We start from the raw sequence: 126,093 nt of genomic DNA, 5'->3' as shown, positions 1-126,093 counted from the left end.
ATCTAAAACCCCCACTCTGAACAAATTCATCTTAAACCCCCACTCTGAACGAGTTCATCTCAAACCCCCACTCTGAACTAGTTCATCTTAAACCCCCACTCTGAACGAGTTCATCTCAAACCCCCACTCTGAACTAGTTCATCTCAAACCCCACTCTGAATGAGTTCATCTCAAACCCCCACTCTGAATGAGTTCATCTCAAACCCCCACTCTGAATGAGTTCATCTCAAACCCCCACTCTGAATGAGTTCATCTCAAACCCCCACTCTGAATGAGTTCATCTCAAACCCCCACTCTGAATGAGTTTTGCTCAAACCTCCACTCTACAGCTAATCAGAGGAAATACTTTATATAAAAAGAACACTTGTTCATAACAACACATATAATGTGGACATACTGAAAGACTCATTAACACCGACTGTATTCAAAGAAACTCAGCAATGTACACTGTTTTACTACATTCTACCTTTAAAAGAAAAAAAAAAACATAAACATAAACAGAACTATGAATAAACACATTAATACACAGTTCAGTCACACATGTGGGATTTGATGTAGTGTCCATTAAGATAAGTTCATTTTGGCACTTAAATGACATATTTCACACATATTCTAGAGCTAATACTTAGCTGACAGTACTGGGAAGTGAGTGCAGCCTATTCAACCAAACGGTGCCCAGCAAAAATCCACACTGAGGATTTCTATATAAATAGAAAATAAATAAATAGAACTCTAATTTAATCACTGTCCAAAAATCATAACATTCTTTGTTCTATTATTTCCAGTCAAAACAGCCGTTAAGTACAAGTTCTTCATATTTGAGGAGATATTTCTGAGAAGATCAAGCACAAACATTTTCTGATTAAAACTGTAAGATATGCTAGCCCACCAACATCACATTTCAGCGGAAATCAATCTTTAACATGATTTTCATAACCCATGATAATTATGAGCAAATTTTAACCTGCATAAAAAAGCTGTAGTAGCAGCACATTCTTAAACATTGCTAGTGCAGCACTCTCCCATACTTAGTTCCTCCAGTTAAACAGGACTAATTCACTGTCTAGACATAAATGTGCAGTTAGTCATTGTTTTTTTTTGCACTGACAATATTTTTAATATGCTCTGAAAAGTATACAGTGTATCACTTATCATGTATCAAGATAGAATAAAATATGTCATATTTCCCACCCCCACGTCCAGACCTCAACATCTTTGAATGTGTTTGAAAGATTTACCCAGTTAAATCCTAAGATTAAGGGATGAAGCCTAGTCATAGACTATGCGCCCTATTTTAGTAATCTTATAGGTGAAACATCAACTGTGCACAGTGCAGCTTGATTTAGGGCTTCAGTGTGTCTTTGCTATTGTAACAACGGGAAAAGAAATCTTTGTGCATCTCGAAACGTGCAAAAGGCATGTACCAACTAATGACAAAACAGACTCATCCATTTTCCATCTCATTTCTCTCCTCTCTCATCTCCAATGTCTGACTTTAATGGTTATATTTAATTTAAAATATTTTAAATTTAGATGTTGTAGCTTCTTATTGAATAGATGTGTCTGCTGTTTAGAAATGAAGAATTTGTATTTAACGGAATGGAACACAAATTATAGCTAGGGTAGGGGTTTCTTAATAAACATACTTTTATGTTTCATAATCTTTTTATTTGAATCAAATAAAATGATTGAATGGCCTACTCGCCTGACAACCTACCCAACTGAGCTGGATTTATAAAAAGGAGAGATGCAGAAAAAAAAAAAGATCATCTCCAGCTTTAAGTTGGTCTAAAAACAATCCAGAAAATGCCAGGAGAACATCTAGAAACATTCACTGACTCCATAAAGAAAATGAATGACCTAATGTAAGAATAAGCTGGGCTATGTTTGGCTCTTCCAGTGTTTCAGCACATGAGTCACTTCACAGAAGAGCTGTAAATATAGGGATGCTATAGAATCATCCACACGCTGAGGTTAAACCTGATAACTGACTCTATACTATCTACATCTATCAGTACAGCCTGGGGCATCACATGACCATGACCTTCCTGTTCCTAACTTCTGAGTACTGTGTGACGTATTGCTAGCAGAGGCCGGATATGACTTACGTAAGACTTACATAGATTAAAATGGAAAGCAGAGCCTGAAAAAACAAAACCTCGCTAAGAAAAGAAAGAGCCACTATCAGCCCTTCACTGATAACCTACTGAAGCTTCACAACTAACTCACAGAACTGTGGGGCTGAAACAAGGCAAATCTTTTTATTTTTGAAAATGAATGAAGTTAAAATTTGCTGGGTGAATGACCTGATACATTTCTAAATGCATTATTTATAGTTAAAAAAAAATAATGCATACAAATGCACACAATAATGGCAAATATACGGTGTATGGTACCGCTCATATATGTATGTATTTACTTTTCATAAAAACATTACTTAATTGTATTTATCTGACTTTTTAAGGTGTCAAAATGTCATGTGGTGCAACCCATAATAGATAAAAAAATATCTCATTTATGTGGTTGAAATATTATTCACTGATACAGTATGCTGAAGGTTGATTTTATTTTTAAAACATTATCAGTTTTATGTGATTTACAAAAAAAAAAAATAAAGCGAGTTTGACATTATATAAAATAAAAGCATGAGATGATTTACAATCACTTTGTAAAAACTACTGAGTAGTTGAAGTTACAAAAAAAATGTTAACACTAGAATGACTTAGAATGACTATCTTCTAAGCCATGCTCTTTGCTATCTTACACCTCGTCAACAGTCTATTTCCACGCCTTGCACCCACGCTGTTAAAATAGTGTAATAAACCTGAATAAATTTACACTGATGGGTGTGGTGGTCTGAAAACGAGGTGTGTTCAGATACATTTCTATGTATCTACGTTTCTATCTTGGCAGAAGAAAACACAAGTGCGCCACTGACCGATTTAACCCTGACAACAGTCAATAGTCACGTATCCATATCTCTCATCTTAGTTACGCTCAGTGATCGTACACCCCCCCTCCTTACATACACACGCAGACGCGTGCAAGTCCTTTTACATCAACAATAAACAGAATAAAGAATTTTTAAAAATGCTGTTCCCATAAATTACCTGCTGGCGGACCCTTACAGCGTGCTGAGATGTGTAAGTGCACCCGGCTCTTAAAGAAAATGCCAAGTGAAATGCTGATTGGTTAAATTTTACGTTATGTCTAAAATACACCCATGATTATTTAACAAAATTAGTTTGTGCCCTCACAATAGCAAAGACACTGACACGCCCTGAATCAAGCTGCATGATCTGCAGTTTATTTCTCACCTATAGATCGCTAAAATAGGGCCCTAAAGCTGTTAAGAACCGAATTACTTCAAGACAAACCATGGTCGCACCACATGACATTTTGTGAGGTCACAGCAATTGTAAAATCTGGCCTGATGAAAATCCATGTAATAAACTGATCTGCTGTGGATGTGAGTGGTTCTGGTTGGACAGTAATGGTGATACATTCTAAGGTAATGTAACTAAAAAAAAGTGAAAATCAGTCAGTTGAGTAATACCTGCATGATCCTGGTTGTGTTTACACAGTGTTTGTTCCGCTAAGGCTGATGAATCTGTTTGCTTTGTAGTTCCACTTACTTTCTTATTATGCATAACTTAGTAAAAGACACAAAAAAACATGAAACAAAATATTATTTAGTATATAGTATTCAGAGAGCAGAGTCTTGCTATGGATATGTGCATAATGATAAATATTGTCATACTACCCACCCTTAATCCAGACCTCAATATCATTAAATGTGCTTAAAAGGTCTTCACTGTTGTGAAGCCCAAAATGCTCTAACTTTCACAAATTAACTTTAAAGGTCTGGAAAGATCACTAAAAAAAAGAGTCATTTGGAGGAATTGAGGCTGTAAAGAAGGTAAAATTGGATATTAGACTAGAATATTGCAGATTTTGTTGAATAGGTTCTTCAGTAATACTTTACTTGGATAGCCCCTTGTTGATGCCTCATAGATGGTCAATTGACGTTAACTAAATGTCCATTAAATGGAAGTGAATTCTTAGTTGAATGTATATTAGCATATGTTTTGCATTATAAGGTGCACTTAAAGGCCTTTTTTCAAAAATCTTATAATAATCCAGTCAGGTATTAAGGAGCAGTAAAGCCACTCTGCTAAAGTGCAGAGTTATACAGGAGCTTCAGTTTAGTTCTCCAGCATCGAGACTGGAGCAGTATTAGCATTAGCCGCTAACCACACAAAGCTCTAGCTCTTTTGCCATATAGAGGTGAGTATTATCATCCTGTAGCCTGCTGCTAACGCAGGCTAGCACTACCGGAGCAGCATTAGCTTTACCTGCTAACCACGCTAAGCACTAGCTTTTTCGCCGTTCAGAGGTGAGTAAATTAGCCTGTAGTCTGCATGTTCACCATGTTAAAACAAGCTACGAGGGACGAAACACTATCTAATATAATCCTGGGTTACCAGAACACTTAGGGTTTCTCAGTATAGACGCTAATCGTGGATAGCCTTAGGGAAAATCCGCAAATCTAAGCTTACTGTAAATAAACAGAAGTGCCTTACTCACCCAAACACACAGTTTTAAGGACAGAAATCTGTGTAGATTAACATCCAGCAGTTTTGTTGACTTTGCTTAGCTTTGCTTTACAGATCTTGACACCTGCTGAATTAGAAGGGAAACATGGCGACGTCCCTATTTCTTACTAGTGTCCCATAATGTGCCTTATAATTCAGTGCACCTTAAGTATGTATGTAGCCCCACATTCAAACCTTAAGAATTAAAAGTGTAGGAGGTTATACAGTTATGTTTTAGGCTAACAGTAGGTTTAGGAGTAGGTTTTAGGGTAAATTACACTGAGAATTGTTTACATTCAGCAGTTAGTTGAGCATCCAAGAGGTATCTATAATGGACCATCCAAATAAAGTGATACTGAAGCTTCAGCTTTTTTCTGAAGCCTAAAAATTAAGAACTTATAATATATTATAAACTAATATATGTGCATAGTGCCATTGTCTGAACAAAACCTTTTAAAATAAATTTTAAATTACCAGCTGCCTTTTACACCCTATCCAAAATGTTATTTATTTATTAATTTTCTCCTCAATTATTTAGAGACAAGTGAAAAAATTTCTTATAGAAATTTCTGATAGAAATTGTTGACTGTTGGCTTTAGAAATTTTTACATAAATTGTATAATTGTACTATTACCATTATTGTGAACAAGATTGAGCTAATCAGATAACTGAATAATTGTAATATTAACTTTAATTTTAAATACTGTAGCATGTAAATGGAAGCTGGTGTTTTTACAGTCTTTCAAATAATTCAATAATTTTCAAAAATACTGATGATACTATATATATATTCATGTCTTCAGGATTTGTGCTAAAATGAGCAAAAACATCCCAATAATAAACCTCTAGTGTGTATTGTGACTGTCTGTTGGTAATTATAGATACATAAAATTTTCAAAGAGGAAAATGCAGACTGTTTTGAAAAGTACAGAACATGAGAACTTTACTTTATTATTATTATTATAGTTTTTGGTGTTTTTTCACCAGTAACTGTACAACATAGCCCATAAAACAAATGAGGAAACGGTCAGACATCTGAAGGTAGTGGAGTGAATAAATTACGTACAGTCTCGTGTGTGTGAGTTTATGAATATGCGAATATGCATTAGCGCTTCTTTGTGGATTGTATTCACTGAGCCACTTGAGATAAGCCGAGCTTTTTCCAGACGAAGAAGAAAGAATGTTCTCTATTTGTTCTTTTTCTTTTTTAAAAATCATATTTAACTGGTGTTGTTTTTTATTTTAGATTTTTTTTTTTTTTCATATTTTTATCCATAACCATCAACAGAAGACCTTTAAATATATGGTTTTGTTTTTGGCCTGAAAAGGTGCATGCAATAGATGTAAATCACTACATTGTACAGTATTAAATTATTTACATCCTCTGTACAGATGACCATAGATCTGACCAGCCGTGACAACACATGAGGGTCAACAGAGAGCGGAAAACTTCAAATACTTAAAATTTCACGTTCAGTATTTTTTGTGTGTAACTCTAAAATGACAAGACAACTCAAATGGATCGATACACTGCTTTAAAATAAATAAATAAATAAATGAATAAATAAATAAAAACAACTCTGTGAGTGCTGGGCTTTACGGTGTTGCCCAAAGTGCCGTTCTGCTCTATGTGGTGCTGATCACACCACGTCTTGTTGTCCGAGGGGATTCTGGGAAATGTAGTCATGCAGCTCGATTTGAGCCCCGCCCCTCCCTGCAATATATTTGTACATTTTTCATAGAACATATTTTTCAGAGAATCCCAGATGTGCTATAAGTTTTAGGTTCCTCTTATTTTTTAAACCCTTTAACCTATTTTGCTACAACGTTTGCTTTGTACACAACACACACACACACACACACATATGCAAACACACACACACACTAAAATAAAATCATACCAATTAAACAAAAGCGACTCACAAGACGTACCGAAAGAAGCTGTTTTAACTTTTTAAGTATTCGCTCGTCCAAAGAAACACACAAATGAGCGTCGCTTGAGTGCCGAACGCCCCCAGATAAGTAAGTCGACGAATAAATAAATAAATAAATAAATTAGTAAATCAATAAATAAGGCCAGCTAATATGGACACGGTGCAGGCGGGACGGGAGCAGGTGGGGTCTATTTTAGAGATACAGATAGGACACCCAGTAGACGAGGTTGAAGAGACCGAACGCCGTGGGGAAGAAGATGCGGGCGTATGAGTCTATCTTGGCGACGCGGATGTGCAGGCGCCCGTGGCGCCACGCCCCAGAACGGCAGTCCTCGAAGCAGCAGAAGAAGCTGGTGCAGTCCTTCCCGTCCAAACACTCGTAGCCGTACTCTTCGTCGCGCTCCTGCATGTGCGTGGCATTGTTCATCTGGATGGCCGTGGCCGAACGGGGGCGGATGTCCACCGTGGGGGCTTGCTATAGGGACAAAAAGGCAGGGTTAGTCAAGGGGTATGAGGAATGTATCCTATACAATGAACTGAACTGGGGGCAGCGTTTAAAGAGCCCATATCCTACACTTTCACCCCCCTGTTATTAAGAATTTTCATCACGATGTGCACAAATCATTTATATAAATATATATAAACTGCTGTAGGCTGAATGTGTGGAATAAACTGCTGTAGGCTGATAGGCTAAATGGGTGGAGCTAAATTGCTGTAGGCTGAATAGGGGGGTCTAAACTGCTGTAGGATGAAAAGGTGGGTCTAAACTGTTGTAGGATGAATGGGTGGGGCTAAACTTCTGTAGGCTGAATAGGGGGGATCTAAACTGTTGTAGGATGAATGGGTGGAGCTAAACTGCTGTAGGCTGAATGGGTGGAGCTAAACTGATATAGGATGAATAGGTGGGTCTAAACTGCTGTAGGCTGAATGGGTGGAGCTAAACTGCTGTAGGCTGAATGGGTGGAGCTAAACTGCTGTAGGCTGAATGGGTGGAGCTAAACTGCTGTAGGCTGAATGGGTGGAGCTAAACTGCTGTAGGCTGAATGGGTGGAGCTAAACTGCTATAGGATGAATGGGTGGGTCTAAACTGCTGTAGGCTGAATGGGTGGAGCTAAACTGCTATAGGATGAATAGGTGGGTCTAAACTGCTGTAGGCTGAATGGGTGGAGCTAAACTGCTGTAGGCTGAATGGGTGGAGCTAAACTGCTGTAGGCTGAATGGGTGGAGCTAAATGGTAGTAGGCTGAATGGACTAGAGCTTAACTGCTGTAGGCTAATTAGGGGGGGGTCTAAACTACTGTAGGATGAATGCGTGGGGTAGCCTAATTTATATATCTGGACTGTTTGGGGTAGGAAATGTATGCTTTGTATGTTCTAAAGTTTAACATTTAGACCTTATTTATTTTTTATTTCTTAACTTTTCATGATATGGGCTCATTAAACCCAAAGGTTTATTTTGTCAATGAAGCATATTTTACAACATGATATACAGCAGTATCATGTTTAATTGTCAAAAAACTGCTTAAAACTACAAGCAGAATGGGATGCAAACTACTTGTTTTCTGTGCAAACCGTAAACAAAAATCATCAGACAAACCTTTGCATTCAGCTGTGTGCTCTTTTTTTATACCCTTATTAGTAGTGTACGTGTTAAGCTAGTGCTGGGCAACCCCTGACAAACAGGTTAAAAGTTTAATTAAAGTTATAATTAAAGATCCTGTATGTATATGAAGGGTATCCCTGTTCAGCTGTCTCGTTCTTTTTTATGTTTCTATAATATGAACAGAGAAGGGGCTTTACAGAACATTCCCTCAGACGACCTAAGACTTTGCACAGTGCTGTTGCACAGATCCTTGCTCTGGCAGTTCATATTTAAGCACAAGACAAAAGAGTCATTTGCGTAATAAATCCAGTCATTGCGCGCGGTTAAATCGGCTTTAATGAGCTGCAGTAGTTTAACCTCGCTCCTCCTGAAGACCCTCGTTCAGTCCTTCACACTAATTGAGTGACGGGACTGCGCCCGACTGCCTGCGCTGTACTGCGGACGAGGGCCTGCATTGACATTTAAATTAGACACTCTGGGCTCCCGTTATCAATCAGCTGCACGCTGGCGCTGCCCGGGCTCCTGAAGGTGCCGCCGCCTTTATACTGCACTAACGAACTGAAGCTTTCCCTGACACTGCAGTCCTCATTCAATCAGATCCGCACTGACCTTTACCACAAAGAGCCAGACCGTGTAGATGATGTTCTGTTCTTTAGAACTTTCAAACATCAACGATTTAGAGTGCGCCCCTAATTAGTAATTGCATAAAATTACTGTAATTGTGTTAGTGACTAGATAGCGTATAATGCATGTTAAGTATGCTCAAATATACACTATACATACTGAGAACCGGTCATTTTTTGAGTGTCACGCATACAACACAATTATATTGCTGATTGACCAAACTGGCCTTGACGGTCAACCAGAGTGATAAAGATTATCATAACGGTCAATCTCTTTGGTCAGCTAATCCATCAAAGTCAAATACACACCCTATGCCTGTCAACAGCTAAACTGGTTTACTAGTATAGAAAACCAGCTTCACCATCAAAGACTAAGGCTTAGGCCATTAGTTTAGGCCATCTAAAATCAGTTACCAACAAAAGAGTGTCTCAAACAGTGTTCATATCAGCAGGGATTTGTAGCCATTAATTGTCCACTACTAGTCACAATGTAGCTGAATAATCATTAATCTGTAATTTCAGAGTTGTACTAGTGATGCATTAATATCAATAGTATTGCTGTGTATTTAACTGATACCATGCTCATTGACTCGCACTCGTCATCACAAACAAGGCTCTGATACCAACATTCAATATTGCTGCGCTTATGAACAGACTACTCTTGTTTCCGGCAACTTCCGCTCATATTGGAATTATATTCAGTCCCAGATTCATTCAGAGCACATGAGTAGGCACGAGTAAGAGTCCCCACAAAGTTTCATTTGATTGGCTGATGTGGTCCTGACGTAACACGATAGTGCTGTGGTATTAAAAATATGTCCACAGAGTAAAAGTAATCTTTATTTTTTTATCCTAGCATCATTTTTATTTGCATAAGCATAGGTTTGTTTGGGGCTCCGAGTGGTTCAGCGGACTAAGTGGCCCTGCCACTATGATCAGGAGATCCTTGGTTCGAATCCCGGTCATGCAGCTCCCGAGAGAGCAAAATTAGCCAGGCTCTCTTAGGGAGGGTAGATGGTGCTCTCTCCCAACATCACTCCCAAGGAGTGTAGCAGCTGAATGGGTGGAATAATTGACCTAGCTAAATTTGGAAGAAAAGCGTGATAAAATAAAGTAAACATGTATGTTCGTTTGTAAAAAAAAAACTTGTACTCATACTCGTTTGAAAACAAAAGGTATCAATGCATTACTAGTTACTTTATATTTCATATAAAATGGGACAGCACTGTTGCACTAAATTGTTCAAAAAGCTGAAAATAAATGCTGTTAATTACTGTAACCTACAGTATTTTAAATCCTAAACAAAAATGATATAAAACTCAGTAAACAGACCATTTAACCCATTTCACATTTTGAATTTGTTGGTGTGACTGCATGCATTTTGCCCAGCACTAGTGCATTATGGGTGCTTTAGTGTCCCTTTGAAAAACGAGTTGAGTTTACAGATCAACTGCCTGGGGCTCTGACCAAGCTGGGTCACATGACTCGCTTCTCAAAGGGCGGTGCACAGGAAAAGAAAGCAAAAAGGAAGCAAAAGAGAACACTCGGGAACCGTTCCAGATAAACACTGCAGAACCACAGCTTTAACCGCATGAAATCAGACAACCTTCTTCATTATTCTTCCTTTACTTTCATTCTGAAACTACTCTGCTACATTCTGTCTCAAAGCTTAAAGGCTTTTGATAAAAAAAAAATCAGATTTTAAAATGTTCAGATTTACATTTTGTAAACTTTTTTATCTGAATCATTTCTGACTGAAAGTTTTTATTGAAATAAGAAAGAAACTGTGACCAAGTGTATATTGTAAATAAAAAAAAGCTTAGCCTGTTACTAAGTCATTTAGCTTTTTACTGAGTTCTTTGACATTAGCACAGCTAGCAAGTTAACTTGCAGTTCGTGGATTAGCTTGGGGCTCAGGTCTTTGGTTATGGTTAGCACATTAGCTCATATTTATCTCACAGAAACAGATTTATTGACAAAAAAACTGTTACTGTGTAAGATTAAAGTCAGTTCATAAGACTTGTGTTTGGGGCTTAGGTTTAGCTGGATGCGTTAGCCTGTTTTTAGCATGTTTGCTCACAACTAACATTATACCTTACAATGAGCATGTGCTTGGCTTCTCTAAGAACTCAACACTAAATAAATGTTTTAGTAATAATTATTAATAGTTTTCTTTAGCACTTAGTAAAAATATATTGCAGGGTATTGTATAAAACAATATATATTCAATTGAATGATTATGCTTAAGAAAATTTGAAATATTCTACCATATATACATCGTTAGGGTCAATATACAATTAAATGTATGAATTGTGACATACACTAAGGTAGTCAGAGCTACAGTCACACATGTGGGTGTTTATATATTAGTAATACTGGTAATAAATATACAGTTTAAAGCTAGTTTATAAGCTACTGTTTTATATTGAGCTCTATACTCTAACTCTAAGGGTTAACTCCTCCTCTTTTCCAAATTTCTGTCCTAGCACTTTCCTAACTTTCAGCTTAACTTTTTTCATCATTGATTTATTCTGAAATGATTCTTGAGCTGCTTCTGAAGGCTGAAGTGCTTAAGCTAAAACCCGACCAAGGACTCAGATTAGCATTAGATTTTACATCATTCAATTTGCATTCAGAACGTTAAATAGGTCGCTGGCGTGACCTCACCTTCCCTCGGGTTTCAGCCGTTCACTGCTTAACTGTAACGTTGTCTAATTATAGACCTGCCAACCCGGCTTTGTTGATGTTTTAATGATCACACTGGCTAAAGCTGTCAATCCCGGCCACAATGATGGCCATTTAATTGCTGTTAAGCCAGTTTAGGGTTGGGGGGCGGGGTTGTCTACTTCAGGCTGTTAAGGCTCTGCTGACTCTTTAAAAAGCGTCAGGTTAAAAGCCTCACACACACTCACACACTCCCACACTTATACACAGACACGCACACACACACCCGGGAAGACCAGTAGGCAGGGATAAAATAAATCTGTCACTCTTTAACTGATCCATCCATGCCCCGCCCACAAATGTGTTCTTTCATAGCAGCTGTTGCGAAGACAGCAAGAATCCCATTAAACTCAATGAAAAAGACTGACATTGACCACTCTCTTTTTATTCTTCAATGGTCAGGGCACCACAGGACCACCATACAGCAGGTGTTATTTGAGTGGTGGGTCATCCTCAGTACTGCATTGACACTGATGTGGTGGTGGTGTGTTAGCTTGTTCTGTTCTGGTACAAGTAGATCAGACACAGCAGTGCTGCTGGAGTGTTTAAACAATTGCTGTGGCAGAAATGGATTCCGATTCCCTCATTAATGTTGCACTATATAGGGAGGGACTATTTATTCCACTAAGTAGCGATGAAACACAAGTGAATTTGGACACTCCATCATTATAAACGTGCACTTGCTTTGGTCGCTTAAAAACAATTACGCGACAGGCTGTTTAAAACTCTGTTCACACACGAGCTGAGCTAATCCACACATTAATGAACTACATGGAGAAATGTGTGAAATTAACTGTATGAAAATTGTCTGGAGGAAATGCTGTGCGTTGACAGGTAGACAAAATAAGTGTAATAAGTGTTGTTTTGAGGGTTATTATGTATGAGTAATCACTTTTTACATTGCTTGCAAGTTTATTTGTATGTACTATTATTACTCTTCTGTTTGCTTTGGTTACTGTGTCCTTTCATACAACACATAAATAATAAAAAAATAATAAAAATGCAGATAAAATAATTTAAATTATTTTATCTGCAATTAATCAATTCAGTAGTGATAATTAGGATAAAATATTTTATATAAGGACATGTTGGAATAAACCCTGTAATGTTGTTGATATTCTGATTATCAGCTTTTTATTTTTTTTGGGCTGTTTTCTCTGCATTCTGGCGAAATGATGATTTTTTTTAGCTAGACAAAAATATAACAATGGAAACACAGTCCACTATGTCCACTCACTGTCCTCTCTCTCTATTAGACTCTCCCAGCTAGGTGCTGCAACATGTAGATGTACCAGCACAACACGTACACTAACACACCACCCCCACGCCAGTGTTACCACAGTATAAGAATGACCCCCCCACCCAAATAATAGCTGCTCTGTGGTGGTCTTGTGGGGTTCAGACCATTGAAAAACAGGGTAATAGGAGTATGAAAACGTATGAAGAGAAACAGAAGTGTACCATATGCTCAGTTGAGCTGAGAACAAAACAAGGAGGTGATCATAATGTTATGCTAGATCAGCGTATATAATAATAACACTCTAAATATAGGTATTATGATAAACCATGAGGAGGTGGAGCTACAGTCTCGCACTAGGGTTGAATAGGATGTTGCCAGCCTTGCTACAGTTGCTATGAAAAAAAGCATTTGTGGGCGGAGCTTGAACAGGAAAATCACCAGTAGTAACAGTAACAGTACAGATGCATACCGTACATGTGCAGCACCATAAGCATTGAACGAGGGTTGTTAAAGAAGTGAGTATATTTAGGAGTGTATTTCGTGTACTGTGAGTTAGTTTTCATTGCTGTCTATCAACACAAGGCGTCCTTCATTAACGTTAGCACGATGCTAAGGGCACTTGTGATTGATGGGTTAGGTTGAAAACAACAATGATGGGACAGGCACGAGAGCAGTGTGTGTGTGTGTGTGTGTGTGGCGCTAGCAGACACATGCAAGAGGGTTTCAACTCGTACACAAGCGATATACCTTTGAGGAAAAGAGCCGGAGGAGCTTTTGTCCACAGGAAACAAAGAACATGTGGAATTAAAGAAATAAAAAAGAAAAGAAAAGCAACAGCAACAAGAACCAACAACAACAAGAACAACAACAACAACAACAATGTCAACTACAAATGTACAAACAAAATAAGCAACAGAATGTCATAAAGAACAAATTGAGAGTGGGAAGAGATCAACTTACTTTAATACAGTACAACACGCACACGTAATACATTAACTACACACACAGGAGGAAGATGCATGACCAGATATGTTAGGACCAGGTTCTCTTCAGTCTTCATGTGCACTGGTTGTCACTTTTATTTGCAGAAAAGCAGGTCAACTAGATTCACTATTGCTTATGCTATCCTTTAAATATGCAGATTAATATAACGTTTACATTTACGTTTAACTGACTTTGCTATATATTGTGAGAATGAAGTGTTTCCTTCATTTTATGTACATGTAATTTGAATTGTAAAGCCAATGCGTATCAATATTCTTATTAAACAAAAGTTGAAACCTTAAAAAATATAATGTAAAATCAACCAATTAAGAATTTTCATTGATATATTGATATACTCTATATAAACATAAGTATTGGTGCACCCACTAATTTATTCAATCATCAATGGTATTACAAGAAGTTTATCCTGCTTTTGTTGGAGTACCTGTCTCTAGATTTTAGACTATTGCTGTGAGGATTTGATTGCATTCAGAGGAAAAAAGGAAAATTCTGAGGTTAGGTTTTTGTGATCTTATCACATCCAGAAGTATTGTCATCATTCCAGACAATATATTTTCCACTGCTGTAAAGCTCAATACACCAGCAGACACATTTTTGTTCAAAATGTATTTACCAAAATCAAACCACCAAATTACACTGAAGTTCATGTTACAGTGTGATAATCGTAGGTGGTGTTATATACAGGCTGACCCATATTCATGTGCATTATTAGTACTGTACCTTATGAAGGTAATAATTAAAATTACCAGAATGTCAGTCAGAATGATCCTTTGTTTTTGTAAAAGTTGCGCAGAACTTATTTCACATATACATCATCAGCAGACACATTTTAGTTCAAAATGTATTTATCAAAATTAAACAAACCACTAAATTACACTGAAGTTCACGTTTTGGAGAGTTCACATATTAATTCTAGTTTCTTGGCTGTACAGTGTGATAATCGTAGGTGGTGTTATATACAGGCTGACCCATATTCACGCTGCACTATTAGTACTGTACTCTACATTATGAAGGTAATAATTAAAACAGTTGGAATGTTAGTCAGAATGATCCTTTGTTTTTGTAAAAGTTACGCAGAACTTATTTCACAGCTCTGCTGGTGCCCAGTGGAGGAGGCACTGGTAGCGTTAGCACTGGGTCAGCAGTTGGGCAGCTTTAAAACTGATGAGAATTACTTTAGTATTAATACTTTAGTATTATTATTATCAATCTGGAAAGATATTAGGCTTTGTGGATTTTGCCTCATTATTTGTTTACTTAATACCAAGAAAATAACAAAATATTTGGTCCAAATGAAAATATATAAATGACTAAAATGAATTATGTACGAAACTGTCTATACTGTTGAGGGAAGGGCTTATACTAGTTTCTAAAGCAAAGCTCTGAGCATTACTCAGGTCAGGTCAGCACCATTATTCCAGAGAACACAGTTTAACTGCTCCACAGCTCTGTGCTGTTGTTGGTGCCAATAAATTTAGTTTTAGAGTCCTATTCTATTGGCAGTTCCTCTCTTCAAGGACTAGAGATACAGTACAACTACACTAAATTATGTACAAAGTTTTGTGGGATAATTTAGATTTATAAGATATTTATTTTTTTCAGTTCATTCCCCTTTTTCCTTAGGTGGTGCATTTACACAGACCAGCCACAATGATAAAATCACCTGCTTATTATTGTGAAACTCTGACCGACCAATGAATGGAAAATATTTTAGAAATATTTTAGAAACTGTCCAAATTGACCTGCAATAAAATACAGTATGATTGTGTATTTAAATTAAAAAGGTGTCAGTACAAACTTGTGGATAAAAGTAATGATAATATATTTAATTTAATTTGGTTATATAATAAAACTTCACTATATGTGATATTTTCACACAGACTGAAGTATGAACCTAGTCCTCTTTCCATGCAAATTACATCAGTAATAAACAATCACCACTCAACAGTTAAACAGATCATGATAGTACTGCCATCGTACACTTTACGAACACTTTACGAATAAAGCTGCAATATTTCTGAACTCTGTTCATGATAAAAAGTGCCTATAATAGATGTTGGCAGTTCTCGCATTGGACCTGAGCAGAGCGTCCACCAGTGCAGGAAAGCCAAACTGGTGGAAGCAGCTCGAGAACTTTTTCCCCAATTAATCTGCCCGAGTTTTAGACCCACCAATCAAATCAGAGGGTTTTTGGGACCCATTTAAGCGTCTAAAAGCGGAACGACCTCGTTTGCTAAGAACGACATCCTTCAGACTGAAGATACTGGGCGCCGTCTGAGGTGCCATCAAACCAGTCCAGTAATGGGACTGATGGTGGCATTACTACAAACGATAAAAGCAAGGATTAAGGGCAAGTCTCAATACCACATTACTCAGAGAGAGGGGCCGACTGGCCCCTAGCTTATTATACCCAATAGACTAAGCTTAACCCAGGAAGATGGCTGACTTCCATGTGGAAGCCCTGCCTGGCTGAAGAGACTGAGATGTAAAGATAGATCTACTCTGGATGTGTTAACCCATAGAATTCACAGTTACAGACAGTGAGATTAAAAATCATACTGTAATAATGCATTTACATATTTTGAATTTAAACCTCATTAAACACTGACATGCCAAAAAGTCATGGGACAGCAGTATGCAACTTCATTATGATCCTGATTTGTCATTTTAGGGGTCTACCTGACATTGGCCACACCTGTATAAGTTGTGAGGTGTTATCTTGTAAGTGATACATTATAGTGTTGTCACAATACCAAAATTATTATTTTCAAAACAATACTTAATAATTAAATAATTTAATATCGATACAGAATCAACCTCAGCAAAAACATAAGACATCAGAAAGGAATGGAATAACAGAAGATCAAACATGGAATTAAATTGTATTCGTTGTGATGATGTTTATTAGTCAGAACATAATTGTACGGAATTTCTTTGATAGTAAACTTTGTCTGTGAGCTGTCTAAGAGGAGAATCCCTCCTCACCAGAAAGTCATTGTTCAATGTTTTGATTCAGTCACCCACTGAAAAGCAGAGGGCGTCTAAAAGCTGCAAGACATTTAAACTTTAAAATCTGCTGATATTTTATGAATTATCATGTGATCTGTGTGGTGTTTGGACACTTTGAGGAATATGGGAACACGATGATTTGAGTGTAGAGTTCATTCATTGAGTGAATCGGTTTACAAATCGAGTGCAAATTGGAATCAATGATTCAAAACATTGTTTACACATTCTGTACTGGTACTAAATACCTTCAGGTATTGAATCGTTTTTAATCAGGGAGGAACCGAGGTTCTTTTGTAGTATTGGTATAATGTGCAACACTGGTATATCATAGAAGACATTAACACTTACACTGGACAATGATGCACTCTGGTAGAAATCACTCACTTCCACATTTAATGCAGGAGACCGCACACACATATCCTACAGGTCAGTGCAGCGTTCCTTAAATTACATTAAATACTATTAGTTCCTGTCCCATGATATTTGGCATTTAATTTTTTTTTCTTTAGAGATATTTTATTACATATGATCTGAATTTAGCCAAGAAGTTTACAATCTTGTTTAATGTAAATAAAAATAAGATTTGATTTGATTAGATAATGCTTATATTTACATGGTACAGCAGTATAGCAATGATAGTGCTGAACTTCTAAGGGTAAAACTGAATCACCCAGATCTGTCCATAAACCTAAACTAAATTAGGAATTTGTTTTGCATGAGTATTGAGACTTATAAGCCCATATAATAATTTTAATAAAATCACTTATTAGCTGGCTACAACATTAGAACAATACTCACAGGATTTTTCTTCTTCTTGTCTTTGTTTTTGCTGGGTTTGCGGTTGCTCACGAAGTAATGCAGCGTTCCGTATTCAATCAGAGCGGCGAAGACGAAGATGAAGCACACGGACACAAACAGGTCCATGGCCGTGACGTAGGAGACTTTAGGCAGGGACTTCCTGGCGATGGTACTCAGCGTGGTCATGGTCAGCACAGTGGTGATTCCTGGAGAAGGACGTGGTCTAGATTAGATTGGCATACAAGCTAATCATGTGGTTAATTAGCTCCCTATTATATCAATTTAACAGTTATTTCTTGCTTTAAAACAAAAGTTATCTTTTGGGGGTGCTATAATGATCAATACTGTTCATGTGATTTTCACACACATTCTGAGAGTCTTCAATATTAACCGCCAAAATATGACTTCAATAGGCACACTGTACACTAGATACATTGGATTTTCTTAACCCCTTAACAGACAAAAAAAAAATTCTGCCTTATATTACATGCCTATACCTTTAGAATTTCTGTTCAAACATTACATTAAAAGGTTTCATGTTTGATAAGAAACATTACTGAAAATCCTAATTGTAACTGTAATAAAAATATGAAAATATACTATATAAAATATACTTTCTAAGTAAATGTGCAAGTATCAAAACATAATTTATAAAATCAATAGAAATTTAATTCTAAACTTCATTCTAAAATCATTTATGTCTATTTTAAAATGTAAGAATTTGGGGTTCATTCTTGTTCTCTGATCTGAAAATTTTAAGTGGAGCATAGAATGGGCAGGCAGTTTCTCCAAGTGTCCTGTAGGAGCCTCCAAAGCCCTCAAAGTTTTCAGAATGTAAATAACTTTTTTACTGCAGAGAAAAGGCCAAGGCCTGCTATGGAGTTAAATAACTTTTTAAAACATTTAGTTATTGTTACTATATTGTAAGTTAATTTAATTAGTTTTTTTTTGTTATGTCAATTGCTTTTCACAATAATTCTATTGAATTATTGAATTCAGGTGCATAAAATATATTTTTGCTTTTTGACTTCTTTTTTCATTCCATTCAAGTGAAATATAGATTTAAAATTCTCAGAAAATTAGTTGGAGAAAGAAAAACGCTATAGAGTGAACAGTATAGAACACAGCCAGCACTGAGTAAGCAGCGCAGAAAATGATGCTTATTCTTACAGCCTACAACACAAAGGTCAGGCATTTAATGTAGATATACTACAGTATAACATAAAAGCTACAGTTGTACCAAAGTGAGTCGGCACTGTAAAAACAATCTATAGAATCTACTCAATAAATGTAAAAGCATTTTTTTTACTATTTATTAAAAAAAAAAAAAAAAAACGATTGTTGCTTCTTTATCTACTTCATATTTATTAGTCACATATTATTTATTATATTTTAATATGACCTGCTAACCACTACTTATTCAGAGAATGTTAAATTTACTTCTAAAAATCTACCCTGTTATACTCACTAAAACATGCACCAATAGCCTTCCTGTAGTCACAGTGTTTTATAATCGACAAGTTGAACTCGCCTTGAGCACAATCATTGAGTCAAGAGCCTGATATCATGTTCAAAAATGAAAGTGCTAGTTAGTTACCTAAGTAGCTTAAGCTATATGCAAACCATGCCCCTGTCAAATACAACAGGTAGTGAGCTAACTAGCTTATTTAAAGAAACCAACATTTTTACCATGAATCTGCAACCTGCTACCATCATTGTCAGCTGCTAGCTACTATTACTTTCTTATTATTAAGGCTGAGTAGCACTAACTAGCTAGCTAGTTAGCTAGCAAACCTAGCTAGGGTTAGCTAACTTTGTTTGCACTGTTAGCACTGGCTGCATGTGTTAATTATTAGCCTGCTACGAGAGCCTGCCTGTGCTAGAGGGGTACATTTCTCGTTATACACAAGCTACTACAGCTCTGGAAAAAATAAGATGCCACTTAAAAATGTGAGACAAAACTTTTTTTAGTTTTATTTAAGTTGATTTAATTCAAAGATCTGTTTGAAGGTATACACAAATGTTCACTTTAAAATATAAAAATATTAAATTTAAAGTCATTAAAGCTTTACCGTGCAGGGTTGTTAACACATAGCACACACAGTCAATGTATCATATTTGTGGTTTTGGATTTTTATTTATTTATTTATTTATTTATACTTGATTCTATTTAAGTTGAGTTCTGCATTTCACTGCAGATAATCAGTGTATCTTAAGGTTAATGCTGGGATGTGTGTGGGCCTCTACCTGGAATGATTAAAGAAGGATTAAAAATTATGTCACAGCCGTTAATCCTCTCCAGTGTACCATTACATTTTGTCTCCCCTGAAACATTTTAGGACAAAATGACTGAATGACAGAATGGTTTCACTTTTTTCAGTTTGGGAAAATGACTACTGGTCTTAAGAAATGCTTATTACAAAAATAAGGCATGCACTGAAATTGGAATTTTGCATAGTTACCACAGAGGTTTAAATTCATAATAAATAATGGACTAATAATGGACGGTCATGGCATTTGATTTTCAGCAATTTCTTTAAACTTCTGTAACATATCATAAAAATAAATAATGATATGATATTGTTTCTAAGAAATGATTATTTGACTCTTTGACTGTTCTCAACTGGACAGCAACACTGACAGATATTATGATCTGTTAAATGCATGTCAAGTGGTGAGGTCAGGTGACAAAACAAATCAAAGTTGTGAATTTTAGTAGCCAAAATACATCACATATCAATACCATATTGGTGTAAACAGCATAATATGCAAGAGGGCAAACTAGAACCGGTATAATTTCTCTCATACCGCCACACCACTAGAGGCGCTGCGGAGCGCTGTTTAGAGCAGCACCGCCGAAGAAACACACTCAGCCCTGCTGCTGTTTCTACTGTAGGAGTGTTTTTATCCCAGTAGAATAGAGCAGTAACTACAGACCTTTTAAATATATTAATACTATCAATAATCAATAATAATATATTGTAAATTGATATTAAACTTGTGTCTTACTTGTACAATAGATATTTTGAGAAATATCTCTTGAATATGTAAACAATGCCTATTTTAGGTCTATTTATAGTGTTTATGGAACTATTTAAAATATTTATTTTGTAAAGGGAGCCGTGTTAAATTTGTTGGCGTATCTCTTTTTAAGATTTTAAGGTCTATTGTTTAAATTCTTCAGTTTTTCTTTTCTAATAAAGTCTGATTTCTTTATACTTTATGTGTAATTTTGTGGGACAAAGTAAACCCAATACTATTCAAAGGCTTAATTTAAAGCCTTGGTGTTTTACATTTTATGTACTCCTAACAGTACAGTGAATCACAAACCTATATTAAATTTTATTTTACCAAAAATAATAAAAATAATGTGATATACCTTCAGAATCTTGAAAAATATTGTAATATGCATGTTCGGCCATACCGCCCAGCACTAGTTTGTACCCTACTGACCACAAGGGAAGCTGAAAGAACCTTCATTCACCTTGTAATGCCCCGTTATATCATTTAAAACAGTATGCAATTATTTAACACAGTATGACATTAATTAACTGAAACATTTTGCATAGTGTGACTTTAAAACTTAACTAGAAAAGGTAAAGTTCGTGAACGAACTTTAAGTTGGCTTGGAAAAGAACGCTAATAACGTTAAAAAGTTAAAATGGTTGCTAAACGCTAAATGCCAAAAACACGGAAATCTAAAAACGTTTGGCTAAACGTTGAAATCTAAAAATGTTTGGTTAAACGCTGAAAACTAAAAATGTTTGGTTAAACCCTGAAATCTAAAAACATTTGGATAAATGCTAAAATCTTGAAAGTGGTTGCTAGGCAGTTGCTAACGTCTTACAGGTGGTTGCTAAGCTGTTGCTAAGCGGTTGCTAGTTATTTGCTAATGTATTACACATGGTTGCTAAGTGGTTGCAAGGCGGTTGCTAAACAGTTGCTTACGTTTTCCTAGTGGTTGCTAAGGTGTTGCTAAGTGGTTGCTAGGCAGTTGCTATCGTTTCTAATGTGGTTGCTAAGCTGTTGCTAGGCTGTTTCTAACGTTTTCCTGGTGGTTGCTAAGGTGTTGCTAACTGGTTGCTAGGCAGTTGCTATAATTTCTAAAGTGGTTGCTAAGTGGTTGCTAGGCCGTTGCTAACGTTTTCCAGGTGGTTGCTAAGGTGTTGCTAAGTGGTTGCTAGGCAGTTGCTAACGTTTTCCAGGTGGTTGCTAAGGTGTTGCTAACTGGTTGCTAGGCAGTTGCTATAATTTCTAAAGTGGTTGCTAAGTGGTTGCTAGGCAGTTGCTAACGTTTTCCTAGTGGTTGCTAAGGTGTTGCTAAGTGGTTGCTAGGCAGTTGCTATCGTTTCTAAAGTGGTTGCTAAGCTGTTGCTAGGCTGTTTCTAACGTTTTACTGGTGGTTGCTAAGGTGTTGCTAACTGGTTGCTAGGCAGTTGCTATAATTTCTAAAGTGGTTGCTAGGTGGTTGCTAGGCAGTTGCTAACGTTTTCCAGGTGGTTGCAAAGGTGTTGCTAAGTGGTTGCTAGGCATTTGCTAACGTTTTCCAGGTGGTTGCTGAGGTGTTGCTAACTGGTTGCTAGGCAGTTGCTATAATTTCTAAAGTGGTTGCTAAGTGGTTGCTAGGCAGTTGCTAACGTTTTCCTAGTGGTTGCTAAGGTGTTGCTAAGTGGTTGCTAGGCAGTTGCTATCGTTTCTAAAGTGGTTGCTAAGCTGTTGCTAGGCTGTTTCTAACGTTTTCCTCGTGGTTGCTAAGGTGTTGCTAACTGGTTGCTAGGCAGTTGCCATCATTTCTAAAGTGGTTGCTAAGTGGTTGCTAGGCAGTTGCTAACGTTTTCCAGGTGGTTGCTAAGGTGGTTGCTAAGCAGTTAATAGGTGGTTGCAAAGCCCTGGCTGGGGTGCCGGGGTGTCCAAACTTTTGACTGATAGCTGCTCCATACAGCAGCTCCTCCATACACTCACAGTACTGGAGGAGCAGGGGAGAGAAGGGGTTCCGTGCGCAGAGCTGCTCGTGTGTGAGATGGAACTCTGGGCCCCCCATTCATTTCTATGGGAAAATTTCGTACGACAATTGTACGAAAACCGTACGTCGTATCACTTCGCAACCTGCTATTAATTTAAAGATCTCGATAAGATCTATAAGCTCGCCGAATTTGGTGTTCGTATCTCAAAAATTGTGGCAGTTACGGACGTTTAAAATTTGGCCCCATTCATTCCTATGGGAAAAAAATGCGTACGTTTACGAAGTTTTTACGAAAACCGTACGATGTATCACTTAAAAAAGCACAAGCAACCTATTCGGGTATAGGTCCTACGATACTGCAAAATTTCGTGGTTCTACGTCAAAAGCCCTAGGAGGAGATAGTGATTAAATTTTGAGCGCGGAATAATAATAATAATAATAATAAGATTACGAAGAACAGTAAGTTGGCTTTTCCAAGCCAACTTAATTAAGTTGGCTTGTCAAAGCCAACTTACTGTTCTTCTTATTCTTCTTATTATTATTATTATTATTATTCTACGCTAAAATTTCTCAACGCTACTCCTCCTACAGTTTTCGAGCTAGAACCACCAAACTTCACAGGATGGTAGAACCCATAGCCGTGGAGTGTGCTTGTGCTTTTCTAAGCGATCGGAGAACCAGGGTTCTAGCACGGTTCCGTCAAAGTCACTTTTTTCCCCATAGACTTCCATTCACACTTTTTTCAAACTGCTCTAAAAGTCACAATTTTCAAGCTAGAACCACGAAATTTACAAGACATACAGAACTTGCAGAGACGTTTCAGACGATATGCTGATCTCACCGATACGATTTTCGGTTTTCGTAAACTTATCGTACGAACTTTCCCCATAGGAATGAATGGGCGGAATGTTGGCCATCTCACACACACCAGCCGATCCTGCGCACGGCCCCCCTCTCTGCCCTGCTCCTCAGTACTGTATCTGTATGGAGAAGAGACTGCTGAACACAACCCACACCAGAACCAATACCACACTACACACACACACCACACACCACACATACCCCACACCCCACACAAACTCCACACACCACACACTCTACACACCCCACACACTCCACACCACACATACCCCACACCACACATCATACCCCACACCACACACACCAAACCCCACACACACACCACACACTCTACACACAACACACAGTCCACTCCCCACACTACATACACTCCACATCACACACACTCCACATCACACACACTCCACACCACACACACTCCACACCACACACACTCCACACTTCACAACCCCACTCCACAGCCCACACCACACACACTCTACACACCACACACACCCCACACCACACACACTCCACAGCCCACACTACTCACACTCCACACCACACACTACACACATTCCACACCACACATACCCCACACCACATACTCCACATCCCACCCCAAACACACTCCACACCCCACCCCACACACAACCAACACCACACCACACACTCTACACACCCCACACCCCACGCACTCCACACCACAAACACTTCAAACCACACATACCCCACACCACACACGCTTCAAACCACACATAACCCACACCACACACACACTCCACACCACACAAACCCCACACCACACACACTCCACACCACACACTCCACACTTCACACCCCACTCCACAGCCCACACCACACACACTCTACACACCACACACACTCCACACCACACACACTCCACACCACACACTACACACATTCCACACCACACATACCCCACACCACATACTCCACATCCCACCCCAAACACACTCCACACCCCACCCCACACACAACCAACACCACACCAAACACTCTACACACCCCACACACTCCACACCCCACGCACTCCACACCACAAACACTTCAAACCACACATACCCCACACCACACACGCTTCAAACCACACATAACCCACACCACACACACACTCCACACCACACAAACCCCACACCACACACACTTTAAACCACACACACTCCACAACTCACATAGCCCACACCACACACTCCACCCCACACACACTTCATACCCCACACCACACACACTTTAAACCACACACAAACTCCACAGCTCACATACCCCACACCACACACACCCCACCACACACATACCACACACCACACACACTTCAAACCACACATACCCCACACCACACACACTTCAAACCAAACATACCCCACACCACACACACTTCAAACCACACATAACCCACACCACACACACACTCCACACCACACAAACCCCACACCACACACACTCCACACCACACACTCCACACTTCACACCCCACTCCACAGCCCACACCACACACACTCTACACACCACACACACTCCACACCACACACACTCCACACCACACACTACACACATTCCACACCACACATACCCCACACCACATACTCCACATCCCACCCCAAACACACTCCACACCCCACCCCACACACAACCAACACCACACCAAACACTCTACACACCCCACACACTCCACACCCCACGCACTCCACACCACAAACACTTCAAACCACACATACCCCACACCACACACGCTTCAAACCACACATAACCCACACCACACACACACTCCACACCACACAAACCCCACACCACACACACTTTAAACCACACACACTCCACCCCACACACACTTCATACCCCACACCACACACACTTTAAACCACACACAAACTCCACACCACACATACCCCACACCACACACACTTCAAACCACACATACCCCACTCCACACACACTTCAAACCACACATACCCCACACCACACACACTTCAAACCAAACATACCCCACACCACACACACTTCAAACCACACATAACCCACACCACACACACTCCACACCACACACACTTCAAACCACACAAACCCCACACCACACACACTTCAAACCACACATACCCCACACCACACACACTTCAAACCACACATACCCCACACCGCACACACTCCACACCACACAAACCCCACACCACACACACTTTAAACCACAAACACTCCACAGCTCACATAGCCCACACCACACACACTCCACCCCACACACACTTCATACCCCACACCACACACACTTTAAACCACACACACTCCACAGCTCACATACCCCACACCACACACACTCCACCCCACACATACCACACACACTTCACACCCCACACCACACACACTCCACACCACACACACTTCAAACCACACAAACCCCACACCACACACACTTCAAACCACACATACCCCACACCACACACACTTCAAACCACACATACCCCACACCACACACTCCACACCACACAAACCCCACACCACACACACTTCAAACCACACAAACCCCACACCACACACAATTCAAACCACACATACCCCACACCACACACACTTCAAACCACACATACCCCACACCACACACACTTCAAACCACACATACCCCACACCACACACACTTCAAACCACACATACCCCACACCACACACACTCCACACCACACAAACCCCACACCACACACACTTCAAACCACACAAACCCCACACCACACACAATTCAAACCACACATACCCCACACCACACACACTTCAAACCACACATACCCCACACCACACAGACTCCACACCAAACAAACCCCACACCACACACACTTTAAACCACACACACACTCCACAGCTCACATACCCCACACCACACACACTCCACCACACACATACCACACACACTTCACACCCCATGCACTCCACAGCACACCACACACACTCCACAACACACACACTCCACACCTATTACACACAACTCACCCCACGCTCCACCACACATACACCACACTCCACCCCACATTCCAAACACACCACACCAAACACACTCCACAACCCACTCCACACCCCACACACTCCACACCACACTACACAACTTAGTAACTATTTGACAAGCCAACTTAAAGTTCGTTCACGAACTTTGCCTTTTCTAGTTTGTTATTAATTACTGTTGATTTTTAACCGATCTATGCCTTTAATTTCTAACCAAAATTCAACATCTGTACGGAGTGAACATCTTTTTCCTTCTACAAAAGGTTTCACCCATGAAATGAACCATATATCATGGCAAAGAACAACTAAAGCTTTTAGATGGATACTTTTAAGTTATCATGGAACTATAGAACCCTAGATTTAACTAACAAAGCATAATGCACATCACCATTCCTGCCTATCAGCAAATGCTCCTGAAAATGACCTGAGGCTAACCTAAACCTGTTAGCATTAAACGAGTTCAAGTTGGAGTTCATGCTAACTGTCTTTCAAGCTCCTACCAGATTATTAGCAACGTTAGCATTTTTAGGTAAAGTACTCAAGTAATGGACTCTGGGATAAGACTTTAGGTTCGAGGTCAATCCGCTGAAAGGGTGAGAGAGTGCTGACTATGACAATTTAAAAACACAAGGATGCTTGAAGGGGTTTTGCCTACTGGGGACAAGGGCAAAGTCGGGAAGTCCACAGATCCTTTAAACCCTCTCCTTCAGCTCCTGGCAAAGACAGCACCTGCATCAAAATGCTGATGGGGCACGGTCCTGCTGTGCTGCATAATTAATGCCTTATTAAGATATGCATAAGTAAAGAGAAAAGAGACCCACGGCAGACAAGTTTCATCCAACCTGACCGGCATCAGAAAAAATCAGAAGAACCATCTGCCTAGCTGTTCAGAGGGAGCAGGGCTGGACCACCACAGCTTTTACACGAACACGAAGGAAGAGCTTAATTAGTGACAACCTTCACTAATGAATTCCACTGGAAGGAGGCTCGGCGTATGGCAGTGCTCGGACGAGGTTGGCTGATTATGAAAATGAAAATGAAAGCCCTGGCGTGTGAAGCTAAATATAGAAAAGATTATTTCTTCTTTTTTCTTGTTTTTTGGTGTGATGCTAAAAGGATGTGTCCTAAACAAGGTCATGTTCTCCATGAAGTAAAATTGTAGTCAAGACCATCAAAGGCAACTTTGATTCTAGGTCAACATTGGGAACAAAGTCAATTAGACCAAGACCATGAGTGGACAAAATCAAGTAAAGGCCAACCCCAGCAAAGGACATGATCAAGTGCAGACCATGATCACAAGTGGACGAGATAAAGTCAAGACCCCAATCAAGAGTGGGCAAGATCAAGTCAAGGCCAAGTGAAGGACACTAGGATTGAGAAAGACAAAGGGCAAGAATCTCAAGACTATGAGTCTAGAAGAAAAAGGAGACTAAGTCAAGACAATGATCAAGATTGGCCAAGAATAAGTTATGTTCAAGGCCAGTGAGGTCCAAGATTAAGAGTGGGTGAGACTGGTTAAAACTCCAGGACTGGATAAGGCAGACTGAAGGTCAACACCAGGACTGGGTAAAAAGAGGTTGAAAAAAGCAAGAACAAGTCAAGACCAAGACCAGGAATAAAAATATCAAGTCATAACCATAACCATAACAGGATTGACCAAAATAAGACCAAAAACTGGAGCGGATAAGAAAAAAAAATACCTAATCCAAAATAGACTAGACCAAATACAAGGCTGGGTGAGGCCAAGTCAAAAACACAATCAAGAAGAATGGAGAGCAAGTGAAGGGAAAGCCATGGATTGCGTAAATCCAAGTAAAGAACACGACCAGAAGTGCAGTAACTGGTCAGACTTTTACCAGTAATGTGTATCACAATTTACTGGTTCTGTGATTGCCTGTAACCTTCTTCAGGGGTATTCTTGCATCATGTCTAGTGATTTAATGCAGGGCCTGGACCTACTGTGACTCTTACCAGAAAGAAGAACCTACATTGTGAAGGCAAAAAATAGTGGGCACTGAAAACTTTTCTTTCTACACTAGTGATCCTGATTTTACAGAGTAGGGAAAAGTCTGGGGTCTGGAGCCGAAGTCCCCCAGAGTTTATTGACTTCCCTGCTGACTAAACCTGGTAATTAGCAGGTGAGCTATTAATAGGAATTTGTTAGAATTACCATGGTAAAAAAAACATATTTAGATTGTTTTTGTGTATATACAATGATCTGTTAAAAGTGTTTTTTTCTTAAATGTTTACACCTACCTAAAGACGTGCGGGCTGGGACGGCATCCTTGTTAATCCAGAAGGAAACCCAGGAGAGCACAACAATGAGGGTGCAGGGGATGTAGGTCTGAATCGTGAAGTAACCCATTCTCCTGCTCAGTTCGAAAAAGACGGTCAGCACCACGTAGTCACCTAGAGAAAACAGGAAGACAGTAACACAGTGAGTAAAACAAGGTAAGGACACATACAAAAGAGGTCCCATAATGCTTCAAGATGGGAGTTGACAGTTGACAGTTATTTATTATTTATCCACCCTTTATTTCTCAGTGAAGTTATCCATTCATAAGCTTCTTGTTCAAATTTCCCATTTTATAGTAAATTGTGAAGCAGTGTCACGAGTCAGAATGTAACTGCTGCATTGTTTAAGGTGGGAAGGCCAATGTAGATAGCTAGCTACTAAAATGTATGCTTGTTATGTAGAAAACACACAAAATTCATTAAAGTACATTATGCAATGTTAATGCCAAAGTCAAAGTCAAAGTGGTTTTTATTGTCATTTCAGCTATATACAGAGTACACCGTGAAACGAAACAACGTTCCTCCAAGGACCATGGTGCACATAAACACAGTGTAGACAGAACAATAGTGCAACAGTACAAAAGTGCAGACAGACAATACAACACAATGCAGACAAAGAATAATAAATAACAAGAAAGTGTGCAAATTTTGCAGTGTGCAAAAAAGACCAGGTGAGGTAGTAATTACTCTATTACACAGTGTGCAATAGAGTCCAGTGAGGTAGTAGGGTTTTTAGTGCTTTCCATTTTCTGGGGTAAGTGGGGTAAGAGTGTGTGTGCATGTACAGAAAAACCATCAGTTCAGTCTCTGCAGTTAAGGAGTCTGATGGCTTGGGGGTAGAAGCTGTTGCAGAATCTGGTCGTGCTGGACCGGATGCTGCGGTACCTTCTTCCCGAAGGCAGGAGGGAGAATAGTTCGTGTGAGGGATGAGTGGGGTCATTCACAATGCTGGTTGCTTTGCGGATGCTGCGGGCGGTGTAAATGTCCGTGATGGAGGGGAGAGAGACGCCGATGATCCTCTCAGCTGTCCTCACAATACGCTGGAGGGTCTTGCGGTCAGAGACGGTGCAGGTCCCAAACCAGGCAGTGCAATAGTACTGCCTGGTACTACCGCAATGCAATAGTATTCGTACTATAAAAAATACTCTGTGGGTTTTTTTGATTGCTTGAGCTGCCCCCTTGGCAATGATTTCTCATAACCCTTCATTTAGCTTGTGGCTTTGAACATTTTCCATTTGGAGGCCATGTATCTCTAATACTTTACCCTACCCCTCTGTCCCAGGAATCTGGAGACTCTACCCCTCTATCTCAATAAAAATCACCACACCTTACCCCTCTATCCCAACCAGAATCTGGAAACCCTACCACTCTATCCCAGCAACAATTCCCACAACCTACCCTCTATCCCAACGAAAACTTCCACAACCTACCCCTTTATCCTGATGGGAATCAGGACACACGACCCCTCTATCCCAACAAGAATCGGCACAAGATACTCCTCTATCCCAACAAGAATCAGGACACTCTACCCCTATATCCCAACAAAAATCGGCACAAGATACCCCTCTAACCCAACAAGAATCAGCACACTCTACCCCTCTATCCCAACAAATATCGGCACAAGATACCCCTCTATCCCAACAAGAATCAGCACAAGATACCCCTTTATCCCAACAAGAATCAGGACACTCTACCCCTCTATCCCAATAAGAATCAGGACACTCTACCCCTCTATCCCAACAAGAATCTGCACACTCTACCCCTTTATCCCAACAAGAATCAGGACACTCTACCCCTCTATCCCAACAAGAATCAGCACACTCTACCCCTCTATCCCAACAAGAATCAGCACAAGATGCCCCTCTATCCCAATAAGAATCTGCACACTCTACCTCTCTATCCCAACAAGTTGGACACCCTTCCCCTCTATCACAGGAAGAACTCAGGTTTCTGCCATTCAGACATCCAGGCATGGCACAATTGATTCACTTAATTAAACTGAATTCCAGAAACAAACTCACTTAAGAAGCTTCAGATCTTACGAGGAACCTTGATGCTGTGTTTTGTGTATAAAGAGCCAATGAAGAAAGTAATGTGAGACACGTCCAAATTTGCAGAAATGCTTTGCCAAGTGGGTGAAAAGTAAGGAAATGTACCCAGAGAGAAAACCCTGCAGAGATTAAACATTACAAAACAACTACCCAAACAATATTACACACAATGCACCATACCAGGAACCTGGCAATGTTTCAGAAGGCTGGTATTCTGACAAAAGCAGCTCACGCAGCTCTCTAAAAGGTGCTTCTGGAGAGGCTCAAAAATTAGGCTGCATTACATAGCAGCTTGATCTCTATTATCTGTTGTTTTCAATGTGGTCTTTATACAACACTTATCTGAACAGTTCTTGCTCCTAAACTGATGCTAATGCACTATTAAGGAGTTTTAATTGCTGATTTTTATTTTCCTTTTGACGCTATAGCAGCACCCTCCTGACAAATGTGATGCAGATGTAAAAGTGTACAGATTGACCTTTTGGTTAGTCCATTGTAATAACCAATAAACTATATATCATTATAATTATTTTGTTCAGAATTTGATTTTTCTTTTATAAAAGCCAATATCCATCTTGTACTAATGAGTATGCTTGAGGTCACAGTTTATTTTTATTGCTATTTCATAATGATTTAACAAATATAAAATCATTGACTTAGTGTTGCATGGTTTGTTTCTGGCCTTTAAATTAAATTAATTGGCTTATTTAATGAACCATGAGATCATAGGTTGCTCCACTGTAATAGTGTATTGTACAGTACATCATCAATGTATGCAGGCCTATATAGTGAGTGAGGGAGTGTGCGAGCGAGCGAGAGGAAGAGAGTGAGAGTAAGTTAATGTGTTTGGCCTGTTTGCTCAATTCCCAAACCCCCTCTCTTACTCTCTCTCTCTCTCTCTCTCTGAACATTGATGGGATCATTAGACAGGAAGTGCACCTGCGGCGGCTGTATGATGTATAAATGTATGTTTTTCTGCTGACTGGGCAGTCTCTGGTCCCGCTGGTGAGAGATGTTCACACGGTACCGGTAACTCGGCTGTTTGTTCTTATTAAGAAGTGCGGTTTTGACGCCCCTCGGCTGCCCGGCGTGCCCTTTCTGCCCACAGTCTGCTTGTTACTGCTCAGATCCAGCTAACTCAGCAGGGCCACCATTAATAATGCTAATGGCCTTCAGCACAGGGAGTATCCTACACCTTGCCGTAACCCAGCTGGACGCCCCCACTATCTAGTTTTAGAGAGACTCATTACCAGCCACAGCGGACCTGTGGAAATTGTTATTGACACTCCCAACACCTCCTCTATTAAAAATTCAGACACAGCTGAGCAGGGATGGTCAATAGTGATCCTATGAAGCCTGAATATTAGAGCTGGAACCTGGAATGCTTCAGTACATTTTGTGTCATCTGGACAAATCTTTTATTTAAAAAGAAAATCTTGGTAACATACCTTGTAGTAACCATCATAACCATGCATAATTACCCACTTATAGTGACATACATAACATCTTGATCTTCATAAAACATGTTTTTAAAATATATGCTATATTAGTATGCTTAATGTTTTTATGAACAAATTTAATTACAAGCATGACACCCTTCTTTTGTACATTTGTATTATATAATGTACTGTGTAGATTGGGGAGAATAATAATATTTGAAACACTGCTGATTTTGCAAGTTTTCCCAGCTACCAAAAAATAGAGAAATCAGCAATTTTTTCTTATAAGTACATTTCTACTGTGAGAGGGTTAAAGATCCATACAATCCATATACAAATAAAAAAAAAATCCATACAATTTATTTGTGTAATTTTTCAATTACCTTTAAATTGTATAAAATAATTATTTGATCACCTCATTCCATCTTTTTTTCACTCACTTTATAAATTCTAGCTGTGGTCTCTAGTATGAATGAATGTCATGTGAGCTGTTTTTTGTGGAAAAAAGTGCTCCGGTGATCCGGTACAACGCTGCTTTAGTCTGGAGGAGGAGTGGCAGGAGAAACCCTGCTAAGTGCAGTTTAGCCACTGACCTAATCTTAGAGTCTCTGTAAAACGCCAAATCCACCGGAGATCCTATGTAAACCTAGTCCAGGTCCAGAAAGAAAAAATCCACTGAGCCGCAGCAGAGCCGCCCAGTGCACATACAACTCAGAGAGACCTATTGTATTTTTATTGGGACACACAGCAAACCTACGTCTGACAGCATGTCTGGAAGTACAATCCTGGAGAAACTGGGCTACCAATAGTAACAAGGACACTAGAGATGAATCAGAAGAATCAGAGAGGTGCACCTGTTGTCAGTTTAATTTCCGAGAAAGCAGGTTAATTTAATTCATAACTAGACAGATTTGTTTTGTATTGAAATTGAACTGGCTTTATGTTATACTGTGATGATTGAAAAATGTGTTCCCATTTATTTATGTTTGAGCAGTATATTTTAATACTCTTTTATTTGAAAAAAAATCATGAATCCCAATACTAGGTGTTCCAACACTTTTTTTGTTTTTATAATGTTTATCTATATATCTACATCCCATCTCTGTGGCAAACTGTGGTTAAGGAGCTGCTAGAATGTTGAATAAGGTTTTCAAATTAATCAGTAGTATTGATTGGTTGATCACCTGTTCCTCACGCAGTGTTTTGATGCTTTTAAGGCAGAACATCTCCCTGTCTGCTACTCCTGCCGTCTGCTGCCGTCTCTCTCAGACACTTTTCTCTCTCACGCTTTTTTATACGAATGAAATATTGATCATTGCTCGGCGCTTTGCCATTCGCCCCTTCAGAGGAGCGTACGGAGGAGCGAGTGAAGTAGCTGTATCATCTTCCCCTGCTTTTCTCTCTCCCGGCTCCACCACATCAAAGCCACCCGAGCTTGTGTTTTCTCTGTCTTTTTTCAGCTTTTTTCCCCTAATGAGAACGCAGCGCTGCACCTCAAAGCCTGGATCTGCCTGGAGATCTCGTCTGTCAGACGCTTCCTCCTAATGGAACAAATGGTGGAGGTGTAAAAAAAAAAAAAAAGAGGCCTGTTCACCTTTCATCTTCACACACACCAGGAGTGCTATTGCAGTCTTCTCTGGTGGTGGATGATTGTTTATTATATATTTATATATATAATATATATACACATATAAATTCCCCCGTTCCCCTTCTCTACTGAGAAGCATCTGCAAAGCCCCTCAATCCATGAAAAAGAAAGAATCTCTTCATAAAGAAGGAGGACGGATGTGTTAAAAATAGCTCCAGCTGCCAGCAGGGGGGCGGCAGCTTTAGGAGGACCTGAGGCGATCATGTTTTGAGTTTAAATTTCAGTAAAAAATTTGATTTTCACTGGCTGTTAGCAATACACAATCAATAGCTGCTCTGGGAAATTAACACATCATTTGAGATCGTGCATAATAATGTCTGGAAACAACATTTTTAATGTTATGTTTATTAAGGTATCCCTTTCCAAGAAAATGCCCCAAGTGTTCCAGTCTTTGTCTTGACTTGCTCTTGTTAATCTTAATCTTGATTGGACTCAATGGGGGCCAGTTTCCCAGAATTAAGGGATTAAGGCAAGTCCTGGACTACACAGTATTCTAAATGGAGACTGGGAACCCAGCCCAAAATGTCCTAGTCTTGGTCAACTGAAACATGACGCCTTTTGGTTCTGACTCAGAGTTAGTTTGTCATGGTGTCAGTCTAGACAGTTTCTCTGACTTGGTCTTGTTTGTTCCTGGTCTCACTCTTGACTCGTTGGTCAGTTTCCCAGACAGGGATTAAGCATAGTCGTGAACGTTTTCTTCAAATGGCAAATATCCATTCTAATTCTGTATAGTCCAAGATTAGTCTTTATTATCCCTGTCTGGAAAACTGCCCTGGTGTGTCTCAGTCTTAGTCTTGACTTGGACTCAAACACAATGAGTCTTGGTCTTGGTCCTCACTTGTACTAGACTTCTACAAAGCCTTGGTCTTCTCCTAGATGTAGTCCTGACTCTAGATGATCTGACATCTACAATGTGCCCTTGCCTTGGACTAGACTTCTAAAAAATCTTGTTTTTGACTTGGCACACTGTGTTTTGGTTTCTGTCTTGATTTCAACTCAAGTTTTTTAAACCATTGGTTTTGATTTTGAATGCTTCTTGGTTTTGATCATGACTAAGACATGACTTGCTCAAAGACTTGACTTTAAATTAGACTTCAATGGTTGGTTCTCTGGCGAAAATGAAAGAATTCAAAATGCTGTGTAGTCCAAGATTAGGCTTTTTCCATGTCTGGTAGTCCTGGTTGACTCCTAATCCTGACCTGGAATGAAACTGATGTGTCCTAGACTTGGGCTTGACTCTGTCTCACCTCTATTAGTCTAACCTACAACACTGCCACTATTCTTACTATCCAACCATTAGACAAATAAACAGGTATCAACATCTTCCTTCGTATTTTGTAAGCTGGAAAACGCCTTATTGAAAATCTAACCATTACCACACTAAAGCGTATAAAGAGAATCTACTGTTTAACAGCAGCAGCTGCAGTTATACACTCCCTTATACTCCTTCAGTACCAGCAGGAGTCTTTATGATGTAGTGCTAAAACTTGCACTGTGTGAAATGCCCACAGAGCACCAGGTTTAGGAGGTGGTGAGATATTGAGTACAGCATCGTAATGGTGATATCACATCTTTCTCTCGCAAGCACTTTGGAGGGAATTTCTCCATCATAATCTCCTCCCCCTATGGAGTTATGAAATGCAATAATAACTTGGCAGCAAAGATCATTTATCAGCTGAGCATGGTTTAAAACCTGCAGGACTCCGGGGAGAATGGAATTAAGCAAATAACATGGCTACCGCCTCCTCCGCCGCAACAAGATTACACCCGCAAATAAGAATTTTCGCCCCGTTTTGCAGCGAGAACGGGGTTATTTGAAGGCGGAACTGCTGAGGCATCACTCCAGGGTCTGCACTGGGGCCTGTTCATGGGAATACCTGCACATTCATATTGCACAGGCAAACCAGCAGTGCTGACCACAGGGAGAAGTTTTCTCGGCCTATTACCCAACGTAATGACGCTGGGGCAGCAGCAGATCCCAGCACACTTCCTCCAGGTGAGATCATGTTAGCCAATTCCTGCAATTTTAGTCCGTCAGCTGTTAAAGGTAATGGGTTGTAGATTAAAGCAATAGTTCAAAAGCTCATCATTTTCACCAAAGTTTACTTCTGGAGCACTGCAGCAGCTAATCTCAGTTCTTTGTAGCTATAGGGTTCTTAGAACTGAGATTCAGCTGCCACTAAGAGCAGCGATTCAACTCTATTATATAATTTTTACCAAGCACTGGAGCTACGAATTACACACTAGCATCCAGATCTGGCCTTTACTTTCTACCTTTTTTTATGAACACATAGCATTTAGCTGCCACCCTACCTGACATTGTTTGACCTCTGACCTCATTCAAGGTCGAACTTAACAAACACCAATTGTCACGCCGCCTGACTCTCCTCCCACACCTCCGGACTCTATTTCCCAGAATCCTATGGTTTATGACATCCCCGTCAGTCGCTCTCCTTCGCCCAATCACGTTACGCTACAACGCTCAGATTCACCTGTGTTCTGAGGAAGTTCCGGGTTATGCTCATCATGTGTTTTGTATTTAAGGCTGCATTATGTAAACTATCTTTGCGAGGTATAGTCGACTTTGGTTGCATTCTAAGCGTTTTCTCATGTGTTCTTCTAGTGTCTTCTCGTTACGACCCTACTTTCTGGTTTATCGGTTTATGTCTCTTGTTCTGCCCCTTTTGGATTTGATGTCTGGTTGTACTGTCTTTTGGTTTCGAACACGGACTGTTTATACTACTATGGCTCTGATATTTGGTGAGATTATTGTTTGTTTGGCTCTGGTATCTGTAATATCTGGTTATCAGCCTGTAAATAAACCAGTCTGTTCATTTTACTCGGCAAGCGTCACTCCATTCTGTCTGGCGTTACACCAATAAATGTGTTGTTTTAGGTTAGTAAAACTTACATAAACGTCTCACAAGGTATTTTGAAGTATTCTGGGCTAGCGGTAAAATACAGCCCCTTCGTCTTCATTTTGGTCCAAAAAAGCGGCAGAAATACATCCCTCTTGTGAGCATGCACTGTAGATTCATTGCTGCTTACCCTGAGTTTTTTTGTTTCTCTGTGGACTTAACACGTTGACTAAAAACCATAATGTTCATTGACTGAATATAAAATTGTAAATTGGATGGTAAAAATGATGCAGGTGATGGCTCAATCTATTTTTATATTCACAGAACATAAGTGAATAAATGTTTTTGTTACAGTGTCTAGCTGCCACCCTAAATTTGAAACTATCTACCCCATGAAACTTATATTTAACTGTGACTCTGGGCTGGCATAGAGCTGCCACCCAAAAAAAGTAAGGATTCAGCTCACTCACTAGACATAATTCAGCTGCCACCCAGAGCTGATAGTCAGCTGCCAACATCAGCTGCCACAAAAAATAAAGATTTAGCTGTCACCCTATCCTGACTTTCAGCTGTCATCCTGTGAGCTGTCATTTATCTGCTACGTAATGATAAGATTTAGCTTAGATTTAAAATAGTAAAATATTAAATACAGCTGCCACCCTAGGGACTATTCATCTGCTGCTTAAGGATGGCATCCAGCTGCCACCCTAAAATCTAATATCTAACTGCCACCCTCATTACCATTCAACTGCCATTTTAGCTATCATTCTGTTTAAGAGACAGATCTGGTATACAAAACTCAGCTGCCTGTCAATGCTGGCATCCAGCTGCCAACCTAGTTGAGCTGAGCTGACAATCAGTGAAGGTGATATGCAGATGATATTCAGCAGCCAATCTGACAACTATTAGCGGCCATTTAGATGGCATTAATCCTGACACTCAGACCTGACCTGACACCCTAGTTACAGTTCAGCTTCCAGTAAGTAAAAGCTGACCACTAAAGTTAACATTCAACTGTTGCTTTAAGTTGGCATCCAGCTGCCTTCTTGGCAATTAGCTGTAATGCATAACATGGGTTCAGCTGCCACTCTTGTTTCTATTCTGTTGTCCTAAATAATTGGCATTTCAATGCTACAAAAAGCTAAAATTCAGATGCCACCCAGAATAAGAGTTGGGATTCAGCGGACACACTGTATAGTATTCAGCTGCCACTTGCAGCTGATGTTTTGTTGCCAATTCAGCTATTATCCAGTTCCCTCAAAGAACTGAGATTCAGCTGCCACCAGAGCGGCAATTCATCTGACAATGACATTCAGCCACTATACGAAAACAAGATCCATCATTTTACTGTCATCTAGATCTAACATTCAGATGCCACCCAAATATGCCATTCAGCTGCTCGACAGAGGTGATATTTAGCTGTTACTCAGAACTGGCGTTCAGCTGTCTGAGCAAGCTGGCATTCAGTTGAGATCCAGAGCTGCTTGGCATTCAGCTGCCTGTCTGTACTTTACTTTTTGCACTTTAAAGAAAGGTTATCAACACAACAATCACCGCACAGCGCTAATGAACACTTTTTAAACTGAATGCTCTGGACAGCTGAAAAATAATGATCTGCATTTCAAAAAAGACAAGATACAATCAGCCAGGGGAACATAACGGACCTGGATGCTCCAGCTTAAACAAACTGTTAAGCTCCAGCATGGAAGATGAGCAGAGTCTTCAATGAAAAGGAGAGAGAAGAGGATAGTTAATACACACACTATATCCATGGTAACATTATAGCAATCAACTAGGATACCAGAGAAAGAAGCTAACAACCACTTTGGAAAACCACAGCAACCACCAGGGACAGCATACAGTAGCAACCACATAGGAACAGAACTGCAACCATCTGGCATACCATGGCAACCACCTATCAATCACTGAGCAACATCATAGCAACCAGCCAGCAATTCCATAGAAACAGCTTGGCGCCTGGAATACCGTAGCAACTATTTATCAACTTAGTTGAAGTAACTGTCTTTACTGTTTAGCAAAGGCTTTTCACTAGACTTTGGAGCATTTCTGTGAGAATTTGATTGTATTCATCAGCAGAAACAGTGTTAGTGAGGTCAGGATGTTGGATGGTCACAAATCCACTGTTTACCAAACTCCCCAATTCAACAAAACCATCTAAAGTAAAAGTATTATGTGAAGCACCATCATACCAGACAGCAGTTCCAGACCTCCACAGTTCAATGCTGGAGCTTTACTCTCCTCTAGCCCACGCCTGGCAGTAGGAATGCTGGCAGTTGGTTTATGTTTACACATCTGCTCCAGAGAGTCCTATTTTATTGGCAGTACTTTTCTACTACAGGGACCGGAGTAGAAAATACAAGTTATGTGTGTGAATTTGCACGTCTGTATCCACAAAGAGTCCAACTGACAATAAATTGCTGGATGCAATAGTTAAAAAGGGATGTCCACAAACATTTGGACCTATAATGAACAAGCAGGATATGAAAACAATTAAGACAAATAATGTTAAATAATAAAAGGAAAAAGGGAAATGGAAAGATAGAAGCAGTGAGCATATAAAAAACATCTGGAACTGCTGCCGATACTCCGTTACTCAGAGGATGATGAGGATGAGGAAAGTGTTAGAAGGATGATGTCCTTAGATCTTCACAGATAACAGGCCTCAGAGGAGATGCTCTCATTGTTTCGGTTGTCAGAGCAATCATCTTCCTCCGACAGAAAGTGAGCAAAAGCTAACGGATTCAGATTACAATAAAAGGATTAATCTGACACATACTGCAGAAAAGCATTCCATCCTAACAGCTCTGAAAACACAAACAGCATCACTAATAAACCATCAAGATCTTTAAACATGCACTTCACTTTCTCAAAACATCTCAAAACAGATTAATGACCAAATTAGAAATTATATTTTGAATAGATCTAATAATTACAACATTAAAGACAGATGATAATATGATGTCAAAATATTTATATTCCTATTTGATGGTAAATAAATACTGTATTTATTATTAAAGCACTCCTTTCATCTAGTGTTTATTAAATACTAAATAATTCATAGAGGAAACAACCGTGGATTCAATGCATTCAGTGGATAATGAGTACAAACTATTTATATTTGTAGCAGAATATTTTATAGTAGATTCTACATAATCTATAGAGGATACTAAATAATCCATAATAGATACTGAATAATTGAAATCATATAATGAGTAATTTATAGTTAATAATAAATAACTCATAGTGGATACTGAGTATACTTGTCACGTCTGGTGCTGTTAGCTCCTCTGTCCCTTCCACACCCAGCTCTAATGGAGGTTCTCAGGTCAACAACTACATTACCCAGAACGCACCACCCGCTGACATCACGCACTCACCTGGTCACGTGACACCTCACCTGCTTCCTCCAGGAAGTCCTGAATACTGATTACTGGCACTATAAAAGAGCACTCCACACAAACACCCACGCCGCGTATTGTAGGTTCTCCTCTTTACAAAGCGTTACTTTATCTCTTGTCTCAGTTTATCTTGTGTATGACCTTGCCTTTGTTTTCTCGACACCGATTATTGCCTTTGCCTCTGATATTGGATTGTTTGTGTATTACCTGGACTGTGTTTTCACTACTGCCTCTTGGATTACCTCTGACATTGGATCTCTCGTGTATGAACTCTGGACTGTCTCTTGTTTATGGTATGGTTTTGTCTACATTGCTCTGGTTTCTGGTGATTAACTGTTTTCTGTATCAACCACGTATTACATCTGTTTATTGTTATAATAAACATATATTTTTATCAGTATCTGCACGTGTCTGCAATTCTGTGCTCATCATGACAATACTATAGTAGATTCTGAATAATTCACTGTAAATACTAAATAGAAAATTGATACTGGCTACTAAATAATGCACAGAGAATACTGAATTAATTATAGGGCTTAGCGAATAGTTATTAGTACATACTGAATAACATGTAGTGGATACCGAATACTTTACAGTGCATACTGAATGAATTGAATAATATTTCATAGTAAATACTGAATAATTAATAGTTAACACACTGAAAAATCATTTGACGATACTAAATAAATCATAGTGGAGACTGCATAATCATACAGGGTTACTGAATAATTCAAAGATGATAAGATTTAGTAGTTAAATGCAGACATAGAATCCTTTAGAAATACTAACTAATTAAAGTTAATACTGAATAAATAAGATGAATTAATCCATAGTAGATTTTGAATAATTCACAATAGATACTCAATAACCTATTCAAGAAGCTGAATGTATGAAGCTGAAGGGGTATCACAAATATACCATATTTTTTGCACTATAAGGCGCAATTAAAATTAAAAATTAATACACTTATAATCCGGTATGAACTCTACCAGTCAGATAATAAGGAGTAGTAAAGCCACTCCGCTAAAGTACTGCGTTTTAAGGGTGAGTTTTCAGTGAAGTTTCTCCAGCACCGAGGCTGAAGCAGCATTAGCATTAGCTGCTAACCACAACACTAGCTTTTCCGCTATTTAGAGGTGAGTATATTGGACTGTAGTCTGTGTGTTTACTGGGTAGAAAACATGCTACTTGGAATGAGTCAGTGCCCTGGGTTACCGCAACACTCTGGGTTCCTCATTTTATAGTACTAAACTCTGCTAACTGCGGCTGGCACTGTTGCTAACTGCGCTGTTGAAAATATTGGAAATCTAAGCTTACTGTAACTAAACTGAAGCACCTTACTCACCCAAGTAAACAGTTTTCAGTAGATTAACATTCAGTGCTCGATTGACTTTAACAGAAAATGTTTTTTACAGTTTTGTTCACTTAGGTGCCTTATAATCCGGTGCGCGTTATGTATGAAAATAAACCAGAACATAGACATTCACTGATAGATAGTGCACCTTATAATCCAGTGCGCCTTATAGTGCGTAAAATACGGTACATATAATGCACATCCTGTATAGTGTATACTGGTGTTTGACAGTAACTGGCTGTAACTTACAAAATTTGGTTTATTTTCAAATTTCAATATAACTGGCGTAACATTTAGAACCAATTATAATAAAAAAATCTGTACAAAGCCAGTGTGAACAGAGTTTCATCAAGGCTGTAATAAACGTTGTTATTAAATGTGAGAGTAATCTGTAATATTGTAATTCAGGAGGTGATGGACAGCGTCACACTCCTGAGAGTGTTATTCTGCAGTCGGTCTGGGTGCAGTGGGGATAGATGGATGCTGTGGAGATTAAATGCAGCAGTGTGAGGTCCACAGTGTCCAAATCCTGTTAGCCTGACCGTCCTAACACTTCACATTTATATATCCCTCTCTCTACCTGCAGCAGTGACAGCCCCCCCGAGCCTTCACCCGGCACTGTCACCACTGTCTGAGCGCTCCGAGTGTGTGTGTGTGTGTGTGTGTCTCAGTAATGTTATTCCGGCAGGCCTGGTGCAGACAGCAGACTCTGGGGTGTTGTCCAAAAGCACACACAGTTCAGCTGCTGCTGATGCAAAATTCATTCTTCTCTCACAATTTTATTTTTTCGACCTCCAAAATGTGGCTATTCTAATTACACAGTGGCTTATACACTCATCATCAAAGAAATAGTTGCAAAATAAATAGGGACATGATCAACAACACTGACTATGAATAACTCATTACTTCTGGCATGCAACAAAAGTCTCCAATATTAAAACTTTTTTGAACACCCCTATTTGTTTCCCTATATTTTTGCCATTTAAGCTTTTCAGGTTCAGTTAATAAATGGAAATGGTACAAAATTCAATGTACAAGTACATTGAAAATAAACTGAGCAAAAATGTGAATTTACATGGTCTTACTTTTGTCTAGTAAATCAGTGCTGGAACAGATGGTATTACTGCACTCTCTACTGTAGCATTTACACACTTATAAAGAAAAAGACACAGAAACACAAAGAACTCTGTATTTTATTTCGAGAAATTAGAGATAAAGCTAGAGAGTGGCGAGTACTGTTTCCTACATCTTCAAAACACCAAAGGAACCTGGAGAAAACTGTTACAGAAAGAGCCACGTCTGGCTGATCCACATGGCAACAGCACCTATAGCTCAGCTTATTGGAGTCTCAGTTTCAGCAGTGAAGAGAAAAGAGTCATAAACTCATTGTTAAGATTAGAAAATAAAAATCAGCCCTTCTGGGCCATACAGCACTGCTACTGGACAACCAAAAAAAAGGAGGGGTGTTCTAAAACTTTTGACCTGTAGTGTATTTTGTAATTTCTAGGTTTAATTAGGTATTTCTATCTAACTAACAAAATGATGTTTAGCTATCAATGTGCAGTAAAATAATGCACAGGAATGCTAAGTGCAAATGCAGGGCGTGACAAAAACAATCATGACTAGGCAACTAATTGAAAAAATAATTAATTGACTAATAAAATACAAACCTAGAAGTCAGTGTGGGATTTTATTGCCTTTCAGAATCATAATAAAAGTAACCAGGAACAATAAATGATTCAAATATTCAACTGATAAGGGCAATAATAACTGAGATACACATACAGAAAAAGTGTGTTATGCAAATAGCATCCCATATAGCTCGAATATTCTCAGACTTTGTGGTAGACGTAGAATGTTTATAGAGCATTCTACTGCATCCCACACATTTTTAATCACAAACAGGTCTTGACATAGCAGCAGCATGTGGACAAGCATTGTCCTGTTGGAAGAGGTCACCAGGGTTTGTGCTCAGAAAATGTACTGTAGTTCACTGGTTGCAGGACATTATTAGCAAAATGTTGGTCTGTTAAAGTGCCCGTAATGAAGACTAAAGGTGATCTCGCAATGTACAAAATTGTGCTTCATACTATGACACCAGGCCTTCAGAACGTGTGACATGTGACAAGAAACTTTTGATCTTGTCGCTAAAAAAACAAGGCCTGCACAGACATATTTGATGGTCATCTCCACCAAGACAAACACAGGACTAGATGTTAAACTAGAGAGTGCAGTTTCTGTTCAGTACTAAACTTCTGAAATTTGGTCAGATGTAAAATACTTGTGTTTTGAGTTGTTTGCATAAGCCCCAATACAAGGTTAAATGATGGAATGCATAATACATGTTTGGATAATTACATTCATTATTATCGGCTTGACAAGCTGTCTGTGTGTGCATTTTCACATCTGTGTCAGCAATGAGTGCAACTTAAAGCAGTAGAATGCAATGATAAGTAGTAGTGTATCTATCCAGGAACACGATTTTTACTCTGAAACGATCTTAGTTCGGTGTTCCACACTACAATGCTAGCTTTATAGTTGTTACTATAGAACTGTATGATATGTGTGAAAGTTCCTTGGTATATTTTGGTATGTCATAGTTTCAAAATGACACCTTTAGCTGTCAGGCTGAATTAAAACATGTAAATACAAAGCACAAGTCAAAAATAATCACTATGCCACTATGAGCAGGAGGTTGCAGGTTCGAACCCCTGCTCATGCAGCTTTGCCATCAAGCTGCCGGCGCTCAGAGGGAGCAAAATTGGCCCTGCTCCCTCTGGGTGGGTAGATGGCGCACTCCCCCAAAACACTCCTACGGTGATGTCTGCAGCACAGGGCGTCTGTGAGCTGATGTATCAGAACTGAGTTGCTGCGCTTTCCTCTAAGCGCGCTGTGATGCTGCTCGGTAATGCTGCATCAGCAGCAGCTCAAAAAGAAATGGTGGCTGGCTTCACATGTATCGGAGGAAGCATGTGTTAGTCTTCACCCTCCTGGTGTGTTGGGGCATCACTAGTGATAGGGGGAATGCTAATGAGTGGGTTGGGTAATTGGCCGCGTAAATTGGGGAGAAAATGGGAAAAAATTAGAAATAAAATTATATTAAAAAAAAAAAAATATATATATATATATATATATATATATATATATATATATATATATATATATATATATATAATGATTATTAGTCATTAAGTATTTGTATTACTATTAATTTATCACTCTTAATGAATGTCTATTTTTCTGGTCTATTTTCATACATGAGGCACACCGGATTATAAGGCGTATTAAGTGTCACTAGTAAGTGTGCCTTAGGGGTGTGCCATATCGTATCGTATGCAATAATATCGCCAAAATGTTTGAATATTTGAACGATAGTATACCTAAAAATATCGTAACATATCACCCACCACTAATTATCACATCAGGGTACTACTTTTTTGCCGTTTTTAGCAAAAGAAAAACTCACACTGTTCTTATTTCCTATTATATATCTACTAGAGACAGATTATATTTGTCCAGTATCATTTATTTGACTTTAATCCTGAATATATGGAGATATTTGGAGTGCATTACTAGTATCATGACATTCTGGATTATTGACTTCTGTTTCAAGTCTGATAAAATTGTTATTATTTAATATCTCAGTTAGCCATATCATATTGCATGCAATAATACAATTTGAAATAATTTTTCTAATTTATTGTTCTGTCATATCACCAAAAGTATCGTTATCGTGAAAATACCATGAAATATCGTGATATTATTTTAGAGCCATATCGCCCACCCCTAGTGTGCCTACATCGAAACAAAACTGTAATTCTTAAAATATATATATTTCTAAGTCAAATGAGTGCTGGAGGTTAATCTACACAAATTTCTGTCCTGAAAGCCTTTAATTTGGGTGAGTAAAGCACTTCTGTTTATTTACAGTAAGCTAAGATTTCCAATATTTTGTCTAAGGGTGAGTCTTCAGTGAGGTTTCTCCAGCACTAAGGCTGGATGCAGCAGCATTAGCATTAGTTAGAAACCGCAGACCAACCGCAGTCCAATATACTCACCTCTGAACGGTGAAAGAGCTAATGCTGTGGTTAGGGGCTAATGCTGCTGCACCCAGCCTTAGTGTTGGAGAAACTTCACAGAAAACTTACCCTTATAATGATTAACTTCAGCGGAGTGGCCTTACTGCTTCTTAATACCTGACTTGTAGAATTTATACATAAGGCACACTGTCGATTATTTAAAATGTTCGAAAAATACAGTACCTGCAGCCATTAATAGAAGTGTTCATAAACATTTGGACAGACGTATTAAAACTGTCCAGTAACACAATTCTGAGTCTGAAATGATCTTTATTTGGGATTAATCCACAGTGCCAGTTTTACTATAGCACTATATAGTCACTATAGCACTGTTTACTCCCGACAGTCTGCAGTCTTTAGCATTCCAGGTTCACATCACTGTCCAAGTATTAATTACAGTCTGATTACTCTGACAGGAGACAGGGAGAGGGAGAGAGAGAGCGAGTGTAATTGGTGTTTAGCTGTGTTGTAGGGGATCCTGTCTGAGTCAGTGCTGTTCTCTCACTCCCACTGCTTGGCCGAGAGACAAAGAGATAGATGGAGAGAGAGACACAACAGGTTTAGAGCGAGGGAGGGAGGGGGAACTGATGGAGCTGTAACGCATTCTGCCACCAAACACACTCTGCAGGAATACACACCCAACACACAGCAAACACACAGCAAAAACAGCCTGAAATATTGATTATTAGTACAGAATGACAAGACAATAGCAGGACTTTTCACTTAAAATGACCCACTGGCATTCACCTTTTGTCTTGGTGGAGATGACCAACGATTCCATGTGTGTAGGCACTGTAGTCAGTGACAAGATCAATGATTTTTTGTGAAACATCACACACCCAGTCCACCAAGTCCTGGTGTCATGATGTGAGGTACAATTTGGTTTGATGCCAGGTCAGGTCTTCATTACAGGCCATTTGACAGCCCAACGTTATGTCAATGGGGTAAACTGGTGGGCGATTTGAAAAGGACAATGCTCTTCAATATACCTTAAAGTCACAGATGCTATACCATGGACAGCCACATTTCCAGACCTATCCCAGATTGAAAATGGATGGAATTGGACACACATTATTAACATTCCACCCTCTACCGCAAAATCTAATCAAACTGTGAGAATATTTGGGACAATTGGTATGAAAACCAAGGCACTGGTATGTCCTAGAAGAAAGCCTCTTCTAAAGCTGATGCACAAGAAAGCCTACAAACAATTTACTTACATTTTGTTACTAGTAGTTCAGACATTAATGGCTGTATGTTGGCCACTGAAAAGATGATAAAATATTTACAAAAATGTGAGGGGTGTACTAACTTTTGAGAGATACTGTAGATGCACCCAGATGGAAGTATGGGACGGAAGTATTGCAACGCAGTTCAGAATATATGAGATATATTGGGTAACAGCCTGGAACCCAACTTTAGAACTCACTGATCTGCACTCAGAACTGCAGCACATCTGCAGCAGCTGTTCTAATGGACATGAGAGTGATGTTAAAAAAGACATTCAGGGCTGCAGTGTTATTCACTGTGCATTTGCTGTGCTGCCTATGTGTAGTATGTGTGTGCCTGTGTGTGTGTGTGTGTGTGTGTGTGTGTGCGTGTGCATATGTGTGTATTCGGCTCTTTTCAGCTCTGGCTGATGTGTCCCGCGGCGTCCGAGTCTGAGCAGATTCACACAGACCGACGCACACGGACAACAGAGCGGCCGACACACAGAAGGTCAACACTAAGAATAGCTTTGAACTGAGAGAGAGAGAGAGAGAGAGAGAGAGAGAGAGAGAGAGAGAGAGAATAAAACTCTCAGTGTTTATCTGACTGACTAAAAATTACAATTTTAGTATCAAATTAATGTTAACAATGTGATTATTTAAAATGAACCAAATTGGGAAGCGTGTCATAACTACAGTCTGTTTTTTACTTGACTTGGATGTTTGATTCTAAATATTGAATTGGTATATGATTTACAGTCAGACTTTTTGAAATTGTGGGTATACTGTAAAACCACAATTAGTTTAAACTTCATTGTTGCAAAACATAATCAAGAACTCTACAACACATGGCACTGTATCTCATCTCCCTCGATGTGGACAGAAGAAAAACATTTATGAAAAGTTGCAATGCAGGATAGTCCGGATGGTGGATAAGCAGCCCCCATCAAGTTTCAAATAAATTTAAGCTGTCCTGCAGGCTCATGGTGCATCAGTTATGCACTGAAATGAATTATATGAAATGCTATGGCAAGATACCCAAGAGGACTCAGCTACTGATAGAGTCATAAAAAAGCTAATTTGCCAAAATGTACGAGAGAAAGCCAAAATCCTGCTGGGGCAGATGAGACCAAGACAAAGAAAATAACACAGTACCTACAGTCAAATATGGTGGAGGTTCAAATGTTTCAGGGTTGTTTTTTTGCTTCTGGCACTGGGTGCCTTAAATGTGAAAATTACCTAATTATTTAGTGTCACAATATAGAGCACAGTGTCAGAAAGTTTGGTTTGTATCCTATGTCATGGGTCTTGCAGCAGGACAATGACCCCAAACATACTAGGATCATACATGGAAAGCACTGCAGTGTTCTGAAGTGGCCAGCTATAAGTTTGGATCTAAATCCAATTGAACATCTGTAAAGCCTTATTTCCAACTGCCACCAACACAGCATTAATGGTTGGCCAACACACTCAAATGACACAACAGAAGAAAAAAAAGAAGTGGTGTTGTGTAGAAATTCAACTCCTCTTGGCTTGAAAGCATGTCACGAAGCAGTATGGTTACCAACTGGAAGGCCAACTTGCTGAACTGACAACATTTCTTACAACAATCAATGCCACTATAAGGAGATTCTACCTATGTAGGTAAAAATGAAAGGATGTAGTAAAGTTCTGTAGTGTGAAACCAAAACTAACCACAATTAATACACCAATCACAATGTAACAAATGGACAATGAAACTGAAACAACCCTGAACATCCCTTTCAGACAGCTTCCTCTTACAGCGTCCACAGTTAATCCTGTTGGATGTGGTTGGTCCTTCTTGCTGGTATGCTGACATTACCCTGGATACCGTGGCTCTTGATACATCACAAAGACTTGCTGTCTTGGTCACAGATGCACCAGCAAGACGTGCACCAACAATTTGTCCTCTTTTGAACTCTGGTATGTCACCCATAATGTTGTGTGCATTGCAATATTTTGAGTAAAACTGTGCTCTTACACTGAAATTTGAACCTTCACACTCTGCTCTTATTGGTGCAATGTGCAATTAATGAAGATTGGCCACCAGGCTGCTCCAATTTAGCCATGAAACCATGAATAAAATGACAGTTTTTTTTCAGTTTCATTGTCCAACCCCTGTACATCAAACCTGGTTCTGCTGTACAAATAAGCACAAGTACATGTTTTTTGTTTTTTTGGGATGTAAATTCAGATATTTCTGATGTAAATATTGTTTTCCACTGTATTTCCTCTGTAATACATAATCCTAAAAGTATAGAACACTGCAGAGCTGCAACAGTGTGTTTTATTACCGCAGCACACCTGCACGCTAACCGGGGCACTGCTCAGTTGCTCGTACAGATCAGAGAGCTGAAAAAGTATGGTCTGAATGCCCTCTAAATCACCATCAGAGATGGGCGCTCCTGCAGTGCAGGGCTCGTCAATCCTCAATCATTTCTTATTGCTTTGGGTAATGAAGACCCAGAGCCGGGCAGCTCTGCACCCCCTCACTGGCTCTGTTAACTGGATAAAGGAATAAACACAGCGGGCATCACACTGCCACTACTCAGGTGTCTGTCTATAACTACGAACCAAAATCAGAAAATGTTGGAATAGTATGGAAAGCACAAATAAAAAAGCACAGAGTTTCTCTAATTTATTTAGATTTGTTTATGTTTTAACTTAATTTATTTATTAATATACAGTGACGTGAAAAAGTATTTGAAAAAAAAAAATTATCCAAACCAACCTGTCCCTATGTGAAAAAGTAATTGCCCCCCCCCCAATTAATTAACTGTGATCAATCACATGTTTTGGAAATCTGAGGTAATCAGGCCTGATTACTGCCAGACCTGTAGAATCAAGAAATCACTTAAATAAAACCTGTCTCACAACATGAAACAGATAAAAGATCTAAAAGCAATCTGAAGAAACATACAAACAGATGACAAAACAAAGTCACTGATCATCTATTAGTCTGGAAAAGGTTACAAGGCTTTGGGACTCCAGAGAACCACAGTGAGAGCTATTATGCACAAATGGAGAAAACATGGAAAACAGGTGAACCTTGCCAGGAGTGGCCGGCCGACCAAAATTACTCCAAAAGGGCATGAAAAACTTATCCAGGAGGTCCCAAAAGAACCCAGAACAACATTTAAAGAACTGCAGCTCTCACTTGCCTCAGTTAAGGTCAGTGTTAATGATTCAATAATAAGAAGGAGACTGGGTTAAATTGTCTCCATGGGAAAAATCCAAGACAAAAAACACTGCTGACCAAAAAGAACACAACGACCTATCTCACATTTACCAAAAAAACATCTTGATGATCTCCAGAACTTTGAGTAAATATTCTTTGGACTGACGAGACAAAAGTGAAACTTTTGGCGTAAAATGAACACTTTGAAATGAACAGAAAAAAGAACAACATACTGAATGTCAAACATGGTGGTGGTAGTATGATGGTATGAGGCTGCTAAGAATTCTGAAACATATAATGCAACAACGACAGACCGTATCTGTTGCACATCTTCAGACATGTTTGCAGTGAGATTGGGACAAAATAACACACAATAACAACACTTCATCATTTGGTATCTTTGGTACAAAAAGTGTGATGTTTTGAGAAGGACTGGCAACATAACAAAGTTCTAAATGCTAAACCATTTCAAGTATTTTTGGAAGGTGCTGCAGGTCTAAAATGCAGAAATGGACGTACTGTATATTAATAAATAAAATAAAATTTAGCAGATAATACATGAAATATCATGTTTTTTTATTGTCTGCAATCCAATGAAAGTAAGAAAGGATGGTAAGAAAATAAGAAAAACTTCATCATATTTGCATTTTTCCACAGTGTTAATCCTTTTTCCTGTTTTGGGTTATAGACTCCAGTCCCTGTCTGGAAGCATTAATTGAGTACAGATGTTTATGTTCTGTGTGCAGCAACATCTGGACACTTATTGTCCTCAGTCTGTTCTGGTTCGGTGTTATCTCAGATCGCTTTTCACCTCGATCAATAACCATTTAAACAGAGCGTCTGTATAAAGCATGTCTCACAGCATGCCTCGTGACCACTCCCCGCCTCTAGCTTTCCAGACTGGACCTGTCAGAGTTACGAGAATGGAGCGTACAGGACTGGTTCTGGTAAACACTGGTTCTGGTAAAGGCTGGAGCTGCTGCTGTGAAGCCTCTTAGGGAAATGAATGGCTTTCAAAGCTCTTGTGTTCTTCGGTTCAGATCAAATGGGCTGATTTATCGCTGGGCCATTAAAGCTGCGACGCTTCCACCCGTCTCGCCCTCACTCTTGATCCATTTGTCTCTCTCTTTGTGTGTGTCTCTCTTTCTCTCTCTCTATCACACACACACACACAATTATTTTGATTGTGATTCATGGAGCAGAGGGCAGTGAGTGATATATCTCCTGCTATATGCCATCACACACACTCATTAACCCCCACAAGCTGAGGTCACCTCCAGCCAAAACACAGGCTAGCTGTAATCACGTGAATTATTTCTAAATCATAGAGTCACTGAAACAAGTGGAGAAATTGTGTTAAAAAGCAGATTATATATATATTTTTGTCTAGACCAACTCAGTTTCTGTAAGGCAGGGGTGTCCAAACTACGGCCCGCGGACCATTTGCGGCCTGTTTCCTTTTTTGGAGCGGCCCGTATTTTAGAAATAGAATGAAAGTTGGCCCGCTGTTAAGCAGGTTTTTATAACGTGAGATTCAAAGTTTGAACGCTAGGTGTCAGAAACGGGCCAAAGAGTCTAAAAGCGGAGAGAGTGCTCAGTTGTAGCGCAGAAAAACGGGCCAAAGAGTCTAAAAGCAGAGAGAGTGCGCATTTCTAGCGCAGAAAAACGGCCAAAGAGTCTAAAAGCAGAGAGGGTGCCCAGTTCTAGCGCAGAAAAACGGGCCAAAGAGTCTAAAAGCGGAGAGGGTGCGCATTTTTAGCGCAAAAAAACGGGCCAAAGAGTCTAAAAGCGGAGAGGGTGCGCATTTCTAGCCCAGAAAAACGGGCCAAAGAGTCTAAAAGCGGAGAGGGTGCGCAGTTTTAGCGCAGAAAAACGGGCCAATGAGTCTAAAAGCGGAGAGGGTGAGCAGTTGTAGCACAGAAAAACGGGCCAATGAGTCTAAAAGCGGAGAGGGTGAGCAGTTGTAGCACAGAAAAACGGGCCAAAGAGTCTAAAAGCAGAGAGAGTGAGCAGTTGTAGCGCAGAAAAACGGGCCAATGAGTCTAAAAGCGGAGAGGGTGAGCAGTTGTAGCACAGAAAAACGGGCCAATGAGTCTAAAAGCTGAGAGAGTGTGCAGTTGTAGTGCAGAAAAATGGGCCAAAGAGTCTAAAAGCGGAGAGGGTGTGTAGTTGTGCAGAAAAACGGGCCAAAGAGTCTAAAAGAGGAGAGGGTGCGCATTTCCAGCGCAGAAAAATGGGCCAAAGAGTCTAAAAGTTGCCCTAATTAAGGAGTTTTATATTAAGAGACATCATGAAATTAAACATTAATTTGAAAAATCTTGGTTTACACAACACTGTCAAAGATAGATAAAGATAATAAGTCAAGTAAAATGGTGTGTAAATGTAAATAATCAGGAAAATGTATTATTTAAAGTGGTATATTATAGTTATAGTTTTATTACAGAGTCTGTGGCCTGTGACTTCAAATATATTTCTCCTTATACACCCCTGCTGTAAGGCTATGTTCACATGTCTTATAGACATCCCATATTTATCTATATTCGACTAATTGATACTCTTTCTCTAATGATCAGTGCTTCACGTGAAGATTCAGTTTACGTTTTTTTTTCCCATTAATGCTACAGCCGCATCCTGTGACCACATATGATCATTTTATTGGAAACAGTGAGCGATGGGACAGAGACATCAGAGCATATACACTACTTAAGAGGTTTGTACTATTTACTCACTGCTGCCATCCATTTTCCTTTCTCCTTACTACAAATGATATTCGTCAATACACTTGATTTTGATGAAGATTAGATCACATTTTGTGACAAATTTACCTAGAAAACCCGGAAATTCCAAAGAGTTTGAATAGAAATAAAATCCCACTATGATGAGCTTGCATTGATTATTTTATTTTACATTTAAATATCCATTATTATATATAGTCATAGCAAAATGTGTGATTGATTAATTATTTTTAAATCAATCATCAATAAATCTTAACCCAGATTTTCGTCCATATTTAGCTGAGCCAATTAACCATCCAACTCACTTGAACTCTCCCTTTCACTGCAATGCTCCTCACACCTGAGCTTCAGTAGGAGCACATGCCTCCTCCAATACATGTGAGGTCAGACCACACCTCTTTTCCAAGTGCCATCGATGCACATACCCATCACATCACTATGGAGGACACTTCAGGAGAACAAATACAAGCCAATCCATTCCATCCACAGAGCAGAGCTGAAGCTTTACCTGAGACGGTCCTGACGACCTCAGTGCTGTTCCTCAGACCAACGAAGGAGAACTGATAGAGCCTCCATGAGCGGATATCCCCCACCTCCACGGAGCTGCGCTTCCACCTGTAGACGATCTCCTCCTTGGGGTAACCGTCTGAGGGAATAAACAGACAGTCAGTCAGAAGGTTACTGAAGAGCACTGGCACAGCTGGAGTTTTACCAGCTAGAGACAGAAAAAAAAATACCCAGTCTGGCTTCCAGGGATTCTGCAGGATTTAAGCCTCTGAGATATGATTCTGCTCTGTCACATCTGTCAGCTTATTCAGCTCAGCAGCCGGAGAGTGTAGATACTGTACTGCTATTATAAACATTTATTTACAATTTATAATATTAAATTAATGTTTTAGTAAATGTAACATAGATATATACTAATCAAGCATGTGTAGTTCTATAATTACAGACTGTAGTGCTGTATCTGTTTCTCTGCATATTTTATTATTATCCTCCTTTTACTCTCTTCTTCAATGATTAGGTGGGTCATGCTCAGCACTCAAGTGACACAGGCATGGTGATGTAATGTTAGTAGTGTATGTTGTGCCAGTATGAGTGGATCAGACACAGCAGTGCTGCTGGAGTTTTTAAACACTTACTCATGCCCACTCAATTTCCACTTTATTAGACACTCCTACCTAACTGCTCCATCTTGTAAATAAGTATAAAGTGTAAAGTTAAAAGCTCATCTGTTGCTAAACAGTTTGAGTTGGTCATCCTCTAGTTCTTCATAAGTAGGACTGCCCGCAGGACGCTGCCCACAGGATGCTGCCCACAGGATGCTGCCCACAGAAAGTTGTTTGTGGACTATATTATTAGTCCAGCAGTGACAATGAGGTGTTTAAAAACTCAAGCCGCCTGAATAATAGCTACCAACTGTAGCCACTAATAGTGGTGGTCCAGTTGTGTCCTACCTGATTAGTGGAGCTGATAAAATGTATTATGTGTGTAGAAACAAGGACTTAGGTGGTCATAATGTTAGGACTTATCTTATATATGTATTTTGTCTCATTAATTGGTTTGGTTCTCCTTTATTTAAGGTTAGAAGAAAATCTGATGTGAATGAATGTCAAATTGAGGCAGAAATATCAGTACTGCAATCTGGATTTTTGACTATGGACGGGGTCTACACAGCATCTCTCACACAGGTGAGTTCCCAGGCTTTTCTATCAGCAGTAGTGGGACGAGGAGAGCTATCCGCAGTGTCTCATTAATTCTGCCAACACGGTCCCGTTCTCTGTGCTGTATTTAGGGATGCGATTCCCCCAGTTTTCTCCCGTGGATTTCACAGAACCTATTAGGGAAGCTCTCCCCAGAGAACGTCCCACAGAGCATCTGCCTCTCCCCAGCAGCACCATTACCATATAAACACAGGAGGGAGAGAGAGAGAGAGAAAATATGAAAGTGAGAGTGAAATCTGAGAGAGAGAGAGAGAGAGAGAGAGAGACAAGAAGAAAGATAAGGCTTTATATGTGTAACAGTAATGATGATACATGTTAATGATTACAATATTAACGTAAAAGAATAGGTTTCTAGGGAAAAACTGTACTGAACTGTACTGAATGGAGGCTCTAGTACCCTGTTGGACACCTCTATCTTGGATACAAGATAAGCTACTGTTGTCAAAAAGGTTCAGTATTTAATACTGTAGCAAAATTTGCGAAAGGTGTTGCAGATGGGTCTGTAGATCCTGCACACTAGTAGGTTGCTGAAGGTGGCAACATACGTGGCTGCAGGATTTCCTGCACATATTACTGTGTTGTTAGTAGGGGTGAAAAAAAAAAAAAAAAAACAGTAGGTGAGCTCCGCGGTACAGTTAAAAAGCTCCGCGCGACAGTAGGTGAGCTCCGCGTGACAGTCCTCTTACTGACCCAAAGATTCACAGCCCTAGTAAATACTGTAAGTAAATGGTACACGTGACTGTTTCATAGGCAGCTGTATCCCTTAGCTCTGTACTGTATGAAAAAAAAAATTTCTGTCTCTGTTTGCTCTTCAACCGTAGTCTTAATATGACTGGTTACGGTTATGCATAGTTAAATTACAAGATATTTAGGAGAAAAAAACCCAAACCATAAGCTTAATATGGCTGGTTGTGGTTTGCACTATATACGTTTTATTTTTCATTTTTTATTCTTATTCTTATTTCTTATAGAATCAATGTGTGAGAGAAACCAGTCTGTTAAGTGTGCGTTATATGATTTTGTCAAATAAAACACCGCCTATGCTTCATGTAGTGTCTGTCAGAATCAGTGTATGGATTGTATGAACATGGTAACAGATTATAGAGCATTCCATATGCATCATGTAGCATGATAAAGTTTTTTATAGAGTTAGTGTCTGTATTATAGACATTATAAAGCCTTATAGAGTGCCCCCTATGCTTTATGTAGCGTATTACAGTCAATAAGACTAAACTTTTTTATTTACGTCACTGCAGCATAATTATTTACTCTAGGAAAATGACAGAGTAGGAACATTTTATCAGGGCTTTTAAAGCGATTGAATGGAACTAGCGTCAAGATTTAATGCAGGTTTAAAGAAAAGCTGACGCAACCAAAAAAACGGATTTGCGAAATCAGACGGCAGCTCTGAGGACGTTTATTTTTGGTGCGAAGAGCACCGATGTCTTTATCAGCGTGTTAAAGAGCTATGTTCTTGGCAGGCAATGGAAGGAGGGAGAGAGAGAGACAGAGAGAGAGAGAGAAAGACAGAACATGAGGTGGGGGAATAGATAGAAGAGCATATGGCCAGACTTACAGCTTGAGAACTCCAGGGGACAGGAATGCTCATCCATGGGAAAGTTATACAGTTTAAGCTGGCACTCGGCATCGATGGTCAACCTACATACAGAAATAACTCCCTCAATTACATCTCCGACGCACGCCAAGATTCATTACATTCATTCATTACACAAACACACAGACACACAAACTGGCAATCTGCAGTGTTGGATCATTTCCATTTAAGTGGGCATAATAATGAAATTAATGACAGGAAGTGAAACCCATGTTTGGCAATAAGCATTATCGTGAGCATTATCTCTTTAGCAAGTCAGTTCCGGCTGTCTGTACGTGAATTCTAGGGAGTTCTAGAATGTGAAAACAATGAATTAGCTGTATAGCATCAGCAGGAGGTACACACAAGAACAGATTAGAAGATTAGAAGACAAGAAGATTAGATCAGATCAAAATCCTGTGGTAATTCTATTATTAAAGGCAGGTCTGTATGTGTTTTACAAGTGGTGATATTGCATGACTTCAATTCTTGTATTCTCTGGCTTGGATATATATATGGAATGGGAATATTATGGTAGAAACCGGCCTCAGTCCACATGTATCTCTCAGCTTGTCCAGAAATGTACACGTGTTCTTTAGGTGCAACTAGTGCTGGGCGGTATAACGTGTTAGACAGTATACCGTATACCGATATGCATTTTTCACATACTGCCACACCACTAGGGGCGCTGCAGAGTGCTGTGTAAAACAGCACCATCAAAGAAGAACACTGGCAGAGCTCGCTAAGTAATGCAAGCCAGTTAGCTAACAAGCTAACATCATAGACTAATGGTAGCTCAGCTCTGTGGAGTCAAACGTTCTGTCTTACCCGGAGAAAAATGAGAACAGCACTATATCTTAGCAGCTACCACTGATGCTCCTCACTGTATGCCTAGTAACTATACTGTAGCCCGAAGGATCATTTTATTGCACATTGAACTAAATGTATTTGTTAACTGTAGAAAGAAAGGAAATTGTGTCTGATTTTAATATTGTAATGCATTTAATGGCCTTAATAATAACATATTGTAAACTTAACCTTGTGTCTTACTCGTGCAGTAGAGCTTTTGAGAAATATCTCTTTTAAATACTTAAACATTAAGTATTTAGTTCTGTTTATAGTGTTTATGGAACCCAACAGTAATAAAAGCCTTAATGTAAACCTTTAGTGCTTTATATTATATATACTCCTAAATAGGGGTGGGCAATACTGCTCTAAAATAATATCACGATATTTCATGGTATTTTCACGATAACGAAACTTTTGGCGATGTGACAAAACTCTGAATTAGAAAAAATATTTAGAATTTTATTGCATGCAATATGATATGGCTAATTGAGATATTTAAAATAATAATTTTATCAGATTAGTAAAAAAAGTCAATGATCCAGAATTTCATGATACTATTAATAATGCACTCAAAATATCTCCATATATACAGGATTAAAGTAAAATAAATTATAATGGACAGATATAATCTGTCTCTAGTAGATATATAATAGGAAATGAGAACAGTGTGAATTTTTATTTTGCTAAGAAAGGCAAAAAAAAGTAGGGTATAATATCGTTCACGATATTTACATTTTTTGGCCATATTATCATGTAAAATACGATATGGCATGCCCCTACTCCTAACAGTACAGTGAGTCACAAACCTATATAAAGTCAAAAAAGAAAAAAATATATATAAGCATAATTCAAATATCGTGATATACCGCGAAACCATCAGAATTTTTTGTCATACTGCCCAGCACTAGGTGCGACTTGTGAACTGTAGTGGGAGTCAAGGAGCAAAAAAGTGACAATTCTCTCACAATACTGTTTTAGTTAGCAGACACATTATTAGGCTGACAAAGATAAATATGTGTGCATTGTTTAGTGAATAACAAAGGAAAAACCTCATAGGACTGTATTTTGGGCACAGACATGAAAAGGAATTAAAAGTTCAACAGCAGTGTCCTTCAATATTTGACACAAATGGCCATGCATTTTTCTTCTCGCCTTACGCAATTATGATGATGACGTTACACCACTGTCCCACAGCTAAATAATGAATAAATGTATCCAGTCTGAATAAATATTAAATAAGTGTCTGGCTGGCATAATTTCAGTTTTATGAGTAACGTTAAACTTTCATGCCAGACCCTCTTAACAAGATCACCAACAATAACATCACAGAGTCACATTGTCTCTGCCTCAGAGCTACCTCAGAGTGTACAGAATTCGTCCATCGTTCCAAATCCGCAGCATACGATTGGGCGTCGTGATCCAGTGGGCGTCGGCCTTCTTGGAGTTACGGAAGAAGGTGTCGGGGATCCAGATCTTTCCCACCATGTTGCTGTTTAGACGCAGGACCTTCATGGTGCTGTTGAATCTCAGGCGGCTGTCGTACCAGGTCTGAGCAAAGAAGATGTCGATGGTGTATTCCTGTCAGGGGAGACAATGATAGTTCAGGGTTACAAGGTTACAATGGGGCATCAGAGAAGGACATAAAAGAATGAGTCTTGGTTCTGTGGTTTTATCATTGGATGGTTCTATAGAAAACCATTTGATTGTTCGGTGTAGTGTAGCTACTAACACCATCACTTTCCCCATGGAAGAGTGGGGTTCAATTCCCTGGTAGGGCAAACACACCACTGTACATTAATGAGAGTCCTCGTACCTTTTTACTCATTTTCTCAAATGAATTTGATTATGCTAGATAGTTAATAGGGTGTTGCAAAGTTTGCTTTGCTTGGAGTAGCTTGGAGTAGGCCAATATGTACTACTGTGTCAAATCTATGCCATAGTCTACGCCAGGGGTGTCCAAACTACGGCCCGCAGGCCATTTGCGATCCGTTTCCTTTTTTGGAGCGGCCCGTGAGGTATTTTAGAAATAGAAGAAAAGTTGTCCCGCTTTTAAGCAGGTTTTTATAATGTGAGATTCAAAGTTTAAACGCTAGATGTCAGAAACGGGCCAAAGAGTCGGAGAGGGTGCGCATTTCTAGCGCAGAAAAATGGGGCAAAAGTGTCTTAAAGCGGAGAGGGTGCACATTTCTAGCACAGAAAAACGGGGCAAAAAGTCTAAAAGCGGAGAGGGTGTGCATTTCTAGCACAGAAAAACGGGCAAAAAGTCTAAAAGCGGAGAGGGTGCGCATTTCTAGCGCAGAAAAACGGGCCAAAGAATCTAAAAGCGGAGAGAGTGTGCATTTCTAGCGCAGAAAAACAGGGCAAAAGAGTCTAAAAGCGGAGAGGGTGCGCATTTCTAGCGCAGAAAAGTGGGGCAAAGAGTCTAAAAGTTGCCGTAATTAAGGAGTTTAATATTAAGAGACATCATGAAATGAAACATCAATTTGAAAAATCTTAGTTTACACAACACCGTCAAAGATAAAGAAAGTAAGTCAAGTAAAATGGTGTGTAAATGAAACAATCAGGAAAAATGTATTATTTAAAGTAGTATATTTCATTATTTGTTTTATTACAGAGTCTGTGGCCCGTGATTTCAAATATATTTCTTCTTCTGGCCCCCAACAAAACAAGTTTGGACACCCCTGGTCTACGCCATTGCTTATGCCTGTGTCTCTGAGAATTACAGACCAATCAGCTTTGAGTTGCGTTCCAACTGTACCTCCTCAGGCGATTCCTGACAGTCTGGAAATCAGGATGCTCTCGTTGACTGCTATGTTAACTGTCCTTTTTCAGAATTTTAGGCTCTGCAATGCAATCTTAATGGATTCCAGGAGGGCTTGCACTTGCGTGCTTGTGTCAAACATAGGCATAATTTCCTATAAACTATATATAAGTTTGGTTGTTAAGGTTACTAGGTACCATACCATAATGCTCCACACCAGAGTTAAACTGTTACACTGGTGACATTTTTTTTTTTTAAACCAGGACCAGGTCTAGTAGTAACTATGAGACAGTTGCTGCTGTTAGAAGTGTCCGTTCTTACAGTCCGGCACTGATTTCACAGTTAGCCAGTTAGCAATGTACGGCTAACCTGGCGTCTAGCCTAAACCCTGTCCCTACAGCAACGTCTGACTCACAACTGAATGCACAGGCCATGCTTTTCATTGAAAGGGGGACTAAACAAAGGAGGATTAATCAGATTTCTGCTTTAAAAGAAAGATGAGACAAATATTAATAAAAAAAATTTGCAATCTTTATTCTGTATCTGTACCTGCACCTAAAATAAAATAAAAAATCATTTTTCAGTATTTCAGTGTACATTTACTGTACAGTATGTAACAGTAAACGCTAGTGTTTCTATAGTATCTCAGGTGGTTGCTATGAGATCTCAAGCTGTTGCTAAGTTGCTATATATGCTTTGGTGTCATCCAGTAGGATCGATAGTTGTTATATTGTAGTATATGATTGACACAGTGATGCTAAGTGGTTGCTACGGCTATGGATTACGCAGGTGATTGCTATGATGTCCCAGGTGGTTGCTAGGGTATGGCTTAGTGGTTTCTTATGATATCTAAGGTGGTTACAGGGGTTGCAGGTGTTGACAAGTGGTTGGTTGCAACTGTACATCCATTTTAAAAGCTGTATAAAAGCCTGAGATACACAACAAATCCAAACAATCTAAAAACAGAACAATGTGGAGTTTTCAAAAACTATGAGACGAGCATCACTGCCAACAAACCAACACCGGCTCGTACTGGAGTTAGGACGCCTTTAGGGCATCTGGATGAAACTGGCTTCCAGAATGAAATGCTTGGCTTTACAGTAAGACTGACATACACCAAACGCCTTCCAATACATTTATTTTTGTTGTAGCTCAGATGACAGATGAGCCGAATCACCGAAGCAAATGTTTGTTCTTTATGTGGATCTTCTCAAGCGCTGTACGATAAGCAGTCTGTATAAGAATATGCAGCGCTTGTATTTAAACCTCAGGCCAAAACATCACCCAGAGCCATCCCGTCTCTTAATCCCTGAATGTGCAGCAGAGCTTTGTAGAGGATCTTCATCCAGCGCAGACAGACTTTATAGAGCTGCAGACCTCTTCTCCAGGGCTGACGATTTTACACAGCAGAGCACAAACCCAGCCTTTCAGAGCCCACGGGCTTTTGTCCGTTTTAATGGTGTCACTCAACCCCGCCATTTCCAGGCCCTCAACCTGAGAATTAAAGGTTTAATAGAGCCATTAAAGGGTTAACCCCATAACCCTCAGGGTCAGGCTTTATTACCTCAATAATGTCTGAAGGAGCTTTTTTTGGTTCCTGGCCACAGAACCAGGACAGGAATTTCTCCTTCTCAGCCCTCACTTTTCTATTACACAGCCTAAGTGGACATGATCAAAAGTTAATTTTATTAACGCTGACATTTATTTTTTTATATATTTGGGTCTTCACTGCAAGAAAAGACACATGTTTTCTTGTTCTTTTTGCATTGTCTTATTTACGCAGCATGCTATTATTCTCGATTCTGACAAAAAAGAAGAGTATTAGGAAGGTGTGGCGTTAGAGGATGACATAGTGTTGCTATGATGTTGCTAGGGGGTTGCTGTGATGTTCTATATCCTTGTTGCTATGGTATTTGTGATGGTTGCTAAGGTGTGGCTAAGGGGTCACTATGTGATTGCTGTGTTGCTACATAGATGCTATAGCCAGGCTAGGTAATTGTTTTGTTATTTCAGGTGGTTAATGAGGAGTTGCTCATCGGTTGCTATGGTGTTGCTTATGCAACTTTACAGTAATATATATTTTTTCATCCTCAGGCCTAAACTGACAAAAAGTGAGTTCACTATTAAATCTACAATGTAATATATTTTTTTATTTATATGTTTGTTTGCTTATTGTCAATTAATGCAAAATCTATTATCAAGGCTGCAGCAATATGTAAATATTATTTGAAGATTATTTTATTTATTTGCTGTTAACCTTGTATTTGGACATCATATACAATATTTCAAAATTTTGTCTAAGAGTATTAAAATATGATTTTACTCCACTAGTAGATACATTAATCTACATATAAATGCTCCACTAGTAGATAAATACATACATAAATGTTTTACAATACCACAAATACTTATAATAATAATATAATAATATTTGTTCAAAAATCATATACAGAGAAATGCTAGAGGTACTGACTAGATGTAAGCTGGCTTCTCCTCCATGGTATCATTTTTCTGCAGTGTTTATGGATCCTGAGAGCCGCTGGGTTCAGAGTGAGGCACTGATATTTTTATATACAGTATATTTATTTATTTATTTTCTTGCAAAGGGGGTGGTGGTGGAATCAGGGATTTGTGAGTGGCTGAGAAAACAGAGGCATTAACAATCGACTTTCCTCCAGAGCTTAGTCCCACAGTAAAAGCTCCAATCCACAAAAAAACACACACACACACTCCCTCTCTCTCTCATTCTTTAAACATTGTCTTATTAATGCAGCACGGTGTTATTTTCAATCCTGAAAAGTAGCTTTGTGGTTGCTAAGGTGTGGGTAACTGGTCCCTAAGTGGTTACCAATCTCTAAGGATTGCCATGGTATTACCAAGTGGTTGGTAATTGATTGCTTTAGTCAGGCTATGTAATTTTTTTTAGCTTTTTTAATTGGTTGCTAAATATTGCTAAGTGGTTGCAACTATGGTGTTGTCATGTGTTGTATGGTGTTGTAGGCTCTGTCTATCCAGCTCTGCTCTGTTATTCTCATCTAAATGTTTCAGTGAATTATCAGTGGGCAGTGTTCACTTTAGCACAGGTAAAAATGTAAACACAGGCCCTGCGCAGCTTATAGAAATCCCTGCCACCAGCAATGCATGTGGTATATAAGAGCAATTGTACCAAAACTGTGCAAGGAACAATAATATTGTTGTGGGGATTCACTGGTGGATTTATTCCACTCCTTATTGTTGAATGGAATGCACTGAAGATAAAGAAGATAAGATAAGTTCTACCTCTGCCCCCTTGTTGAGAACCTATTAACCCTTGTGTGGTGTTCATATTTTTGTTACTCGTTTACTTTGTTACTTGTATTTAATTCAGCAAAATTAAGCAATTTTACATTAAAATGCTTTACACATGCTTGCTTCACCTAAATTGCAAGCAATATAAACAGCTTACATGGTTAATATTTGCCCTTTACCTTTCTTATGTTACATTTCTTTCAAAAAGTGCTACTCTTTTTTTAATTAGTTTTTTAATAAAATGTAAAAGAAACTCAAGATATTAAACTCATTAAACTCAAGATATGAGTAGAAAATGTGTTTAGTTTCAAATTTACAAATGAAGCAATGTTTATTAGCCCTTGGCCAAACATACTGTATGTAATATAAATGGTTAGGTAGACCCGAACTCCACACAAGGGTTAAACTAAACCACAGTTGCACATTATAAATTAATTCAAAATAAGTAACAGAATACACTAGAATTGTTTGCTACAATTGGACAATTTAAGTTGCAACCTGCACTTTTATTTCTAATTATAAAATGTGCCCTTGATATTTTTCCAACTTTTATTACTGTTTTTGCTTTTGCTAAATGTAACCTGAAGCAGTTTCATTAAATACAAAGCTGTGCACAAGCCTGAATTGCACAATCAGACCCAACTGTTCTCAGTTGGTGGCATAACAGATTTGCACAGAGTCTAAAACCTTGTGCCAAGCAGGAGGAAGAGGTTTGAGGTCCAGTGTGTACTCTCAGCCCGTCAGTAGGTACAGCAGTAGCTCGGAGGAGGCTGAGAAAATCTCTGGGGATGGCACTCGCATACAAAGGCGCTCACATCAAAAGACTCGCAGCAGCGAGGACCGGCACGGCATGTCCCTGTCCTCTTTGTGAATTCATAAATCCGAGGAAGATGAAGGAGCTAATGGATGGTACTGTGAATGCCATGCCTCTGGGATGTGGTTTAAAATTGCATATCTGCTTACATCATCACATTTCAATACCACAGTCCACCTGTGTTAGCCCGAATATTAGAATATTATTATACACGTTAGGAAACGAGTGCAGGATCTGGTATCATAGCTCTGGGAGGTCGGAACTGAGATCAAACCAACTCTGCTGCATGTTATGCCCACATATGACTCATGTCTCCTTACACTTGGCATTGATTGGCAGCAGCTAGTACAGGCCACTGTTCTGAGCTTCATAATTGAGGAACAGAGTATTGTACAGAAAAGATTCACATACCATAACAAGGAGCACATGTTTTTTTATGCCCATATTTGGGGATGTCTATGGTCAAAATGAATGGGCTTTTCAAAAACTCACCTCTACCACAATCTGTGGTAAACATATATAATCAGAACACTGTACGTTATATTTTGTGTACATTTTTCTCCTGAACATCACTGGATTCTTTGAATTATGAGATAATTTTTAGCTTTTAGCTAAACTGAACTGACGTCACAGCACAGCGGCAGAGAACGCGAGCAAGCTGGTGGAGATATGACACTGGCTGTCTGCCAAGTTAAATGATTAGTTGGATCAGCTGGTCTTTAATATGCTGTATACATATGACTGGAGTTCGCTGGTGCTGCGCCAAATCGAGTCCCCCCACGTCAGTTCAGTGTGCTACATTAGCTTAAAGCTAGCATTACTCTTATTTAGGGGTGTGCCATATCATATCCTACGTGATAATATTGCCAAAAATGTCGAATATTGTGAACGATATTATATCCTGAAATATCAGGCCATATAACCAACCCCCCCCCCCCCCCCAATAACCTAATCATCACATCAGGGTTCTACTTTTTTGCCGTTTTAGCAAAAGAAAAATTCACACTGTTCTAACTAACCATTATATATCTACTAGAGATATCTGTCCAGTATCATTTATTTTACTTTAATCCTGGATATATGGATATATTTAGAGTGCATTATTATTAGTATCATGACATTCTGGATCATTGACTTCTGTTACAAATCTGATAAAATCATTTCATTAAATATCTCAGTTAGCCATATCATATTGCATGCAATAATAAAATTCTAAATAATTCTTCTAATTAAGTGTTCTGTCATATCGCTAAAAGTATCGTTATCGTGAAAACACCATGAAATATCGTGATATTATTTAAGAGCCATATCGCCCACCCCTACTCTTATTACAACGGTTAAACACAATCTCACAATTCAGAGGATCCAGTGATGTTCAGTAGGAAAATGTACACAGAATAAAACATACAGGGTTCTGAATATATTTATTTACTATAGAATGTAATAGAGGCAAGCTTTAAAAAGCCCATTCATTTTGGCAAATAGAATGCATGTTTAACTTCCATTTGTGTAAAATACTGCTAACCTGGGACAATGCTGACACCGATAGCTGAGATCTTAATGTTTAACTTAAATGCAGTCAACTCAAGTGTGACATCATTCTCAGCTACGACATCTAGTATCTAAGGAAAATGAAATGCATTCAATGTGTCAGCTTGATGATTGATAACACTGTGAGTGGAGGAGGATCCATAAGTTGATCTGCATAACCGCAGTAGCTGTACCAAGCTACTGTACCAATATTTGTGCATTATGGAGCCAAACTCTACAAATTGTGTCTGAGTTTTTTGTCAGATTTTATAACTTATTTAAAATATGTAGTTAAATTGATAATCTGACATTCTGTTTACAGTATTTTGGGCTCTCTGCATTTTTAATGATGGAAGGCAGGTCTTTAATATGCGGATATAACTATGGTCTCGTATGATGATATATGGCATTGAAAAGACATGCTACACATATATCAACCAGCAAAACTGACCCTTTATATAAAGTTATTTGTCTTCAACTACTCAGCAAAAGTAAACTTTTGTTCACAAATTAAATGTTGGTAATATTTGCATCTCAAATTAAGACATATAAGACTATTTTAGGTGAATAAAGGTATATCAAACTTTCAATTGGCCAAGAGATGTAAGAGATATTCACTATTGACAGCATCAGTTATGGACTGATGTTAAGTACAAGGCACTGCCACCAATAAACTGCATTCAAGCTGGCAAAAACAATAAACACCACAGGTGGTGGCTTTCATACTGTTTATATCCATATCGGAATTAAACTGTATTAAAATAAATACAAAATACAGTAACAGTCAAACCTTTGGACACACCTCTTCTGTTTTCTTTTTTTTGTGCTTTTATGTTTTTTTACATTGTGAATTTAATATTAAGGAATTTAAAGCTATACAGGAACACATGCTGATTTTTTATGTAAACAAAAAGTGTTAAACAAACCAGAATATATCTTATATTTTAGATTCTTCTAAAAGTACCACATTTATCTTTAAGGACAGATCTGCACACTCTTGGTGAGATTTTAATCTCAGTGTCTTCATGAGGGAGAGTCGCCTGGAGTAGTTTTCTCAGCATCTTAAAGGAGTTCCTGGAGGTGCTGAACAATAGTTGCTGCTTTTCTTTCCTTCACTCTGTGAAGCTCCAGCTCATCCCAATAAATCACCTCAAATCACCTCAATCTCAGTTTATCAGGTTTTGTTTACTACATAATTCTTTTTTATTTTTTAAATATTAATATACTAATGTAGAAAATCAATTAAATAAAGAAATAAAGAAAAACACTGAATGAGAAGGTGTGTCCACGTTGACTGGTATCATATATCTTGTTAAAGTTGGATATTAGCTTAGTATACGTTATAATATATTTTAGTATTTCTTTTTAATAAAATCTGGAACTGTAGGTGCATTGTGTGGGTTTTAAAAAAGTCTTGCTAAAAGTTTAATTTATAATTAAAACAAGCTGAAAACCACAGCTACATTTTTACCATACCATGCTTAAAATGTTAATATTAATATTTTTTTAACTGTGATTTGCAGTTAAATCATAACATTATTTCATAGATCAAATATTATGGTCAGCTCTGGACCTAATCATTACATAACTACAGTATGGCTATTAAAATGACTGTCGCAATCAGTACCCCCACACTGCAAATAACAGTGACTCAACAGCCTAATAAGAAAGGCCTGTCATTTTCTCATGACCAGCAGAGCGACGGTAAACACTGCAGGGAATTCACTCCACTAATCTTACTACTCCTATTGTGCTCTATTTATATCAGCAGCTTATTTCCTGTGCTCTGTCTCCAAAATAGAAGCAAGCATCTTCTGAGCAGATTATACGAGTCAAGTCTCAATTAGCCCACCATGAGTCACGGAGGAAGCCTAGTGAACACAGAGAACACTGAAACTAAAGCCATCCCAAGATAGAGCCCTGAGGGACTCCTCAAACATCCCATGTCAATCTTACTGCATAACATTATTTTTTTTTTTTACTGTATCATTAACATATCATAGTGTTTCTATTCTTTAACAGAAAATGTGTATAAATTCTAATAAAACTCTAACAGACATTAATAGAACAGCATTAGGTTTCAGAGGTTCCTCTGGAAAATCACTTACCATGTTGATGGCATTTACTGGGCCAATACTGTTCACAAACATGTCTGTCGTGATCACAGTGGGCTGGACTGTAACAACAAAAAGAGAGGAAGAGTGTCAAATAATATCAGGACAACAAAACATTCATAATTAAAACATATTTCCTGAACATTAATTTGATGTTTCTTCTTTAGAAATTAGTTTATACACACAATCATATTAGTAATCTTCATACTCTTCTAAAACTATATTCATTCATACCAACACTCATTCATTCAATTCAGAATTATTTATAACCATCTATATTCTCAAAAGTTTGAAAACACCTTAAAATTTGCTGTATTGTAGATTCATCCAAAATATGAAAAAAAAAATGTTTTATATTATTATATATTATTTATTAAACATAAAAGTGTTAAACCAACTGGAATATATTTTATATTTTAGATTCTACAAAGCAGCACATCTTGCTAACATGACAGCTTTACACATCTTGGCTGTATTTTCTCAGTCAGATTTTGAAGGTAGAGTCAGCAGGACTGGTTTTCAGTTAACAGCTGTGCTGAACTTGTTAAGAGTTAATTACTTGAATTTCTTGTCTCTTAATGTGTTTGAGAGCATCAGTTGTAAAGTTGTGAAGAGGTAGAGTTACAGGTATACAGTGAATAGCCCTATTTGAATAATGTTCCAATTCATACTATGACAAAAACTAATTAACTAAGTAAAGATTTTATTTTTTTTTTAAGTATCAAGTGCAGTTGCATCAAAAATGTTATAATGGAACGGGCTCCCATCAGGACCACCCCAGGAAAGGAAGAGCAAGAGATACCTCTGTTGCACAGGATAAGTTCATCAGAGTTACCAGTCTCAGAAACCACAAGTTAACCGCAAGTCAGTAATTTTGGTTGGTTATCACTTTTAATCTGGATGACTTCAGTATTAATTTACAATGTAGGGAATATAAATAAATAAAAATATTGAATGAGAAGGTGTGTATTGCAATATAGTAAGAAACTGATAGACGTCAATGATCCAACATCATGATGTTAATATTGCAATTGTGCATGTGTACATTGCGATACCAATCCTGAAATATATTGTGCAGCCCTACTACATATATATATTATAACTGTCATTGCAATGAGAGCTTAGGCAATAGTCAATGTTTCTCATTTATCAAGATATATTTGCCAGAGACAAAATATATATATGCCCAATATCTATACCATGCACACATCCATATCCATTTTCCAGTAGCCATGCCATCTATACCCAGTCAAAGCCTATTCATACCCATCCATATCCACACACACCCACACCCTACATACTGTACCTACCCCTTACCATCAATACCATGCCCATACATACACATCCATATCCATACACATACATATATATACCCTTACCCACCCATACTCGCCATACACATTCATTCCCATAAAGTACCATGCCCATCTTCACTTATCTATACCCATATATAGATATGTATCCATCCATGCCAACTCCAACAGTATCTGTAGCCATTACACATCCATATATATATATATATATATATATATATATATATATATATATATATATATATATATATATATATATATAACTAACCATCCATTCAAACCTACCTATACCATATTATACCCAACACTCAACCTTGCATATTCATACCAGTACCAGTACTATACCTACCAATGTTTAAAAATTGTATTGTGCCCAATACAATACACAATCCACACAGTTCAGCTTATTCCAGTAAAGCTGTGGCCATCCCTGGCAGGTTAGTGGGTCAGACAGCATATCCCATAAATACTCTGACACCCTCCTGAATGAGCTGCCCGCCTCGCTGTGATTCTGTGGAGGATGTCAGTGGTAATATGGCAGCTAGTCTGGACAGCTTGTTGTCAGAGCGATGGCTGAGCTTTGCCATGCCTCTCCAGTCCATTCCCCTCAGCTTCACACTGCTTTAGACCCAGTCAAGCGTAGACTATATATATATATATGCATCTCCTCACACTATTTCCGCTGATATATGCATGGGACTGCACTTACCGTCCTGAAAGGGGAGCTGGGTTTGTGGATGGAGTGGTACAGTGAATAAAAAGAATCTTGGGCTCAGATTGCCACATTAACTATGTTTTGTTTATTGTGATAAAGTCTACTTCACACTAAAACAAATGTGGGCTAAAAAACAAAACCCATTCACCAGAGGTATCTTTAAAAATTGCCTGTATTTTATATGTATATGTGCAAATTTTTGGCATCCATGCTGTTAGCATTGCTACCATGCTCTTAGCATAGATACTGCATCAACTGCAGGCCTCACTCAGCATCGATACTGTGGTATTAGCATTGCTATCATGGCCTTAGCCTTAGCTAATATTACTACCACAGTGTTAGCATCACATTTGCAGCATTAGCAACGCAACTGGACCAGATTTCAGCCTCCTCCAACATTATTCGAAAAGTATGGGGAATGCAAAGCTAGGGATAAGATCACCACATCAATGCTTATGATAAACTGAATTATTTTAAGACTGTTTATTATGATCAAATTAAATCAACACTAAAAGCAAATAGGGGGTCAAATGTAGAACCCTGAAGGACTTTTGTTTTTGAAAAAAGTCAACTGGTCCTAATTTAGATGCTCTACTATTGATATTAATATTAACCTGAGCTCAATCTGTAGAAATCTTCAGAACTTCATTAGCACCCTGTTCTTAGTGTGCTTGCTGCTACCATCATCCAGCACCACTACTGCTGCATTGCTACTTTAGCATTGCTGCTTCTATTTTTCTGAGCTGTATTACTTGCTGACAGTTAAAGACAAATTAGCTAGGGTAAATCTGCAGCAAGAAGAGAAGGAACTTGTGTTATTATGCCAAGAATAGCGTCTTTGGCTGTTTTGGAGCAGGTTAGTCGTGATGGTAGTAGTTTTTCTAAGCTAGTTTGCTTACTAATACACTCTAAAGAACAGAGGTGTGAGACGAGTACTTTTTTGTACTCAAAGGTACACTCTTTATAATTGTACCCTCAAAGGTACATTATTGGTCTTTAGAGAGTCAGATTTGTTCCCTCTGAAGTACAAAGTCATTCCTAACAGCAATAAGTACAGATTTGTACCATTTAACCAGACAAAAGGCACATTCTGTATTCTTTATCACTGTACTAATTAACAATATATATTTAAATTGCACATTTTTTATTTGAAAGCCAGACAATTTTCGATCATCAAGTTTTTGAGCCATTTTTAGTTGATGATAACGTTTATAATCTTTATAATCTTTACTGGCACAAAAAACATGGGTACAAAAAAGACTTTCACTGAAAGGTACTTTTTTGTACTTCAATATAAGGTACAGCCCCAGCGACAAGCTTTGTACTCTTTTAAGTACAAATCTGTACTTACTTTTCTTAGTGTGTAGTTGATGACAGGTTGAGGACACTACAATGGTTTGGGTAAGTCTTGTTGTACACTAATTAATTAATATCTAGTTCAGCTAACTTATATAACTAATATTGGGACTGATATTGATTTTAATATAAGATCGATGCATACTTTGCCCAGATCACCACATCAACTATCATAGTACAGATTATTTGATTACCAGTTATTTTCAGAATGATTACTGTGATCAGTTCAACAATAAAACTAAGGTACAGAACCCTGAGCTTGTGCACCTTCATGGCTGCAGTAAAACAAGGAATGAAAAATGGAATGAGGACGAGGTTAAAAGTACACCCAGTCCACAGATCCACCTGCACTGCATGACCAGGCAAGTGATTTTACATGCTCCAGCTCTGACAGCAGATTGTTTAGGATACAGAGCAGTGGAAGCAGAATTCCCGCAGTTTTTTTCAGAGATGAAATACACTAGAAAATAAAGTGTGTCATGCAAACTCCTTCTCTTCTTGTTGCTTTCTGGAGGCTCCAGCTCGCTCTCTGTGGACTGCGGTTCTAGCGACCAATCTCCGCCTGCACTTGAAGCTCTACTTGTAAATCCATAAATATTGAATGAGGCACACAATCGACTCGCACCAGATTATGCCACCATCTTCACTTCCAGCACTAACACTTTAAAGTCCTGCAGCTTCTCTAGAATTATGATGCATCCTGTATTAGATTTCCTCAAGGATCTGGTCACAGGATCATGGTGTTATCTGTCAAGATCAATGAACACATGCAGTGTATTAAACCTATTCAAATCCAAACCAATCCACTCACATCCGCACCCTAAATACCTACCATACTGTCTATACCCATCCATTTTCAATACGATTTTTTCATACATACAGATCCATATATCTATACCTATCAATTTATCTATACATGAAACCATCCATAGATTCACCATACTGCCAAAAGTATCCACTCGCCTGCACTGCATTTGTTTATGTGAGAAATGGCAACGGAAACCTATTCTATGAAGCTCTCTATACACTGATCTTGAGCTAATCTGAAAGGCAAAATGAAGTTTGGAGGTCTAAAGTGATTAAATCTAGAGAAAGTTGATGACCTCTGCACTCTATGTGCTTCAGCATAAGCTGGCCACACTCTGTTATTTCACACTGAGAGTTGCTGTAGTTTCCAGTTAAATATATTAGTAGGTAGGTGGTATCCTACAGTGAACCACGCTGGAATTCAATGTACTCATAAGAGTTTCACTAATGTTTGTAGAAGCAGGTTGGTTGGTTTTGCTTGGTTTGAAAAATTTGTGGCCATGGAAATGATTAGAACTAATGATTGTTCAATGATTTGGATGGCTGAATGAATACTTTTGGCACTGTAGTGTACCTATACCAATTCATACTCATCCATATCTATACCATAGCCCATTCATATCCATAAACACCTGTGTCCATTTATGCAAATACAGTGGTGTGAAAAAGTGTTTGACCCCTTATTTTTGCATTTTTTGCATGTATATCACCACAATCACAGCCCCAGGCCATCACACTACCACCACCATGTTTTACTGTAGGTATGATGTTCTTTTTCTGGTGTAATGGGAGATGTAATGGGACACAGACTTTCAAAATTTTCTTTTTTTGGAACGTTTGTCTCATCAGTCCACAGAGTATATTCCCAAAAATGTTGGGGATTATCAAGATGTTTTCTGGCTAAATTGGGCCGAACGGTAGTGCTTTTCATCTTATAGGCCATTTTTGCCATGTCTCTTTCTTATAGTGGAGTCATGAACACTGACCTTAAAGGAGGCAAGTGAGGCCTGCAGTTCTTTGAACGTTATTGTGGGGTCTTTTGTGACCTCTTGGATGAGTCGTCGCTGCACTCTTGGGGTAATTTTGGTCGGCTAGACACTCCTGGGAATGTTCGCCAATATTCCACGTTTCCACTTTCCACGTTTCCACTTTCCACTGAATTTCTTTGGATCTCGGCATGATGTGTAGCTTTTAAGGATCTTTTGGTCCACTTAAATTTGTCAGGCAGGTCCTATTTAAATGATTTCTTGATTGAGAACAGGTGTGGCAGTAATCAAGCCCGGGTGTGGCTAGAGAAATAGAACTATGTGTGATAAACCACAGTAGTGTTTTAACTGGGGAGGAGAAAACACGTTCACACACAGGGCCATATAAGTTTGGATTTTTTTTTTCTCTTAATAATAAAAATCTTCGTTTAAAAACAGCATTTTGTGTTTATTTGTGTTGTCATTTACTAATATTTAAATTAGTTTGATGATCATACATGCAAAAAAATAAATCATGAAAGGGGTGAAAACATTTTTACACCCCTGTATCCATTCATACTAATCCATATTTATCCATACATGTATCTATTTCTACATATATGCATCCTTATCTTTATCCATACCTATCATTCCCATTCATACACATCCATTCCTGTATTTTTATATATGTACTCATTTGCACTCATCATGCCTATCAATAATCATCAATTTATTTAGATTACTATACCTATCCATACTCATTCATACTCATTCATACTAGTAACTATTTATTTATCCATCCATACATCCATCCATACTCCCCAAAAATAGTTATTCTCAAAGGAAGTATGGGATTGCAATGCGTAAGACAGATCACCCTTTTATGAGGAACAATAGGCCGACATGGTCAATATTTATGTTAAATTGACAACCCAACATTATGGTAATGATGTTGGTCAACCAGTTAGACTCCAGATACAACTGGCCACATTCCCAACAGATCAGTGGAGACCTACCTCCTATGTCCGGCCGCAGCTTGTTGTCATATCCATCTAGTAGACTGTTTAGAATATGTGTGACATCACTCTCGTAGACCTTCGGGGTCAGAACCCAGGTTTTATTTGTCACTTCATCGTCATCGTTTTCTGTCTGGATGGAACTGATGAGAGAAAGAGAGGGATAGGATGAGTCAGGAGAATCAGAACCGGCTTCACTATAAAACAGTGAGGCGGGAAAATCAGAACCCGAGGCAACCTCGTTCTGAGACCCAAATTAAACTCGTGATAAAGATCCTCTGCAGGAAGTTATTTTAAGGCCGGGGTTACAGTAGATTGGACTCAGAGAAAATAACTGCTGATATTAAACATCCACAGAAAGAAAATATGATATAAAACTTTTCTTGACGTGATCGGATTATGAACCCGGACAGGACACACAAACACATAGCTAAAGATTCTAAACTTATAAACTTCACCAAGAAATAAACAACAAAAATTCTATTATTTATATAGTGCGCATGTATGCAGAATGAAGGAACCTTCTGTACATTCATCTTTAACAAAATAGTTGCACCCAGAGGAAAGTGTTGGACTGTAATACTATTCAGAAAGAAGATAAAAGTTTCCAGGAACAATCAATGATAAAAAATGTAGACTGGGCAATATTCACTGGACTATACACACAGAAGTAGTGTATAAAGCATGTGTGACACAACATGCTAGCCGTCTCAGCATGGAGTTGGAGTATTGTGTCCAATAGTGTGTCCAATAGCATATCACACATTTTTATTCAGGGATATGATTAACCATGTCTCTTCAAGGTAAGCAGCATTATGTGGACAAGCATCGTCCTGCTGGAATAGTGCGACAGAGTATGCATTCGAAAAATGATGGGCCACTGGTAGCAGGACTTTATTAACGTAATGCTGGGCTGTCACATTGCCTTAATAAAAAACAAAGATAATTTGACAGTGTACAAAATAGCAGCCCTCAGCATGACACCAGGCTTTTGGACATGTGTGTGAATCTATGTGTGAAATCTGTGATTTGCTAGTTGTCTCCACCAAGTCTGTAAGACTGATCACTGAAGATGACCTATTTGAGCTGCATGGGATGGATTACCTCAGGACATCATCAGGAACCTCTACAACTCCATGCTGAGTTGCAGTATGTTCTATTACACTTAACATGAAAAAAATGGCTAAAAATATACAGGATATTTTTAAGGATCCAGGGAAATATCAGCTAGTGGTTCATCCCACATAGCTTGTTTTAACACTTTAAACACACACACTACAGCCCCAAATACTCACCTCTGAACGGCAAAAGAGCTAGCACTGCGGTTAGCGGCTAATGCTAATACTGCTCCAGTCTCGACGCTGGAGCCTTTTGTGGGAGAATGTGTGTATATGTGTGTGTAATGTCTCAGATGGCCCTGTAATGAATATTTAGTGTTTTGTTGAGGCTGTTGACGGGCGAGGCCGTGCGAGCGTGCGAGTGTGTGTGTGTGATTGTGAACGACAGTGTGTTTAGACGGAGTTTTAGTTTTTTTTTGGAGGAGTGCGTGGGCGAGAAACACAGGCATACAGCAATAATACTCTCTCTCTCTCTCACACTATCTTTCTCTCTCTCTCTCTCTCTCTCTCTCTCTGTTGAACAGCCTGATAGTGGTAGGTGTGATTAGGCCGAGCAGCAGTGCTCGTTATGTCCACACTGTTATCTCTGCATGTGAAAACAAATTAACTAAACTCCTCTATTTTATGCAGAACTTACACAACGCTGTTGAATTCTGTACAATACATTATATTTCTGCAGAAATTAACCTAAAATCCCAAATCTGAAGCTAATTACTTTTTTAAATTTAAAAATTTCAATTTATTTATTGAGCAAAATTACATATTATTGTCATTGACATTTGCACTGACTGCGAACAGGCAATTACTAAAGCAACATCTACTGTAAGCAAGCAACTAAAATATACTATAGTAAAGTATACTATATAAGCAACCATGTAGCCACAACTTAGCAACCACCTAGCACACCTACAGAAACTCCTTAACAACCACTTAGCAGTACCTTCGTATATGTCCCCTGTACCACAGGAATTATCTTAGTAGCCGAGGACCCACCTATCATGGAAGTGCAGTTTGTCCCGTGCATTTAATTAGAGGATCCCTGATACCCACAAATTATATACAATATCCTGTAAATCATCATTTTATAAAAAAAAAGGCAGAGAGAGGAACACAAACACATACTGAGAGAGCAACACCTAGCAACACCTTAGCAACCAAAACCTATACTATAGTGACAGTTTATTAACCACCTAGTAACAGCTTACTTGCAACATAGCAATACATTAGCAACCAAAATCTATACAATAGTGACACCTTATCAACCACCTGTCAACACTTTAGTAACCAATATCTATACTATAATGAAACCATATCAACAATCTAGCAACACCTTAGCAACCAATGTCTATACTATAGTGACACCTTATCAACCATCTAGTAACACCTTAGCAATCAAAACCTATACTATAGTGACACCTTATCAACCACTAAGCAACACCTTTAACAACCAATAGCTATACTACAATGACCCCTTATAAACCACTTGTCAACACTTTAGCAACCCAAATCTTTACTATAGTGACACCTTATCAATCATCTACCAACACCTTAGCAACCAACATCTACACTATAGTGACACCTTATCAACCACCGAGCAATACCTTAGCAATAATTATCTATACTACAGTGAGAGCTTATCAACTACCTAGCAATACCTTAGCAACCAACATCTACACTATAGTGTCTTGTGATCATCCACCTAACAGTACCTCAGCAACCAAACTCTTAACTATAGTGACACCTTTTCATCCACCAAACAGTACCTTTAGCAACCAAAATCTTCACTATAGTAACACCTCATCATCCACCTAACAGTATCTCAGCAACCAAAATCTTTACTATAGTGACACCTTATCATCCACCTAACAGTATCTCAGCAACCAAAATCTATACTATAGTGCCACCTTATCAACCACACAGCAACACCTTAGCATATACTGTAGTGACACCTTTTTAATCACCTATCAACATCTTAGCAATTGAAACCTATAATATAGTGACATCTTTTTAACCACCAAGCAACACCTTAACAACCAGTATTTATACTATTGTGATAAGGGGTATAGTAACCCCATATCGACCACCTACAGTTGGATTAGCAGTCGCTAGTAAATCTTAGAAAAGCTACAGAGTGTAATTAACTAACTCCACTAACCTCTCCTTCTCTCAGCTCTCCACCAAATGCTGAGCCAAGTTGCTCTTGTTTTTTGCTCCTGTGCTCTAGAAAGATCTGTAAAACTGGGTTTGTGGTGTTGGTTGGGGTTCCATCTTTATTAGCGATGTAAGCAAAACATGCACAGACTTCACTCTTTGAGCCCTTTTTGTCCACAAGCCGCTGACAAAAAAGGATTTTTTTTTATTTTATCCGTCGTTATTCTATGTGTGCTGCTGCTTTCTCGCTGCTGGCTTGCATGTGCGTGTATCGCTTAACTGAGTCCAATTAATATTTACAAATTGATTTGTTATTTTACAGTGGTGTGAAAAAGTGTTTGCCCCGTCCTGATTTCCTGATTTTTGCATGTTTGTCACAATTAAATGTTTCGGCAATCAAACTAATTTCATGAACATTTCAGTGTTCATGCCTCCACCTTTAGAAACAGACTGGGCAAAAATGGCCTACATGGCAGAGTTCCTAGACAAAAACCACTGCTGAGCAAAAAGAACATTAAAGCTCGTCTCAATTTTTCCAGAACACATCTTGATGATCCCCAAGACTTTTGGGAAAACATTCTGTGGACCGATAAGACAAAGGTTGAACTCTTTGGAAGGTGTGTGTCCCAGTACATCAGCGTAAATGAAACACTGCATTCCAGAAAAAGAACAAAAGTGGTAGTGTGATGGTCTGGGGCTGTTTTGCTGCGTCAGGGACTGGAAGACTTGCTGTAATAAATGTAACTAGGAATTCTGCTGTCTACCAAAAGATCCTGAAGGAGAATGTCTGACCATCTGTCTGTTGGTGACCTCAAGCTCAAATGAACTTGGGTTTTGCAGCAGGACAATGATCCAAATTGAGATGAATCCGATGAGATGCTGTGGCATGACCTTAAAAAGGCAGTTCATGCTCGAAAAACCCTCCATTGTGGCTGATTTACAACAATTCTGCAAAGATGAGTGGGCCACTGTAGAATACTAGGTTTGCCTTAATCCTGCCACACCGGCCGCAGTGTGATTTATTATATTTTTGTATAAAGTGAATCAAATTGCACCTACTAATTGAACTCCTTTGAAGCCATTAAAATTGGGCTTTATACAATATTGAAAGCATGCGACGTATTATTGAAAAAGCATCGAACGTTTGGTGCATCATGCAACTCTACTGACAACGAACGATCAGCTGTCCCAACGCTTCTGATACATCGTATAGGTTCAGCGTAAATGTTAAGGTGGTCAGGATATGGACCCTTCCTGCTCATTCATCTCAGCGCATAAAGAGGCAGGAAATCAAGGCTGCTGTCATCAGTCAGAGCTCAGCTGAGTGAAAGCCTCTACAGGAAGAGGGAGGAGATCTGAATGGAGGAGAAGATAGATGAACGGCTGGCACAGCGTGGACGGACCTTGGTGAGGCAATCAGGCAACAAAAGGCATGCTGATTCCGTAACCATGCAACCAGCCAGAGACAGAAAGCCTCTCCTTCAGAGAGAACAGCGTGACCCTGAGCACAGCCACCGCTCTGGAGGCCTGAGGAACATTTCCAACAGACCTACTCTACACACTCAGCGAACAGACCAGCCCCCGGCACTCAGAAAGCTTTCCACGCTCCGCGGTGAAACATCGGCCAGAACCATCAGATCCCGACCCAGAGTCTCCTCTTCACCAGCCTTAAGTGCCTGAACGGTCGGGGACGTCCATTAAATCTTTATACTGTAGCTGGACTCGGAGAAGGAGCAGCCGAGGCCTGAAACATTCTTAGCTTTATCAAATCAAGAATGAAGGAAGGGTAGCTTTAGAAGACTGGAGAGGAATGGTGTGGAAGAGGTTCTATACATTTAATCTAAAAAAAGCTTAGAAGTGGAGGTCTGAGAATATGTCTGTGTCAATTCTTTCTGTCCTTGTTTTCTAATGTATTACCAAGCTTGATCACACTTTTAAACAACAGTAATTTATAAGGCTTCTACTATACGTCACTTCATTATACGCCTGCCACAAAAATGATATTAGTAAGTTATGCTACAATATATGGCTATGACCACAATTATTCTTTCCTCAGATTACTTGGATCCTGACCATTGTGTTTATTGTCTTTGTTGTTGCTGACATCATCTTTTGTCCAGAGCTTACAATATTTATTATTTCCAAAATTATCTGGAATACTGATTAGTCTGACCAAAATAAACATTTCCACTAAGTGATGATCCATCCCAGATGCACATTCTGTACATGGTTAACACAAGGTTTCTGTTTTGCCTAGTAAAGGTTTAGTGGTATTAGTGTATGTAACTCTGTACTGTAGAGTTTTTAGTACAAAGGTTTTTCAAGTAATCTTGATCCATGTGGTTCCATCAGCTATTGTTAAATTATGGTTCTTCATGCAATGTAATCTGAGGGATCAGAGATCACATTTAGTTCATTTGTCATTGATTGGTTTGGTGTAATGTAGTCATGACACACGGGACGAGATTAACAAGCTAGTTACATTATTACTGGGAATCTGAGTAAAGCAGGTGTCTTGTGGTATGCGTTTTACATATGAATAAATGGTTAAAAACTGTGTCTTTGACAACTAAGAACTCCAAAGCTAGACCATCTGTATCTGACCAAAAGAACCAAGAAAAACAGGATACATCCAGACAAGAAAAAAACTGCAGTGAGTACTTACTACTGGGAATTTACATGATCATCATTACTAGCCCTAAACTGCATCCCAACATTTTTTGGATTGTGAATCTGATCCAAAAGGCAAGAATTAATAATTGTATTAATTAATAAAATGAAGTTGACCAGGTAAAATATTAAATATATTGGGTTCATACTGTCTAAAATCAAATAAAAGTCAATGAAAGTGAAAGAAGACTTTTATAGAGTCCCAACCTTTTCTGATTAGTTGAAGTTATCTTACAACATTCCTACACTCATACTGAGAAATATTATATTGTATACAGATGCTGAATATGACTTCTCGCAATATGGTATCATTTTTTGCAGAGTGCGTGAAACAAAAGAGCCACTGGGCTTAAAATGAGAGATCAGTTACAGGAAGGGAAGACAGTACTGTGGTCAGGGGAGAAAGTTCAGCAGAACTACTGGCTTTTCAGATGATTTCAGATTCTGATGCTCTAAGCTGATATTCAATGATCAAGGTGAATGAAAAACTAGTCGTGCAAATGATTGCATACTGGTACACTGGTTAAAAACAGTATGACCAGCATAGTATTTGCTTTGACTAGAATATGACAGACTAACTGGTCCATCAGCATTATCTATTTTACTGAGGTGGTCTGAAGGCTGTTTATAGTTGCTGACTACTTTTACAAAGCTAGTTGAGTATTTTGATAAAGCATTTGATTATAATAATGGACCAGCTTGTTCAGCATTTTCGATCTGGGCATGCTGGTCATGCTAGTAAACCAACTAGCATGGTCATGATGGTCATTCTAGCAAAACAGAGTGGAGTTAATCAGAGTCATACTGATTAACTATCATGGTCAATTTACCAGTTAAACCATCAAATTTAGACAAAAACATGGCAAATCCGGTTGGTCAAGAGATAAGCTGGTCAATCAGCATAACCAGTGTCACCAGCCTGACCTGACTGGGGTTGTGCTGCCCAAAAGGATCCCGGCTAATGGGTTTTTTTAGAACGTCCACAAAAAATTGGATATTTTTAAGAATCCAGGTTTTTGTTTGGGTTTTAAAAAAATATCCCTGTTCACAGAGAAAAGCAAAACCACTAAAAAACACTGAAATTAACAGGCCAGCTCAGTATCAGGTGATCGTACCTCCCACAAAAAACATCAAAACACAAGAAGAGAACTAACAAGTTTTCTTCTGAATAACAGAAGGATTCGAACAAACTGAAGGCAGCGCATTTTGATGCATCTGCTGTGTTCTGTAATGTGAGTATTAAGTGAAATTAAGCTGTAAACATGTTATTAACAGCAAAGACAACAGAAACAATCAAGGTGCTGTTCATGATTCAGGCTCATTCTAAACAAGCTATGTTTTACAAAATCTCCACCTTCAAAAGCGCTTTCAAAAAGCTCTTTTTTTCATTAACCAAAAATGCTAATTTAGTGTGCACGACAAGCTAAAACAGACAAAAATCATTTGTGCGAGAGAGTTACGTGTGATGTGAATAAAGGTGACACACAGCTAACTGTCAGTAACTGTGTAAGCTAGTAACAATTAGCTGTTGGATAGTTTGTTTGGAGATATTTTAGTCTGTGAATAGTGAAAGTCATGACAGGGGGTGGAGATGCTCTTGCATTATACAATTAACATTTAATGAAGCAACTGCATTGATTTCAGGTGAGAGTAGTGGGTACATATTGAATAAAGACACCAGGCAGCAGACTCTCTCACTAATGCTTTCCAGAAACACGCTAATCTTTAGCAGACTACCCAAAATCTAAGAGATTACAGAGAAGCTGCTTAATTTATTATCATACAGTACTTGATTACCAGCCATGACTTGTACAGCCTGTTGGAGTTGAACATACATCTAACATAGCCTAGGGTTCACAGACATCCCAAGTTGCAAAAGTTGATTTTATATTAATTAATTTTACTTTTTTTTTTATTAAATTTAGAGGACTCAGAAGTGAAATGAGTTTTATCTTTTTTTCTTTTTGGAAGGCCCTGCCTCTGCTTTCCTTTTTTTTTCTTTATTTGACAAAAATTGACAGTTACAACATCAAAAACATTTAATATCATATTACAATAATTATTAATATTGCCTCCGCCGTGATCTGCTTTTTCTCACTCACTGAACAGTTCCCGTCCGGGAGGGGGGAAAAACACTGCCCGCCCACACTAAAAACTGATTTGCTGTCTCCCAGACTCTTTGCAGAGAACAGGCCAATCAGAACCCTCTCTGTTTTCTCTCTCTCCTTCCCACACGCGATTAGAGAAAAAAAGTTTGTGGGGCACTCGTTCTGAATTCTGGGAGATTATATGAGACTCGCGGGCATCAGGGAGCCACTACTGAAACGCAGGAGACTCCCGCAGCTTCAGGAAGACTTGGTTTGTCTGGGTTCATTTTAAAGGCATAAAACAAAAAAATAAGATTGAGAAACAGCTGGATGTTACTTCCTCAAGTTTCACTTGCATGTGGTGAGCTGTTGTAGGCAAATCAGAAAACATGGAGTGGACTTTCAGTGGTAAGTGTATTCTCCAAACAGTCAAGTGATTTTTTTTTTTACAACACAGTAGCGCAAACAGCACTGAGTAAACTAATAATTATGAAATGTGAAGGGGACACCTTCCATTCAGCTTTATTGGCTGCAAGACCCATGTGTTTTTTGGAACCGGATGTGGATAAAATGTGGATCGACTGATCACTTGTTTAAACCGTTTTGGAAAACAGTCGTATTTTAGATGTTAGTTTGTTTAACAATGCATTGTACCATGCTAGTTCAATGCTAGGCTCTGTCATTGTACAGGAAACGCACCCCAGGCCAGTGTGTTTTCAGACACAGGTCTGAAGTTTCTGTAGTAAAACCAGCAGAACCCCCATCTGGAGAGCAGTGAAGTGAAGCTGCACTCGTGTGGAGAAGCTGCTGCAGCTGGAGAGCCGGGCCGTAATCGGCAGGGTGCTCTCGCTCGCCGCGCTTCACCGTTTATTACAGCCTTTTGACATGATTGAGTTTTAAAGAGAAACTTAACATGCCCTCACAGTTAACGAGTGAGGCTGGGAAATCAAAGCTTTATTGAACATGTCTGAGGCGGCGTGTTAATGGGCATGAGCTTGACTCATTAAAAAGAAACTTCTCACTGTAATCAGTTACAATCCTGGAATTAATCAACTGCACCCAAAGACCCCAAACAATCACAATTACTAGAGATAACTGATGATTTACATTAGATTAAATTAAGACTTTCTTAGAAAATGACTCGATGAAGCTATTCAGATTATTGAATCTCAAATGTCACCAAAATGTCATATGATTAAATTGATATTTCTATATGTTCAACAAAAACTGAAAAAAATAACATACTGCTTGTTCATAATATATATAAACTACCTGTCAAAAGTTTTTTACACTATAGGGTGCATCGGATTATAAGACAAACTATCAATAAACTTCTGTTTTCTGGTCTATTTTCATACACAGGGTGCACCGGATTATAAGGCACATTATGCGACACTAGTAAGGAACAGGGGTGTCACTATGTTTTCCTTCTCATTCAGCAGCTCTCGGGCGGGGTGGTGGGTGGCAGGGATAATGAAGTTAGGTAAAGTAAAGCTAAGTAAACAAAACTGTAAATTCTTAAAAAAGTTAAGAGTCAAAATCTACACAGATTTCTCTCCTGAAAACTTTGTTTTTTTATTTGGGTGAGTAAAGTACTTCTTTTTAATTACAGAAAGCTTAGATTTCCAGATTTTCACTAAGGCTAGGTGCAGCAGCATTAGCATTAACAGCTAACTGCTAGCACTAACCATGGTTAGTGCTAGTAAATGCCGCCCAACAGTGCTACACTGAGGACCCCTGAGTGTTCCGTTAAGCCAGGGTGATATTTGCTAGTGCTTAGCGCGGTTGGCGGCTAATGCTGCTCCAGCAGTGCTAGCCAGGGTTGGCAGCAGGCTACAGGCCGATATACTCAACTCTGTACTGTGAAAGAGCTAGCGCTTTGCGCAGTTAGCGGCTAATGCTAATACTGCTCCAGTCTTGGTGCTGGAGGACTAAACTGAAACTCCTGTATAACTCTGTACTTCAGCGGAGTGGTTTTACTGCTCCTGACAACCTGACTGGTAGAATTCATACATACTGTGCACTGGATTATAAGGCGCACTGATAAGGTATGGAAAAATAAAAGGATTTTAAGCGCGCCTTATAGTGCAAAAAATACGGTTGTCCAATAGCAGTGCTATATGACCCAGAAAAGCTGCTCTTTTATTTTCGCATCTTTAACTTACCATTAAGTATATATTAGTGCACTTTACCGGTCAGACCTCTAATTCCTCTCTTCACTGCTGAAACTGAGTTCAATGTTAAGCTGCGAAAAGGTACTTCCATGGGGTCAGCCAGACCTATTCCTGTTCCATTTTTCTCCAAGCCTTTTGGACACAGTAATTACTGCTCTCTTGCTTCATCTGTAATTTCTCAAAAGAAAAAAATACCTGTACTTTTAATACTTACAGAGTTACCTGTGTTTCTGTGTATTTTCTTTTTATTATGATTAAAAAAATATGAAGCAACTGCATTGATTTAATCATGTTTTGCAATTATGATACACTATATATCCAGATATTTGTTGATACCTCTAAGGAATAAACGCACATGTGCAGTTAAACAAATGTGAACCCTTTGGTACCATGCCTTATGGCAGGCATTAGGCAGTGTTCTTTGGAATGACATAGCTCGATCCATACTAGTGCTGGGCGGTATGACAAAAATGTATATCACAGTATTTTTCAAGATTCTGACGGTTTCACAGTATATCACAGAATTTTAATTTGATCTTATATATATATATATATATATATATATATATATATATATTTTTTTTTTTTTTTTTTTTTTTTTTTTTTTGCATGACTGCTCTACTGTTAGGAGTACAAAAAATATGAAAAACTAAGGCTTTAAATTAAAGCTTTAATTACTGTTGGGTTGCCTTTGCCCCATTAAATTACATAATATATAAATAAATCAGACCTCATTAGAAAAAAAAAAACAACTGAAGAATGTGAACAATATATCTTAGAAAGAGATATGCCAACAACTTTGAAATGTTTTTCTGAAGCCATTAGAGGCATTACAGTATTAATATCAGCCACAATTCCCTTCTCTCTCCAGTTACCAAATACATTTAGTTAAAGCAACACTAGGTAGGATTTCCTTGATTTTTGATCTTTTTAAAGAAGTGAAATTACAGCTTGAAACTCACTGCAGCGCTGCACTGAGGTGTAATAGGAGGAATAGCGGTGCTCTCGTGTCTGTGCCGGAGCTCCTCTGAGCTCAAACCAGACTCTGTAAGTTTTCCGAGGCGGCCGCGATCAACGCTTGTGAGAACTGCGACCTGCTTTCCGACCTTTAGTTCTAACAGTTCTACAAGGACAACTGGTTCATTCTTTACAAACTAACATACAGACACTCTGGCAGAAGAAAACGAGAAAGAGAAACGAATCCGCCTGAAACATTTATTACACTCTACAACTGTAGGGGGAGCCCACAAGCACAGAATCTCAATCTCAATCAAATACCTAGTGGAGCTTTAAGTGTGCATTAATATTATTCTTTAAGCTATAGTATTGATATATTTAAAAGGGCTATAGTTACTTCTTCACATCGAGAGTTTAAGGAGTTTTATCTCTTGTGCTGAATAAACGACTCTGCACTCAGGAGCGATTTTGGGCTTATCTGGGGGATGAGAGGAACTTTTCTCTGAGCTGTGGATTGATTGCGCAATTCCAAATTTCTCTCACTTCATTCCCTCCAGTGTGTTAGCTTGTTATGCTAACTGGCTAGCATTATCTAGCAAGCTGTGTGCTTGTTTGGTGGAGCAGATCTACACTGTGTGCTTCTACACGGTGCTCCGCAGCACCTCTAGTGGTATGGTGGTATATAAAAAACCGTATGAACCGTTATACCGCCCAGCACTAATCCATACTTTCTGGTAAGATGATTTTGGGAGTTGAAAACCTTACTAATGCTCTTTTTACTGAGTGCAATCAAATCCTCACAGCAATGCTCCGATGCTCCGGTGAGTAGTAGTTAGGTAGCGCTGGGTGATATATTACGGGGCAGGGCTGAAGTGAAATCCTGCTGTGAACAGTAAATACTGTGGAGCTGTGGGATTATATAAAGCCTCAGCATCTGCCCCGCCCCCTCCTCGTATAGCTGAAATATCTCATTTCACTCAGCAGCAGGAGAAGAGCTGACCCCTGATTCCAGATGTTCTCAGATCTCATTCTTTACCATCATTACGGTCACGCCATCATCTCTGCTGACCCTTTTCTGACCAGTGACAGACCCATCTGACGTGATCACATAGTAATGATTCCCTGTATTTTCAGATGGTTTCAGAACTGTACATAACTACTGAAAACACCATAGTTCATTGCTTTATGCCGTAGCATGCCATATGTCATGGGAAAAGGACTAGTATCATGTCCCAGAACTTTTGTCACATCCCATGGTAGCTGAAGTGTGTGCGATCTCTTGTACTGAATGAGGATCTGCTGTTTGTTGAAAAGTCGCTTGCCTTTTTACACAAACAATTATAGCCATTGTTACCATCCACTGCTCTGTCTACTGTGGGTGGTAATATTAGCCTTCTATGATGTATTCCTGGTACACAAATTACACTGAACAAATGATAAATGCCCACACAACTTGAAATGAAACGTGATCCATTTGCATCCGATAACAGGCCTCATTTCAACTCCTGTAATTCATAGTGGATACCCAATAACTAAAAAAAAAAATCACAGTGCATACTAAAAAAATAATAGTGGAAACTAATTATCTCATAGGAGATACTGAATTCCCCATATTCAATAATAAACAACGTATAACAATGAATACTGTGTTATTAAAATACTGACACTACATTACTTTACCCTATATTATATACTAAATAATTATTTGTGAATACTAAATAACTTACAATGTATTTATTCATAATACATTAAGCCTTGTGTGGTGTTCGGGTCTGTGGGACCCGTTTTCATTTTTCATCAAATGATACTAAAAAAAGATGTTTTCTAACTCAAACTGGCTTATTTTTTGTGAAAAACATATACCAAACACATTTTCGATAAACACACACTGTACACTATATTAAATACAAATAACAAAGTAAACGAGAAACAAAAATATGAACACCACACAAGGGTTAATTTATAGTGGATAGTAAAATCCTCAGCAGATACATAGTGATTCTAAATAACTGACTTCAGATACTAAATGCTGAATATTTCATATGATTTCATGAGAAATACTGAATAATTCATACTGTATATGGAATAATTCATAGTAGTTACTAAATACTTCATAGATGTTGCTAAATAATTCGTAGAGGACATACAATAATACATAGTGTACACTGAATGAATAATTGCACATACCCACTTACGCCGTAAACCCATAAATAGTTTGAACTCAAACAAATGAAGTCTGTTTTATGCCAAATTGGATATTTCCAAACATTACTTAATGATTTTAAATTAGTGAACATTTGTGGCCACATATAAATTCAAACTGAGATTTTTTTAGTTGAATCAACTTATAATAACTGAGTTTAGTCTGTTGCCATTGGCTTCTGGTACAATCTATTTGCATACTGGGTGTGTCCTCCTAGTCTCTGACACTCACCATCAGTGTGTAGGGATTCCCCCTTGGGCTACCTTAGGCAAACTTGTAGATCATATATTTTGATCAACTGCCTGGCCTCTGTGCTGTAGGCTGTAAGAATAAGCTAATTTTCTGAGCTGATAACTCTGTGTTGACTGTAAGCTGTACTGTTCTTTCTTTAGCATTTTCATTCTTTGTCTAATTTTCATGACTATTTCAAATCTGTTTTTACTTAAATGAAATCTATTTTGTTACCTGACCATAACATATCAAAGTAGAATTATTATGCAAAGCAACTGACATTAAAACATACAAATTAATAAAATGTACTTACAATTTAGGCATAATAACTAAAGGTTTTTGGTATAATTAACTCATGTTTTTAGTCAACCAAAATATTTTAAGGCAAATGGTTTCCTCAAATAATTTAGATAAATTCAACTTATCCAGGCTTACAGTTTAGTGCATACTGAATTTTTCACATAGTGAATAATAATTAACACATATTTGATTTCTAGTGGATAATTAATATAGTATCAATTTAAATACTCTGCAACTCTATACTAAATTTTAATTCAGAGCATAAACTGAATAATTCATAATGTATTCGGAATAATGCATAGTAGACAATAATGAATTCATAGCAGTTACTAAATAATTCATAGTACATGCAGAATAATTCCTAGACATTGCTGAATAATTCATTGTGGACAGTGTATGATTCATACTGGAATACCAAATCACAGTTTTTTTTATAATATTTCATAATCCAGAATAAGTAAGGGTTAAACTATACAATCGACTGCTATAACGGAGTGTTCATCTATAGACTGAGGATAATAAGCTGTTATCCCCGTTAATGAAGCTGCAATGTCATTCTGTTTATCGGACTGTTGATGTTAGCTCAGGCCGCTCTGCTTCACTCCAGCGGGTTAATTAATGTGTTTGCTTTCTGCTATCTCAACCTGAAGCTCTGGTCAAGCTGCACTGCCAGCCGTCCCCGTCTGCCCGTCCGCCGGCCTGAGGAGACGAGGCTATTACCCACACGTCCCCTGACCTGTAATGACCCGCAGTTCCCTAATTAGATGAACTTTAAACAGCATGGCTATTAACAGAACTCGCTAAGCTCTGCTAAACGAGATCAGACTGATCGGACACTCTAAACACTTCACACACATAACAGGGTCAGAGAACATGAGGAAACAACCAGCCATCCAAAGAGTTTGCCTAAAATCATTTTTTTTATCATATATTATTGAAATTATTATTTTTAATAATTACAAATTATTTAAACACTGGTTATTACAACACTAATTCAATTACTTATAAGTATATTCATTATCACCTTTGAATTATTCTGTGTCTCATACCTGTCAAGTTTTAGATTTAAAAATAAGGGATATTTTCCTCTGTTCCTGTTGTCCCACCAGCCCAACGAAGGTTCAGTATCTCTTACATTTTAAGACAGGTTTACAAAAAATCTAAAATAACCACAAGTGAACCACTTATAAACTACAGTTAGATCATCAGAATCTGAAATGTTGTGGACATTCCTACATATGTCATTCTTTTAATACAGCCAAATTAAAAACCATTTTCTATATATTTAAAAAAAGATTTCATGTCTTTTTGGCATAAATGCACTCTTTTCTATTATATATTTTTTATTTATTTAATAGATTTAAATTTGAACAAAGGGTGCACAAATTCTGCAAAATGACTGTAGGTGACCTAAAAATAGCATTATGAGGTTTTACTAAAAGGACATGGACCAGATATATTCCATCAGTAAAAATTTGTCCTAAGGGGCCTACACAATTAATAATTTTTAATTAATACTTCTTTCTTTTGATCACGCCACCCCTCATCAGTTCAGTTCATTTCGGTCCTCTCCACATTTCTAGTCACAAGCTGTATTTTTTTATTTTAAAAGGTTTAATCTGTGTGTTTTATTTCGGAGACGAGTATTTTTAAGCAGCTATCAGAAAAATCTCATCACAGTTTTGCATGATTAGCCTACCGTTACCTTTCTTTTAGAAAAATCGCTGTATATCCAGATCTGTTTTAACATCAGCTGCTCCGACTAGCTGCCTGAACTCACAGCGACGAGGGGCTTCCCCACACTGACTCTCCTTTGCAAGCTGATTGGCTGTTTGGTTAAGAGACACAGAGCGGTCAGTGCCCTGTCTCTATATTTTTTTATTTTAATATAATACGGGAAATTTACGGGAAAATACTAAAACGGGAGGACGGCGGGAAAGAGGAGTAAAATGCGGTAGTTTCCCGGCCAAAACGGGAGACTTGACAGGTATGGTGTCTACATATTTTGCAACCACTATGAATTATTCTCTACCCATTATCTAATATGAATTATTGGTAGCCACAGTGAATTACTGGTATGTGCATTATGGACTATTCTTTACCCACTATGAATTACTTAGTATCTACACTGAATTATTCAATATCTGAAACTAATTATTATATATCCACTATGAATAATCTGAATCCACTATTGAAGATGTTCTTTATCCGCTTTGAATTATTCTATAGCTGCTATGAAATATTTAGTACCCTATGAGTAATTTTGTAGCCACAATCCAATATAAATTATTGTTATCCACTATGAGTTACTGGTATGTGCCATAACTTATTTAGTATCACTATGGATTGTTCTGTACACACTATGAATTACAGTATCTACACAGAATTGTTCAATATACACTACAAATTCTTCCATATCCTCTATGAGTTATCTAAATACACTATTAAAGAGTAAGTATCTACACTGGATAGATTTGTATCAACTATAATTTTTTTCTTAAGCAAGTAATTTTTTTTTCTGTATCCACTCTGAATTATTCTGTATTGTCTATGAATAATTATGTTTCTACTAATAATTCTGCATGTTCTATGAATATTTCTGTACCTACTTAGGTACAGAAATTATTCTTTATCCAGTACAAATTTAGTATTTAGCAATTACTATGCGTTATTTAATGTTAACTAAAAGTTATATTTTATTTATTGAATTATCCCTATACATCAGGTGGTATCCACTATGGATTAATGTATGTTCAATGTTTCTTCTTCTGTACAGACTATGCATTATTCAGCATTCATTATGAATTTAACACCTTCTATTATTTCATGTTTGTAATTAAGTAATTGAAGAAGTATGAAGCGATCATTAGTTAACATAGTTCAGATGTATGAACAGATACACAGTGTGTTGGGATTTAAAGGGTTATTCCATTCACTGGAGCTAATCTCCCAGTCCTGAGCTGACATCCCACCCCCCACCACGGCCTACTCCTCCATCGGCTCACTTTGCCTTTCATCATAATGTTAAGGTGTGACCCGGGCGTCCGGTTTTTAAGCAGACCTGCAGGGGGATATCAGAGCCCCACGGCGGTTCCTACCGCAGGGGTGGAGGACAGCGGTAATCCCTGCGGTGCTGCTGAAGATCAAACAGTCGGCAGACATGTCACTCACCCCGAGGAGCTCTGATCTCACACCGGGCACACCGGCTGTTCCCTACGGGTCAGAGCGGCACCGCATACCAACTTACAGACATGCCACTGTCAGTCTGATAATTACATAACATTACAAACCCAATACATAACTTAATATGTAGGAATTTAACGCAATTAAGTAATAATTTAAATACACTTCTGTAGTGACTGTAGAACCTGTATACAATATTTTAACGTAGATCTGCAAAAAATAATGATGGAAATTTAGTGAAAGGTGAAATCTACAGTAAATATTACATTAACACATACATGTTTGATTATCATGCAGAAAAAAGTGCCAAGCAAATAAGTAAAAATATTTTGTTATCTATACTTTACTGAAGTAATATTTTTTTCAGATGACTTTGTACTTCTACTACACACATTTTCTTACAGTTATCTGTTCTTTCTACTCTCCACATTTGAAAAAATAGACTATTCTATTTAATTTCAGCTTGTTTTCATTCCGGCTTCTCATCGTAAAAAAAAAAAACCCTTATCCAGATAAATCCCTTTATTCAGATAGAGTGAATTTGATTGCAGTTGGATAAAAAGTATAAACATATACCATTTTCACACCCTATTGGTTTATACTGTGATCCATCACACCTGCACATGTTCTGCCCTCACTCCAGCAAGAACATAGCAGACTGACAAACGTCCAACTAAGCTTCTTTAATATATTAACATTGTGCTAAAATACATTCATTTTCAATGGGCATATATGCAGATGAAACAGGAAGCCTAGTGCGTCCTAATTTATTAACATTATAGTCATTATAGCTTTAGAAAAATGTGTTTTGGGGTGGGGGGTAGTGCACTATAGGCTCACTACTGAGCTTTTGTTCTCAATGGCATTTTTTCTTGTATACTTTAAGTAGTTTTGAAACCAATACTTTTATAATCTAACTTGAGTAAAAAACTTCTACAGATGTATTTTAATCCCTAATATCTATACTTCTACCAGAGTAATAAATGTGAATACTTTTGAGACATTTTGAATCCTCAATATCTGTATATGCACACAGAAATCTGCAGTAGGTTAAATCATATGTAGATGAAAAGCCCAGAGAAAGGAAGTCATTTATTTAGCTTAAGAGACATAGTAACAGACCATGCTAGTGGTCGGTTACCTCAAATTGCTACCTAGCTTTTTTCAGCATGTATCTTGTCAGTGTTAAACAGTAACTCTGTGTCTGTAAAGATGTAGCCGCTGATACCAAGTGTGAAACTTGCTGCTGAAAGCTTTATATCGTTTAGTTTATTTGAGTAGAGTATATTAATAAATCAATAAGTCAACCTTAGAACTTATTGGCTCCCTAATACTATTCTGTGGTACTGCACTGCTAGCTATGTAGCTAACGCTAGCTACACTCCACAGGGAGAGAGAAACACTGGAGAAAAGCACGTTCCTTAGCTAATAAGCAAATAATAACCAAAATAAACAATTTTTACAATTGTACAATTTTTTTATATTTAAATTAGTTTGGTATGGGATTAAAATTACTGGATACCTGTTTGTGTGTGTCTGGGTATCAAAGTTTTTCTGCCCTGCCCACCTTTCAAATGTTTGTTTCTTCAAAATTTATGTTAGAATAGCCGGTCTGCTTATATTAAATGGTTAGGGTAGTATTGTATTTAGAGTAAATACAGTCTGAAGTAGCTACTGCTGTAAACACTGATTATAAAGTAGCTAGATTTGCTAACCCAGCTTTCCAAAAGGCTATTTAATCTTATTTACAGCTATTTATTGCATAGCTTACCAGCTTTCACACACAACACACAAAAAGATAAGAGTGCTGCACAGAGATAGCTCACTCGCTAACTAGCTAGCTTCCTATACACTGCCTTCCAGAGAAAGAAGCTTTGTTATGTTTGAAGGAGCTAAATTTAACACATCCACCCAAATGTTCATATGTCTGCTTTTTACTGCTCTGTGGAGGGAATCTGGAGAGTTCTGAAGCTCTGGTGAAGTGGACGGGTCGGTGCTGTGTGTCTGTGGAGAAGACGTTAGCTTTAGAGCTAATCAGCGAGTGCTGGAGTGTGTAGTGGGTAAATCTCACAGTGAACTCGCTCAGAGACTGTAAAAAAAGATGGACGCTGTGTCGCCGTTCCCATTCATTCAATGAAAATGAAGCCAAAATCTTCCTCCATGTTGACGATCCTGAAACCCGAGTCTGCGCAGTAGAGACCAGAGGAGGGAGAAAGACTGTGGAGAGACAGCCTACTCATTTAAATAACCCCGCCCCTGAGGGCTGCCTCCACAGAGCTCACACAGTCTATGATCCCAACCATACAGTCATTGGTCCCACCCAGGCTAGGTGTAATCCAGCCCTTTTACAATAACCACACCTTTTTAAATAGAGCTGAATTACGTTTTTAAAAACCGAATTCTGTGGGGATAAAAAAATTTGACAATATACGCAGAGGTTACACTAGCTGTTTTACAGTATATTAGGAAAAAAACGTGATTGAAAGTTGTTTGTTTTGCCATTGAAACCTATGGGGATGGGTGGGGTTACACAGCTTTCTGCAACCGAACAGCAGGGGGCGCCTGACCTGTGGTAGCTTTAAAGGTCACCTTCCGTCGTTTTTTCTTTCATTTTAAAATGTCTAGTTGTGGTCTCTAGTATGAATGAATGACATGTGAGCCGTTTTTGTAAAAAAAAAAGTGCTCAGGTGTCTCTGTATAGCTCTTTTTTAATGGACTGTTTTAGGGGTGTGTCCAAAATGACCGGATTCCAGCTTTGCTCATGAATATTCATACATGCAAACAGAATGCAAATATCTCTCCTCTGATTGGCTAGGAGCACTGCGACGCCCCTCCGCCGCTCTGCCGCTCACTGCCTCCCACCTCCTAACTGATGAGCGGTGATGTTGCGTGGCTTCAGCTCCGCCTCTGGGAGTTTCTCGAGCCAAGGTGGGCTGGTCTGTGAGTTTCTGCCTACGTAGGCAGAAAGATAATTCAAAATTCACCCGTTTTTCGGAGGGGGGGAGGGGGGATTTCTTTGCTTAGCTCCTGCAGACAATGGGGGCTGCAAAACAGTTTAATGTGCAGGTGTACACATTCAACTCGGAGAGACCTACTGTATTCCACAAAAAACAAGAAAAATCGGATTTTCGCGGAAGGTGAGCTTTAATTTTGAGAGCTCTGTCCAGCTATACACAGTCTATGAACTCACTTCACCAGAGCTTCAGAACTGAGAACCCGTTTCTCTGGGTTAGGATATTCTGGTGTTGGTTTATCCTCTAGAAAATTGTGAGAGCAGACGTATGGACGTTTGGGTGAATATGTTAAATTTAGATAAATTGAGTATAAACACAACTCCATAGGACTGTATACCAATATTGAGTTGTTTATGCTATATAATATAGATAGCTTTATCTATTTAGTGTTAAACAGAATCATTTAAGTAATTTCTTGCGTATAAAATTAACACTAAAACAATGAGAAGCTCTAAATATCAATTAGCTAACTTAGTAGTTAGCTAGCTACTAGCTAATTAACCAGCTCGTCTTCTGTGGAATGTGGTGGATTTAAGTTAAATGAAACCCTCAAGACTTTGATATTTTTGTGTTGTGTTCAAAACACTGTTGTCCAAACCAAATTCTCCTCTTCTTCCGATAAGGGTAACATATCATAATTGAGTATATGGTATTCTTTATTTTGTATGTTTCTTTTTATTATTATTATTATTTAATAATGTGGTGATACTGTTTGCTGTGATACATACAGCAGCCTATTAGTGTGAACATAACTTTATAAAACTGCAATACCTACTGTAATTAACAATTGACAGTATTTTATAGGTACCATGATTAAATGTACAGTATGCATACTGTAAAATACCTGTCTGATACCGGTCTGATATCATCCCTGTCAGAACACAACCTCATAGCCTCAAAAAGAAAGGAACATTGGAGCATTTTTATTGCTCAAATCATTATAAAATATTAACACAATATAATAAAACAGTGTATAAAAACACTGGCAGCATACATCTAGGCCTGTCACAATAACGATTTAATGTACAAATTATGGGCAACACTCCCTTATATGTGTATTAGTGTGCTTGTACACATTAGATGAAATATATACTATATAAAAACTAAAACTGATTGGCTGACTCACAGACTCTTTGCAGGGAACAGGCTAATCAGAACACTCTCTGTTTTGCATGCGGTTTATGAATATGCACACGCCTTTCTCTCCCTCCCCCTCTCTTTCACACACGCAATTGGGTAAAAAAGTCTGTGTCGCCTGCGTGCACGTTTGTGGATTAAAAAGCCATTATTATTCAATTATTCAAAATCAGTTTAATAATAATTAAATAATTTTACTTACATTTTACGCTAACTTTGTCTGAACAGATTATTCTGGCAAATAAACTGTGAGTGAAATAATATCAAACCCAAGCTGAGGTGTTTGGGAGTGTTCAGGTCAGAGGATAAGGGCTGGTTCACTGGCTTTCAGAAATTTTGCCCTGTGAAAAGACTTACTAACTTTAACCCTAACACTAACTCTTGAAGATCATTTCATTTTTAAACCACCAAATATGCAGAATCTATCTGAGTTTCTAAATCAATATTTATTTTATAATAACTCACTTTGTTGACCTGAGTACCATCATTTTTTGTTTCTTTTGCTTTTTAGGAAACAATATCTGTCCAAACTGATTTGTGTTTGTCAGACCAACATTTATAACCCCTGCAGCCTTATAAACGACCTGAGAAAGTCTAATTAGTTTAATCTCCTCTTATTTAGATCGTTACCTTATGTGGACGGAGTCCAACATGAGGACAGGGCAGGTTAGAGCTCAGAGCACTAATCAGAATTAAATGTGTGAGAGAGAGAGAGGACATTGTGTGCTCTATTTTGGAAGCTGGGTATCTTGCCTTTAGCCTCAGTTAGTTTAAAATCAGTGTGCTAAGACTTAATGCTGTGCCACTTTTAAAATATTCTCTGTAAACCTTGATACAAAATTACATCAAATGTTTAATATTTTTATTGTTACAGTCAAAAATCTGGAACTTTACCTATACATTAGTTATTTGAGTTCAGAGCATTAAGGCCCACAGACCATAAATAGTAAATAGAAGCTCAAATCCAGAAATATTCACAGGAACATAATTTAATAAGGTAATTAAAGGTATACATTAACATTCTCTCAAAAGCTGGCAATTGAACTGCTGATCTTGTGGTAGACCCACACAAAGAATTAAGGTATATAGAGAATATTTTGAGTTATCCGAGTCATATTACTCACACAAATTTCACATACTTATTTGGATAACACATATGTTCTAATGAAATCATTAGTTTTAATCTCTTTAAAAAAATTAAAAAGTTCTTGCCAACACACAGCTGTACTAAACAGTATAAAACCACAAAACAAAGTTTTTCAAAGCACAGAGCACCCATTAATGTGAAAAATCTGGAATGTTAATTTATGTATGTTTTTTATACTGTATATTTAGGATATATACTGTATTTTTTATATTATAATTCCAATATCTAAGTATTTAATTAATTATAATATTATTTACATGTCTTACAATGTTGTAATTTGATTTTATTCTGATATTATAATATTAGGGGCTAAAATGTTCTTAAAACAACAATAGTATAATATATCACTGTTATTTCTGGGACATCCAAACACAACTATCATGGCAGGCGTTCACTGGGGAGATACACCACTCTCTCCATTACAAATAACCCTAAAACACTCCTGACCAAAAAAGAAAAAACATCTATAAACACAACTGAGTGCATGTGGATCCAGTTTTAGGGCTTGGGGTTACGGAGAGAGTGTCTGACCCTGTTCTAAATGGAAAAATGGATAAAAAAAGACAAGCATCTTTCTCCACAACAGAAACACCAGCTACAGACTCTAAAATAAAGGAGATAAAATAGCACTGGTTATTGTGTTGGTACAGCAGAGCAAATCGTAGCCTCATATGGGTTTATGATTCTTTAAAGAAACAGAAAACATTTAGATATAAAGAACCTCCATATGAGATAAAAGCTCAATGCTTGCACAATTATATCTTAAAATCATCCGTAGAATTATCAATACTATGCAGATAACTGCATATAATTACTTAAGTAACATAAATTACTTTAATCTACATTCCTCTCCTCTCCCTGTTTTCCATTGTGGAGATGCACTGAAATGAACATTTTTGGTCAATCCCGAAACCAAATATATATATATATATATGGCTAAAAAAATCACTGAAACCTACACCAAAACAAACGAAACCTATGGGCAAAGCAAAAAACAAACAAAATGAAATTCTCAATCATTTTACAATTTTTTTCAGCACTGAATACATAAAATCGCCTATATGTATTTTTGTCTTTAAAAAAATGAATGCAATAACAAAATTATAATTTAACCAAAATTTTACACATTTTTAACATCGCAGCAGATAAAAGCACATGATTTAAAAAGTCACTGATCTGTATAAACCATTCTGTGTTTTTACATTGTTTTTTTATATAAAAATGTATTCTTAAACATTTGGTTGCAGAATATTTGGTGCAGGAAATTGCCAGAGGAAGTGGTGGGGCTGATATAAATACAGTGCACAGTGCTGATATCCCAGAAGGCAATAATATGAAAATGATGCAAATGCAAATTTGTTTATTCTAAATATTCCAACAGTAGGAGCCATGTCACATTACTACAAAACATTTACAATAACATGCATATGAGATGTAATATGCAATAATATAATCTCCACACTATTTTATGCTATTATATGCAGGACAGTTTGGGTTTTTTATCTGTTCTGAGGACAATGGATGCTTTCATCATTTGTTTTAATCTCTTTAAAAAGCAGGACCCAAACTGACCCCAGCGGCCAGTCAGAGCTTATAAAGCTGCACACAGAGACCTGAGCATAAAACGAGAAGAGAGAAAGGCTCAGATCTGGAAATGGATACTATATATACATTAAAATCATCAACCTACTGTATTGTGTCATATCTAGGAGTGAAGAGAGGTATAAAAGTGGGTGATGTTATAATATTATTACTGTGGAAATCAACATGTTTTGCATGCTGTTTATCCTAAGTGTACTAAAGGCCTGTACTTGCAAGAACTTTATAAATTAAGCTAATTTATTTTTCAGCAGTAAAGCCACTCCACTAAAGTACAGTGTTATACCAGAGTTTCTGTTTAGTTTCCAGCACCGGGGCTGGATTAGCATTAGCATTAGCCGCTAATCGCTATTTCCCTATTCAGAGGTGAGTATTATCGGCCTGTAGCCTTCTGCAATTCCAGGCTAGCACTGTTGGAGCAGCATTAACATTAGCCACTTACCGCGCTACCACACTTTCATAGTTCAGGGGCAAGTAGTAGTTTGCGCATTTACCATGTTAAAACAAGCTACGTATGATGATCCGCCAAGTAATATAGTCCTGGTTTACCAGAGGACTCAGGATCCCTCAGTGTAACAATGTGGGGTGGTTACCCGTTAATGCTAATGCTCCAGCCTTAGTGCTAAAGAAACTTGGAAATTGAAGCCTACTGCGAATAAACGGAAGTGCTTTACTCACCCAAATAAACAGTTTTCAGGAGAGAAATCTGTGTAGATTAACGTTTTTTGTTTGATTTAAAAAGAAAGTCTTTTTTTGTTAAAGTTTTGTTTACTTAGCTTAGCTTTACCTAACCTAGCTAGCTATCCCCCCACCACCACCTAGCAGCGAGACCTGCTGAATTAGAAGTTCCTTATAGTTTCTCATAAAAGGCGCCTTATAATCCAGTGGGTAAGGTGATATAAACCATAAACCATATGGTAAGGTGATATATTGTGATTGTTGAAATCAAAATTTAAAAACATTCATAGTACAACTGACAATGAACATTCATATTTATAAAATCTGAGTAAAATGAGTTTACTTTTTATCCAATCAAAACAGAACAAATAAAAAATAAGCTGCACATTTTGACAGCCATTATGAATTGACAAAAACAAACATGCCCCAGACTATTATTAATTAACAAAAATGAATCCATGCTTTTTAACAAGGTCTAACTGCAGAAAAAAGTTTAACTGATCAATATCTGTTTTATTTTAGGCCTCTGCAGGGTTTTTGATTTCATGACATTTCTTGAAAATAAGGCCACATATCTACGTAAAACTATAAACACTACAAACCAACCATAGTGATGTAAAATAATGAACAATGATAACATATAGGTATACAACAAACAACATAATGAAAATGGCATCTAAAGCTTAAAAAAAATAATGGCCTGGCCTTGACATTAACAAATACAGCTAATAACCACAGACCTACACAAAAAATATAAATACTAGTACTTCTGCATTACATTTAAAAAAAGAACTTCTAAGCCCACACTAAATAGTAGTGTTTCACACACGCCAACAGCATGATAATGCAGTAGCTTATTACTCCAACATCAAAACAAACCAGCTAATAGTGCAAATAGACAAAATAGTGTTCAATGGCAACATCTACATCTACAATCAGCCCTAGTGATTGGCAAAGACTAACAGAACAATTCCTATTCACTACCCCATTACTTCTGTTACTCCCACAGCAGCTTATAAGGCCACAGATGTAAAACTATACTATTTGTGCATTCTCCTCCAAAACCATGCAAAATACAATACGCTCAAAAGTTTGGGCACAGCTTAAATGTAGTGGATTATCATTATTTTATTTTATATTTTGTTTTGTAAAGTCATACAAACTATTAAGAAAACATGTGGAATTATTTAATAAATAAAACGTGTTAAACAGAATATGTTTTGTATTTTAGATTCTTGCTTAGATGTCAGTTTTGCACATCTTGGCTAGATTTTCTCAGTCGGCTTTATGTGGAAGAGTCACCTGACTTTCAGTTAACAGCTGTGCTTTATCAAGATTACTTGAATTTATTGGTCTCTTAATGTGTTTGAGAGCATCAGTTGTAAAGTTGTGAAGAGGTAGAGTAGATATACAGTTAATAGCTCTATTGGAGTAATGTTCAAACCCATATTAAGGCAAGAACTAATCAACTAAATACAAAAAAAAAAATACTTAAATCAATTAAAAAAAAATCTAAAAATATTAAATATTTTAAATATGTTTAAAAATATATATTTTTAAATATTTTAAATTTATAATTTAAAAGTATTCTTATGTGCAGTCTCAAAGACCGTTATGATGAAACTGGCTCTCATCAGGATCACCTCAGTAAACGAAGAGCAAGAGCTTCCTATGTTGCACAGGATAAGTTTATCAGAGTTACCAGCCTGCAAGTTAACAGCACTCCAAAAGCCACCTAAACTTTAACTTGTTTGACACTTTTAAGTTTCCTATATGATTCATCTACATGTAGGAACATTGTGTCCAAACTTTTGACTGAGAGATCGCAGGTTCGAATCCCGGTCATGTAGCTTGCCATCAGCTGCCAGAGCCCTGAGAGCACAATTGATTTCATTTAAATGCAATCATTTAAATGTTGTAAATACAGCACCCCCATATGAAAGTTTCCTGACTGCAAATAGCAATGAATGCTGGGAGATCAGCAACTTAGGGAGAGACACAGGTATCATTTATTTACATAATAAGCATTTCACCAAACCCTAACTCACCATCAGTATGTAGTTTTGCTTACAAGGACTACATTTCCTTGGGTAGTCAGTTAATAAAGTGACTGTCGTCCTGAATCCAGTGTAAATTATACAAAAAATATTAAATTGTTTTGTGTGTTGTTTTGCGGAAATGTGTTGAACAGTGTGTAAATGACAACTAATTAGATTACTGCTGTTATTTGCATTTTCCACCAAAATTGTGCAAAATAATGTAAAATAACAACTTGCATTGAGAATAGACCGACAATTCAGCCCTTATTCAGTACTAACTTTATGCAAAATTATGAACAATGACAACATCTAGGCCTACAATAATCCATAACATTCGTCCTGGAACAAAAGCACAAACTGTATTTACTATTCTGTTTCTCTATTAGCAGCTTACAATGGTCACAGACTGACATAAAGCTATAACTAATTGTATTTTTCCACCAAAATGATGCAAAATGATGTGCAGGAATGTGAGCTAACCCAGTAGCTAGCTGCTACAGGCCTGAAGCAGTCAGGCCCTTTCACCACAAACACACACAACCAAAGCTAACAAGGCTAACAAAGCTAACAAGCCTTAAAATGCTAAAAAGATAATATGATGTATCAGTATGTTTATATATAATACATTTTTAACGTAAGACATGCCAGCCAGCATTGTAGAACAACCCCCACCTCACCATCACCACCTTTCCTTTATCTTTCTACACCCTCCCTCTCTCTGCTTAGCACACAGGCTAGGCTACGCTAGCACAGCAGCAGCTGAACAGCATTACTCCTGCTAAGCTAAAGCTGCGGAGGAGGAGGAGGAGGAGGAGGAGGAGAAGGAGGATGGGGGAAGAAGAGGATGGGAAAATAGTATCATCCCTCCATTTCTATTCTCTCCACACGTCCAGAATCACAGCACCAGCTCTGGAATGCTTTAATTTTAGCATTAAATATACAAAATGTTGATGTTATGAGAGCTGAAATGGCGTCCAGCTGGAGGCAGATCTCTCTGTTCTGTCTCATCTATCTGCTCAGGTCTGGTGTGGAGGACAGGGATGAGCAGATGAGCAGATGCATAAAAAGAGAGGGAGATACAGCCCATATGATCCTATCGCTCTGCTTTAGGTTTGTTTAGCTACATTTAGTAAAGTATGGCTATAAGAGGCTTCACAAGTATGGCTATAAGAGGCTTCACTAGCCTCACGCAGGCCTTCCTCACACTTTCTGTATGTGTGTGCTGTTTTTTTTTTTTTTTGAAAAACAGCTGGAGTTGCACAGGAAGTACAACCTGCCCCATGCTTTGTAGGCCTGTCACAATAATTATGATTATGATTTATAGTACAATATTTGAGCAAATATATGCAATTCTGTTTGCTAACCTAATTATTGCCTTTTTTAAATGTTAGTATTATATTTTATCACAATTAGATCTGGGACAATACATCATTCAAAAAATGTATTATTAAACCAATTGGATAAATCATCTCTTTGTCCTGTCACAATAATTATATTAATATATATATATATATATATGCTTTTTTATATTACTTTTTGCTGACTTCAGTATTGTCAGTTCTGTTTGCTTAACGAAAAAAAGTATTAATGATTATCTCAATTATTTCTGGGATAATATATTGTCCAAACATATTGCTTATCAGTTGTCATGAAAGGCCTATGCAAGTTATCATCAAAGACATGACAATTGGAAACATATTCTCATATTGATTATTACATTTGTAAGTTATCGAACATATTGTGACAATCTTATCTCTTTGTTAAAATATTACAACTGGCAACACTTCTCTTTGACTTCCTCTGTAGTACTGTCACGATAATTACGTTTACAATTTATCGCACCACTTTTGTGGTTTATTTAGCATATATTTATTTTAAATTACAGTAAAACAGTTTATCCCCAATATTTCTGGGATGATATATTATCTAAAAGATGGTTATCCAGACTTCTAGAAGATATTATGATTGGAAACAAATCACCTTTGAAGATTATGAACATTAATGACATTATCAGCTTATCGGGCAATATATAGACATGTATACACAATAATTTTTGCTGACCTCTGTATTGCCCATGATTTCTACTTAGTGAGAAAAGCCCATTAACTTGAATTAAGTGGTGTGTTAAAGAAAATGTTTAAAACATGTGTGCAAATATCCATATTTTGACAGGATTATTCCTTTGTGAAGACGTTACAACTGGAAACAATTCCTGTTTGATGTTCCTTTGTAGGCCTCACGACAATTATGTTATTAACTTGTTGTACAATATATTGACATATTGTATATAAACATACTGATTTTTGCTAGCTTCAATATTTAATTGAGGAAACTACATTAATGTTAATAAATGGGTATGTTTTATTTTATCTTTGTTGTTTATGTAGAATACATAATTTTTTCCAATAAAAAGGACAATCACATCATTTATCACAATTCCTTTTGGACCAATGTATCGTTGCTATCGTGACAGGCCTATCTATCCTATCTAGCATTGTATGAAGGCATGACCATTGCAAACATATTCCCTTTGATGTCCCATTGTGAAGATGATACGGTTGGAAACGTCTCTGCTTTGATGTCCCTGTGTTTAGACATTAACGGGCTGAAATCAAAGGAATGAGCCGACAACAGCAAAGCAACACAGTGGCCATATTGAGCGGAGCCCATCGCGCGCTTAGCTACGCTTAACGTTAAAGCGTACCGACGTCAACAACACCGAACGCGCGATTTCGCCGCGAACACCCCGACACGCACATTCTCCACGCGCGCATCGTTTTCGTGCCGCTCGGAAAACGTACACAAGCGCGAGCGCAGCCTTTACTACACCCGCCTTCACCGCGGCCGTTTAGACGTTGCCATTTTAACGCGAGCAGCACCCCCTCCGACCTCACCGCACCCCCCAGCCCCTCGCCACAAACAGGCACAAGCACGTGCACGCTCCCCGACATCCACCGAAACGCCTCGCGCTTACCTTGAGGGCAGGTGAGCGGCGATCAGCAGCCAGAGGAAGAGGCTGGATGCACGCGCGGGATTACAGCGGCAATGTGCGGGAGCCATGATCACCATCTTCCTTCTCGCGCTCGGCGTGTGTGCGCGTGCGTGCGTGTGTGTGCGCGTGCGCGCGTCTCTGTATATATGTGTGTGTGTGTGTGTGTGTTGCAGAGGGGCGCGTGCCCCTAAATGTGTTACTGTTTCTGTTCGCTCGTGCGCATTACGTAACAATTGTAACCGACAAATAAAAATAACAACAACAGAAAAACTAAAACATAAAGAAATAAACAATAAGTAAACGTCTCCTCTACAGAGCGAGCCGCGCGCGGCGGAGAAACGCGTACACGCAGCCTCGCGCTGCTGGGTACAGCTGCTGCTGCTCGGCGCGCGCGTGCGTGTGGATAGAGAGAAAGAGAGAGAGAGAGAGAGAGAGAGAGAGAGTATGGCACTGTGTGATGAAATGCATCGCGAGCCTCTCAGCGCATTTGTGCACGCGGATTAATTTGCAGGGGTTTCAGTGAGCTGCAGCGCGTGCACACATATACACACATGCAGGATAACATAAACTTGCAGTAGTCCTGTGCTGTTTATAAGTTAATTATGTGGTTGTTACTGTAGCATGTAGCTGTGATCTTATTTGTTAATAGCTGTTACAGTTATGATTAGGTTGTTGCTATGGAGTTGACATATGATTGCTATAGTATCGCAGGTTGTTGCTAGATTAGCAGGGTTGCTAGATTAGTAAGTGCTATAGTGTTGCTATATATGGCTGCTGTGGTGTTGCTATGCTGTTGCCATGATATTCCAGGTGGTTGCTGTTACGTATCAGGTGATTGCTGTGGCACTGCATTTTGGACTTGGTGAGAAAGACAACTTTAATATACATTAATTTACAAAAAAAAAAAGAAAAACATTACGAATCTGCAACATGCCAATAAAAATAGCCTCTAGACTTGACTTGAGCATCAGTAACAATAATCATAAAATTGATTTGTTTTACTATTAATTTACTATCAACCTATGTTCCATATCCAGTACCGGTGCTCTGTCCTCACAAATCACACACTGGGGAGCATCAAAAATTCTGGCTTATCATAATCATAGTAATCATAATAATGACATGTAAAATTTTGGATATGTGGGTTCTTTCTGTTTTCAGGACAAATCCACTTTATTTTAAACATTACGTTATATATAGACAACAATTCAAAGAAAAACTAAGAATTAAAAAAGGACACCATAATATCCATAATTTCCATAATACTCATTATGTATGTTTCAATCAATAGTACTGAAAGAATTCAAAATAATAGAATGGCAAAATTAGACAAATAAATGCCCATTTTGTGGTTCATAGACCAGAATTTAGACTCCAATATGACAATCAAAGGGTTCACCTAAACTGCAAGCAATATAAACAGCTTACATGGTTAATATTTGCCCTTTACCTTTCTTATGTTACATTTCTTTCAAAAAGTGCTACTCTTTTTTTTAATTTGTTTTTTAATAAAATGTAAAAGAAAGTGAATTAAACTCAAGATATGAGTAGAAAACTTGTTTAGTTTCAAATTTACAAATGAAGCAATGTTTATTAGCCCTTGGCCAAACATACTGTATGTAATATAAATGTGTAGTGGGGGGGGGGGGGGTGTACAGTGTGTGTTTATCGAAAATGTGTTTTGTTTTTCACAAAAAATGAGCCAATGCCAATGAGTTTGAGTTAGAAAAAATATTTTTTTTGTCTCATTTGATGAAAAATGAAAACAGGTCCCACAGACCCAAACTCCACACAAGGGTTAATGAGGTCTTACAAACAGTAGTATACCACTTTGGTATGCTCTTGTAGCAGGACAGTGCTTGTCCACATACTGCTGCTGTCTCAAGAGCTTACTTTAAAGACACAGTTGCATTGCCAGACCCATTGCCTGTCCCTGATTGAAAATGTGTGGGATGCTATTGGACGCTCTATAAACACTCCATCTCTACCACAAAATCCGCAAGTACTGTGGGGAAATATTCAAGCTGCATGGGATGGATCATTTCAGGAGACCTTATGAACCTCTACAACTCCATGCCAAGATGTCTGGCATGATGCATTACACACTACTTCTGTTAATGGAGCTTAATAAATATTGCTTATATCGGTTATTGTTTATTATTTATAGCTCCTGGTAACTTCTATCTTCCTTCTGAATAGCACTGCAATCCCACACTTCCTTCTGGGAGAAACTATAAAAAAAAGTCCATTATATCAGAGTAGTTCAGCAAACTTTTTCTTTTAGCAGCAAACTGCTAAACAAAACACATAAACTAGTGACGTGTGAAATGTACCAGTGTGTATAGAGTTTATCTGCAGTACAGTGCAGGAATGAAACCAAGTGATACCATCAGTCTTATCTGCGCAAAGCAACAGCGTGACTGGGTGTGTTTGGATTGGTGCATGCTTTGATATTTGCTGTGTGTGTGTGTGTGTGTGTGTGTGTGTGTGTGTGTGTGATGGGAGTGCTGAAAGCAGTAGATGCTGAACTGACTCGCAGAGTGAGATATTTAAAGTGAAAATGCAGAGACATGTCAGGCTTTTTTATTTAATTAGTCTCGTAGCTTTAGTCTTGTGTTAATGAGACACAACATGTTAATTAGAGAGCTGCAGTTCATCGCCATTCATTCAGAAAGATAAACATCTGTTTCTGTGTTTTGTGAGTTATTCTGTGAGCCTGGCTTTAGAACTGTTACATTTCAGCACCACAGACAGCAGCACCCTCCACTATTACAGGTACTGTGTTGGTCCCATATTCACTGTTTCTACATTGGAGCCCTATGTAGAACACTATTTTACAGAATATCCCTGCAGTAGAGGAATACATGGTACTTTAGAACTTCTCAGTGATAAATAAATGTGTTGTCCTGATGTTCTGAAATACTAACAATGTAAAATACTACAATTATAAGGAAACAGACATAAAACAGAAAATGTAAATATATAAATGAAAATTGAAATCATACCATAATAACTTCTCATATAGAAGGATTAAACTGGTCTGTCCACAGTGCTGGAAAAATGTCATATTCTCATTTCTAACTCAGAAATGAAGCTGCTCTTAATGGAATGGTACATTTATTTAAAAGGGAATTCAATGGAATCTAGTGTTTCCTGCATCACTGTATATAATTAGAAAACTAACCACTTTCATGCTTCTTACATTGGCAATATACATTTTATCAAAGCACTATACAGACAATTCTTATAAGGATAAATGCTTTTCCAAGGAACTCCAAAAATATACATATAACTATAATAGGAAACATATAAAGCTGAAACTGTAATGCACTCAAATGAGAAATAAAGCTGCTGTTTAGAAAAAATAAATCAGAAAGTCATTTACATTATCTCACAAAAGTGAATACACCCCTCGCATTTTTGTAAATATTTTATTATATCTTTTAATGGGACAGCACTGAAGATATGATCCCATGGTATAATATAAAGTAGTCAGTGTACCGCTTGTATAACAGTGTCAATTAACTGTGCCCTCAAAATAACAGCCAATAATTTCTAACCCACTGGCAACAAAAGTGAATACACTTCTAAGTAAAAATGGTCATGGTGTGTCAAGTGACTAGTTTGTATTAGTAAGGTCTCGGGTGTAAATGGGAAGCAGGTCTGTTACATTTGGTGTTTAAAGTAAAATTCTCATACTGGTCACTGGAAGCCCAATATGACACTTTATGGCAAGACACTCTATGAGGATGTGAGAAACACAATTGTTGCTCTACACAAAGAGGGTCTAGGCTATAAGAAGACTGCTAACACCATGACACTGAGATTCAGCATGGTGACCCAGATCATACAGCAGTTTTCCAGTGTGGGTTCTTCTCAGGACAGGTCTCCCCAAGCTCAACCAAAGAAGATGAGTTCACATGTTCAGCATAATCTCTACATTAAATACATTAATCTCAGTTTTTTTCTGGAGGTGAAATGCTGGGACATTCCAGATATTCAGAGACAGACTATAATTCATGGAATGGACAGGAATTGTATTAATTAATTTTCTTCTACAGGTTCAGCAACCCTGTTTAATGTGATTTAAATGAGAACTCCCTTGTGGTCTGGGTTAAACTATATAAGACTCCTCTTTGTTCATATTGAAAAACACTAAGAAAAGTAAGTACAGATTTGTAGTTAAAAGGGTAGAAAGCTTGTTGCTGGGGCTGTACCTTATATTGAGTACCTTTTAGTGAAAGTCCTTTTTTATACACATATTTTGGTAACACTTTACTTGGATGGGTTAGATTTTAAGTTTAGGTTAAGGTTAGGGTAAGGGTTAGGTGTAGGGTTTAAGTTTATGGTTGATTAAGGGTTAAGGTTAGGGTTAGATGTAAGGTTAAGTTCTATTTTAAATCATTTACATTCAACATAGGGTTAAGTTACATTTAATGGACAATTGTCTGGCTTTCAAATTGAAAATATATGTATAATTAAAATATACATTGTTTATTAGTGCAGTGATACAGAATTGTGATAATGTACCTTTTGAGACTTTTTGTAGACCTGACCCTCTAAAGAACATTATTATACCGTTGAGAGTACACTTAGGAACCTCTGAGTACAAGAAAGTACTTATATTGTACCTCTGTTTTTAGTGTGAATACTGACTTTAAATGGAAAACATTTCCCAAGTATTACTTCCATGGTGTCATTTTGGGATGAAAACTGGGTGTAGCCCAGAAATTTTCATTTAGCAGTTCATTCAGGAGTCCTGTTGGCAGTTTATTCTGCAGAGCAATTGCAGTACAGTTAAGCTCAAACTTTTGATCATAGTAACTTAGTGAAAGGTAGTTTATTTGTAGTTATGTTTAAACACAGACAGAGCACCAAGCCAAGCCCAACTCCTGAGCATCTGATCCACTGACCAATGCAGACAGAGCACCAAGCCAAGCCCAACTCCTGAGCATCTGATCCACTGACCAATACAGACAGAGCACCAAGCCAAGCCAAACTCCTGAGCATCTAGTCTACTGTTCAATGCAGACAGAGCACCAAGCCAAGCCCAACTCCTGAGCATCTGGTACACTGACCAATGCAGACAGAGCACCAAGCCCAGCCCAACTCCTGAGCATCTAGTCTACTGACCAATGCAGACAGAGCACCAAGCCAAGTCCAATTCTTGAGCATCTAGTCCTCTGACCAATGCAGACAGAGCATTAAGCCAAGCCCAACTCCTGAGCATCTAGTCCACTGACCAATGCAGACAGAGCACCAAGCCCAGCCCAACTCCTGAGCATCTAGTCTACTGACCAATGCAGAGAGAGCACCAAACCAAGCCCAACTCTTAAGCACCTGGTCCACTGTTCAATGCAGACAGAGCACCAAGCCCAGTCCAATTCTTGAGCATCTGATCCACTGACCAATGCAGACAGAGCACCAAGCCAAGCCCAACTCCTGAGCATCTGGTCCACTGACCAATGCAGACAGAGCACCAAGCCAAGCCCAACTCCTGAGCATCTGGTCCACTGACCAATGCAGAGTGAGCATAATCCAAGCCAAGCCCAACTCCTGAGCATCTGGTCCACTGACTAATGCAGACAGAGCACCAAGCCAAGCCCAACTCCTGAGCATCTAGTCCACTGACCAATGCAGAGAGAGCACCAAGCGAAGTCCTACTCCTGATCATCTACTCCACTGACCAATGCAGACGGAGCACCAAGCCAAGCCCAACTCTTGAGCATCTAGTCTACTGTCTAATGCAAACAAAGCACCAAGCCAAGCCCAACTCCTGAGCATCTGGTCCACTGACCAATGCAGACAGAGCACCAAGCCAAGCCCAACTCCTGAGCATCTGGTCCACTGACCAATGCAGAGTGAGCATAATCCAAGCCAAGCCCAACTCCTGAGCATCTGGTCCACTGACTAATGCAGACAGAGCACCAAGCCAAGCCCAACTCCTGAGCATCTGGTCCACTGACTAATGCAGACAGAACACCAAGCCAAGCCCAACTCTTGAGCATCTAGTCCAATGACCAATAGAGACAGAGCACCAAGCCAAGTCCCACATCTGAGCATCTGGTCCACTGACCAATGCAGAGAGCATTAAGCCAAGCCGAACTCCTGAGCATCTAGTCTACTGACCAATGCAGATAGCATTAAGCCAAGCCCAACTCCTGAGCATCTGGTCCACTGTCCAATGCAGACAGAGCACCAAGCCAAGCCCAACTCCTGAGCATCTGATCAACTGACCAATGCAGAGAGCCAGTCACAATTAACAATCAACTGTCCATCAGGCCAAAGCTGATTCTTCAATCCTTATTAATCAATGCATCGTTCTGCTCTCCTATCTGCACCTGTTCCTTTAGAAAAGTCTTCAACAGGAAGCCTCCAGCTCTCACAGTAAGGTGTTGCACACAATTCCATTTATTGATGTTTTTAATCATATCATCTGTCGTACAGGTAGTTTTCTTATTAGAGAGGTTAGAGTAACTTGGTCTGAGAAGGTTAGTCGACCTCCTTCAGAAACAGTTCATTCAGCTTTGGTTCAGTCCTCTTTTAGCAGGTACCCTCATGTTTAGAGTCATATTAATCTTGGTAATGCCTAATATTTATACATTTATTATGTTTAAAATATTATCTGACCATTAAACTCTCTGTCTCTATCTTATTACTAATGTTACTTATATGTTACTTATGTTAATGTTTTCCTTATATGCTACGTTTTATAGTTTAATCAATATAACCTACTCTGGAACACTAGAACACCATAATCATATCTGTACAAATCTTTTATGGTGATGAAATTGTAAAGCTCTCAGATGGGAACAGTTACAGTTTGGCACTGTAATCCTCTGGAGTTTAGGGTGTTTTTTGTGTATCCTCTAATCACTATTCACTGCACTATATTCACTGTGCTATATATGACATTATTAAAGATAACATCCGCAAGAACAAAACATATTGTGCATTGTCTCTAATGGAGATTTCAGTGTAATACCATTCTTTTCTCACTATACTATGGTTTGTAGTAACATTAATGCATTTAGTAAAACATCATAATAATAATACATTATTTTAAGGTGCAGAAATCACCCCTTGTTCACTATCCCCTTTAATGGAGTACTAGAACACTGTTTTAGGGAGCAGATATATCACTGTTAACCGTATAAATTCCCCCCGATCATATGCATGGTGCTGAAACTATGAAACCCTCCAGTGAGAAAACTATAAGTGGCTGTCCATGATTCTGAAACTGTAAAAAGCCCCAATTGAATGCGCTGTCCATGTTCCTGAAACCACAGGCCCTTAAAGCTGTGAAATGCAGCTGCTGTCCGTGGTGCTGAAAACTGTAAAAGCTTTCCAATAGGAGATGCAACTGTCGTTCTAAGTTCTGAAAATCTAATGCTCACTAATGGAGAATTTAATGGAATCCATTTTCTGGTTTGTTACAATTTATGATACTCAGATCACATCAAAAGGCAAAGTAACCATCCAGCCAATAAACACAAATAGATCAGACCAGCCTTACTGCAAAGATTACAATAGTGCACATAATAGCAGGGTGATGCATTATAAACAGCACCATCATCCTTACACTGAAGGAACTGCAATTAAGAAACACAGACAGCTCCTTTCTCTATCTATCTATCTATCTATCTATCTATCTATCTATCTATCTATCTATCTATCTATCTATCTATCTATCTATCTATCTATCTATCTATCTATCTATCTATCTATCTATCTATCTATCTATCTAATGTATGACCATGTATACATATGGATTTAATATCTCCTTGTGAGCCAAAATAAATAAGTATATCATAAATAAAGCAGTGCATCTGCATGGTCTATTAAAGTCTTTAAACTAATCCTTGTTGTTCTGTTTTGTTGTTTTCTGTCATTTCATAAAGTTTATGATGCATAATGAATTTTTACATGACTGGGCTAAACGGCTGTAGGCTGAGTTAGAGGATGTATGCAAATGCACTGATTTAATTTAATTAAATGTAATATATTTAATATGCAAGGTCTCAGACATAGTTCAAGTCTGGTTAAAAGGCTAATTAGTTTTCAGCTTGCAGGAAAGCCTTTGGGTTATTAGGAAGCTTTGGAATATTGCTGTGAGGAGGATTTGATTGCATTCAGACACAGTGAGAGCATCAGTCAAAAAGGAAAATCTTTTTCTTTCTGCCACAAAAAAATCATATCAGTCACAATTAAGTTACAAATTACAAAATGATAAATTATGAGTTATTGCTTTATATGTTTTTTTCTTATGTAAAACTTTTTTTTTTTTAATTTACAGAAGTTTTTGTAAATTGCCAGCTAAAGGCTTAACCTGCCTTTTATAAAATTAATTATTTTTATGTTAATCATATTTTATGTACAGGGAGAGCATCAGTGAGATACAATTGTTGATTAGGGATAGTTAGTTCCACTGGATAAGGTGACCTTTGTGGTCTTGTGATCAGAGGCAGCATGCTATTTTATTGGTTAGTGCTTTAATTTGGAGATTATACAGCTGTGTACTGTTACAAAATGATCTGTAAAAAAAAACACACACACATACACACACCAGAAAGAAAAACACAAAAAAGGTCATTTTTTTAATATCTTATGGTTTAAATAGTTTTGCTTTTCTTATGCAACAAAGGAAGAAAGAAAACCTTTCTTTATAATATTGCTAGATATTGCTAGCTAAAAGCTTTGTTATTCACTTATACACCATAAACATTCCAACTTACAAATTTGATTGAGCAAAAAAAAACAAGGAGTGTGAGATTTGAGGTTTGCGTCACACTTTGCTAGTTCAACACATGCCATAAGCTTATGGTTATTCAGCAATAAAAAGACCGAAAAGGAACTCAGGGAACTTTGGGCTGGAGTTTAGAAAGCTACAGCTTGTTGTAGGAAGCCAGTCACCCTCTCCTATAAGTAGACTCAGGAAGAAGAATTGTGTTAGTGGGTAATCTTTTTGTTAATAATATATTAGCATGTTAAAACATGCTAATTGTCAGGGCCAGACAGGAATGAGACTTGTGCAGATACAATAAAGCAGATTTATTGAGAATAAGTTGGTACACAAGAGTAGTCAACGGAACCAGGGTCAATACCAGTAGTACATAGCGTAGAGAAACCATACCATAAACGGAAGACAGTCCAGAGTTCATACACAGGCAGGCAGTATCACAGGGCAGGCAAAAATCCAAAGTAGTAGAAACAGTCCAGGTCATACACGGAAACCCAACACAAGGGAGCAGGCAAGAATCGAAGTCGGTAGAAAACAAAAACAGGATCATACACGGATAAAGACAAGGGCAAGAGAAACGCTTTGTATTGTAGGGATTACCAAACAGATACTAGGCGAGGTGTGAGCGTGATCATGGTCCTTAAATACTGAGCAAAATCAGTACTCGGGACTTCCTGGTGGTATCATGTGATGCGTCATGTGATCGGGAGTGCGTGTCGTGTCATGGTGTGGTGCGTTCTGGGTATTGTAGTTGGTATTGTGGGAATCGCAGATAGAGCTGGATGTGGGAGACTTAGACATGCTTTCAGCACCAGACATGACAATAATTGAATGCATATTGCGTAATACCAACATTAATTGAATCAATAGTATGTATTAACAGATTGTGTTAAGTGTATTTAGAGTGCATTTAGAATACAGATCAGACAAAAGCATGTTAGGGATTGTAAAAACCTGTAATAGCACTGACAGGTATGATACCACTGAACGTGGAATATTTAGTAGTGAGGAAATTTCACGAATGGACTTGCTGCACAGGTGGCATCCTATCATGGTAACATCCTGAAATTCACTGAGCTCCTGAGAGTGACCCATTCTTTCACTAGTGTTTGTAGAAGCAGGTCTACATGCATGTCTAGCTGCTTGGTTTTCTACACCTGTAGCCACTGACGTGATTGGAACATTTGAGTTCAGTTATTTGGGTGGGTGAGTGAATATTTTTGGCAATATCGTCTATATATGCTGCAATAAAATCACCCCCAGGCAAAACCAATTCTTATTGCTTTGAGTTCTGCATCATCATCATCAGAAAGCAGACAGACAGGGGGATAAAAAAAAAACTCCCACGTATCATCATCTGTCTAACGATGGATCTTCTGCAGGCTTAGTCACAGCACCACCGGAGACACGCTCCGTCCCGCTGCGTCTGAACCAGAATTGGATCAGAAACTAAATCAGATTGGAATTAAAATTCACGCCTCGGGAAGAGTACAGAGTGTGTGCGTGTGTGACGTCAGAGTGAGCTGTGTTCGTGTGGCGGAGCTTTTGGGGACATAAAGGTCACTATGGGGACTGTCCTGTGTGTGCCTGCATGTGTGTGTGTGCATGTATGTGTGTGTATGAATGATAATCAGAGTTACTTCAGACTCAGTAGATCTGCCAAGACATGTTTAGACGTGTTTTTTTTTTTTTTTTTACAACCAGCAATAAGAGACTAATTATGAAAAGTCATTAATCAATTTATTCTGATTTATTCTTGTGTCCAAATGTAAGCCACAAAATGTTATTTTTGGTTGATTTAAGTCTTTTTTAAGTAATTTTAAAGGCATTAAATATTTAAGTCATTTTAAGTCTTTTGAGAGGTGTTTAGACGATTGCTTATTTTAAGAAAAAGTTGCTTACCCTATTAAAAGATATGTTTTGTTTAATATAAGCATATACGTCATAATTTATATATATTTTTTTTGTTATACATTTTTTGCAGTGTGTTGATATGGGTTGACAGTGTTTTTAATGTTAAGGCTGATTGTACAGCAGCACAGCAGTAGCATCCTAAAGCCTCACTATTATTGAATACATTTTCTAACGGAGTTGTAGTGTATATAGGGGATGTTCAAAAGGAAGTTGGATTTAAACTGTACAGCAGGATTTTGCTGAGTGTCAGAAAAACATACTCATCAAAACTCCGCAGAGCCAGATGTGCCCCGAGCTCACAGCAAAATAAAATAAATAATAAAAGTGATGCATTCAGATGTTCAGCTAGAAGAAACTCTCTACATCAAATGAAGTTCAGTCTCAAATTTCTGTCTTAATATACAGTATATTTCTTGCTGATTAGGATCATCTTCAGGTCTTCTGTCTCTCAGGGCCTTGCACAAGCTTTTTTTATTTTATAATCTACTGTAAAACTGAACAGAAATTAAAAACTGAAATATATATATATATATATATATATATATATATATATTTTTTTTTTTAAACAATATAAACCCAATATAGTTCTTGTTTTATCTGCTCAAATAAATTTTATTTATTAAAACACTCCCATTTCTGCAGTTTTAGACCTGCAAAACATACCAAAAAAGTTGGGACAGTGAAGTGTTTACCACTTTGTAATGTCACCATTCCTTTTCACAAACGTCTTTTCTAAACACTCTTTAGTACTGAGAATTCCAGGCGATTGTAAATATTATGGTAGCACTGAGTATGGAGAAGTGACTTGCAAGCTTCCAGCATGTGGAGAAGGGTAATGCTGCAGGCCGGAGCCCCAGTGGGCGTGGCTAAAGGGTGGAGCATGTGTCAATCATTTTCGACTGCAGCCAATCAGATACTACACTTTCATTGTCAATCAATTTTTATTAAGCCAATCCTCAGACAGACCAAGCTGTCCATCATTTTTAACTGCAGCCAATCACCTTAACAGATCTGTCAAAAGAAGGCAGAAACTGCGGTGCTACCGGATAAACGTAGCGCGATTTAAACTTCTGAACAGCGGTGAAGCTTAATGTGTATTTTACAATTTACTATTTTAACAGTTTAAACACATTTATGTGCTACTGTAGTTAGTCCTGCCTATATGCAACTCTTAAACAGAAGTAACTGAATGAAAACGTTAGAATATATTGTAAATATTGTAAAATATTGTATACGTATATATATATATATATATATATATATATATATATATATATATATATATATATATATATATATATATATATATATATTGTGGCGTGAGGAGGCGGGGGAGTGGTGTGTCCGCCCCACGCCGGAGCGCAAAGCCATGTCTGTCCCAGCTGGTCCGCATGAGGACTGATTGAGCCGCCAGCTGGGACAGGCATATATACTCAGCCTCAGCCCTCATTTGGGGAGAAACTTGTCTGAGGGCTGAGGTTGCGCGGACCTTTAGAACAAAAACTACTGTGTTAAAACTACTGAACTCTAGAGCCCCACTGGGCTAGCATTATGATTTGAGTTTATTCTGGGTGTGGTGGAGAGCATTTGAAGCCAATAAAGGTATGATTTGAGTGCATTTACTCCCCGTGTCTGTATATCTCTGTGTGCTTCCTCCTTCCGGGTCACAGTGGTCACGCTCCTAACCCCAAGGGCCTACCACAATATATATATATATATATATATATATATATATATATATATATATATATATATATATATATATATATACACGTATACACGATTTAATGCAATTACTGCATTATATTACATAGATGAGCATGTGGCCTCCTCGGGTGTGTGTTATTTGTGTTTGTTTAGATAAATGAGGTTTAGTTGTGGTAGTGTCGCTGGTGGAGCATTATGTTGTGTTGGGTTGTGTTGGGTTGGAGGGTGGATAAGGGCCTCTGCTTGTGGAGTCGCAAATTTTGAAAACAGAACCAATTGTTGGTTTCAATTTTACCTTTTTATTTATTTGTTTTTTAATAGTTTATTCAATTCTATTTGTTTTTTCAACCCACCAACTAAGACTCCCCCGTCACTAACAATGTTCCTGGCACTAAGAGGATAAGGACCAGTGCATGCCTCCTCTGATACATATGAACCCAGACTCTGCCGGCAGTGCATCACTGTTGCGTTCTCATGCAGCCAGAGCACTAGGAGGAAAGCGCCGGAATCTCAGTTCTGATACATCATCTAACAGACGGCTTTGCCACCATCTGAAATCACAGCAAGGATAACTGTGCTCTCTCTGACTCTGGCTGCTGATGGAGAAGCAAAATGTTCAAACCGAGATTTGAACAGGCAGTTCTCTGAGGGATTCATTTTCTATTGTATGTGTATAATGTTACGAAGTTCTTACTTCCTAGCATTATGAACATTATGGGAAACCCACTCCAGGTCAGCCTCCATTGGTTTCCATGCTATAATTGAATTGTTGAAAGATTCAGAGCAGAACTGCTGGAGCAGTGAAAGCAGGGTGGGTGAAACGTCCCGTGTTTTAGGCCATGTTTCACCAAGCTAATACTTATTACACTGATGGGCAGCGAATTTAGAGCAATCAGGAGAAAGCGACGCAGGCTGTGTTTACATGAGCGAGTAGCTCGTGCCTTCTCACTGACCTGGAAAATCCTGAGAATTCAAGAATAATTACCGGAAATTAGAGCCGATTCGGGCAAGCCCGTTTTCCTTTCTCTTTTCCCCCAGTTTTGATGAGTCTGAACGTCTTGGCGCTTTTGTGTGTGTGTGTGTGTGTGTGTGTGTTTCTGAGTGTGTGAGTGTTTTCTTTTCCAGCTGGAAGCAGAAGAATGAGAAGATCTCTCTGAGCCTCTGAGGTATATGAGGCAATAAGAGTGTGGGAGATTATTATTAACGCCTCACACTCCACACTGTTCTCATTACAGCGCAGCCACAGATTACATACTTACGTATGTCTGACACGTATGCAATAATGCGATTCATCACCATGGCTTATGTTTAGAGCAAACATTTACATCCAGCATGTGTTAAAGGGCTGAGATTATGGGAAAACTCATTTTTCTTGCTTCTTGAATGTTACATTTTACAACCTCAGATTAGTAAAGAAAATGCAATAACGTGCAATCTTTAAAGCCTGTCACATCACCGAAATACCTTTGAGTGCACCATAAAGACATATCTAGCAGTTACTTATACAGTATCTCACAAAAGTAAGTACATCCCTCACATTTTAGTTAATGACAAAACAAAAGATATGGTACTTGAGGGAAGCCTCTTCTGAAGCTGATGCACAAGAAAGCCTGCAAACAGTTTGCTGAAGACAAGCATCCAAGAGCATGGATTACTGAAACCATGTCCTGTGGTCTAACAAAATCAATTCAAACTTGTTTAACTCATGATGGTGTGCAGCATGTGTGATGGGTTCACGGTGAGAAGTAGTAAGAAAACTGTCCCTTGTCTACAGTCAAACATGGTGGTGGTAGCATCATGGCCTGGGGCTGTATGAGTGCTTCCAGCAATAGGGAGCTGAATTGCCTACATCTACTGTGACATTCTGAAGCAGAGCATGGCCGTTTTTTTACAATAATGACCCCAAACACACCTTCAAGATAACAAATAACAGCAAGCATGTCTCCAGAACTAAACCCAACCGCTGGGGTATCCTCACATGAACGGTGTAGGAACGCAAGGTCTCTAACATCCATCAGCTCCTTGATGTGATCATGGAGGAGTGGATGGGAGTTTCAGTGGTAACCTGTGAAGCTCTAGTGAACTCCATGCTCAAGAGAGTTAAGGCAGAACTGGAAAATAATGGTGGCCACACAAAATATTTTCACCTACTCACTTTTGTTGCCAGAATTTTAGACTTTAATGGCTATGTGTTGAATTATTTTGAGGGCACAGCGATTTACACATATCTTAAATTTTTGTCTCATGAAAAGATATAATAAAATATTGAAAAAAATTGGGGTGTACTCACTTTTGTGAGATACTGTATCTTACCAGGAGGTACACTAGTCAAAATTACTAAAGATGCCTCTGGAGTGGCAAAGAAAGAGGCAAAGTGCCATTTGGCTGCAGTTATTGTGGGAAAATAATGTTGCTATGGGTGCTCCTTCTAAAGTCTGCCTTTTAATCGAAAAGGTTTTCATAATAAAGTGTCTTATACACCATCCCTACTAGACATTTCCTTGTGGTAGTGTGTGAGAAGGTAATGCAGAAAGCTTTCTTTTAAATCAGAAATATTGAGTTTAGCCTAATACTGTAATTTGAATTTTAATCAAGGCATCAAAGTGTTTTTCACACTGGCCCCATATCGTGCTGTAGGTTGCCCACCATTGTCAATAAATTTACACTATATTGACAAAGGTATTCACTTAAATCTTTGACTATAGGTATTTCAGTTAATGGCCACAGGTTTATAAAATCAAGCAGATAGGATTGCAGACTACTTTGTCTACAAACATTTGTGGATTTCAGTGAATTCCAGCATGGTAGAGCAATGCAAAGTGTCCTGGAGCACTGTAGATATGTTCTCTAAACTGACGAATCATGCTTCTCCATCTGGCAGTTTGTTGGTTGAGTCTTGGTTCAGCAGTTATCAGAAGCTAAGAGTAGCTGTCTGACTGCATTGTGCCAAGTGTAAAGTTTGGTTGAGGGGGATTTGGTTTTGGGGTTGGATTGTTTTTTAGCAGTTTGGCCTGGACCTTTAGTTCCAGTGAAAAATCTCTTAATGCTTCAGCATAACAAGAAACTTTGGAGAGTTTCATGTTCCCAACTTATATTCAGAAACAGGTTGGTGTGGAGGAACCTGACTGGCCTGTACCTCATCCTGGTAGAATACCTTTGGGATGAATTAGATAGGAGAATGCGAGCCAGGTTTTCTCGTTCAAAATCAGTCTCTGACCTCACAAATGGAATTCTTGAAGAATAGTCAGTAATTCCCATAAACATACTCCTAAACCTTGTGGAAGAAGGGTTAAAACAGAACCGTTAAATCTGTTATGGCTGCAAAGGATGGATCAGCATCATATTAAACTTTATGGATTAGGAATGGGATGTCACTCAAGTTTGTATGTATGTAAAGGCAGACAATTTTGATAATATACGGTAGTGTTTATGTGTATTAGTTGTAGATTGCAGATTAATGCTATTTCAGCAACATAAACAGCATAAAGAATAAATATACAAACACAAGAAGAGTCTAACAATGCTGGAAGTGTGTTTAGGAGATTTAAAGGCCTTCAGAGACAGCCCTACAAAGAGAGAGATCTAATCTGCCTCATAAATAGGTGAACAATGACGCCACTCACATGACCACAGCATGTATTTACAATGTACTTCAGATATACAGATTAGTGCACAGTCCTGCAGTAATATATGCAAAAAGGACACAGATAACCCCAGGCTTTAATCTAGGTGACAGGTGAAGCTCTGAGCTCAGCCGAGCACTTTAATACTCGTATTAATTCAGATTCTCCTGCTTTAGGATAAAAATAAAGTTGGATATTGTGGTAAGTGTGTGTTTTGAATAGAATAAAACTTTAAGCCTGTGTTTACCACAGATTATGGATGAGTTTATTGAATTCTAAATATAACCACACTGCAGTTCTGTGCTGTTACAGTGATTATAATGCCCTCCTTTTAGAGGCATTCAGAGATTTCTGACTATTTGTGTACGGTTTTCCCACTATTTCCTATATTTAATCAGCAATTTTAATCCTTCAGAGAAAAATACATGATTTACGGTCAGTAAACCTCAGTGCAGCATAAATCACTTTATTATATATATATATATATATATATATATATATATATATATATATATATATATATATTTTTTTTTTTTTTTTGCGAGAGAAAAAAAGTTTGAGCTTTGTTTCTACTTTGTTAAGTTTCTAGATTTTAGAGCTTTGTATTAAGAAATTGTTTGCATTCAGTGACCAGAGCCAAAGTTAGTAAGGCCATGATGTTGATTCCCAACCCTTTCCCTCCAAAAGTATTAGACTGAGATACATAATTCCAGGGAACACAGATCCACTGCTCCACAACTCAATGCTAGGTGCTTTGTATTCCTATAATCTACGCCTAGGATGGGTTATAGGAGGTGCCAAAAGTTACTTGTTTGTTTACCAGCTCCAGAGAATTATTTTCTTTTCTGTTTTCTACAAAATAGACAAGGCATGCTGTTTTTAATTATTTGCTCATCTGTATCAGCAACTGTTTCAAGTTAAAGTAGCTGAATAATGTTAAATAAACCTAGAAAATGCATTTACAGAAGAAAGCACAAAATATATGTTCCACCCTAAAGGAAGTGACTAAACCATTGCTATGTGCTTACTGGGTGGTTATTATGGTATTACACTGTAAACCCACAAACTGTTTGCACTCAAATAAATGAAGTCTGTTCTATGTAATATTCTCAACTATTTTGAGTTTTTTTGCAACATAAACATTCAAACTGAGATCTTTTAAATTAGTTTTTTTGAGATTTATCAGCATATAATACGTTTATTCTGTTGCCCTTTATTCTATAAACTACGGACAACATTTTATACCAAATTCCAAATAAAAATATTATCAATTAGAGCATTTATTTGCAAAAAAAAAAAAAAAAAAAACGAGAAATGGCTGAAATAACAAAAAAGATTATTCAGACCTCAAATAATGCAAAGAAAACAAGTTCATATTCATAAAGTTTTAAGAGTTCTGAAATCTATATTTGGTGGAATAACCCTGTTTTTAAATCACAGTTTTCATGCATCTTGGCATGTTCTCCTCCACCAGTCTTACACACTGCTTTTGGATAACTTTATGCCTTTACTCCTGGTGCAAAACAAAATAAGCTATTGAGCTTGCTTTAATGGCTTTTGATCATCTATCTTTCTCTGGATTATATTCCCGAGGTTTTTAATTTGATAAAATCGAAGAATTTATATATTTATATATAAAATGGAGAAAATTGGATCTGCATATAAGGGTTAATTCAGGACAACTACAGTTTAGATTTCAGAGCCATAACTAGCACTTTTTCTCACACTGTGTAGTAAAGCAGGATGGAGATCTGGTTCAGCAGTGGCTCACAGCCGGCACAGGTCATGCAGTTTTTCAGCTAAGTGAACGCAGGTGCTGCCTAAATTCCCCAAACTCAGGCCGAGCGATTGCGAGATGGAGCGCAGCCCTCATCTCCGCCCGCAGCTGGAGGTGGAGGTGGATTTCTGATGCCAGGCTGCAGGGGGTTGGGTGAGGCTTAGTCAGGCATGCCACTTTTGACCTTATCATAATGACAGACACTTCAAAGCCCAGTTTTTATTCTTCCGCTGCTCCTTTCTGGGCCATCCCTCATGTATTTTTAACGTGTTTCCTCTCGGAGGCGGCGTGAGGACTGATCTAAGTGCCAAGTTTGCAGAGGCTTTACTTTGCAACTTTCAGAGTGTGTGTTGAGGAACCTGGAGGCTCAGGAGAATGCTCCCCAGTACTCTGAGATACTGATAAATCCTAATTTAACACAGTTAAACCCAAACTGTTTCAGCTGTACTAAATACATTTCACATCAATTCAGTTCTGTTTTGGCTGAGCCCAAATGAAATCAGTTAAGCTTAGTGCAACTAATCTCATTGTACCTCAGCTAAGCATTTTTCAACTTATATAATAATTTAGGTCAAACTCAGATTAACTCAAGATTAACTGAACTGATTTTTTTTTTCAACTCAACTCAGTTCAGCTTAGTTGAACTAATCTCGTTTCATATCATTTTAGTTCAATTCAAGTTAATTCAGTTAAACTCAACTCAGCTCCACTGGGCTCTGCCAACTCAAATCAGTAAGCTCAGACCAACTAATCTCATCTCACGTCACTTTTTTTTAATATATATATAATTAATGTTAAACTCAGATCAACTCAAGATTAACTCTAATCTAAGTTTAGGATTTGTCTCTGCTTGGTTCAGCCCAGTACAACTAAACTCAGTTCAGCTCAGTTGAACTAAACTCAATTCACATCAGCTTAGTTCAGTTCAAATTCTTTCATTTTAAATCAATTCAGCTCCACGTGGCTCATCCCAACTCAAATCAGTTATTCAGTAAAATGCTGGTCAACTTGACTAATTTATGTTAAACTTAAATCAACTCAAGATTTGTCTCTGCGTGGTTTAGCCCAGTTTAACTCAACTTACTTCAACTCAGTTAAACTAATCTCAATTCCCATCAGTGCAACTCAGGTTCCACTCAGTTCCCCTCAACTCAACTCAGCACACTTACATTCAGTTCCACCTATATCATTTTAACCAACCTAAACTAAACTGCACTCATTTTTTTATTCAGCTCAGGTGCATTCCACCGTATCTGAGATTGGTTGAACTAAACACACTTCAAATCAACTCATTTATGCATTTAATACATTTAAAAGCTTTAATACATCCAGACTATTAGGTAAACATAAAAGTGTTAAACAAACCAAAATACTCTGTGAAGCATTTAGGTGCTCTTGTGGGGGGGGGCTGGTGTTAACTTGTGGTTTCTGAGGCTGGTAACTCTGATGAACTTATCCTGTTTAACAGAGGTCCCCTGTTCAACTCCTGTTCTTCCTTTCCTGGGGCGATCCTGATTTTTTTGATGGTCTTTGTGACTGCACTTGAGGATGCTTTCAATTTTTTTTTATCTTTCTCGTTGACTGACCAAGAACATTACTCAAATAGAGCTATTCACTGTATACCAACTATAGATCTTTACAACTTTACAACTGATGCTCCCAAACACATACAGAGACAAGAAATTCAAGTAATTAACTCTTGACAAGTTCAGCACAGCTGTTAACTGAAAGCCATTCCAGGTGATTCTACCTCATAAAGCTAACTGAGAAAATGCTAAGATGTGCAAAGCTGCCATCTAAGCAAGATGTGCTACTTTAAAGAATCTAAAACAAAAAACATACTCTGGTTGGTTTAATACGTTTTTGTTTACTAAAGATTTTTTTTTTCATAGTTTGGACAACTTAAGTATTAGGCTACAATGTAGAACATTAAAAAAAACAAACACTGAATTTAAGGCATGTCCAACATTTAACTGATTCTGTATGTAATCCCAAATTAATTTTCGTAACAATTCAAATATGTAGATAGCAAGCAGAGTCATTTTACAGGGTGGAAAAGTGTTGAGTTGAGTTTTTTCTGGGAAATGTGAAATACACCAAAGAAAAGAAATTCTAAGGGTTAAAACGCAGCAGAAACTAGGCCAGAATCTCAGATCTGATACTGCAGTGAGTTTCTGCATCACGCGAGGATGGAGATTTTGGAAGTGAGCTTTTGGGACAGCGGTGATGCTTCTTTCGGATCGCTCCGTCTCCCCAGGTGAGTGCTTTCTCATGTTCTCCCGGCCTGTAGGACCTATTAACCACACAAAAGCCGCTGTTTACCGCCGGCCCCGCGCTGTCTTAAAAGTGCTGAGCTCTTCAGGGAGAGTGTGTTCTTCCAGATTTAGATTCAAAGCCACACCATGAATACTCCATAGGCCTCGCTTCACTGTGCTGACCGCACGCTCTGATAGGCCGAGCTGGAGCTGACCCGAGCCGGCCTGAGCTGCTGATCCGCGGTCCGGATACATTATTTATCTGTTTCTCTTCAAATGAGATTTTGATGTTACGATGATATCTAGAGATACTGTACATCTGAAATTCCAATGTACATAGTTTTTACTCCCAAATATGCACTCTAAGCAAAACACCTCTGTTGAAAAGTGGTAAAAAAGTTTATTTTACAATAGTATAACTCAACTTATTTGCAGTCAAAAAATAAACACTAACTGTAACAATAAGTTAACTCTGGAGTAATCTATGTTCGGGACTCAGACACAGTCTCAATCTTTAAGTCTAGACTGAAAACGTACTTGTTTAGTTAAGCTTTTGGTGATTAATGTGTTTCCTTTTAGATAAGGCTGCAGATTCAGGGGTTCATGGACAAAGGGAATTGTGGTAAACTGAGATGTTGATGCTGTTGTTCTCCCACTGCACATGGTCACTCAGGTTTGTGGACGGTGGAGTGGGTGGATGCCAGTGTTTCAGGGAGCCTCCGTGTCTATGTTACCTTCTGGCTCTCGGCCTTTAGTTCCTGGAGTCATTAGCCACACTCTGATAATCATGCTGATCATCATCCGTCTCACTCTCCACTACAGATTACAGCCAAGCTTACATGAACTCTAACTGCTTCCATTAGTGGCGATGCTATACTTTTAAAATTAATTTAAAAGCCGTTTGACCAGTGGTAGGATGGTCCCCCCTTAAATGTGAGTCTTGGTCCTCCCAAGGTTTCTTCCTCCTCCTGCAGCTCTGAGGGAGTTTTTCCTTGCCTCTGCGCTCACTGGGGGTTCTGTACTCTGTATTTTGTGTGTTTAATGTTTTGCCTGATTCTTTGTCCTGTGATCATGTTTCTGTATAGCTGATTTGTGACAACGTCAGTTGTAAAAAGCGCTATACCCTAACCCTAACCCTATGAAGGTGGTTATTTATATAATAAATTAGGGGTCTTGTCAGGGTGGGGTGCAGGGAGGACACGGAGGCGGACGCAAATGCAAACAAAAGGGATTTATTAACAAAAATAGATAGAAAATACACTGGGATAAACTCAAAACAAGACTGAGGAAACTCGGGAAAACATGGAACACTGACAGACGTTAAACGTACAAGGATCGACACCGGGGAAATGGAACACGGACCTTAAATAGAGGTGCACACACACAGGAAACATGAAACACCTGGGACGAAGGGGCGGAGTTACAAAAGAACACAGGTGAGTGGAAAAACACAGGCAGAACACAGGGGCACGGGTCACGTGGGACAACACAGGCACGAGGACAGACAGGAAACAGGGCCAGGACCTTACAGGTCTAAAGATGTTACACTAAGGATCAGTCTGCCATTTCTGTAATTTTGGTTGAGAACCTCAGACAGTACACAGCATGCTTAGCCAGCAGACTTTGTCTGACTGAGGGATCTGTACCTACTTTCAATGGCAAGTCAGCAGAAGAGGGAGATGAAAGTTTTTCTATCGCAGTTAAGCATGAACTAGCTTGTTTGTGTTTCTCCATCAGGCGCAAGCTAACAATAAGGCCAGCAACAGCATATTTGCATAAAAGTAACAGAGCCCTTAAATGGCTCATTCTGAAAGAGACTGAAACGGGCAAGAGTAGAGTTGATGAGATCTCTTCATGTGAGAGTGATTTTAAACTTAATGAACATGTTTTGTATGGCCCATAGAACTGTTCTAACTTGTGTGAAAACAGATATGATATGTCCCTTTTAAGTTAAGAAGTTTTTTGTCTTTTACAGTAAACTTACTGTTTCTGAGACCCATGATTACTTACGACCACAGTAATGTGGCTTTTAGGGCATCTGATATGGACACTCAGTGAAGCTCTGATTAGATTCAGCGACTGGAATCAAGTTATTGGACTTTAAAAGATGAAGAGATAATACAGTCTTTAGCAGGCAGAACTGACTGCATTACTTTACCATGCGATGGATCTTTAATGACATTAAGGCTGTCGGAGGGTCAGCAGTGCATCTCTAACCACTGTTCCATGAATGCTACCTGATCTGATTACACAGTAAGTTAGCCAATAACTGCACGTTTAATTCCATTTAGCACTTCAGCGCTAACACACTGCTAACACTAACATTACAATGAACCACATGAACATAGTTGGTCTTAAATAACCTTTCTAAAAACTTTCAAAATGACTATAAAAATACTTGATTGAGTGAAAATACAGTTTACAGTAGGTTTTTCTATTCAAGTGGCCATTCAGTGGACACACTAGATATCATTAGTGTTTTTTAATAAAGAGGCAGGAATTAGTTAAAACACAAATAAGAGAATGTGTTTCTAATAAAGTGGCCAGTAAATTAAAATAAAAAGTGGAGTTGGTGTTTCTATAGAAGTGGCAAATGAGTAGATGCATTAAAAGAGTAGCTGTCTCCAATAAAGTGGCCATTGATTAGATGGTAGTGGTTAGGTGTTTCTAATAATGTGGCCAGTGACTGGAATGACAAATAGAGTAGGTGTTTCAAATAAAGTGGCCAATGTGTGGAAGCTCAAAGCACTGTAGGAGTTCCTAAAGTGGCCAGTGAGTGGAAACACAAGGTGCAGTAGGTGTTTCTATTAATGTGACCTGTGCATGGAGGGTTAAAGTACTCTATGGGTTTCCCAATAAAATGCCAATTGAGTGGAAGAACAATGTAAAATAGGTGTTTCCAATAAAGTGCCCATTGATTGGGAGCAC

General features: G+C 38.4%; 1 protein-coding gene across 2 annotated transcripts; it reads right to left on the bottom strand.

Moving 5' to 3' along the window:
* Positions 1-5,835: 5,835 nt before the first annotated feature.
* gabrg2 (gamma-aminobutyric acid type A receptor subunit gamma2) lies at positions 5,836-103,527 on the bottom strand. Of its 2 annotated transcripts, XM_022676372.2 has the most exons (10): positions 103,132-103,527; positions 73,470-73,612; positions 67,292-67,359; positions 58,148-58,368; positions 55,924-56,006; positions 53,132-53,269; positions 28,595-28,747; positions 17,531-17,736; positions 13,466-13,489; positions 5,836-7,004 (listed from the first exon to the last, which is right to left on the bottom strand). In XM_022676372.2, the coding sequence occupies exons 1-10, from the start codon at positions 103,224-103,226 to the stop codon at positions 6,723-6,725; spliced, it is 1,413 nt and encodes a 470-aa protein (XP_022532093.1). In that variant the 5' UTR covers positions 103,227-103,527; the 3' UTR covers positions 5,836-6,722. The 2 variants fall into 2 exon arrangements, with proteins under 2 accessions (XP_022532093.1, XP_022532094.1); XM_022676373.2 differs by lacking the exon at positions 13,466-13,489 and having other exon boundaries at positions 103,132-103,526.
* Positions 103,528-126,093: the final 22,566 nt, after the last annotated feature.

The sequence above is a fragment of the Astyanax mexicanus genome, chromosome 17, assembly GCF_023375975.1.
Source record: "Astyanax mexicanus isolate ESR-SI-001 chromosome 17, AstMex3_surface, whole genome shotgun sequence".
Classification (NCBI taxonomy): domain Eukaryota; kingdom Metazoa; phylum Chordata; class Actinopteri; order Characiformes; family Acestrorhamphidae; genus Astyanax; species Astyanax mexicanus.
The sequence above is the reverse complement of the archived record's forward strand: the minus strand, read 5'-3'. Positions and strand labels throughout refer to the sequence as shown.

What these genes read in the sequence shown, in the direction of transcription:
- gabrg2 (XM_022676372.2), bottom strand. Translation starts at nt 103,226, where the DNA reads ATGGTGATCATGGCTCCCGCACATTGCCGCTGTAATCCCGCGCGTGCA. An exon ending in CAGTAAATGCCATCAACATG is followed by an intron (nt 58,369 to 67,291) that starts GTAAGTGATTTT and finishes CTCCCCTGACAG; the next exon opens with GAATACACCATCGACATCTT. An exon ending in ACAAGAAGAAGAAAAATCCT is followed by an intron (nt 13,490 to 17,530) that starts GTGAGTATTGTT and finishes TGTGGACAAAAG; the next exon opens with CTCCTCCGGCTCTTTTCCTC.